Here is a 140,476-nt window from a genome sequence, read left to right on the forward strand (position 1 = left end):
GAGGCGTGGAATTACTTCTGCCTGCAGTGGCGTCCAAAATGTTTATTGACAGTTTCTATCTCTGTTTGTGTGGAGAAATGACAAAACACAATTCCACTATTTTGTTTCAGTTCCTTTATATTTTTATGGAAATTATTCATGGTCCTTTTCACTATATCCCTTGTGGATCCAGCAACAGGATAGGCAGGAAACCTTTTTGAAGACAGGAAAGTGCCTTTGCAAAATCTACCGTCACAAATTGTTGGGGTGGTGGGAGTGGGTGGGTTTGGGAAAAACTCCAAAGAAATACCCTTTCAAATGCCTTTTGCCTTCAGTTGATGCTGTGCCTCGAAACTGAGAAATGCTGCCTCTGAGCACTGCCCAAATGCTTTGGGAGCTGAGGGTGCTCTGAGTGCACCGGGAGAAACCAGAAAATCTAATACCGGGGGGCAGCAGCCAGCCTTGGCTAACATCTGGCTGAGGTTTCAGCAGCAGGTTTTAGGGAGGTATTTTTGGTTCTGTGAAGGAGTGGGAGAGCACACTGAACCCTGTAGCTAAGTGATTTTATTTTTCCAGTAGTGTAATTATGAAAAATACCTCACATGTTCCCCATTAATGTTGCCATTATCAGACAGGCAGGGCTCTCAGCATGAGCCAGTACGTGCACGTAATGCATTAGGAAATGTACTGCTCACCCGGCTTTCGAACAGCATAAAGCGATTTGCCACAGCTCTCATAATGACGGGGAGCCAAACATAGCTACATGTCGTGTCAGGAAGGGCAGCAAGGCCTGACTTTAAGCTCAAGCTCTTTGGTTAGAAGAAAGAAAAAGAGCAAGCCAAACCCCTGCTTGTGGGCACTATGTTGCCTGCCTTCCCAAGTGCGGAGTGGATGGGTTGCCGAGAAGGGCTATCATATTCTGATGGGGCTGTGAAGGCAAACGTCTCTCGCTCGCCCACTCATTCACTCACATGAGCGGTGTAAGAGCAGAACAAAAAAAGAAACTCTGCAGGGGAATTATATAATCCTCCATCTTGAGATGCACTTATTTCTAAGGTTACTTTTCCCTATTGAAGATGGGCCATCACAGCATCCTTACAGCCAAACTGGTGAGATAGGGATGGACTGGTGGATTATACAGGGGGTGCAAAAGTGGTTGAGCCATAAGTCTCAAAAGGTTCTTGCTTGGGAGACCTGGGCTCACACGTCCTGGGCTGTGACAGACTGTGTGACCATGGTGTCGCGGTCCGCGGGAGTGACGGGAATGAATCATACGCATTCACAGAATGCAGGTTCAATTCCATCTTTATTCAGCAATTTGCCTATTTTATAAGTACAAGTATTCGGCGCTCTGGCCCTTGATTTGTGGTTCATACAGATTATGTCACAGGTAGCCAATCATTGCACCGATCACGCACACAGCGGTCATGCCTTGTACCTTGCTGCTTGTTTAGCAAAGCTGTCTAGCCCTTAACCTTGGTTCCCACTGGCTTCTGCTAGTTTATCTGTACTTTCTCAGGATGTATCATTCCCAGCTGCACCAGTGTCCTTGGTAAACTACTTCAAAGCACATAGCAGCAGCTACAGTCTGAGGCCTAAGGCTTCAGCAAATTTAGCTACTTATGCTAAGCAAGTTGTGCTAAGCAACTAATCCTAAACAGTGTAGTTCCATACTCTATATTTCATATAGATTATTGTTCTGAAGTACCGCAAGGGCCCCAACACCATGGGAAAGCCACGTCATCTATACAGGTTTTCTACTGCTTAATTCTCCTTAAATGTGCGAGTGCTGTGGCTCTAGGTGTTTTGTAAACCCCAAGGTAGGACAGGGTCTTGCATCTCTGCAGTGAGCTGGCCACCTAGGAAAGAGGCTTGATTTGTAAAGGATTCAGATGTTAGCTCTCAATTCCTCATGATATAGTTAGCAGGCAACTTCTCTGAGTGGGCAGATAACAGTTGGGGGTGTTTTTATCTTAAATGCATGAATATTCTCTTAAATGTAGAGAAGATTTAGCTTCCTGCCCTTTTGCTCCTTCTCCAATTTTTATCACTTTTTTATATCAAGCCTGATTCCTCCAAGACACTCCCAGTTCTGGGTAGAGAAACAGAAAACTACACCGGCGATATCAGGCACTGAGACATCTCTTTTTTTCTGCATAGCTGGTGAACATATAGAAAGAAAATGTAATACAATAAATTTGAATCAGTGTCCAAGTACACAGAATGAACCAATTAAGAATCTGTGATTTTTGGTTTCAAGTATATGGCTGAATGTTTATAGGACAGTGTAGATTTTAATCCAAACTTTCACAGATTTAGACAGCTGCCTCTAATGCTGTCAAAAGGGCACACAATCTGAATATTTGAAAATCAATATACCTCATGCGGCTGAGTATCTCGGTTAATCAAATACTGCAACCTTTAGCTTTTTTGCTCAGCTTCCAGTTAGCTCCAGAGCATTTTCTGCATAGTTACAAGATTATAACTGATAGTAAAAAGAAGTGGATATTTTAAACATCATGATCCCTGTGTTTTTTCATTATTTGAACTTCACCTTTATGGCAGTTTGATTTTCCTTCCAGGGTTGCTCATTAGGTTTAAATCTAGAAAGATAAAACACTGGCTATCTCAGTGTGAAAGATCCTGAACAGCAGGGAATGTGAGGCTATTCTAGAGCCATCTGTTTTGCTGCAAGAAAGGTTTTAGAAAACAAACCCGGACTGTTGATTCATTATAAAATATATATGTTATGAAGATAATCTTGGAAACAAATCCTGTGAAGACCTCTTAAGCCCCTTGCTGCTATTATTGTTATTTTTTAAATCAGCACTGGCTACCAACGTCACATGAATAATACTGTGTAACTGGCAGATGGAAAATAGCAATAGCTGCATAGATCATGGTCTTCTGAGCACTTACCAGGGGTTACATTTAATTCATCTGAAATGACATAAATTGCTGCTCTTCTGGAGTCATGGTTAGCAGGACTGGCTACTGGCCCCCTGGCTGCTTGTGGGGAGATAGCCCCATGCGAGAGTTCACCAGCTCAGGACACCACACGTTTCTCTGAAGATGAAAGCAAGCTGTGTGCAACTCTCTACAGCATTTGGCTTATGGGACATGCTTTGGCCAGGTTCGTGCTAGAGGAAGGACTGAGGAGAGGTGAGAAGCAACAATTTTTCTCTGAATTAAATTTGTGAAGACTTTTGGACCTTAACTTAAACATCCTTCTGAGGAAGCCTGGACCAGGGACCTCTGTTACAAATATTCAAAAATAAATTTTCATCTATACATTCCTTAGTCTTCCTTAGTTCACAGGCTACCAGGCTGCAATTCTTCTGGCTATGACAAGAGATGTGTTATGCAGCCATGCAGCACACCTGGAAACAAATTCTAAATTGAACAAAGTTTTATGCAACATTATATTTTAAAAAGCACCTTACAGTAATCTGTAGCCAAGCAGCAATAAAGATTTTTAATCACTTTACTCTGTGCTGTACTGAGACTAAATACAATCCCATTTCATAAAAGCCTGTGGTCATGCAGGGACATCAATTTCAGTCTGCTTGAGATGCATGTCTGCCCCAACCAAATGCCTCTCACAGTTACAAACTCAATATCAGGCTTTATCAAAAAAACAAAACAAAACAAAACAAAACAAAAAAAAACAAAAAAAAACCTCACCCCCCCCAAATCCCCCAAATTTGATCTGATTTTTGAACTCATGAACACAACAGGGCTGGAGATCAGAATGGGTGGGCAGCATGCATGTTCCTCTATACAAAAGCTCCTGGTAATGTTTGCATGACAAAGGGACGACAGCTGTTTGGGTAGATGTCTCGCAGAAGCGTTACAGGAAACTCCTGGCGTCCCAGTCAGACTTCTTCAGATACTCATTGCCAGGATGATGAACTAGTATCAGAAGAAAGATCAAACTTAGAATAAATAATTTCAGCCACCTCCAACCAAATGAAAGAGAGGAGTTCAAAAGTACTGCCTTGTTCCAAGCTGACCCACACAGGGAAGGGGAACTCTGAGTGTAAGCCTTTATGTCATGTCAGGATGAGGAGCAAAAGGTAGAGACCTCTCCTAGCATGCAAGTGGGACTCGTTCAGCCTTTAGTCCTGTGTTTTGGGAGAAGGAGACAGAGGTCTGCTAGCACCAGATGACAACAGTGGCAGTGATTGCATTTGCATCCCTGCAGTCCATATGGGCTCCCACATTTTTTGTGCTGGGGAATTCATTGTGCCTTGTCCCAGGGAACTTTCAGCTAGAGTGTAAAATGAGAGACAGCCCATGTGTCACAAGGCGACAAAGAGAGCACAAGAAAATAATAAGCCAGTGCTGAACAGTGATTCCGGGAGAGCAAAAGACATCCAGTCCCAGTCTGCTGCTTTCTTGTTCCCCTGTTGTGAGCTGGGACCCAGGGAAGTAAAGAGCAGGGAGTCCAGAAAGGGGGATGGGAAGCTGTGAATATGCAATAGGGCAAGAAAGGAAGGAAATAGCATGGAGGAGATGTAATCAGTGTGTGCACTGTAAAATCACAGCTCTGCTGAAATATGTAGCAAACTCCCCCTGCACTTTTATGGACATGGATTTCACCTGAAGTGTCATGCAAAAATATTCTAGTTCCTGTGACAGGACAAAGCTCTAGACAAGCCCCTTAATTTTGTCAGTGTTTATGAAGCTGTGCTCGTACCTCACTTATATTCAGGTTAATGAACTCCTTGTTCACACTCAGTGCCTGGAATACTCCTGGAATGAAAAATAGGACGTCAGAGCTATAAATACACCTCATTCATATTCATACATGAGCTTCCTATCCCACAGTGATGAGTGGCCATGCCAAAGAAAGGAAAGGCCTGGTGCAAGGACTGATTGCTTATGACTGATTGGTGGTGGTAGCTGCTCTGAAAAATGAAGTCCTTACAAGAGGAAATATCTCATTGACTTAGGTCTTTGTGTGAGTCTCACTTCAGAACTTGACTGGTAGTGGGTGTCCTGGCTGTGCTAAACACTCAGATTTGGGTGATACCCTGAAAAGAAGCCAAGCAATTTGCATTTCTTTATATATCTTATTTAACTTCTATCTCTCAGTAATTTAATAATTCTACTCCAATGCAAATTGAACCAGGAAGTAAAGAGAACAAAACTAAAAAATATTGCTCAGGAAAGTTTCTTTGATCCTCACAGAGTGAGCTGAGTTTGATTTGAGTTTGGAGCCACACTGAAGATCACTTCAAAGTTCATCCAGCCATTTTACCTATCTCTACTACTTCTAGTCTGGAAAGAGAGAGACCCTGCATGCGAATGAACTGAGGCAGAGGATGCCTCGATGTAGAGTAAGCCATATCTTCAGCAGGACAAGTTATGTAAAAGGTGCAGGAGATCCCTGCACAAGTGCATGACTAGTATCTCTTTGCATGAGGCACAAGTGATATTTGAACCTTGGACTTCAGGGATCCCAAACTAAGCTCTCACCACTTGCATGAAAGGAAGAGCTCCCTTGGCTGCGTGCCCCGATGGGCCGTTACCCTCGTGGGTGGGGTCCCGGGAAGCGGCATGCCCTGCTCCGGAGTCGCATGCCCTGCGGGAGGGCCTGGGCATGGAGTCTAGGAGGACGTGCTCGGACAGCACTGTGGGAACGAAGGGGCAGCAGGAGCCTGGGGATGGGATGAGGAAGTAGGAGTGGGAATCTGAGTGAGTGCCAGGCCAGGAAAGGGTGCTGTGGGTGCTCAAGGGATTGGGGGCTAGGCCGGTGAGACACACAACCCATCCACTTTTTTGCAAGTGAGATTTGGCCACAAGCTGGTTGAGAGCTGCTAGTCAGATAGGTTAGCCACGAGAAAGGATATAACATGGTCTTGGCAAGCATTCTTCACGTCTGCTGTGGAGCTACAGAGTTTGTGAAGCAGGCTCTATTCACAAGGGGAAATTTTCCATTTAGCAGCAGGACATTTTTCACTTTATGAGAGAAAAACTATCCTAAAAGCAAATCCTAAACACAGCTCCTTTTTGTTAGCTGTTCAATGTACACACTTGATCTCAAATATTACGCAAAATGCTCCACAACAACCAAAAGTGGAGAATTTTTTCGAGTGGGAAGAAATTCTAGAGGAAGAAGGTACTCACGACTTGCATTCTCTAAGCGAATTAAGCAGTTCAGAAAATCATCAAAGTCAATCTGGAACTGTTCATCAGAGTATCGAAGAACAATCAGCTGCAGCAGGTAGTTGTTGAGTTGGTATCCTTCCCAAACACATGCACACAAAGGAAAAGTGAGCAGCCTCGCAGGCCAGGAAGAAATCTGCAAATCTCTACTAGCTAATCTTGAAAATCAGTTGATGGGAGGATACTCTGCAGCATGCATCCATCCAGAAAGTGATCTGACTGCAAAGTCCTTTAAGCTGGCAATGAATACCGAACTCCAAACAAGAAATTTTTCAGTCACTGCAATTTTTTTTATGCATGAGGGACCATTCTGCCTCCCTGAGATATATAAGGATTTCTGCAAAACTAGGTGCTTAAATAAAAATAGTTTGTGATGCAATGCAAACCCACCGATTGCTCTTCATAACAAACAGCCTACTCATAGCTCCTCCGACCCTTGAGTGGAGATGGGCTCTGAAGTGTTTTGTTTTAGGGTTTAACCCTGCACGTGTGCTGGCTCTGTTGAGTTTAATAGAGCTCAACAAAAATGTAAAGGCTGCTCTGACTGACTGCCCTGGGAGGCTCGTGCTCTCTGGGGCAAAATAAGGGAACATGCCGTTGTAAATATTTTCACAGCTAGATCCGAAGCAGCCAACCCCATTCTTCTTTTACTGCGGTTTGCTCTTCAGATAATTAGATGAAAGGGCCAATGTCAACCCACAGACAGACTCCCAAAAGTACTTCCAAAAAATATCCCATTTCCTGAATGAGGCAGCCCAAGGACCAGATATCAGGATTGTTCCTTCTCCTTGAAGGTGCCCCAGTCAAAGTCCACTGTCCCCCAGTGCTCTCCATCAGGGCCATGAGCTCGCTTGGGGCCATGGCCCAGCTCCAGACCTAAAGCTTTCCACTCTAGGTGCCTTTTTGGGGTTTAGTCCTCCTCACTGCCCAGAGGCACTCAGCCAGCATAATATCTTGCAGCTCTCTTCACCTACAGTGGATCTGCCTGACAGGCTTCCCAAATAAAATGCAGTGCTTGACTTACCTGCAGCTTTTAGAGCACTACGAAGCTCATATGAGGACATGGAACCAGATTTATCAAAGTCAAACTGAAGAAAGATGCTCTGTTATGAGAGGAGCACATGGAAATTTCAGTATTTCCATATGAAAGGGAGCATGGATATGGCACACAAAGGAACGGTGTTTATCTTTAAATATGTAGCACAAGCATTTAAGAAGCTGACAAGACTTTGGCCTAGATCCAGTCTGATTTTGTAACTGAGGAGCAAATCTGGGCCCCAGTTCTCTTTGTCATTTGAATAGGCTGTTGTGAAACTTAAACAAGTACTGCCAAACCCAAGAATTCAATAATAGTTGCTCTTCATAAAAAATTCCATGATTTTTTAAAAGTAATCTTATCTGGGAAGGATGTATTTTTATTCATCTTCTAAATTCTCCCTGTTGAGGCATTCTCCTCACTTTTTTCCAACGTTTATAGCTCTGAAGGCTATAAACAAATTGCTTAATGTGAAGTTGAGATTGTCTTTACTCCTTTGCATCTAGTTATAAAAAAATCTAAACATTCATGGTACAAACAAGAGAACTGGTAGAACTGGTTTGAATTTTGACCTAAATATTAAGTAATTATTAAGCTGCAGTTAAATTCCATCTTTTTAATGGGGCAACAAACGTGAACCTCCCCTGGACTATGAGTTAATTAGAGTTGTCATATTCAGCCTAAAAATTTCTGTCAGATATACCTGCAAATCTTCCTGTAGGAAACAAGGATTTCTCAAGCCTCCTTGTTAAAAAACAATACATCTTTTGATAAGGGGGATATGAAATTAGTACCTAGAAAAGTATTTGTGATTTCTGATGGGCTAGACAAGAAGCAGAGAGCTGCGTATTTCAAATGCTTGCGTGAAGCATGAATTCAGAATAGCTATTAATCACCATGAGGAAACAATTATGATGTCCTTTTTTGAATATTCAGTCTGTGGCCTGATCCTGCAAGCTTTCTTATTTTTACTGCCTTATACAATGGCAGGGAAATGTATTTAAAATTAGAACCAACACTTTCCCAGACTTCGGTGTTGTTGACTCTTGAGAGATCAATAATGGAAATGCAGAGACTTATGAAATGATTGTTTCCTACTAGTCATGAATCATCACATTCTTCTTCTGTAAAACAACAGTAATGGAAAAGCCTTAAGTTTCATTTTGATTGGCTTCCATATTAGTGCCCATTGCATTCTTTATCCCAAACAAAAATCTCTGTTATTTCCAGCAAAACATTATGGTTTAGCATCACAGAAAGCTAAGAATGCCATTGACTATCCAAAAGAAGCCCCCCTACTTTTGGAAAACTTTTTAATTAAAACTTGTGGTTTGTAAACACTTCTGTCTCTATTTTTGTCTGCACATACATATTAAACTACGCAAAAAATAATAGCTAATAAAATGGAGAAGCAAATACGATGAATAATGTCACCTACAATCCATTTCTTCATTCTTTCCCAGAAAACTTTGAACTCATTAAATTCCAGTTTCCCATTGCCACTGGACTAGTAATCTGCATTAAGGAAAAGGACATGTTACATGAAGGTCCAAATTCTGAACACATTTACCAGTGCTGTTTCTTTAAAGAGATAACGTGATCTTGCCTTGAAAGCCTGTGGTGCCACTGAAACCGATACAGGGATTTCTCATGTGGCGCAGCTCAAGCGGTTACAGCCATGGCTGCTGCTGCTGTGGTACTTGTGAGACATGATGTGATAAAATAACAACGCAGCTGAGCAATGCAGGCTCCATGGGAGTAAGAAAGACAGATTGTTCTAAGGCAAGAACAGCTTTGAATGTAAATGGGCTATAAATGATTCAGAGAATTAAATTACCTGATTAAAAAAATTGCTACTGTACTCAGAGGAATTAGTCAACCAATGCGCTATTCAGTATTGTTAGCTAGAGACGAGGCTCTACCACAGCGGCTCAGTCAAAAATTAATGAGACGTACAGAGCGAGGTTGGTAAAATCTGGTCCTTATGAGCCTTATGATGAAAAAAAATGCCTATACAGCAATTCTGAGAAGTGGAGTCTAGATCTGCTTGGACTTCCCTCTGCCTAAAGTGTGAAGATCTTAATATTTATTTTACTGAGTTACTGATGTCCCCCAAGCAGAGCTCACTTGCAGGATGGGGCACTTGCTCAGAAATGCTACATAACTAATGGGCCCAACATGACCCTTTTTCACTTTCCATCTTAATTTTCAGGACAAAGCCCTTGCTCAGAGGGGTACTAGCTCAGCAAGCATTCACACAGGCCAAAATGCTCCAAGTGGGGTCTAGCTAATGCCTGCCATTACTTAAGCACCTACACTGGTGACACTGCTTATGGCCCCCACAGATCCCAAGGACATTATCAGCCCTGCAAAACAGTCTGTCTGTTTAACCGGACAGGTTTGAAAACGTTGGCCAGAGAGCAGCATCAAAATGCCTCTGCAATGTTTTTCTTTCTGCGTCATGTAAAACCTCGGCCCTCTTTCCTGCACGGTTTGATTGCAGCCAGGGAATATTGCGGTATATAACACTGGGGAGACTCTGCCAGTTTTGCCCTGGGATTGCTTTCATGTCATTTTGCTCCTCCACTGTGGGATGGTTGTGTCTGTGTTCCCCATGTTTCCAAAGCAGATGAAGAAATGTCTCCCATATTTATTCAAAACTACACAGAGATTTGCCTGGAAGCATTGCAAACCATGGAAGCTATTTGGTTTTATCCTATAGGGTGAACCTAAGACTGCTGCCATGCTTCTGGGTCAAGTGCAGATCCTGGCTCTGTGCCAGTGCCATGTAGGGATGAGATGTGAGCATGGACCAGTTCCCTCCCGATGCTTGATTTCTAGGAGAGGAAATTTAGGACTAGTCCCCTGTTTCTCATTATGTATATATGGTAACTGACTTGCTCTACCTAAGGAGAAGCCATGCTAAGGGAATTCAATAGAAATCAGACTATAGCAAAGGAAAAATCTGGCGGGGAATTACCAGGGCTGTGATTCATCTCACCTAATGTCTGAGCAGTCATTTAGCATCCCTCATGGTCAGACACTTCCAGAACGAGCACAATTACACCATCCTTTTCACTGTCAACAAAGGGAGTCTAGAAGGCTAGCTTAGATGTAGATACCTACACCACAAATGTCTAAATTTGGACAGACATATCTCACCCGCATGTCTACTTTCTGGAGCTCCAGTATCTAGCTGAAAGACTAGATTTTCCAGCTTTTAGTCTGGTTGTCAAAATAGCCACCACTTTGATATCAGTAATTTTCAACATTCTTCTGATCCTTCATTTTCTGACCCATAATTTTTTTCCAGTGAGGTGCAGATCTCTGTCTGGTGAATTTAGCTCTCCAGACAACAGACTTTTCTGAATTATCTCCTACAGACTCTTCTCAAGTAAGCTATAGCTTGAAAATGCTGTACTAGATGTAATAGTGCAGCTTTTACTTTTACAAGTGCTCAGCATTAAAGCATCTCTCTCTGAAATCTGTGGCAGAAGATTTTCTGTGCTTAAGATTCCTAACCCTAAATTTCTAAAATAAAAACCAGGATACAACTTTGGCATAATTTTTTTCCTGTGGACAGTGTTCCTCCACGACATTACCACATCTCTATTGTCTATGACAGATAATGCTATGGACAATTGTATTCAGTATACATTTACTCTCATAAGCACTTATTCGAAAGGATACATCCGTAAGAGAAATGATGTTTCGGCATGAAATGAGACTTAAATTCTTGAATTTGATGTTCTTTGCTGAAAAAGGACAATAATAAGAAAGAAGCCATTGGGCAAACATGCTTTCTCTAAACTCATAGTACAAAATAGGATTTCCTAAGCAGAGATAGTGCCTAGCAGGTCTAGCTGGCTCTGAGACCTCATTGTTGGAGAACCTGGAAGAGGAAGACAGCTCGTGCTACAGAGAAATTCCAGACAGGGGAGATAGTTACTGAAGACAAAAAAGGAAACCACAGTTCTTGCTTTGTAAATCAGGAGAGAAGGTTCAGAGAGACTTTCCAGTCATATAAAGGGCCCACAGCAGAATCAGAAATCATGCCCAGGTGTTACAAGTCCCAGCCCAGTGTCTGTCTCTCCAGATCAGAGCAACAGAGCAATGGAGAACTGGCCTCACTGAAGTGACATGGATCATGTTGGAGGCAGTGCAAACTAGTGGGTAGATCAAGGCCCAGGTCTGTTCCTGGTTCTGGCCCTTGCTGGCTGCAGGATACTAAGCAAGGCTGGTAATGGAGCCTTTATTTTTCCATTTGTAAGTGAATTTAATTCTGGCTTTTAAAAAGTTCCTTACAGCCCTTAGCTGCACACCACTGAACAAGTGCAGATGTTATCAGCGCTTACTTTTTTTTAATATGGCATTCAGAATATATTCGAGTTCTTCTGCAGTTATCTCCATGTCCTAAAGTAAAAAAATAGCAGCATTGGTTACTTGAGTGTTTCTGGAATCAGACATACCAAAAACCTCAGAAACCACAAACATCATGCATCTGTGCTTCGTTGCAATTCAGGAAAAGAGAATCACACAAAACCCCCAGGGCAGGCTAAAAAACAAAAAGGTAGCAAAATACAGAAGTGCTGCGCTGAGTAAGGGTGTCTGAACGAGCTCTCAAACAAGAACCACTGATTCAAAGAAAAACAGACTGTGGGTGCACACTGAGCCAGGTAGGCTCCCTCAGAGCTTGACTTCAGGCTTGGGTCCTCCTTTTTGCTAACCAGGGACTGCATCCTTCTCCATCTAGACATATGGCATGGTGACATCTGGTGCCTAAACAATACACTGCAACTAAGTGTACTGCCCAAAGAAACATGGCATTTTCACTTTGCCTGGCCCTGGGAGGGAGCACAAATCTGTCCCTACTTTCACATGTTTCTACGACCCACGAGTCCTGAGGATATTCTGGGTTTTGCACTCACCTTTCCTGAAATCTGTTCAAACAATGCCCGGAACTGCTTCTCTTCTTCTGTTTCTTGTGGGCTTGGCGTTGGATTTGGAGGCTATAAGATCAACCACAGGAAGATATTACCAAAATCACAAAACATAACATTTCTCCTACACACAGTCTCTCCTTGCATTGAGGGAGCACAGTACCTCTCAAAATAAGAGTACACACTCCTGAACTTTGCCGTACTTTGAGTGCAGATCTGAAGCCTCCCAACCATCTAAGCTGCCTTAGGGGAATCTCACCCTCACTCCTTTGCCTGAACGATTATGCAGTATGCCATTGCTTTAGCTATCTCGAAACTGGAACACACACAGCCTGAAAAATGCCTCTTCTACTCTCATGCCCCCTGCACCATGCTGCTTCCCAGGTCCTTCCAGCCACTGGAGGAAAATCCCAGCTCTCCTGAGCTCTTTCCAGCTGCAACGTCAGGTACCTCTCGCCCCTCTTGGTGGCCAGCAACCAGCGGCGGCAGCATGTCTGCACATTAGCCCAGAGCCATCCTACGGCTGGAAGCCCCTTCGGTCAGCTGGGGCTGGGGGAGAGAGTGCATGGGCCATTGGCAGCTGCCAGATGAGATCCTCAGCGCTCTCAGAGATGTAAAGACAAAGCATCAGACTACACTGATGAGGAGAGAGATGCAATAGTACAGGGCTATTGCTTTAGCTAGGTGGCCATGCAACACTGCTTGGCCACTTACATTTATTTTTTGGTGTATGTATGTTCCCCAATTCCTACTGCTCGTATTTGGATGCAGTCCCTTAGCGACACTGGGGTAGATGAATAGATGTACTTTGTTATTGAACATGGCCCTGAGGTCATAGAAGTGGAGAAGTATATTTGCTAGCTGGTCCTTGGAGGAGAGTTTTAATAAAGAGGAACACATGAGGTCTTGGCTTAGCTTATTTCCATGGGAAATCACACCACAACCAATGGATTATTTGCAGGGACGCAGTTAAACAGAAGCTGACTCAGAGTCAGCTGTAGTTAGTGCTCAGCAGGCAGATTAGACCATTCAGAAGGAAAAATAATTGAATCATTTTGCTAGGTACATGCATGCACCAAGCTTTCCCTCCCAAGCAGTCTGTGGGTATGGGTAAATTTGTCTGCTAAATAAATGTAGGTCTGTGGAAATTCTCTGCTTCTTATTTTTTCATGGTAACCAGAATTTTAAAAGATACTAACGGCCATATGCCTCACTAGTGCTAACAGATGTACCTTCAGCTGACCTGTGGCTGTTACCAGCTTTTGCTGCTGTCTGGTTCTAACTGCATTGAAGCAGAGGCAGAAGCATCTTATCATTACGATTTGATTGTTACGGTTCTTTTACCATATTCCACAGAACTGAATGTTTCTGTCACATACACAAAGCTGGCAATTGTGTAACATTCCTCTGGAATGAATGCATTTTAGCCAAACACAGTAAAAGCAGTGTGCATGCTGGCTTCTGCTGAGCCATCCTCTTGCTATTTTAACTCTGTAGACTTACCTCAGGGAGATCAATGGCAACATTTTCATCTAGATCCCTGGAGAAAACAAAACCTTATTCAGTATTTGAAGATGTTCAATATCTGCTCAGGGTGGAAAAGGGCGGGCTTATACATTACATTTTCCAGAGGTAAAAGATAATATTGCATTTTTTTCTGAACAAGTTAAGTTTAGGTAAAATTCACCCTTATGCAGACAGGCAGATTTTTGCATCATTTAAATTCTGGTAGAAGCTCTTAAAACAGACTTTCAGCAGGACTCAGGGAGGGCACAACTCCTGTGTATACTGTATGCTAAAGATTACATCTCATTCTTTATTCATTATGTACTCAATTTTTTCTCAATAGCCTATTCTTTATATTAAATCATCATTTGGACAAAATTTTGAGAGGAAACAAAAGGGAACACTGCTGCATTTGCAGCTCACTGAACAATATCAGGCAGCTAGCAGTTCTTCCTTGTTAAGCTCCCAGCGGATTCATGGCAAGCCTTATTCCCCCTCCTCCTAAACTCCAATCCATCAAAAAAAAAAAAAAAAAAAAAAAAGATTGGATTCAGCAAAAATGGGCAAATTGCATCTGCAGACAGATTTTTTCCAACCACTTTGAAGGGACCAGGGCAGGCAAGCCTTGACCCAGCTCAGCCTAATGTAGGACAGCACACTGCAGGCCAAAAGCATTTTTCACACGTTTCTCCTTAAGAGTGAACAAGCAAATAAAAATCCCGGGGAGACAAAACACACACCAGGAGCTTCCCACACCAGGGCTCTGAGCGAGCACTGGAGGCCTGGGGCTCAGAGCTAACTTACTCAGTGATGGCCTTCTTCTCCGAGAAAATCCTCAGGCAGAAGTTGGCTTCCTGGTGCGGCTCGAAGGTGGTAGGAACAAGAACATAATCGCCAGGTGGCAGTTTGAAGCGGTCAGATACCTCCCTCAAATTAATGTAGGTTTTGCTCCTCGCCTTGGAGGAGTGGTACCTGAAGAAGTCTTTGTTCAGGTGTCCGTCTCCGCTGGGGCTCTGGGGGGAATCGAAGGGAGCATCGTGGTGGGCCACAGTGATGGCAGAGGCCCGTGGCTGCCTTCCCTGCCCCTTCCCTGCCACCAAGCCAAGCTCTGTGCGGCACAAGCCCGTCCCTAGGACCCTTGTCCCTCGCCCACGCACTGGCGGCCACCTAGCTCTCACTGCCGGGCAAGGACATGGTGGTCCTCTGCCCTCACAGGGCTGCTTGGGACGGAGAAAGGGCCTCCAGAGGTTTGTCATCCCCGCTGCATGTGGGGACGGACACCCTGTCTGTGAGGGGCCTAGAGGGGCTCATAAAAAGCAATTCCCTTTCGAAGAGCCAGACAGGGGAAGACAGAGTAAGGGGCTCGGGGAGTTAGTCCTGAGAAAATATGCCCCCGTAGGGACAAATCCTCCTCTGACAAGAGTCCATCCTGACCAAACCACACTTCTCCCTGGGGCTGGATACAACGGAGAAGATTATTTTAAGAGCAAGGGCCCTAAAAGTACATTATGACTGGCTGGGATATGAATCCAGAGGGAGATAGTGCGGCTACTGCACCGTGAAAGCAAGGCAATACCTCATAAATAGAGTAGCCGATGGTTAGCATTTCAGCTCCGAACTTTTTGAGTTTACGGCGATCCTTTTGCATGAGAGCTGCTATGAATGTGCAGTCATCTTGCCCATCGTCTTTCTCTGTCAAATGCAGCTTGATTTGTGGATTTGTCCAGAAAGTCTCTGCCAATGTAAAGAACATCAGATAGATAGATAATTTCTTGCCTCAGAATAATAACAACAATACCACTACTACTACTATTACTAGAAAAAAAGGAAGACAAAAAGAACAATAGAGCTGAAGCTGAGGTTTTGTTCAAATTTATTTTTTTCCATTAGCTGTCACACTTTTTTCCACTCAGCACTGCAGAAAATAAGCCAAATCCCAAAGTCCTTCATGGAGCTAGGTATAGAAAAGATTTTTGGCTTGATATTTTAGTAAGTTCCCGCGGTTTAAATAAGGTTGTCAAATGGGGTTTTTTAAAAGTGTACGGCTATAGTGATCCCATAGTGCCAGTGCCAGTTTGGAGTAACACAGTTCAGATCCATGCTGCTACTTCAGAACCACATAAGCATGCTGGCTGAGCTTGATTTTTGTCTCATTTTACACTGACTGCTGTAGTTTAAGTGACTTATTTGGAGTTATTCCTGCTCATGCAAATGTAAGTGAGAGACAAATTGGATTCAGTGAACTCAAGGGCAAAGAAAGCAGTTCTTTGGCCCTAACGTCTCATGTAGGACTGTATGAACATTTGTCCCTTTGGCTGATTCCTGCTGGGTAAGATTCAGCTGCCCGGTCCTTTGCCCGTGCTTCTAGCTAAGGGGTAATGGGAGAGGAGGCTGCAGGTGGGTAAGGACTTCTGTGCCTGCTTTTCATTTTCAAAGCAATATCTATTTACCTAGAAAATTTCTGCATCCTCCAGCAGTGGATCCCCGGACCCAGCTCCCCTGGTGGATAGTCACCTCCCACTTGTGGGGAGTGCTGTCTTCCAGGGCATCCGGAGTGAGGTTGCAGATCTCAACTTTATCAAAATGCACTTTGAAGTCTTCAAATTTCATCCTGAGTGAAAGACAAGGGAAGGGACTGGCACTACTTCACTTCAGCAAAGGATCCCCAGCAGAAGTTACTTAATCTCCAGGATCCCAGGGTCAGATCACCAGCATGCGTGGATCTGAACAGCTGGAGTAAAACCTACTGTGGGAAGAGATGCTTCACCAACATCATCCTCCAGGCTCACAGATCCCAGCCTTAATGGTTGCATCTATATTGCCTGAGAGCAGACCAGAAAATGGCAGGCATCTGTGCAGGGCTCACAACTGCCTATAAATCAACTGTGCTGGCCACTTAAAGGGACACATGGTGATGGATTAGCTGGGCCCTGATACAACTGGTCTGTCCGCACTGTAGGTAGTCAAATTTGGGCCTTTGCTAAGGGGCCTAGGCTGAAGCTGCTTACCCTACCCTCCCTTATGGGTAGTTGGGACCTTGTCCTAGCAAAAACACGCATCAAAAGAGGGACAGCAGGTATGCCCACACTCGAGTAGAGGCTCCAGCCCGCCCTTGAAAGGTAAGATAGACACTTCTGTGTGCTACTGTGTCATATAGATTGCAGTACATGTATTTCATACCCAAGGTGGATACATGTACACGACCATGGCAAGGAGGAAGCAAATGCCCAAAAGCAGCTGTTCTTGAGTTACTGTGCTCGGCCAGTTGAACCTAGCCTGCAAGTTGATCGGTGTGCTGAGAAGCAGGTAAGCCTTGCAATCTTAGCTGGCAAGTAAAAGAGCAAAGAGACACCAACAGGCCCCCTGGCTGAGGAGCCTGGCATTCAGGAAGGGACTGCTGGAGGCAGGCACCCAGCTGGGCCGTGGTGTGCAGCCCTGGGGCAAAGGGAACAGAGCAGGGGAGCTTTCTAAGGGAAAACAGCTTGCCTAGTGGGCATTGCAAGGACAGGAAGGCCATATTCACTCAGACAAAGGGAAGACAAATGTCCAGGCTCCCTCTATAAACCATGCAAGATATTAGGCCTTTTAGAGGGCAATTTAGCTTCCAGATGTGTCTTCTGCTCTGAATTGCTGTTTAGGAGAGCCTCTTGCACTGTCCCCTGACTCTAGAAATAATGTAGAGATACTGATCTCCTCCCTAACATGAGCTTCTGTAACTGCCTCTGTGCCCCAGTGGCTGATGCATACCAACAGATTGGAGTAGCGGGACACTGTGTATATGTGGGGCAGTAGCAGACAGGAGCCAGCTGTCCCTCAGTGTAGCTCACCATGCACAGCAAGTTCCATTTTCTGCTGTATATGGACTAGATGTCTGCTGTGGCTTTAATTTACATGTTCTAAGGGCCATTTTACAACTTGTTTTTAGCATTGGAAGAAACAGCAGAATTTGCTTTCCTTGCATCAGTCCTCTTTCATGTTAGCTATTCCCATATAGCAAGCTCTGCATGACACAGGCACTGCTAATTCTCACTTTGATGCTCAGTGCACTAGAGCAGGGATAGCCTAAAAAAATCTGTCTCTAACTGGCTTGATTTCCCAGCCACACGAGGCAATTTTGGGCTCTTTGTCAACATGCTGCCAAGCAGATGAAGCAATTGCACTTCATGGATCAGATTTGGCTCCTACTTACTGCTGATGGAGATGTAAAACACCTGTTCTGACTTCCCTAGGGCTGCTCTGGATTTGCACTGGTATAGGCGAGAGGAGACTCTGAGACTCTGCTTTTAGAAGGGAAGGGACTAGAATGAGTGAGAAATTTATTTCTTAGTCAACAGCAGAATGCCTCCTTCCCATGTGGAGGAAGCACGGTCTTGTCTGCCCTTGACAAGACTGACCTTAATTACTGCTAATATACAACTCAAATATCTTTCATGTAGTTAATGAGGTCAGAGGCAGGACCTGAGCATGTTACCATGAAGATTTTGTTCAGTCCTCAAAAATCCAAAGAAAGAAAGGAACAAAAGTTCTTATCAGATCGTGTTTCACACCTTGGCTGCCTTGTCCCTTGTGCTCCTCCATAGCTGTGCTGCCTTTTCTCATCAACTGAAGCCATTCTGATGATATGACACTTAAATGTCCCATAGCTTTTGATTAAGCTTCCTCTCTAAACTACCCTTCCTCCTAGCCTTCCTTTTCTACCTAGGATGAAGCCAAACACAATACATGAGAATAAACAGGAGTATTTCTTCGTCCTTTTCTTCTTTTTTATCTAAAGAAATGAACCTGTGTAGGAGAAACAATCATTACTTAGCATACACTCAGCAGAAGGAAAAAGCTGGAGTCATAAACCTATATAGCACTTGCAAGGTTGTTAACTGCACATGAGATAGTGCATGGTAGGTTTCCTGGGCTCCCTTTCAGCTTCCAGATACCTTAAAAAATGACTTGCAAAGAGAACACTTGTTGAGATCCCTGACTGTAAAACTTGCTTTCAGGTCTACTTCAGTAGGAACTAGTTATGGCCAACATGGAGAAAAGCCCTCTCATACCTGATGTTTCTGCAAAGCCAAAAGCTAATGTTTGCCATGGAGAACATGTTCTGAACTGGAGGAGCTAATTACTTGTCTGCTACTCACTATTTTTAGCAGCAGGTTTCAAAACACCTCACAAAGATGACCCCAGTTTTCCAGGGAGGCAAGCCAAGTCACCACCAAGAGTGGTGAACAGACCAGCTGAAGGTCCCCGCTGCAGAAGAAGAAATATAGCCCATTCTCCATCCTCTCAACTAAACAGCATCAACAAGCACCACAGTAGGAGCTAACTGAAAGCAGGAGAGAAGTGACTGGGTTGCTCTTTCCTCAACTGACCATTTTAATGTCTTTAGGGATACACAGCATTCATCGTTCATGCAAAACCTGATGGAGAAACCATCAAGGTGTGGCTTAGAAAGGGTAAAGGGGAAAACACTCCTTAGAGAAATACACACAGGTCAAAAGGCATTAGGAAAAATAAGTCTGATGGACTGGGTGGAGGGTTTCACTGGTATCAAACTTGCCAGACTGGTTTCGAAAGCATTTCATATCATCTTCTGCGTATCATTCTTGTCCACTTAACCCCTTCGGGGAAAATTTCAGTACCAAAGGCTTTTGTTTGTGCTCTGAATGTTTGAGAACTGACAGATGCTGTATGAAAGCCAATATTTGCCTGAGCGTGCTCAACCTCATTCATTTTTATTGATGTTTTAAAGACTTATTTAGCTATTGACCTAGTTCTGTTGGACAGATGACTCTCTGAATGAATTTCATTGTTCATGTGATGCCTACTTGCACACCTGTATCTCCAATATATGGTCATGCTTTAAGGATATCAATAGCAAAATAATCCAAAATATCCTATGTAGAAATAATTATAGTGATAGATCTGTCACTAGACCTACTTCCTTCTGGAACTGTGAAAGTTTGGGATAATTTTTTTGTGTGACCTAACGTGCTGCATCATCTATCTCAGATCACTTTTTAGGAAAGTATATCAGGACTAAAGGTGAACTTTGCTTTAACTTGCATGATAGCTCTGGAACAGCCCCACGAACACCTCTCTAAATTTACCTCTGTAAAAGAAACGAGCATCTGGCCCTAGAAAATGTGACCAGACACACTGTCGGTATTGCACAGCATGGTTAATATAAAGGGGGATTATGTGCAAGTCACCCATCTGCTGTCTGAGATAACGAATTTGGCATGAAGAACACTTTGCACTTCTAGAGCAATTTCCACCACGTTGTTTTTTTCATTTCATTTGATCTTTTCTTAAATCATTTCACATGTAGCCCGATTTTCTCTTACTTTCTGTAAGAAGCAGTGTTGCTTCTAAGCACTCCCTTCCCTACCAGCATCTGACTAATATCAACCCTTTCAGCCCACTTTAGAGCAGAGATGAAGGCATTTCATAGGCAATGTAATACAGTACAGTACTCCTTCCTGAGCTCTGGAGCCTGCCTGTGTTCATGATAAGGATTTAAAGGGTGTTACATTTATGGGAGATGCACAGTATTTGAATTATGGCAATGCCATTACCTAAGCTGACTTTTTAAACACTTTCTGTTGTTAAATAAGCATGTACACAGATGAGACGCGTGGAAAACCAAGGGATTTCTATCTGCCCTCTCTTTGGATGAAACTGAGCATTTCCTCACTCAGAGATTTCATCCTGATCTCCCCTTTTGGCCACTTATGGCTCAATTTCTGACTAGAGTCACACACTTTAAAATGCTGTGGCTTACCAGAACTCTCCGTCATCCAGTGCTGTCTGCGATAAGCGTTTCTGCTCAGATGGGCTGACTGAGCGCCACTCCAGAGAACTGCAGAAAAACAAAACCGAGCTTTACTAGGGTATATGGCATTAATTTTCCTTGACTCAGAACTGCTGGTTGGCCACATCAGCAGCCTGTCCATCTTTCGGATGTGTTTGGTTTGAGCAGCAGACATAGACACAGATGACTTTAAGAGGCTCTCTGGACCTTGCTGTTACTTCACACGGTGGCAGAAATCCTATGGATGCAGCTGGAAGCAGGATTGGGCCACCGGTCCAGAAACTGTTCCAGGACCACCCTGTCTATGATGTTCCCTGCACTCAGAGCTGTGACTGCTGTCACATGTAATAGCTGATACACTGCTATTGGTAAACCTCAAGGTTTTGGTAAGTCTTGCTCTGCCTTAAATCTGTTTTTCATCTGTAGCACCATCTCTGCTTTGAGGTTTGTCATTAATTTAGGGCCAGGGGTCTCTTCAAGAAGAGGATGAAGTCAATGGGGACCAAACAGGCTCCTCGCCCTGTACAGAGAAATCTGCTGGATAACGTGGGCTCCCAGTAAAGTCTTTCCCTCCTTTTCATTCATCCCTACAGCTCCAGCTGTAGCTGGGCTGACAACAAACAAAAACTCTGTGATGGCTTTTTGGAAAAATAGGAAAGGCCACTATTGCTTTTCCAATCTGATATGAAAAAACATGGAGTACCTGGCACCTTGTGTGAGATTTTTAATTTCAGCAACCATCACAAAATGTTAATACAGATTCCTGTATTTACCTGAAGCTGCTCTGCCTTGACAGAGCTTTGTACTGGCGCCTTGAGCCTCCCACATACAGAATCAGAGCACTGCTTTGCAGATACAGTACTTTGGATAAACAGCCCAAATTGCCGGATGCCTGTCTGATCTTAACCTCTCCATTTTTGGAGATCATCACTAATTATATGCGCCAATTATCCTCATTTTTCTTTTTTAACATAACAAAGTATCAGAGCTGATGCAGTAATATTTATTTCTGAATCATGCTAAGGAAAGGGACATTCAAAGGAGTGCTATGGATGACCAGATGTCTCAGCAGTTTTAAAGAGCCAGTAAGGTTACAGCTGCTCTCTTCTACATCTGTGTAAATCAAGAAAAACTCAGAAGAAGCAAGTGAAACAAAAAAAAGGCCATATATATATGCAAATATATGGGAAAAGCATATATTTGAGGGGAAAATGTGGTATTGCTTTTAACCAGATACAAGATATTTTTTTTTGTATTGTTTGCATTTCATTTAGCTGTGGTGGTAAAAACAGATTGGTTTTCAGACCAATCCTATTTTGTTTTTGCATCTTTCAACAACTTTGGAGGGTGCCATGTAGCGATACGGGCTCATGTAATGGTCATCTACAACCTGCAAGGACTAAGGGATATATCTAGAAACCCAGAGCAGAGTAAATGCAACTAGAGGCTCATAAGCTACTCAGAAGGGCTAATACAGCATCAGTTTCCAGCTTACCTGCAGTAGGACGATGTATGGATGTTGTGTTACAGGTACTATGGTGAAAGACTTGCAAAAGATAAGCCAAAAAACTCTCCAAATGTATATTTTCCCAGTGAGGAATGTCTTAAAAATATTTTTCCCATTTATATTAATGCTTGATTTTTGCTAATTCTACATTTGAGGGGGTTAACCACCCTGACAGTGTCTCTACTTGAGCTGCTTTGAAAATATTGAGGGTGACATGTTAGGATGGCAGTAACACTGTTAAGCATGTGCAAACTCTTCATTTAATTTTCTGGAAGATAGCTGGGGCTGCAGAAAACTAGATGCAGGCCAGCAGCTTGGTTTTAGCCTTTGCAATATGAGCTCACTGCCAGGCAAGCATGTATGGTAGAAAGCACGCACTTGTCGCTCCAAGGGCCGCTCCACTCCACCTGGCCCCAGGGATTCCTTATTCTTATGAGCTGCACTTTCAGGCCCCGATAGCTCACCTGGGGAAAGAGGAAATAAGGAAATAGTGAGTGTCACTAGCTAGGGAGAAAATCTTCTCCAGCGTGCACAGGCTGTGTAATGGCTGGGCAAAAGGTGTGCTGCTATACAGAGGAGAAGTGAGAGAGAAGGATGGAAGGCAATTTGGAGCAGGATGACACCCCCCACCCCCCACCCCCAGGACAGAGAACCGCTCTGCAGAAGCTGTGCTGGTGTCTTCTGCACAAGGGGAAGCAGAAAACATGCCCCATCACACTTGCTCCAGCTCCCAGCTCTGGCCACAGGCTGGAGAAGCTGCTGCGCATACAGTCCTTTGGGGAGCTGAGGCCCACACTTTGGCCTGCTGAGACGTGCTTCCCCAGGATGTCACCTCCCATCCCCTGAAGTCAAGGGGACACCCCCTTGTCTTTGCCCAGGCCTCTCCTTGCTGCATGCTGGTGACACGGGACAGTGGGGACGTACCTTGTCGATGCCAGTCACGGAGTAAGCATGGCCCTTTATAAGCCCAAAGGGGGTTTTGGCTTCTGACTCAACAGCACTGCTGATCTGAAATATGAAAGAAAAATGTGAATATGTCTCCTCAGGAGGAGACTGCAAGTCATACTGCTTGGTCCCTTCCAGGTGCTAGTCAGCAGGCCAGTAGCTAACCAGCACTGTGAATGGAGAAACAGTCTTTCTGCTTGTTGCAGACATTGATGGTGTAATGGTGCCCTTTGATGAAAGGAAATTCCCTAGAGCTGGGTGAACTTTTTTGGAGCATCTTTTACTTATGGAGGAAATAAGGCTTTAGTTTATGCAAAATCTATGTGAATTTGACCTATAATGTGGAGGAGCCAGGCTCAAATCCCTTCTCTGCCTCTGAGGTTTTGCATCAACATCATCCACGTTTCCAAGATATCACTCTAAACTTTCATTCAAATGCAGTTTGTGTCAGGTAGGACATGGGAAAAGGTGCTCTCAGACTGAGGTCAGGAGTTGACATGGTCTCATTTCATGCAAAGAGACACTTGAGGGAGCAGTGATTGAACTGAAGTGTCCCATCAGCCAGCTGATTATCGCGCTCTCTCTCTAGCTCAATGAATATTTAAATAGTGCTTGCAAGCCAGAAAGCTCTGTCAGGAGAGAGAGGGAAACTCAGTTCAGAAAACACTGAACCCCAGAGCTGAAGATAGAGTCTTGAGCAAAGAGAGAGCTTGTTGAAAAGCTTTGCTCACAGTAGGGCAGACAGCGGATTTGAGACAACAGGTCTTCCTCAGACGAGGCAAATGTTGGAATGATTCAGCTACTGGACAGAGCAAATGAAAGCCTCCCTCTTTCTCTCCCAGTCTACACACTTCCTTTGCCTTTCTTACAAGTGCCCAAAAGGGATATGAAACATTTTGTGCTCAATGGGATTTTTCCTTTGACCTGAAACTTTTTTCTCTGGTTGCTCATTCTGGTGAAGAAATCTGGCACATTTTTGTTTCCAAACAGCATTTTCCTCTGAGCACAGCAAACAAGGAAGCCATGTTGGGAACAGCAATGGGACTTTCTTCTTTGGTGTTCAGAGCTGCTGACAACTTTCACAGAAAGTCTAGGGCACATGAGTGGCTCCTCTTACCCCAGGGTCGGACACACTGGCAGAGCAGCGTAAAGACACCTACACGGCTGCTACCCACCAGGAATCTCTTCTGTGGGAAAACGGGAGATACCAGTCTCTGGAGGGATAAAACTGATGCATCCTGAGCCCCAGTCCCTGTTTCCAAACGAGCACTCTGGTCCTGAAGAGTGTGTTGAGTCACGCAAGTCCCTATGGGTGTTGTTACAGAATTACAGGCCAGAAGAAGATCAATTTTGTTGTCTCTGGAGCCAGTAAATCCTCACCAGGCTATGGCCAACTTTGATGTTGACCCAGAGTAAGCAAATAAGCCAGTAAATAAAGTTTACTCTCCCCAGGTGCTCACACTAACATCATTATTGTCTTAAATAATGTGGCCATCACATGCTGAAATGTGATTATTTTCTTTTTTTTTTGAACAACTGTTCAAAGGACTATGTTAGTATTATATATCTATCAGTTCACACCTATTATTTGCAGAATTTAGTGCATGTCCATCTACTTGTCATTAATTTAACCAGCCTTTAAAAAATTATTTTTTCTTTTACACAGAAACCACAAACCAGACTGAGAGTAAACCAGCCCCCATTTCTTACTTACATCGATAGAGCAGCCCACCATTGAGCATCTTTTCAGAGCTTTTTCTAGGATTTCATAGAAATCATCAGGAGCCCTTTTAACCTCATACATTTCTCCTACTCCCCCAGTGAAATCTTCCATGGCTTCTATTGTACTGCCTCCTTTCAGGGCCTCGTAGCTGCCGTTCAGCCTGGAAAACACATGCTCACCATGAGACCTGCTTTTGAACCTTTTGAAGATAACTGTGCTTGAGTGCTTTCTCATGTGGGTGTAAAATCACAGCAATGTCACTGAAGTCAACAGAAGTACTCCAGAATATACCCGGGATGTATGTCAGAAGTATTGGGATCATTCTGCTTTCCGTGTTAATTCCATTTTTAATTCATTCATTCCTCCATATCCCTAAAGCCTGGGGGTTTTCTTTCATTAATGCCAGTTGTCAGGTTGGCAAAGATGGGATATCTTTACTGTATCGCTGGCTTGCTACCTGCCAAATCAGTTAAAAATCGAGAGTTAGACAGAACCATCATTTGAGGTCTCAGTGGAGACACAAAGGCCAAGTTTCAGGCTTTGATCCAACTCCTATTGCAGTCAACTAGTTGTGCCTAGTGATGCGCTGAAGTTGGACCAGCTCACAGGAGACAGACATAGCACCTTTAAATCAGAGTGGCAGCAAATGCAAATGCCAAAAAAACCCCCAAAAAACCCCACTGGATAGAAGCTGCTAACTTGAACTGTGAATAATGTTATGTACAGTGTGGCACACCAGACTTACTTGGCATAGGCTTTCTCTAGCAAGGCACTCCAAAATTCATTGTGTTCAGCTGAGTGTAGGAAAACTAAGCGGCCTTTGAAGGTGGGTAATCGATCGTCAATCACGATGTCCAGCCACTCATTGTGTTGCCAAAACTATATAGAAAGGATGGAGCATGAGTTGGTTGACAACATATCATTTCCTGAAGCTAGCACACTGATGTCTGAGTGCTTTTAATTATCAGTTAATTACAATCATAGGCTTGCTTAGAAGGCATATGTCAGTCATCAGTTCCCCTTACACTGTGTGAGGTTGTTCTGAAGGAAGTGCAATCTGTAAAAGTCTTTTACGTTTAAGTAAAAGACTCAGATTACAAGTGTACAGCTGTATTGTAGTTCCTGATTTGGATAATGTCACTCACATGGTTGGTGACAAGTGGTCACCTTATAATTCAAGCCATCTTTATGACACACATGCACATTACAGACCCCAGTCCAACTCCTGATTTATCTTTAAGGCCTTACATTGTAAATGGGGTTGGGGGGGGCCAAAAAATGTGAAATGATTTCTAAAGCCATATTTCTCTTTACAAAGTAGATGTGGCTACATGTGTGCCTGTGGAAGGCTAAGGTAGTCCTCTAGGCTGCTCCTCAAAATGCAAACAATAAAGTAAGTTTAGTGATTCCGCCTTTTTCAGTGTCTCCTCTGTAATAACTAATAATCCCACCACAAAACGGACCATGATAGGTAATGACCGAGTGCCCAGAAGTGTGTTCGTGCTGTCTTAGACATTCGTCTTACCTGGAAGTGAAATATTCCAGCATAATCTGGCCCAAAATTTTGATCTGGTGGCACCACCCTCGCTAATGTTTTTTCATTCAGTGTGAGAGAAGCGATGGCTGCTAACAGCCAGCAGTCACCTGTGAACTGAGAAGAAGGAAGAAACTTCATTTTTTTCCCTTCAAGTGGAAAAAAGGTGGTTCAAGGGCCAGGAGAGATGTTATCCCAGTCAGCTGCCACCCTTGCTGAAATCCGAGAGCCTGTGCTCCCCAGGCGTGGTATCCCTGCCCTGCATGGCCAGGACAGACTGTTTGCAGTTTGGAGGCCCTGGTGGACATAGGGCTCCCTTGGTCTCACAGTATGTGCATGCGGGGATCCTTCATTGACCTTGGCTCCCACTGCCCTGGTATGATCCCTGGCACAGGTGGGATGTGTCACCCACAGGGAAGCTGTGGTTAGGGTAAGCTCAACAGTACTTCTTGCTTCACTGCTACTAGCAGCCCAAAAGAAACAACATCCCCTCCTCACCTGTGAGAATATTCCTGCTGCCCTGCACCGGGGTAGGCACCAAAGCCTCTGTCCGGGGAGTCACTCACCGAGATCCCCTTGACAGATGTCAGTTCTTGTGGCTCCTCCAACAATAAACTTGGGATCTTTAACAATGTCCTGGGAGAGCAGGAGAGGGACACAGAGATGATTTAAAACATGCCAGGGAATGCATCACAGCCATTCTGAGCCCAGACGCGCAGCACAGTGTGACACATGAAATACGCTATCCTACAGCAGTGTAGCCACCATGAAAATGAGGTGGAGAATCCTTGCTAATTAATTATAGAGTAGAGCAATTAAAGAATCAGTTAACCTCTTTTTTTTCCAAATTAGCTCACTGCTAATGAAAGGCTGACACCCTTTATTCACCTCCAGGCAATTGTTACAATATCCTAGTGCATCCTGGTCCAGAATCTTGAAATTAGGATACAGCCCTGGCTAATGGGTTTTTGTTTTTCTCCACAGCCTGGAAAAGCTAAAACTGGCAATTTTCCTTTAAATACAGTCTTCAGCCTTTTATTTACCTGTGTATAATACGTAGAACATACAGTGGCTGACAACCATGAGGCTATTTCCTCCTCAAGCAAGCAAACAAAAAAGGCGGACTCCAGCCTTGTTTGTTTTACAGGGTCAAGCTGGTTTTTAGTAGGAGTTGACACTACCCACCCTTGCGCGCTCAGAGATCAGAGGGACTGAGATATATGATCATGGTGGCATTAAAACTATTTTACAAGCATTCATTTGACTGTTTTAATTCAATTACAAGTACCACAGCTGGATAGGAAAATTACATTGGTAAACCACTAAATGTGTCTCTCTTCTCCCCTTTCCTATGGACTATAAATTGAATTGAAAAGATTGAACTCAATAGAAAAAAGAGGAGAAGGCCATCCAATATGTTGCTAGAGGAGTATGCCTTTATTTAATCAGTTTGCCCTGATACCCTATGGCAGATGCTACTGCACAAAGCTATTTTATGTAAGCAGCAGAAGCTTCTTAGGGGTGCATTTGCAAAAAAAAGAAATTAAACAGGGAAAAAAAGAACAGAAGAGCCTGTTCCATCTTTTAACCACTGCAATTGCCTAGAAAACATCGAGTTATTTTTGGCTTAATATCACTCTACTTTGTTAGGCCATTGGGGCAGGTTATTGATAGTCTTGCTTAGTTTCCTGTGCTGATTCATGAAGAATCTGCTACTGGCCACTGCTGAAGCTGTGACACTGTCCCAGATAAACCAGTACTGCTGTTCTTTAATTGCTGGGGACTTTGGTCCCCTTGTGATCTACCAATGCTCTTCAGGTGCTTCATCTCATGCTGGCCAGCAAAGCCTGGTCAGGCCCCAAAGCAAATGAAGCAGCCTGAAATTTTGGCACGTCAGGACATAAATTGCTTTGCCAAGGTTTTGTGGATGGCAATGGGCTAATATTGGTAGCAGGGTGGACAGCGTCTCTACTATACAAGCAGAGTGGCTATTTAGAGATGTTGTACTTGAGGATTCAGCAAAGCTACTAAATCTGTACTACACACTATTTGCAACAGGTCCCCATGACTGTTTAAAAATCTTTAAACAAAAATATTTTTTGGATGACCAGAGTTGCTTTAGAGCAGCAGCAGCATACAAAAATCATGCTGTGCCTGACTGCAGGAGGGATAAAATACAAGCATTTGCCAGTGAGCCAGAAGAAGAAATGTCAGCTCCGTTTCTTGCTTTCCTCATACCTGTTCAGTACATTTTATAGTAACCATCCACTTTCCATGAAGTGGTCATACACCAGAAGAGATGACCAGCATCATAGTAAACCGTGCCAAGTCAGTCACTCCATGTTTACACGAGCAAACTTGCCACACTTGATCCTGTTTGTGAGTGAGCTTGTTCCAGGGAAGTTACTCCTCCGTTAGGTAGCTCGGGCCAAATGGGGCAGTGTTCCTCCAAACGGCTGAAAGTCTTCGGAAGGGCTGAGTAGTTAAAGACCATCTTGTGGACTGGGCAAGCAGAAGGGGAGAGGAGTACATTTGCAAACCACTGCCGAAGGTGTCTGAAGTGCCATTCCCTGCTTGACTCACAGAGGAGCCTCATGTTAATTTAAGCTCTCTGCTTTGGATGTCCCTCACTCAGTGCCCACAACGCTGCTCAAAGGGGAGCTCAGGCTGTCCTGAATCCTCTCCAAATTGTGTAGATGACCTGGTCTTCTAGAGAAAAATCTGCAGATCCTTGTCAACACTGTTATTTAGGGGCTCTCCTACAAAACCCAGAGCATGGCAGGTCTAAATTTCTATTGCATCCTTGCTAGAGTGGTGTGATGAGAATGGAAATGACCTATGCAATGTCACTTCGCACAGGAGTTTACCCAGGTAGGACATAGCTGGCAAATGTCTATCTATTAACCCAACTACAGAGTGCGTCCCATCGAGAAAAGGGACAAGTTAGGTATCTCCTGTCATTAATCTCACCTACAGACAGCAGTCCTAAGGAGCTCACTGCCTGTTGCCCCCACTACATACACACACCCCCACACACCCCTATATACATATATATATGTAGGTGTGTGTGCATGTGTGTGTGGGGGGGGGGGTGTAAGGGGAAAGGAGCTGGAAAGGAAGTGGTGGTGAGGTTGTGCCCTAGCCGCATTGCCCCAGGTGTGCTGGGGAGGAGGTACCGCAGTGCCCCATGTCCCCACAGCGCCACGCCAACAGAAACCAAACAGCACCTCCTCACTACCAGGCCCGCCTGCTTGTTAAATACACTCAGTCATGTGTAAACTGCACATGAACGATAAGAAACACAGCTCCCTGCTCTCAGACATAAATCTAACAGCAGCTGATAAAGTAGCCGAGCTTTAATAACATGCCTTATTTTAGCTCCCGGGGAACATAATTCTCATGGCAAGCACTGTATATAGCAGTTCCCAAGAAACTCCAAGGAAAGCTGACTAAGCCTATCAACTGTAAAATTTTTTTGAGCCAGTTCAGTAATATTCCCCAGGCTTTCTACGCACCCTAAGGGCAGCCCAGTTTGAGCATCTGCTAGCCCTCCGAATCTGGCACTACGGGACCAGCACTCCCTCGTGCAAGTTATGTTCTCTTTTAAAAAATGTAGCTCCATCGGACCAAACAGCTCTGTGTGCTAGCAAGGAACGAGATGAAAAGTCTTTCCACTAACACGGGCTTGACTGTAACTCACCCAGCGCTGCAAGGGTTTGCTAGCTGGCTGCCAGGTTCACTGCTCCCCTGCAGCCGGCTCCTCGGGAGCAGGCTGTGCCCTATAATTAGCTGCTTTGGCTACGCCAGCCCTGCGTGTGGCTGCTCTCCAAACCCGACCTGCTGCCTGGGCCGCCTGTGCGTGTGTGTGCACCAGCATGCCCGTGTGTGCCCTGCCAAGGCTGAGGCCCTGGTGCCCACGGGGTTTGCGAGTTAGCTGTGCTCGCCCTGCAGGTGGGGCACACTGAGCCCGGACCAGCTGTAGCCCTGCTCACTGTTTTGGCAGAGCCCTCACCCCCGGTCCGCTGTGTGGCAGGAGCACTAACGCCCACTGCTTTCAGCATTAGATACCCAAACGCCTTTTTGGGCAGTTGAGCCCATTTCTCTTTTTGCACACGTCAGAGCAATATTCCTGACTGCCCATTAAATCAGCCGAAACCCAAAAGACAGCTTGGCCCCTGGGAAAGGACAGGCAGGAGAGAGGTGGCTCCTCCAGGGTGGAAGAAGAAGGTCATGTTGCTGCTTTAAACATTTGTTGTATCAAATGGGAGCCTTTGGTTTCTTCCCTGCACAGTGGCACGCTAAAAACACCCTTCTTGCTGCCGACAGCAGCCAGCTGCGAGCTGCAAGTGTGGACAGACGGCAACAGTTCATAGTGGAGGCTCTCGATCACAGGGATGGAGGATTCAAGCACCAAAGAACGCCAAAACTGTTCATGGTTTTGCCTTCAGATGCTGCATCTGGAGCCTGATTTTGCATACAAATTAGAGTCTCAGCTCTGTTTTCCTCACTGAGGGAATACAGAAACATGGGAAAGGTGAGACTTCTGGGGATATGGCTTCAGGTCAATGCAGCTCATTCCCCCTCCCTCTTGTTCCTCCAGAGATCTGGGAAACAGCTTATTACACAGCTCTGCAGTTGACATATGGAAAAGTACTTTCAATCTCATATGTCTACAGCAAACAATAATAAAAAAATTCAATAAAAAGGAATTTAAAGGATTTTGAATGGACCTGTTCAATGTTCTCTGATACACAAAAGAAAACCAAGCTCTATGGTTTTTGAATGTATGTTACAAAACTAATATTAAAGAGATTTTCAGACTGGATGGCATAATATTGTGCATCAGTGTTTTCAGCATGTTAAAAGACAAAATCCAGAACTAAACCTTGCATTCGCCTACACAATACAGTAATTCAAGGATTTGCCTGTGCAAGGAAATTGCCCAGAAGCAGGAAGGTGTAATTCTCATATTAGAGAGATGAAAAGAGGTGACCTATAACTCTCCTACCACTACCCTGAAGCTATGTTTCTTTTGACTCAAAGGAAAATAAATTACATCTCCTGGGTCTCTGACACACGTTTGTAGAGGAGGTACATGGAGTTCTAAGAAAGGCTGAGGGGGAGGCTGCTTAAGTGGCCGTATTTAATTGGCCTTATGGTTTAAGCGGCCTTATTTTTGTGACTAGATTTCTCTACCTGGCTCCAGCATGCAGATCCTATCATATTGATTGTCAGTGGCTGTTCGGATCAGGAGAAATTCTATTGCAATTCCTTCTTTACACCATGAATTCATTTGGCATTAATCTTATATTTGTCTTTCTTTTTGTTTGTTTTTCTTTCTTTTCCATTTTTGATTCTTTTCATTTCATTCGTTTTCATTTTTCATTCTTCAACTGACATGTCTCTGACTTTCTTAGGCAGTGTAACTTTTAGAAATAAGTGGCAGATATACTGGCTATCCCAGCAGTTTAATTTAGATATAAATTAAGCAGAAGCAGAAGCAGAAGCAGAAGCAAAGCAAAGCAAAGCACAGCAAAACAAAGAAAAGAAAAGAGAAAATGAAAGAAAATGAAGAGAAGAGAAGATTCTATTTTAAGATACAGTTTTACAGGTTTCATTTATATTAAAAAGGGACAGCAAAACAAAATTACTAAATATCTTCCTGAATCTTAGAGCACTTAAGATTTATGCAGAGGGCTAGATATTCACCAGGTGCCAATCAGTGTAGCTCACTGATTGCAGTGGGAGATCTAGAGATTAGTGTTAGCTGAGGGTCTTGTTCATGCTGTATACATACCTGTATACATGCAGATATACACATTTTAAACTAACGAGAAAGCCCTCTCTACCCTCATTACAAAAGATTAAATTCTTATTGGGTGTTAATCTGTGGAGAAACATTATTTGGCCCTGTAATTACCCATATTAATTGTGCTATTCTTCATCCAAGCTACTGTAAAATACTGGTAGGAGAGGCGGCAAAAATCAGTCACCATGAAAAGCAGTTTGAACACACGTACACATACACAAAGGGAGGGCGCTTGTGATCACACTCGCAGGCTACCATGGTTTTGCCAGCTGAACTGTGGTACCCAACCTGGCACATGCTCCAGGCCTATATCCCACTTGCAAAGTAAAACTTGTCGATTCAAAATGGTGTTACAGAGCCTCTATTTTACTGCAGATCCTGATGGATATTAGAGATGAAGCTGATTTAGCTTAAATGCTGAGGAGCCAGAGGAGAGCGTAGCTCAAACCTTGTCCTTATACATCCTCCCAGCCTCCCCTGAGCTATGTTTCTTGTTGTGCTGCTCACAAAAGTTCACCTTTTTGCATGGTGGAAATTGGAGCCTAAAGGCACATACTGTTTCAGGTAATTTATTCATCCTGGCAATATTCCCAGTTCAGCTTACAAAGATCCCAAAGGAGGAAGCAACAACAGACAAACCACTGCCCAGGTACCGCAGACAGCAACGCAGGAGCTCTCAGCTGCCACCGGTCATGTCTTGGAGCTAAGTTTAATACTTGTGATCCCCAGCTGGAAAAAATGACAAACTGGCACCTAACGTCTGGCTAAAGGAAAGCCATTCTTCCCGATCTAGCGGAGCAGGCACTTGTACTTTGGACTTGCCACTGTGCTGCAGAATGGCTGCGCCACTTCGCTTTGCCGAAAGTACCCCAGCCCGGGAGGCAAAAGCAGTGGTGGCAGCGCAGGCGGAGAGTGCTCGCCCCTGCAGAGGAGAAGGGGAGAAGGGAAAGAGATGGAAAGCCGGGGCAGAGACCCAGAGGACTGGGCTTGCTGCCGCTGGTGTGCGTGGTGTCGGGGTGTCTCCTCTTTTCTCAGCTGAAATCTGTCCAGCAGTAATAACCTCACCTCTGCTCTGTAGTGGCACTGCATTAATGATCGAACGCTAAGGCCTAGTGTTGCAGACTAGGCCAAATTTTAAAGCCATTTTTAAGCCTATTTTTATTCTTTTCCTCTCTTGCTATCACTATTGGTAAAGGAAAGTTTTCTATTAAAGGAGAAGCTTTCAGACCATGAAGAAAAAGAGAATAAATGTCTAAATCATTAACAAGGAAATGAAACGCAGCAGCAAATTTTTTGTGGCTATTAGATACAGAGTTAAATGGGCGGAAGGAATCTAGAGTGATGTTGGTTTTGTGATCTAAGAGCACATGACTAGTGAAACTTCAGGCTATTGTGGTGTTATTAATGATCATTATGCAAGATGCATTAAAAGATGCTCATCAAGCCCTTGGTTACTGCTGAATGGCTCAGTAACCTTGGTATGTATTCATAATCTCTCAGTGCATTTCATGATGTCGGGAAGCGAGGAAGTATGAGAGTTTCATACTTTAAATATTTTGAATTTTTTTTTATATTTAACTTTAGTTACGAATTTCCCACATTAATGGCACTTGGTTTTTAAATGTTTATAACATCCTCATAATGCATTTTACCCTAAATTCCTTGCATGTCTCCTTATTTCCATCTTAACTTTGCTTTTGCCTGGCAATAATGTCCGAGAAAGAGCTGATTAGAAGTTGTTGGTACGTGTATATACAGGTATGCACACGAAGTGTGTCTGTATAACAGGAAAAGAGAAGAAAATTTATATCCGATACTTTAAAAAGCAGCATACTCACCCCGGGCCTCTTCCAGACAAAGGGGACGGGTGGCTTTTCGCTGAAGAAGAGCGAGGCGTTGGTGGCGGGGAAGTCGGGGTCCTCGAAGAGCACCCCCCGGCGCCGGCACTCCCGCCGCAGTGCCTCATAGGTCTGCCCTGAGCTGTGCGTGGCCCGCGCATCCCGCGGCAGCGCCGGCTGCCGTGGCTTTGCCTCCTGGTACAGGTAGGGCATGGCTTGGCTTGCCTGCGGACAGAAAGCAGTGTGCAAGATCCCTCTTTCGTCGCACCTGCCGAGTGGCAGCGCTAGCCCTCCCCGGCCACTCTGGATCGCAGGAGGGAAAAAGCCACCCTGAAAGCAAACAGGGAAGTGAAGCGGCCCGGCCCTGTGCCCCGGCTGCTTGGCGGGTACCTCGCCGTGCTGTGTGCCCTGCGCGCCAGGGCTGGGAGCGGCTGGGTGGCACCCTGTCCTCCCCCGGGGAAAGATGCTGTGCCCGCAGCTGGCAGGCACGCAGGAGCACCGCCCGGCCAGGAGCCACTGCCGTGAAACCCGAGCCGCACCACACCGTGGGCAAAAGCGGCAGCCTCCGCATGTTTGCCCTTTTTCCCACACCCCAGAGAAGTGGGACCAGCTTGGAGGCTGGCCCTGTTGCATCACATGTATGGGGTGACACCAGGGCTGAAGATGGGCTGGAAAGCAACTGTCAGCGGGGAGATGTAAAAGGGCAGGGTTGTTGCACCGAGGGTGGTCTGGCCGCGGGGGTAAGGGTGGTGGTAGCTAGTGGTGGGGACAAGTTTCACAGCCAGTCTAGCACAGATATTCCTCCGTGCCTGGAAAGGCGAGAGATGCCACCGTCTTGGTACAAATTAAAGTTCCTGCAATACAAAACACAGCCCTGAGCACAAACGCTGCTCAGTGCTCCTTTGCTTTAAGCGGCCCTTTGATGGACCGGTCGAGTCTGCTGCCAAGAGATGATTTATGGAGAGCAATTAAGTGAAACAGCATTAATTCCTCTCTGTCTGGCTATTTTTCACAGCAGTACTGTGAGGAAAGTGTGCTTTTTCGGAGCGGAGAGTCCCGTGTTTATTCCCCATAATTGTGCCCATTGTCAAAGCCTGCAGGCTCCCAGCCCAGCCAAGGTTCCCACTGCACAGATATATGGATGCTGTCCAAATGCGTGGTGTGAAGCAGGCCTGGTGCTCCAAATGTGGGGCTCATCTGACCCAACTTTAGGTCTCCAGAAGGGAGTCATCTGGTCTGAGCTACTCACCTAGGTTTTTTCTACAGTCAGTGCAGAAGACCAGCACTTCCAGACAGTGATCCATCATGTCCTCATCCTGAAGTCCCTCTGGAGATGCCCATGTCTCTCATTTGCCTGTAGAGGAAGGCTTATGGACTAGCTTAAGCTAGATGCCCACCGATTAAATGTGTATAGTCAAGTGAGATGGATCCCAGCTAAGGGGCTAAGGCAGGCAAAGGGGAAAAGTGCAAACAGAAGCCCAGGGAGGCGACAGTGCCCAACGTCCCACATTCAGTCAGTGGCAAAATCAGGAACATACTTTATCCATTACCGCCCTGTGTGGTCCAAGGGATGTTCCCACATGCCAGACTAATGTGCTGACTGGGGAAGGAGGTGTTCGGCATGCTGGACCTGCAGCCTCCATTTCTGCAACAGCCCAGAGAGTCTGATCATATATCAGATGATGGGATTCCCACTTTTCAGAGTTTAATTACATACAAAAATCTGTGGCATGAGAACACTACAAAGGTGCAAAGCATAGCACCAAAACTGGCAGATGCCTAGATTAAAGGCTGCCCATGCAATAATTAATATATGAGGTTACTCCTTGTTCAACAAGGGTAGAGCAAGTCATGCTGTAGCTTCTGGCTGAGTAAGCACTACCTGCTTGGAGGACAAGAGATATAGCAAAGGCCTCCTGCTTAATTGCAATGAGACACTGCTAATACTCCAGTCTATGAGTATTGCAAATACTCAAATGCAATTAATTCCCAGCAGGCCACCTCTGGAAACCATTAGGCTCCTGTGGTCTGCAAACACCACTCTACAAGCTGCATGACCAAACAAGATTTCAAGGCTACAGAGCAGGATCATGAGTGATGCACAGGCTGGCAACATCCTTTAAAGCTGAACACTGTTTTCTTCTCCAGACACCATCATTAAATGCCTGTTCCTGAAACACCCTGAGTTTTATCTGTTAACTTCAGCCCTGGCTCTAAAACATACAGAGAGTATGAACAACAGCTCAGTAGCAGCTGCCCCCAGACATTTCCCTTCCACCTAGCTACAATGCTTATCTTGTGACCGCTTGGGAAGGGGCCACCATGTGGGTATTGCACTGAAGAAGTGGTGGCTCTATCTGAGATGTTTCAGGTGAGTGACCTTTGCTGAGAGCAGAGAGCCTCAGACATGCTTGCTGCTGATTCATTTTTCCCAGGTCTGCTTTCTTTGCTGAGGAACATCCATCTCTGCCCACGATCAGCAGGGGTTTGGGGGCCTTATGGCTCCTGCAGGCCTTGCTCTCCCAGGTTAGGACCATACATAACAAATGATGCAATTTACTGGCTAAAGATGAGGAGTGCTCACACCATGGGTGTAGGCAGCTTGTGGAGCCCATGGACAAGTGCTGTGTGACATGCACTGCTTGGGAACCACTGACCTGCAGTCAGGGAATGGAGTCTGGAGATTTTGCTTTCTCTTTTGCCCCTAAAGTGGTATTTGCTCCTTTTCTCCAGAGTTTTTGGAGTGTTTTCTCTCCCTAATGCATCTTGCTATGTTCTTGTGACACACAAGTGGTGCTCAAATGGAGTCATTTCTTTCAATTCTTTTTCTATCATCAACATCATCAGGTCAGACTTCTTTGGATCTTCTCCTTTTTGTAGAAGAGGCAAAAAAGGTCTGATTTGTTTCTCTGTGGGTTTAGCTGCTTTTTATCTGAGGGAGATTCTTATTCTCTCTCTCACCAGTTGTAATTCAAGGTGACATAAAGGGAGCCCAAAAGGCCTGATCTGGGAAATTATTATTCCCACTTTTCCTTGGCCTCCTGCTTAAGATTCATGCTACAGCTCTGACTTTCAGGCCACACCTGCCAACATCTGGCATGTGCTCTTCTTAGTCACACTTATGTAATTCCTCCCCCATCAACATCAGACAGACCCTGGTCATTCAGGATTTAAAGTTGGTTACTCAAATGACAGCAACCTGATTAAGTCTTTCATAGCCCTGCTGTCATTAAAACTCATGCACTGTCATGGAGGGTTTATCCTTTGACCTGACTGATCCCCAGTTCTCCAGTACTTGTTGCCTTCCAGCTAATCCCTTCAGTGTGATTGTCCTTCTCTAACTGATTGTTTCAGCTAGCTGATTTCATTTTGTGCCCTTTCTCCAGGGATTTGAGACATCAATGGTTTTCGTCCTGGTCCCTTTATAGCTCTTCCTATATTTGCAAAGATTTATGGATAGGTGCTATTACGTGGGCTCGGGTCATGTCCATCTGTGAAACTCAGCAGCTCTCTGTCCTTCAGTCCTCCTCTGAATTTGTATGAAGTGGTATAAGACATGTTTGTCCTGTCTCTAAGATTAGTCTCATTTCACACTGGTTGGCATCTTCTGAATTTTGCATTGATTTGAATCCAAATGCTGTAGTCACAGTCACATGAAGCCATGCTGTTTCTTATAGTTTCCATTACTTTGGCTCAGTGCTGACCATGGGACCTCACCCAGGGGCTTGCAGCCCTCTGCTCTGTTCCTGGCAGGGTTTGCACATGCTCTTGCACATGTCTTTGCAAACCAGGGACGTGTTATAATGCTCTAACAACAACTGGGACCAGATGAAATTGAACTCAGGTTGGGGTGCCTTTTTTTTTTTAAGGACTCTTTTGGGCTTCCAACAATAAGGTAATACTTTGAACTTTCTCTGGTGTTTCTCTACAAAGGGATTGGAGCATCCTTCTCTTTCTCAGTTCTAGAGGCAGAAGTGAGCTGGAAGGAGGGGAAGTGAGAAAGGCCATGCAGGGCTTTAAGGGTTGTGCTGGGATTGAAAGCCAGGCCTGAGGACTAGATTGACCTACTATATGTCATGGACGGCCTTGTGAAAAATGGTGGAGGACAATGAGAAAAAAGGTACTGGAAATCAAGAGGAGAAGTTTTAAAAGTGCCCTTTGAAAATCCTGCCCTGAGCTGATCAAAGAAAAACATCTTGAAGAAACTGGAAGGTATCAAAATTTCATCCAAAAGAGGAAGTCAAAATTACAGTGAATGCTCATTATCATGTAGCATTTTGCATAGTGATAATGACTGGAGGCCACAGCCTGCCTGGCTGGTTTCATTGTGTTGCATAATAGCAAAGGTTCTTGCCCTAAAGAGGTGTCAATCTCAAATGTAGTCTTAGAAGTAATCCATGTTCACACTGCCTGCGGCTTTGCCGTCACTGCCCATGGCTGAGCCTTGAGCTATGGCATGCCGGCATTGGCTAGGTGCACCTGGGGTGAGTGGGGGCAGCTGCTGAGTCATCACCCTGATTTGGGGTGCTGCGAGCGATCGCTGCCCAGCCTGATGGGGGTGTGTGTGCATGTGCGTGTGTGTGTGTGTGTCCCCTTTCCACTCAGCATGGCCTGACAGGCTATTCTGCTCTTCTGTGCACCCAAAAAGAAATATGAAACATGCCTTCCTGTATGCTTCAGTAAGCAATTACAACAGTGTGTGTGCTGGCAACTGAAATATCATTATTAGACAACCAACTAAATGCTTTACCAACACAAACAGGAACAGTTTCCAGAGCTGTTATTGCAGGCTCTTGTCAGAGTAATGTATACACTGCTGCATTAATTCATTTATCTGGAGGAAGGGTCATTTTACAAACATAAGGGTGCTCTTAAGATTATTTTCATTCTTTTTTTTTGGACTGCGAAACACCAAGGAGCAGTGTAGGGGAAGAGCCAAACTGCAGCATGCCTTCAAACCCCCAAATCAGAGGAAACCCCTGTGGGAACTCAGATTTACCTGGGAGAATGGCTGCAAGAGCACTCACTGAGCTCTTTGGGGCGCTTATGGTTTTCAGAGGCTTTCGTTAGTGTGTGTTTCAGCATCCTGACCAGGAGCAGGAGGCAATTTTTATTCTTTTCTCACTAAGAATATGCTAGGTTGAAATTACTGTTCCCTAGCTTAAGCAGTAAGCTAAAATGTTATTTCATGCCCTTATGCTTAATATTGAAAAGGGGGAAAAATAAAGTAAGATAAAATAAGATGGACCCTAAACTGCAGCAAACATTTATGCATTTTTCTTAAAAATGATCAACTAAAAACAAAAGCACACAAAATTCTGATTTGTAAGAGGACGGGCTTTTGCTATTTACCTTTGAAACCTCAAAAACTTACAAGGTCTGTCCTTATTTCCTGTAAAAAAAAAAATCCACTGGTGGGTAAAAATTTAAGCTTTGCCTTCTCTTGCTCTCAGAATTACTGGTTTAATAATGTAAAGTGAAGCAATGACATTTCCAAATGTTATTGGCCCTACAGCCACAAATAATGGTGTTAAACACGGCTCCTATGGTGTGCGTAGCTGAGATGTGGAAGCCCTCCACACGGAGGCACCTTTGCCTAAGAAGAGAGGAAGCCACAGAAATCCATGCAGTTCTGCAATGTGCTGGATCAGCTCTTTTCTTTAATTTGTTTTCCTTCTTTTGCAGACTTCAGACATGCAAACAGACCACCATAGACATTCGCATGGGAATTTGGTTCCCACTTTTACACAGAGTTACTGGAGCTAGTCCTGGAAGAGCTGTGATGCAGTTACTGGCACATTGCAGCTCCAAGGAGAGAGACTAAATAAGCTTTAGCAGCCTGGGCAGCATTAATGTAATGCTGCATGGTTCATGCTATCTGTTTTCTAACATCTTTGCATCTTTCTATCAGAATCCAAAAGTGGGAGGGAGTCCAATGAGGCCAACAGTTTTGCTGTTGGGAGTTATGCACCCTTCAAATTAAAGCAGATCTGAAAGCCACATCCTTGTCTCAGGTCTCCAAAACCTTCTGTCTTTTCTGTAACATAGATTATACTTGGAGCGGTGAAAAAGGTTTCTGCCGGCCCAAGAAAGTTGCAGCATTGCCCCTGTTGCTGGCTGTTCGCATGGGAGCTGCCTTTCGGCAGCTAAGATGCCTCATATTGGAAGAAGCTCTTCACCACTGCAACAGAGAAGGAGCCAGTCTGTTTCTCACTGATGAACTGTCCAGGCCGTATACACATAAAACTGCTCCTTGAGTGAGACAGGGTGAAAGTGAAAACCGCCACAGATGATACTCTTCTCAGAGGAACAATGAATAGCAGCCAAAATATGAGCCCTGCTACTTACCCACTGGGGACAAGCAGCTGTGGGCAGAGGGGAGGGATGGAGGTGGCTAGAGGGAGGCTGAGGAGAAGATGAAGGGGAACCCGCACTTGCCCAAGGGCATAGGGATATCCCAGCTTCCCAAACATCTTTCTAGGGCTCTGCTTTTAATTTCACTAAATTGCAGCCTTTTCCAGGCTAGAAGACCACAACTACCTTGCATGGTGCCCCATGAACAATTTGTCTCAGGATCAAAAAGTGTAAGGAGACCTTCAAAATCCCAGTAGAGCAAGCAAAGCTTAGCCTCCCAAGGTCTCACTTAGATGATCCTCAGTGAGTAAATCTTCACTGAGCATAATGCATCAACCTTGCAGTGTTCAAGGGAGGGGGATATTTGGTGGTGAAGCCTTTTGGAACCGAATATTGTGGCCTATCATGGACAGCAGTCGCCAGGCTGCTGTCCTCACTTGTCTTGGGGGAACAGCTTGAAGACTTCAGCGGCTGACCAGCTGGGAAATGCGGAGAAAGTGCAAAATGCCTTCCTGGTGCAAAGGCATCCAGCAGGAGAATATCGCAAAAAATGGATCAGCTCTCAAAACAAAGCTTGCCCCGCCACTTTGACCCAGGGACCAGACTGTACAGGCACAGCCATCCCCGCTCCCCTGCCTTGCAACTCTCAAAAAAGACTCGTCTGAGGTATTCACACTGGGCTGAGAGTCAAGAAATATGTATTCTTGTCCTTGAGATGTTACCAATCTACTGTGTGTAAATCACTTCATCTCTTTGTGTCTGTTTTCTCTTTTTGAGCAGACTCACTCTGTCCTGGCTACTTGCCCTGTAAATTCTTTGGGCAGAGATTACCTCTTACTCTGCACAGGTACCACAGTTGCCTCAATGAAGGACCCAAATCTAATATTGAGTGCCATTATAACCATTATACTCCCTAAAGTATTTTGAGATCCTTTGTCCACACAAAAAATGTGCAGTCATGCATGTATGTACATGTGCACACTGTGCATGGATCATTCTTAAAATGTGATTAAAAATTGCATCTTTCATTGGGAGAGGAAAAAAAGGTTTACAAAAATTTAAAGAAATCTGTATACTCAGGGCGTGCAAACAGAAGCCTTATCAAACCAAATGTAATTATAAGCTGGAACAAAGTAAGATGATAGTGTTAATATAAGCTCATTTGCAGGTAATAAATCATTAGATGCGCTGCATAGATATGCTATGACCAATGCAAAGGCCTCCCTCAGGGGGAAATATTCATGGAGAAGCTTTCCACATTCTGCATACTGGAAGCACTCCTGCTTGCCCCATCGAGACCAGACCAAACTATCACTCAGCAAATGATTGCCCAGAGAGATATGGCCCAAATGTGCCTTCCTGTGCTAGGGTGCGGCTCTCCCTCAGCCTGCTGAATTAACTCCATTTTATGCAAAAGTCATTAGTGCTTCTCCCCCCCCCCCAACCCCCCCCAGCAGCTTGTTCTTGTCTGTCTGACATCCTCAGGGATGAGCCCTGCAGGATAGTGCCTGTGATGGTAACAGGTCTTATGCGAGGGGGTTTATGTTGACTAAGGCCTGTACCTGCTGCTGCAAATCACAGGAAAAAGGAACAGCAGCAGTAACAAAAAACAACAAAAATGGTTTTGCTCTTGCCTTGTGCTCTCCCTGCTGCTCTCTTTCCTGCAGGGAAGGTTGGCGACCAGGCTAGGACCAGCATGGTCCATCACGGACCATTCACAGCAAAGCCGGAGCTGATGCCTACAGTAGCGTCTGGCATGGCCATGGCACCTCAGCTGTGGGCTCTGCCTCAAAGAGCCTTTCTGTGTACAAGGGCAGGATCACAGTGCCATAAGCATAGTTAGTTGGGTGCCCAGCCATGTTTCTACGAAATGAGTCCAGCCTCTGGCCTCCATCAACCCTGCTGGCTGTGGGAGAGCCAGCATGGCCCACGCTGTGCCAGAGGCGTGAGAAAGTGGGAGGCTGACCGTACCCCCTCCCGACGTCACCCTGGTCTGCCCCTGTGAGGAACAGCACATTTCTGAGTTTTCAGAGACAAGCTGAGAGCGGAGCCTCGGTGCACACCAGAGCTGGTCACCAGCTGGCGCTCGGCTCGGCAAGGGCCAGGACAGCACAAGGGCTGAGCTGAGCATGGGGCAGAGGGACCTCCAGCTTGGTGGCAGTGGACTGCTAGCCTAGCATGGCATGTGCCATGTAACTTCACCCCGAGGGAAAAGCCAAGCACGGCTTTGGCTCAGTTTCACTCTGCAAATTTGACCCTAGGGTTAGCCTGGGTGCATGTGGTCCTTGGGTTCTGCACCTGCGCCCTTAGAAATTTCTCCATCGTTCCTCACCGTGAGAACCTGCTGCAGAAGCAGAGATGCCCAATAATCTCTCTCTTTCACCATTTGTACTTTGAACACTATTATTTAAGAGCTTTTTTGCAATCCTCTTTACACAAAAATTGGGCAAGAACTGATTACATCCCTCCTGTTTACCAGCTACTTTTATGGAAAAGTCTTTCCACCCAACAAGGGCAGAAGTCAGGTGTACAGAGAAAACATGAGAAAAATAAAAACCACATACAAAGCCATTCCTTATCAAAGTTACATTAAAACAGTTCAAAAAATTACTTTGCCCAGCCTTTCCCCACCAAAGATAGCACAAGTAAACAAAAGAAAATCAGGCCCAGGGCAGCTTGCCACAGTTCTCACAGGGAGAGGGGAAACTGGTTTAGTACTGTACAGGAACCTGCTTGACACAACATGAGCTCTGTACCCCCTCTTCCCAATTTATTTGCTCTGGAAGAAGTCACTGAGTACTTTGTGTGCTGCAGAAGTGAGAACAGAGAGCAAAGGCCTAGCAGGAGATGAACAGACAAATTTCAGACCCTGGTACCACCGGTTTAGTACATGTATCTTGAGTAGGAGAGAAAAGAAATTGAAAGTGGCTGATTAAAATTAAGAGCCTACCCACAATTTTTGAAAGTTTTTCAATTTTTCCATTGTTCCTAAATGCACTGTGCAAAGGAGCACAGTACAGCAACACCACAGCTGAGGGCTGGTTTGCTAGCTGTGACGTTTCCCTGTGATAGCTCTATTGAAGTCAGGTTTCCAGTTTGTGCCATAGGATGAGCCAGCTTAACCTGGCCTTAGCTCAGACATCACGATTTCCATCACGGGGTGAAGCCAAGCCCTTGAGGAGGACCATAAGAGCTGTGATATGGATCAAGCTCAGGTTCAAGACAATCAGTTGTCTGGGGCTTTCCTGAGATAGCAGTCACATTTGGACCATCATGTTCTGTAACCATGATGGCTGTACCTTCTGTGATTTCATTTAATCTCTTTTTGTACTAATTAATACTTTTGGTCTCTGCAGCATCCTGTGGCAATGACTTCCATGGTTTATATATGAGAAAGAGCATTTATTATTATTTAAATGTACTGCCTGATAATTTACTAGGTACTCACTGATCCTGGCATTGTGAAAAAAAAAGTGAGTAAGGACATCCTGTTTGCCACCTTTGTGCTATTTATCATTTTATGGTTATACTCCCCATCTCGGTGGCCACTTTTCCAGACTGAAGACCCTGGGTCTGCTTAAGCTCTTGGCTGCTCTAGAAAGTTTTCCTTGTGTGTCTCACAAGTGGTCTGCCTTCCAGCTTCACCACTGCCTGCCGTAGCTGCAGCAACCACTGCAACTGCTGATGAAGTGACATTCCCTGTCTCCCTTTTGTCAGATACTCCCACACAGGCATCCTCCTTCTCCTTGTTTTCCAGTCCTTTTCGCAGTGCCTGTTTGTCCTCTCCTTTGGGTGCCGTGTCTGGATCTCATGTTGTCTTCCATTCGCAAAACAAAAGAGAAGGGGAACAGTTACGGATATTGCTGGGGAATAAAGGTTTGCAATTACCAAATTAAATCCACAGGCTGTATAAATGGACTGTTCATGCCTACTTCTCCCTGAAGGTACTTTTGGTCTTAGAAAAAAGAAATCCTCAAGTCTAGTAACTAATGAGGTATGACTATGTACAGACTATTATGTCGGAGTTGGACATATGCAGGTTCACAATCTACGTAGGTTAAAGATGCCAGTTCAATCCATGAAGAGCCTGTGTTAAGGTTTCCAGCACTGTGTGTGGGCTGAATCAGCGAGTGAAGTAATTTATTATTCTCCATCCGCAGAAACTTCCTGGCATAATTTCACAGGAGACAAGGGCATCGTCACAGTAATATGCCTGGCCCCTTTGAATTCAGATCTCAGAGCAAAATTCAGGAAGACTGGAAAATGAACTGAACAGAACAGAATAAAATATTTACTATTGTCTCTACACAAAGTGCTGAATTTTATACTGCCTTTCCCAGAACTATCTGGATCAATGAAAACCCTTTTCGACAGAGCAGAGACATAGTGCTCAGCAGGAAGAGGAGAGCCTGCTTGCCGATCAATTGATATTCAAGCTTGGACCAAAGCATTTTTCCATTCAAGATCTAATTATTCACCGCTAGCTTTAAGATTAGTGTTCCTCCGCCAGGGTTAAAATTTATGAAGCATACTTGACAGTGTTTACATAAAGTAACGCTAGCAGCAGTAACACTGAGAAATTTTCCTCGGGCGCCAGTGAGTGCCCATTCGTGCTTGAGGAGAGCAAGCCTGTCTGACAAACGGATTTAATTTCCATAGCGCGAAGGAGATGGGCGGCGAGGATGCGAGGGAAACAACAACCGCAGTGCCGATGAGACGGGTTTTTCAGCCTCTCTGTGCTCCCTCTCTGGAGGGGGAACCGCCGCCGTGAATAACAAACAGGGAGAACAGAGGAGCGTTTTGAACAGAAACCAGGGCAGCGCCTGGGGGCCGGGGGCCGGGGCTCCGCTTACGTAACCGCGGGTTTAAAAGGGAAACCCCGGTCACCTCCCGAAATCAGAGAGTGGGGGAGAAGCAGAGCGCGAACGTCTTCCCTGAAAAGCAGGTTTGAGGCGTGTTTCCTCGTGCCGTTGCGGTGGCTGTGGCGAGGTGAGGGTCACGCGTGTGCCGCGGGCTCTGCTGGGGCAGGCGGTGCCTTTCGGAGAGGTCTTGCTTTCACCTCCTGCAGCGGCGGCAAAGCTTTCCGCCCCCGTCTTGCCTGGCACGGTGTCTCTGACCGAGCTCGCCTTGGGGCGCCGAATCCTCGGACACGCCAGCTGAAGGCAGGGAGAGACTCGCGTTCTTCGGAAGCGGGAGCTCTATCTTTAAGCACATGCTCATTCCTAAAACCATGGCAACCCAACTCTATTGGGGGGGAGGGGGAAAAAAAGCCTGATAAAAGAGTCCACATTTAGCAATTAGAATGATGCTTGTGCACCCTGGCTTAAAAATGGCTCAGAAGTAAAACAAAAAACTGACTGTAATTAAGTCATACTAGGATGAAATATGCTCCCAGGTGTAGCAACGTGTGTGCAGCCAGAGGGCAAGTGCGAAAAGATAAAATACAAAGATCTAAGAAGCACACCAGTGCCTGATGCACCTTTGTCAGGGAATGTTAATTGAGCGAGCGTAAATGACCAGCAGATTTTGTGTCTGAGCTTTGTACAAAGACACAAACGTCAGCTGAAAGCAAAGCTTCTAATTCATTGCCGAGTCGAGCCAGATTTCCTGTGACATAAAGCAGGAGCAGTGCAGTGGCAAAAGTGGTACAGCTGCCACTGCCTTGCTTGCCCGCAGCGCCACAGCGCCAGCATTTCTTGCATGCTGCTGGCCCCTGTACGGGGACTGTGAGCAGCGCAAAAGCTGAAAATTTGCTGGTGAAACTGTTTTCCAGAGAATGTTGAGTGTTTTAATTCAACGATTTTATTGATGGAGTTTGGGAAAAAAACAAAAAAAACCCAAGAAACAATGATCCCTGCGCTCCCAAAGTTACTGACAACTTTTTGTTGAAGAAAATAGACCTGAGCCCATACACACTAGAAAGCAAAAAAGATCAACTCGGCCAAAAGCCTGAGGACTTTCAACTCAAAGCTTTCTTTGTGTGATGGAGCTGCCAGAGTACCACCCGGGAGCGATGAGGCAGCTGCCTCCCGCTCCCGGCTGAGCTGGGAGCACTGTGGGGGCTGCTGCGGGGCTGGTGGTGGGGCCGCAGGGCGGCTGCAAGCCTACGGCAGCATTTCAGAATCATGCGTAAAGGCACAATGATTTAAGGAAGAAAATGCAGTGGCTGCAGGTTACATGATTTCCCCTTCCCGCACTTATCGTTCACAGCAAACTCATGAGCCTGGCAGCTGTATGCCTTTCATAGCCATCTGCAGGTTGTACAAGTGCTCGGGGACTGCTCCTTTGCTGAATGCTTCTTGGGTTGGGATGCTCAGGCAGGAAGAGGAGAAAACACCTTAAATATCTCAAGCAGTTTACTTAGGCCTCATGCGCATGATGGCATGTCATATGGGCCCATACTCAAAGCTGCTTATAGACCTCATTACAGCTAAGGTAATCAAGTTGTTTAAATGAAGATCAGGCTGCAGAGGCAGAAGTTTTCCATCCCTTCTCTGCTTCTGGCAGCACAAGCCGGTTGCTGTTAGTCACCCCAGCCCTGTGCGACACCTTCCCCAGCCCGCGGGGCTGTGCAGAGCACTGGGCATGGCAAGGCACAGCTGCCTCCGCCTGCTGTGCTGCCGGCATGCCTGCCTCCGCCTGCCCACACACGCTGAGCAGCCTGTCCTGTGCCTTGCTCCTGGCTCTCTCCTCGAAGTCTTCATGCACCTGGGCATCACAGGACCAACCATGCCTGACTGGCCCTCTAAAATCAGGGTACGGTTGTTAGTTCAGTCTTATTCCTGTTAGAGTCTTGGGATTTTAACCACTAACTATATTGAGGGCAGTAAATGGGACTAACTTTAATCCAACTGCGGCAGCCCCAGTTTGGTTTGCTGTTTAATTGCTTAAAGAGGAAGAAGTGGCACGGCAAAATCAGAGGATCATTTCAAAAGCAGCAGAAAGACCTCTGAATCCCACCCCTTATGCATAACAATAATTGGACTTCCTAGGATCTGAGAAACTGAGATTGGGAGGGGTAAATTCCCTGTGGAGAATGGGATTGGGATCTGGCAACCTAATCCATCTAGCTTTAATCCTGTCCTTTTCAACACATTTTGTTTTTAAAAGGAAAACAAACAAACTTTTGAGCTTCTGGATAGGTCAAGAGGGAAAGAAAGGCTAGAAACTGAGAACTTGATCATTTCACTCTGCATGGGAGTACATATCCCATTTACTCATGGGTTCACAAGCTGCAAGTTAGAGATTAAAGGCAATTTATCCAAAAGAGAAAAATCTGATCTGACAGTACAATAAAATGCAGGTGCAAGGAAATGTGCATTTTTTTGACTCTGACATAAAATGGACTGAGTTATTTTCTAGTCCTAGAATAATTTTTTTCTGCATAATAGTCTGTGTCCATCTTAGTAAATGTTTAACTGCAGACTATCCAAATGTACCTGGTCTGGTTAAAGGTTGTGTATTGATCTGTAGACTCTTCTATGAATCCAGTGTTAAGCCACACTCAGGTTTCATCGGGTCCTATCTGGCATGATCTAACTCCTTTCAGCCTCCCAGCTTGTGGCGCAAAGCGGCTTCGTGCAGTGCCACTGGAGACGTTCAGAAAGGGCCCTCCCTTTGGAAAGGGCATAAATCCACCTGTGATCACAACACAGCTCTCCAAGAGCAAAAAGGTGCTGAGAGAAGCCTGCCTGTCGTCCGAGGGGGAGATTCAGACAAGGACAGAGGCTAGTAAGCACGCTTATTGGTTTTGCTTTGAATGTCAATTTTTCAACTCAAGATTTCATGCTTTTGTGAAAGGCTCTGGGCTGACTCCTTTGGGGAATACAATGTTTCCTCTCCACAGATCTGACTTAGTATAAATGCCGGCAGTGAGAACTGTCCCTCTTGCTGCTTCTGTTCATGAGAAAGGAGTTAACGTCATGGCTCTGGCTGTGGTAGAAAAGCAAACTCCAGGCATCAGTTGTGCCTAATGACACAGCCATAGTTTTGCTGCTAGAGCAGATGGCACAGTCTTTCCCATTGCTGCTACAGGAAAGATTAAGGAGGGCTTCAGAGACCCAGGATCATGATAGAGAAGAACAGGGAGGGAAGGACAGTGCCTCCAATTCCTGGCTTTTTTGTTTCTTTTCCTGAGCCTGGCCCAGTCTGGAAAACACAGAGGAGAGTAGAGTGGAAATGCACTAGCATGGTGGCTGGGTTAAGTATGAAGAGAAATTTGGAAGAACACCTTCTACGGTATTTTTTAACCGGTTGTAAGCAACGTGGAAGCCCTGCAGTACTGCACGTCCCCAGCTGCAGGACCTGGGCTGGGAGCATGCTATGTGCACTAGTTGCTGTGAGGCAAAGAGAGATAGAGGAAGGGAGCAGAAGGGACAGCAGCAGTGACTGCCACTGCTTACATGCTATTTTAGAGGATGGGATGGGAGTTAACAGGGAAGAGCAAACCTTGGGTGAAGACATGGGACTGGAACTTGAGCTCTGCAGCAAGTCTTCCCCCCGTGTCTGTGTGGAGCAAATCATTGAGGGTCCGACCTGCAGGCACTAGCTAGGAAGACATTCAGACATCCTGAGGGGCCATCACAACAACAAACAATCCTGTTTTGCAAACAATCCTGTTAGATACCAGCCTACAATCTGGGAATGTAGATGTGCACATTGATATGCATATGTACTTGGCAAGGTATATATCTAATTACCAAACATCTGTGCATCTCAATTTTTGTATTTGCAAGATAGTGGTGATACCACAAACTGGAGTATTATTAGTCATAAAACACTTGGAGATCCTTCAGTGAAATGAATATGGTTGTACATTAACAATCAGGCTGGGAAGGTGTCAGGCCTTGAATGCTGGATTTAAACCCAGACACTTCCACCCTATGTAAATGGAAGTGTTGGTGAGACAGACATGACATTGAGTGGTTTAGAGCCCTTCTCAAGATTTTAGTGTTGGTATATTTGCATAAGGAGGCCTTGCGCATGTTTTCCTAGTAGCATCCGTTTCAGCAATACAGTAAGAATGAATGCTTGCACTGGGCTATGGAAACACAAAATGCTTTGTTAGTGCCAAATGTTATGTTGCCTAGACATACAAAGCAGGATGGCTCAGTGGCTGGACCTTAAGACACCTGGTTTCCCAACCCATTTCCCACATAACAACAGGCAGACCCCTTAGCCCAACCATGTGTCACCAAGACTTGGTGTAGCAATGTGCAGAGGTAGCTCTGACTAGGTCTCGGGAGCAATATAGCTGCATTATTATAGTGTTTTGCCAGAACTAATACACTCTCATTAGCAAGCCTAACTGGTCCAAGTGCATGACTATAATGTTTCCAGGGCCTGAATCTTTAGAGTATTCCTGTGGGTAATGCAGTCTAATCTCTGGCTAGCATTTTTCCCACTTGCTGCCACTGAAACTGGTGGCCATTTCACCCTGGACTTTTCAGGGAGCAGAGTCAGACCAGCACTAAATACAGCAATTTTCACCTCTGTAACTCCAACGCAACACTAACACCACCCCATAAGAGTAAAAGAAACAATATTTATAACAAGCTAATCAATCTTCCTTCCTTTTCTTTAGCAGACACTGTGGAGGTGGTTTTTCAACATGAAGCTGGCAGCAAGTCTTGTCTGTTTGTTCACGTGCCTCACAGCAGTGGCTTATGATCGCGTTTACGTCCACCCCTTCAATTTGTTTTCTTTTAACAAGAGTACCTGCGAGGAGCTGGAGAACTTGGTCCAAGAGGGAAAGAAGACATTTGTCCCCATCTCGATCGAGTCCCAAACCACACCTGCCTATGAAGATGACCTGAACAACAAAGTCAAGCTGGAAACCAGGAACTTGAGCATCACCAGGAGGCAGAAACTGAGCTACCTGAAGGACTTTGTGTACGTCCTCAGTGTGCGGTTTTACAGTGAGCTGAGGGAAGCACAGAGGGGCCAAAACCTCCTCCTGTCCCCAAACAGTATCTATGGCTTGTTGCTGTCCTTCTACCTAGGTGCGTCAAACCAGACAGCAATTGATTTGCAGGGTTTGCTGGGATTTGTTGCTCCCTCTGGAGACCCCGACTGCACCTCCAGAGTGGATGGACACAAAGTCCTTTCAACCCTGAGGACTATCGAAAGCCTCCTGGTCAACAACGGGGACAAGGAGCTGCTCTTTTCTAAGACGCTCTACCTGTTCTCTGCACCTGGGGTGCCTTTGTTCGAATCATTTGTGCATGACCTGGTCCCCTCTGCTGACGTGTTCTACGTCCAAGCTGTCAATTTTACAAACCCAGGTGAGGCAGCAAAACAGATAAACACCTTCGTGGAGGCCAAAAGCAGGGGCCAAAGCAAGCACTTACTGACAGACCTTGATCCAGCCACCAACCTGCTGTTTGCAGTGGACGTTCACTTGGCAGGTAAGAAACAGCAAGGGCTTGTTTCAGAGGCAAACTGCGTGGAGGGCAGGTAACACCCCTGTTTCCACCATTCATCCCATTTAACAACCCCATGCTGCTGCGCTGGGCTGGGCTCTGTTCCTGGGGAGGAGGCAAGGTCGAGCCTGGCCTGCAGTGAGAGGAAAAGGTGCAGTGCCAGAGGTGTAGCACCACATACCCAGGTGCTGCCTGCTTTGCTGCCGGTCCTGCCATGCGCCTGCTCTCCTCACCTCACCAGCGCCCCACCAGGGCAACGGAGAGGAGGCAGACAGACACTGCGTCAGAGAAATTAGCCTCAGCTAGGAAGCAAAGGATGAGAGGATTATGCAGTATTTCTTATCAAAAAAGAAGAAAGAATTGTGAGGGGCTTCTAGAAAAAGTCGTCAGAAAGTAGGTTTAAAATAAACAAAAGGAAATACCTTTTCACACAACATATGGTTTCAGAGGGGACTGTGTGTCACGGGCTATTGTGCAGGCCAGATGTACAGATTCAAAAAAAGGCTAAAAAAGAAAAAGAAAAGTCAAAGACATGGCTCCTCTAGTCACTATTAAACACAGAAGTCCAGAGGCAACTTTGGGCTCGGGAAGCAACTGAGCAAGCTGCCAGCTGGGAGAATACCCAAAATGAGAAGACTTAAGGCAATTCCTTAATTGCCTAGGGCTGTTCCATGCTGCTGGCCCAGATAAGCCCCCGTACTACCATTGAGCCTCCTCTTCTGAGCTTTTCGACATCTTAGCAACTGAACACAATACCAGAGGTTGCAGCTTTATGGCAGCCTGCATACCAATGACTAAATTTCAGAAGACTTCCAGTGAGACATAAGTGTCTAAGCAGGCATCTACTGCTAAAGGTGGAGCTCATGAAATGCTTTGGGCCTTCATTTTTCCACTTGTAAAGTGGAGATCAGATTTTCTTTGCCTTTGATGGGTGCTGTCCGCTGAAGATCCATCATGCTTATAAACTGATCCGAGACCCTTGGGTGAAAGGTGTGAGTACTGGGACCAAGCACCTCAGCTTTCTCTTCATCAGTGTACAGTCAAGCATACAGATGGCACTGTAAAAGCATTTCTTGCATTTTAACCTTGTACAAAGCTGCGCATTGTTGCAAGAGCAGACTTTTCCTTTAGCAGAGCAATTTCTTCCTCTTGTTCTGTATTGGAAACTTGTTATTTTATTAGTTTAGAAGCACATGTTTGAGGGTCTGAGTCACTGGGTCAGTGCTATTTCCTCTGCTCTCTCCAGAGGATGCCTGCTGAGATGCAGTCTCCATGTGCGGGCTGGAAAAAATTGGCTCAAGGATGAATGAATCAGATAAACAACTATTTTCTAATGAACACTGGAGATGGACTTCAGCATTTGCTTTGCTGTTTGGTTATGGAGGGGCAACCATGAGAGCTGGTGCTTGCAAGCTCCACATCCTGCCCCTTTAAATTCAGGAAGGAAAAAATATATTACTTTGCTCTGGAACACATTACATATGCACATAAGATATTAGCTATAGTCATAGAATTGATAAAAAACAGCAAAAACAAAGATTAAATATTGCAATAGTCTCACTTGTTTGCTTGCGCACAATTGTCACATTTGCAAACTGGATGCTAAGCAGGGACTACATTTAGAAATCTAATGATCATGAAATATTATTACTATTAAAGAAGCAGACTTTTTTTAAAGTTGCAAAATAATTACAAATGAACAAATGAAAATGGATGATATAGCACAGTGAGACTGCAGAATCTTAATTCCCTCACCTGCTTTAGGCTGCTTTTCAAATAAATATAACCTTGAAAAACTTCAGTTTTACCTAGAAATGAGGTGGGGTGCTTTTTGCCTTTTATTATTATTATTATTACTACCCCAAAAGTCATAACTTTCCACTAAAAGTGAGATCTCATTAAGGTTGTCAGACTGGCATAAAAACTGTATTACAGAACATGGAGAACATTATCTGAAGCAGAGAGGTCCCATGTTTCTTTCCTGTCCTCCAAAGGCAGTACTCTAAAGTACTCCTGTACTCTCCCAGGCTCTCAGGCTACCTCTTCACCCTGTGACTGACAGCTTCCACGATTTTTATTTCCTTTCCGTCAACTTTCTTTTTTTTTTTAGATACAAGCTTTTTTCCCTGCTCTGATGTGGCTCACAAAATGTTCCTCAGCCCCGTAGTGACTGTGTCCTACTCCAAGAGAATTCAGTGCCATAACACGTTTCTTCCAGTGACAGCTAGCACTTTTTATAGAAGGGGTGTTCATCATCTTTGAATTTCTTTGTTTTGCATTCCAGGTGTTTGAGGGAAAAGCAGGGTTTCTCTGATAAATAGCTCTCTTCTATGTCCTAAAAACTGCTGCAAGGAACAGAGACCAGTTGTCGTATTAAGACTACTGACTGCTTTTGCAGCACTTTCAGGAGAGTGCATGCTCAGCTCCCAGTCACTCCCTTCGCATCATAGCATTATGTGGAACGCCTGGCAGAGAAAAACACGGCTGAGGCATCCAGATCCTCACCTGGCAAAAGGCTGATGGGAGCCATTTCTCTCAACACAGCAATACTGATTTATGGTGGTTCACGACTGGCCTGATATTAATGAACTCAGTCCCACAGACAATAGCAGAGCTTTGACATTTTGCATAATCAGATCTAAGTGCACTATTGCCAATAAATAATTAAAACAGTACTGCTGAAGAAACAGTTTTATCTGCTTGGCTCATTTATTTGCCAAACCAGTGATTTTTTTCCCACTGGCAGCATTTAACAAAACAACATACAACTAGACTGTGACATTCCCAAGCACCATTCTTGCTTCAGATAGCAGCCTTTCTGCACGAACATTTGCATTTAACGTTCCAGAGGCAATTAGCTTTCTGGTCCTTTGAGTCAACTCTTTCTGGAGAGCTCCTTTTACTTAATAACAATATAAGGACAGCCTGGAGCAAATCCAAGCATCCATGGCTGATAGAGGGCAGTGCTACTTCGGAGAAAAAGGGGAAGGAAATATCAATAAGCAGCCTATCAGCTAACCTGCTGCCTTCTAAATAATTAGATGTTGGTTTATTTCTCGCTAAGATTCTTCATATTCTTTCCAAGATTATTTAAAAATAGTTACTATCACAACCTTATATGTTTAGCTATCTGAATGCCCAATTCTTTTTTCCTTTTATCTTTGTTACAATCTCAGCTTCTGCTATCCTGTGCCAATAAGTTCTGCAGGTTATACAGATGCTGTGAAAATGACTCCTTTCTGCTTTCAGCTTATATCCCTTGTTCTAGTAAGATGAGAGAAAAGTGAACAACTATACTTCGCTATTTCTTGTTGCTTGGCTTACACCTTTCACATTCCTACCTGCTGCTTCTTTTTGGTGAAGTTAGTGTACTAAGCGAAAGTGCCTAAATGCTCTTTTTACGCAAGGTCACCTAAGGGGCAAGAGTTTCTTCATGCAACAATTTATTATGTATTAAATGTTTTAGGGCCCAGGATTTATTTGGATTTATTAGAGAATAGATTGGTTAACAGTACACCTAGGTCAAGTCCTATTTTACACCAATATTACTTTAATGCAGGGAGTTACTTTCTTTACTCCAACACATAAATCTGTTTTCCTAATTCCTTTCCATGAAAGAGCAGTTTCAAGATTTCTGATCTCTGCCCTTCTCACTGATGGCACTAGTTTCTTTAATATCAACAGGAGTATCTGCCTAACTGGGCAGCAGCATTGATCTATGGCAATGGGCAGATAACCTGTTGAAATGCAAAGCTGCGCAGAAGCAGCAGCAGATGAGAGCAAGGCTTCCTATATTTGTGAACTGGGTAAGAAATTTATATTAAGGTTTAGAAAGTGTTCAGACATGTCCTTTCAACCTTCTTGGCCCAACTGACACCTCAGTATGATGCTTACGGCTTACCTCTTTGCTTTGGTTCTTAAGAACACCTGAGGCGAGGCTTGGCGGAGAGCTCGCTGTAGCTGTCCTTGCACATGCCTCCCAGCTGCCTCTGCAGCGGGCTCCCCCTGCCTAAGGGCATCCCTGCAGCAAGGGCTGTCCCTGCGGCGCTGGCCATGGAAACCCAAACAGACCTTCCACACAGACCTAAAAACAAACCAGGAACCATTTGGTAGCCTCGGAGGAGGTAAGCAACCTAGCAAGCAGAAATACTGTGTTCAGGAAAGGTCACAAGGTTGGTGGAAACACAGCAGCTCTGGTAGCAGTCTGATGTTTGTTTGGACCTTGGATCAACCTCTACCTGATACCATCAGAGGGTACTTAAAAGGCAGGATATGTATGTTTAAGTAGCTAAACATGATTTACACACACAAACCTTGTCTAATGCACAGTGTGTTGAACAAACATATGTAATTGTTAAGAGCAGGGGAGGGAAAAGGAAGAAAGAGGAGAATCAATTACTACTTCTCCATCTGTTTTTCAGTCAGTGTTAAGAAGGCCTTGCGGCTGAAAGAGCCTCATGAATTCTGGGTTGATTCGAACACAAAGGTCTTGGTGTCTGGGATGTCAGTGACAGGGACATTCAAGTACAAAACTGACACCAGCAAGACCTTCGCTGTGATTGAAGCTCCCGTCAGCAAGAACGCTCTGCTAGTGCTGATGCAGCCCATTGATGGCAACGACCTGGACAAGATAGAAGCTGAGCTTCCTTTGCAATCCTCTGCCTGGCTTCAGGATTTGTCACCAAGGTATGGTTCAGACACACAAACGCCCTCCCATAGGAATGAATAAAACAGGCTGGATCTATAGCGCGAGCCTGCCTGGTTCTTGCTCTTTGGCAATAGATGGATCCTGCCCCAAGGAAGGTGTAACGTCTAGCACAAACACAAATGCATGGAGAACCCAGGAATGCCATAACACTAGCAGAAGAAATTTTTACAAGCTTTCCCTCCCTCAGCCCAGCTCATGTTCAGATGCACAATGAAAGCTCCTGAAGCTGTATTCAACCTACCCTGGGTAACTGCGCAAGTTGTCAAGTCACAATCTCGGATCCTCGTTTGGTCCTTTCCTTAGTGTATGGCAACGCCTGGTTCTGATTTTGACAGTTTCACCCCAGCGGAGCTTGACTTCAGTAGGACCAGCATTTTATCTGCTAATATTTCAGGGTAATAAGCAAGTACTTTTCTACAGCTGACAACTGAAGACCCTTACATGGGATCATTTTGGGTTTAATGGTGTACCCAGAGGCAGACTTAGGGTGATTTCCCACTTTGAAAGAGTAAAGCAAAGTCCACACACACCTGGCAGCTGTCTCAGTTCTCATACGGAGCACCTCTTCCAGATACTCTTCAAATGCTCACTCAGCAGGATTGCCCAACCACCACACTTTATACCAGTGAATACTCACTCGCTTGTCTGTCTGTCTCTCTCTTTTCTTCAGACAAATTAAATTAACTTTGCCAGAGTTAACAATAGAAGGCAGCTCTGATCTTCAGGAACTTCTTGCAGATATGAAACTGGCTACATTGCTGGGGAAGGACGCAGATCTCAGTAAAATAAGTGATGCCAATCTCACTGTTGGAAAGGTACAGTACCTATCACTAGCATTAAAAAATATATATATCCCTCCTGCCTAATTTTTGGCTATTTAGCTGTATAAATTTACCTAAATCAAAACAGTAAGAACCATGTGGAACACATGATCAGTATAAGACTTTCAAAATGACCAAATGGTAGCGACGACTTTTTAGATTAACCTGTCAGCAGAAACAGGTTTGCCTTAAACTCTCCAAATTTCATCACTACAGGAAACATAACTTGCAATGCAATAGTGAAGTTTGAGGTGTGTGTGTGCTAGGTTCTGTACAAACTTCGTTACCAAACAGCTCAAATGATTCAAAGTGCCACATTTGGAGAAGGTGGTGGAGGCTGCAGTTATTAGGCAGTTTGGTATAACCCACAATCACTTTAAGACTATTCCCAGAAATTGCAAATACAGAAATAAGTGCAGCACACTACCTCACCTGAAGATAAGTTCAAACATTCAGTCACAAGAGGAAGAAGGGGAAACTTAAAGAAGGGGGACTGTCTTTCATAAAAAGAAGGAAAATTATATTCTGAAAGAGTAATTTCAGTGCCTTTACTTTTTTAGTTTTTAGAAGGTATCCTACCTTGGAAGCTCTGTCAGGGGCTTCAAGGATACCAAGATTTTATGCAGCCCAAGTGCACAAGCAGTTACAGAGCTTTTTCATGTGTTCCGGAACAAATACCTCAAGGTCTTATATAAACATCCACCAATTGTATCTTATGTGTGGTTACAGCTGATCTAAGTTACTGGTTACTTCATGTGTTTTTTTCATTTACTTATACTTTCATTCATAACTTCACTATTGTGCCCTGATGACTCCAGACTCACTCACACATTTGCTTTACAGGTAATAAATAAAGTACTTTTCAAACTCAGCAGTGATGGAGCAGATCAACCAGAAGACCCTGCAACACAAAAGGAAGATTTGGTGCTTCTGGAAGTAACGCTGAACAAGCCATTCCTTTTAGCTGTTTTTGAAGGGAAGTCTAAAGCAATGCTTTTCCTAGGCAGAGTAACAAACCCACTGAGCAGCGTTTAAATGCAAGCACTGAAAAGGGTGGGCGAGGGGGAAATAAATGATGCATACCCTGTTTCCCATCACCTTTTTTGTATTTATCAGCTATTTTTATGATCTTGTTGAGTACTTAGCTTTAAGACAAAGCAGATAGTATTTGAAATATAGCTTCTTAAAAGCTACAAAATTGTCTGCAACATTCCTTCTTTTTTCACCTATTTAAAATGAGATGACTCAAACTTTCTCCATCTTCTCTTCTTTCCCTCTTCCCACTTTCTCTCCCTAGTTTCTTTTTTAAGGCAGTGAGTACAAAACAGTAGTCAGCAAGACACTGACTTTATTTTTTAAAGTTCTATGAAGGGCAAGCAGCATTTACTACAGAAAGGTACAAAAAAAAAGGACCTCTTTATTCCTTAAGAGGTCACTTTTAATTTTTAGTTTGGTCAACTTTGCAGGAGAGACCCCATTTTAAGGTACAGAGAAACTTTTACAGTTATCAACAAAGATTTCTAGCTTACTCAGCAACATTTTCCTTTAAAATGCTGCCAACAGCATGGGCAGGCTTTACCTGTCCCAGTGAGAAAAGATTTTGCCTTGGAAGTGAAAACACATTCGTAGAAAGTTTCTTCTTTCTGTAGCCTAAATAGATATGCCTATTTAACTCTATGGAAAAGCTAAAAATAGGGCTCAGTAGCAATATGAACTGCAATGGAGTATCTATACCCCGATAGATTTTTTTTTTCCTTTTTTAGAAAAAAAAAAGGCCTACTATTTCAACACCATTTCATTACTTTGTAAGCATTTATTACAGCCTTATAATGAAAAAGAACATTACTGGTTAGAGCCTGGACTTGAAATCCTTAACACATCCAAGTCACGTGTTCTTAAAAAATAGCATTATTGGAGTTATCTGTACTAATGACAGGTGTGCCACTACATGAGTAAAAAGGGCTTCCAAGGTCCAATCCTATTCTTAGTCATAAATGCTTAAAATTTTAAACTGGAACAACAGATTATCAGACTTGGATTTTGAACCAGGAAGAGAAGAACTGGGAGTGAAATCTTGATACTAGGAAAGCCTATGGGAGCTTTGCCTTTGATTTCAATGGAGCAAGGATTTCCGCCCACCTTTCTAGACTTGTCTTTAGTGATGATGGCATTCAGACAGTAATTGCAAACCTCTTTGGTATGGTAGCTCATGGTCATCCATAGTAGCCCAAATTTCTAACCAACTCAAAATCACTAATACCGGTAGCCTCCTATCAGTGATGTAGATCCATGACAGATCCATCCACCTCAATGGAAAAGAATGAATAGCACAACCCACTCCTGGGAATACTAGGATTTCAAAGGTTATGATGTAGCACCTATCTGTTTATCTGATTATACTGTACGTATTCTAGATGCTCTAACATCTACATATTGTGGTTGTTGTACACAGAGGCAGTTTAACTGTAAATGTGCAGAACAGGAAAAATGCAAATAAAACTACTCACAAATTGCTTTAACACAGTTGAGTTTATGTATAACTAGATTCCTTGTTCCAGCTTTTGAAATTTGCTTTAAGTCAGATTCATGTTTTATACAATATAAATTGCAAATCATGCAAGACAGCTAACAATACAGCTTTAAGTGCAAAAGAGGCAGCTTCCAAGTGTTCATACATGTCATATTAACTTAAAAATTATTCTATTTATGAATAAGAGTCAGAAGGCAACATCAGTGGCATTAGCCACAAATAAAATTTTAGATTTTTCCATTTTTACAATGAAGACAGATAATAATGAAACAGAGCTTCTGGCCATGCCGCTGGTAAGTTTTGGGGCAAAATGGCATTATTTTTAGGTGGGCACTGCATGCTGCTAGAGGACTTCATGCCCTGCTCAGTGATTACAGGAGAAAACAAAACAAAACAAAACACCCCAACAAAACAAACAAAAAAATCCCCAAGCCACTTTGCAGAAAAGAAACTTTGTGGTGGAAAGCACCTGCCCACTGGCACCCTGGAGAGAGGGATACACTGGCCAGAGCAAGAACTGGGAAGAAGGAAGTGCTGGAGCATGTACCGTAGCATCAAAAGGATAAGCAATATAAACCCAATGTTCAAATATTCAAAAATGCTGAATCTCCTCCTTTCCCCAACAATATATATTCTTTTGAGATTTGTTCCTGACACAGTTTTATGCCTAAAATTTTTACTGCATTTTACTCTTCAATCTGGAATCAAGGAAGTTGTAATAGAAACATTTTTTTCTTCCTTAGGTACCAATTTTCTTGATGCCCAAGTTCTAGTTGCAGAATCCTTAGTACAGGTGTCAATGAAGAAGCCAAGAAGAGCTCAGATTGACTTTCAAACCCATGAATGGATTTGCTGGGCTGACAGTTTGAACAAAAGCTCTCGTTCTCTTTATATAAACTGGAATGTGTTAGTATAGATGCTCCCTTGGCAACTTCCACACTAGTACTTTATAGTATGTAACTGAATATTAAAAACCACAGAAGCACAATTAACACCAACTTACAGGTCTGCCACTTCTCAGTAACTTTTATGTTATTGCCATGTATAGTCTTTCCAGCTTTCTGTTTGCCCATCAGAATTTGGATGCAAAGAAATTGCTACTCAAATGTAAGGAATGTTTATGGCCTCCCTCAGTGCCACCAAATTCCTCAGCAGGGGACAGTAACGCCCTGCCTGAGGCGTGCCGGAAGCTTAGCGAGCAGGGCAAGCTCTCAGCTGCAGTCTGTGACTCTTCAAGGTCTCCTGAATAAAGCATCTGAAATCATTCTCTAACAGATAGGAAACTTGGAGAAGGAAAACAAAAATATGAAGGACAAGCTTGTTAAGTTTCAGCAAAACAAAGCAGTTACTCACTGAACACAGGTGAAGAATAATACTGATATAAGCTTATAAAAATCTAGTCAGTTTGCTTCCTTATCCCTCCCAGTTAAAGCACAAAAATATGGTAACTGTTGATGGAAGATTCAATGAGTATTCCTCCACACTGAGTTGTCCAGCTAAATATACATTTAGTTAGTTATATTTAGATAACAAGCTTAAATCAAGTGGTCTGGTCTACTTTTAGTGAAGCCTGTAAACTTGAGCACCCAATCACCATTTTAGAGAAACCATCCCACCACTCTTCCACAACTCAATGCTATAATATAAAACTTCTTAAAAAAAAAAAATTCCTTCCAAATTTAGAAAGGTAAATTTTCTAAAAGTCTCAGAAGGAAAGAAGAGAAGGCACAAGATCTGTATCACTCGTTAAGTGATTTCTGCTTCTGCAAAAAAATTCCAAAGGATAGAAGAATAAGGATGAGAAGCAGAAGACGCCTCTATTAGAGCCCACTTAAATGCTAGATCCTCTCTTCCCAGTTGATGCATACTATTTGAAAATGCTAAAATCCATTTTACTACAGACAAAGTAAATTCACATCTGTGCTCTTCTTCAACAGAAGTATTGCACATTTTTCTTTATTAACATCTTATTCCACTGAAAGAAAATGAAATGCTATTCTTTAAGCAAACAATGACAACAAAAACTAGGAGAGCTGACATAAAAACAGCGATGTAAACGTTTACAGCCCTCATATGGCTACTCACATAATTTTTCATTTGTTATACAATGTAATTTCCTATCCTGAAATTAAAGCTAGTCTTCAGTGGAAGAAGAATGGAACTGAGCCTGTAAACTTAGCAAGCTGATGATGACAAGTTGGAAGTTTTATTATTGCAAGACGACCTGGGAAACCATGTGCAAAAAATCAAAAGGCAAGTAGCCTTTTCATGCTTTTTTTTTGGTTTGGTACACAGATTGCATGCTCTTCCCTGATTTTGAAGGATACAAAGCTATTTTCCCTACAATCACTAGTATGGACAGACCTCTTGATATGCAACTCTCATGACAGCTGTCACAGAAGTTTAAATTCATAGATACACACCTTCCAAAGTAAGTAGTTAAACAATGCATTTGCAACCTTGATCTAAGACTACAGTGTACACATTCACTTTCATAAGTAAGAAAACATTGCTGAAAACAACAGTAGCTAGTACTGGGACAAGGGCTCTGTTCTTGAGTCTTAAAAGCAAATGATATCACATGTGCAGACACCAAGCTTTCTAGGTTCATCTATTAGAAGCTTGGAGAAATATAATACAGACAGGAGAACAAACTTCTTGTGCATAAGTAGTAAGAGTTATGTTCATTCAGTACTGTGCAGTTGAGCCCTTGCCTGGCTGCGGATCTCCACACCCCTGAATGAGACAAAACAGAATACATCTGACATCCAACAGTGGGTTCACTTAGCTGTTTGTTTCTTCAGCAATAAATCTGGATGCTCTCTCAACTGTGTATCGTGCCATGTATGGAGAGATGCTAAGCAAATTATAAGAGCCAAATTCTGCTCTCCATTACTCAGACTGAATCTGAGAAGAGTTAACATAATTGTAGTGATAATACTTCCCCCTCATCCCTCCGCTTTTATAAAATTGAATTTAGAAAAGTCTGTAATAATCACCTATCCTACTTGCTTCAAGCACACTGATCACATAATTGCATCTTTTCAACTAAAATATGGTAAATCTCCAACAGTGAGGAATAAAAGCTTTAATGCTGTGAAAGGTTTGCTGACTACAACTGCAGTGCTACATAACAGCCATGTGCTACCCACTCATTATCTAACTGCTGAGAAGATATGGATCATCTCCAACTTTCACCTTTAAGGCCTGAGCTCTCTAAACATTTTTAGAAAGAAGTGTGTCTTGCTAACTAACAAACATGAACTAGAACTTGAATTCCAGTGCCAGAAATTTTTATAGGGGAAAAAAAATATATATATATATAAATATATATATTCCTTTACTCATGCAGGACACGTTCTCTCAGTTAAAATCCTCAAATTCATTTATTATTCTCCCTAGACTTATCTGTCCCTAACATAAGTGAGTGTCTAACCTTGCAAGTTGCTCTAAGATAAAGACAGCCCTTTGTTAATCCATCTACCACCTAAAACCCTAATAACACTTTTCAATTTCCTGGCTATATAAAGATGCACCTTGTATTGAAGCAGCTAGCACTGATGCATTAGAATTTTAAAAGTCATGAAAATCCTACATGTATTTAGGAAAAATACTCTCCTGAATTGTAATAGATAATATAATACAAATCAGAATCATGCCAACTCTGTTTAAATTCTAGTTTAGTAAATTAAGCTCTAGTTTGATGGAAAACAGATAGCCTGAAAGTAACAGCTGGTATATTATATAATGATACTATAAATGATTCTTGAAACAAAGTACTTTAGGAACCTTCTTTAGCATTTCTCACCAACAGGGTCCAGGAAAAAATCAGTAAGATAAAAGCACTGAAAACCTTAATGAGAGCAAGCTAGGTCTCATGAAGAGGGAAAGCTGGTCACTGTAAAGCAGTAACAAAAAATAGGAGATTCCTATTACAGTGAACAGTTTCTTTATTCCAGAAGAGCTGTCCCTTTGAAAGCTTTAGAGAGCCAACAATTAATGTCCTATTTAGATATTTGATTCAAAAACATATGGGACATCACATTAGGAAGACAATTTATTACATATTATTTTAATCATATAAGTTCATTCTTTTACATAAGATTTACAGCAAAAATAAAAAACTTTCTCTTCCACTTTTATTCTATAGTAAAAAGCTTAGAACTTTTGACTGCTTTCCATATAATGGAAAATGGATAAATTTTCAGTCTTTTGGTGAAACAAGTCTATCTTGACCTAAGATGCACTGATTTGTTGATTGAGATACATTAGGAAGCACTTCATTGCTACTAATTTGGTAAAATAAAGACAAGTTAAATACTCCCTCTTTCTTTTAGGGACACTGTTTATCTTCAGTCACATGCTTTCAAAAATATTTAGGATTGTTCCACTGTAGTCTGATCCTTGGCAGTTAGAACAAGCTCTGTAAGGGCTGAAAAGCTTTTTATGTTGCTTGTTCGCAATCCCATCTTTTGTATCTGAAAGACATAGAAGAAGCGTTACTTTCCTTAAACACCACAAGCTCATGAATTGTTCTACTTAAACCATTTAGCAAAGCACATGTTTTGTCTTGCAATGTGCAGCAAAAGATGGCCACCGCATACAGGGCACACTACAAAAAAAAATTTCTATCCAACTTCGCTCAGTAAAGTCTTTCCAGTTAACACAGTGTCTCACAGAAAAATATTTAACCACCCTCCAGGCAACTTGTAACTAAAGCCAGTTGGAAGTTTTTCAACAAAGCAGTCAAAAAAAGAGAAACTTGGCTGTAACTTTATTTTTTTAATGCATTGATTTCAACTGAAATTTTCTCAAATCCCAAATGAGGTTTCTGGGCAAAGCTTTTAAGATAAACAAGTATCCATCCAAGAACAGCCAACAGTGTGATGATGAAAGCATTTCAATAGGCTGCAAGAGCCTATAGTTCTAGTCTAGAACTTCCTGAGGGATGAAAACAACTCCACAAATAGAGACGTTGCTAAGAGTCATTTCCTACCTACAAAATTTACTGCTTTGACAATTAGAAAAATATGACCTTGAGAAAACTAAGCATGCACTGAAGAAGAAAAACCTGTATCTAAATAAAACAAACATCAAATGGCTCTAAAGAGGTGTTCTTCTACTGGAACTCTGGATAATGTTCACATGCATCAAAACAACTCCCAAGTAATTATTCATAATCTATCCCAGTACAGTTTAAACTCACACTGCAGTAGTGTTAGTGCACTGAACACGAGTAACAGAACAAAAACTCACCCACCCCCAGCCAAATCTGCCAAATGTTTTTTGTTAATAAGATTCCTCTACCTTCACACAAATCTGCTTTCTTTGTGATAAGTCTCAGATATGAGAGAAGCATCTGCTTATACACAGGATATATCTACCTGCTATAATGCATTAGCAACATCTGCTCAAAAGTAAGACTGATGACAACTGCTTAGCAACTAATGATACGGATTTGCACTTCAAAGTTTATTTTATTTCTGAAAGTTATGTATAGAAATAATGACTACAAAAACTTGTATGTTCACACAATTTGATGTGAGCTACTGCACATTTCCTGGAATACTTTGTTCTTCTATTTGTTTTGATTGTGTTATTTGAAGTTTCATATTTGGCATTGAAAGGAACTTAGAGTTATTTAGCACAACAAATTAGGCTGACACCTTCAAAGCCCCTCAGAATAGACCCTTGACTGTGCAGTAAGTCAAGGCTGGTAATATCCAGAGAGAAGGCAAACAAAAACAGGGCCAGAAAGGTGTTTGCATCAGAACTCAGGAAACTCCCTGCCCCCTGGTCTGTCCTCACGATGCCTTTTCTTAGTGCTTCTAAGCACTAAGCAGCACTTGAATTTTGTGTAGTGAGAAGCACAAACTTTTCATTTATATAAGACAGCACATGAAAGCATGCATTGCTCAAGCTGTATTGTAGCTGTACAATCACCAAGATTTCAAGTCACCTGTATTATACAGGTGAAATAAATAAATAAATAAATAAAACATCAAAGCTTTCAAGACCAGACAACTAAGTCCAGCTCCTCTTGCTTCCTACACCTCACTCCCTTTCAAAAACCACTGACTATAGTAAGTAAACTTGTTTCTCCTTCAACTTACTTGGTCTCCGAAGTATTCAACATCTAGGGCCAGCTGCAGTCGGATTTTGTTGTCATCGCTCATGCCTCCATTTGTACCAACAGGGCTTGGGGTTGCAGTTCTTCTGGCCTGCTTCAACCTTTTCAGGCTTTCTTCCATTTTCTTAACAGAACTTAGCACATCAGATACAGTTTCACAATACCTAAAAAATTAAGGGAGATTAATGCTGAAAAAAAATTACGCTTTTACAGAAGAGCATACTTCACACATCAGTACCTCACTGGCCCTGAGAAAATGTTGAAGAATGCTGAGAGGAATGCTCTTCCTTGAGAGGAAGCTACTGATATTTCCATCATTATCAATTAATCAATATTTCCATCCTTAGTGGTAGGGATGAAACTGAAGGTTACAGTTCAGTCTTGAAGCCTCCTTCTCATTGCATTTTTTTGACATGTTCATACAAAAAGATTTTGAATTCAAATAGAGACTGAGTAATGCAATTTCTCAATTCCAAACAGTCCCAGATAGCTCCTATTTGCAGCAATACACTCTCAAATAAAATTTCATTTAGAAACAGGGTAGCAAAAACAGCCTGACAGACTAAAAATATGTGCTTTTAGATGAGTTCTAGAAATGTATGTATATATGACAGCATGCAAGTGCATACCAAACAGAAGTGCCTATTGTTAAATGAAGATACTGATCTAAACAGGACCCTCAGGAAGTTGGCAGGAAGTCAGAAGAACACTAATGTCAAATTAAAAGCGGTACAGATAACAAAACACCGCTATCCACATACTGCAACCCCCATTAAAGAAAGTTTAGCATCAAACAAAAATCAAAATCCAACAAAACAAAAATCAAGTAAAAAAAATTTTTCAAAAAGCTCTATGGACTGAAAACCCAGGCCTAAATAGGAAGGACATAATACCACATAAATTAAATCACTGTTAGTTACTAAGAGGAGCTAAGAGCAGAAAATGGCAACAATGGAAATTTCATTTATCCTCAACAGTATGGCTCTGGACAGCATACACTATATAATGAACTTATTGAGAGAAACAGTCAGAGGATCCATAAGAGAAGTCACTAGATTTAGCAGATTGACAGTTTCAGACTGAGCTACATTCTGCAAAGAGCGTCTCTGTGACAGTGATCAAAATATTACTGTAAGAATGAAGAAAGTTGGAAAAAAAAAAATCTTCTTAGTGATGTTTACTTTTAAACAGAGAAGGCACAGAAAGCAAGGGATCTTTTTACAAGATTAGAAAGGAACTGCTAAGAAATAAAGTGCTTGCCAGTGCCATGGAAACTGTTTTGAGACACCATTTTAGAAAAAGTAAAAATATACAAATAAAAGTCAATCATGCGCTCTTTTCATATCCTGCGCATCTTCCAGTCCCATTCTCTTGTGAAGACTTCCTAATTCTGCTATATCTGGAAGTTCACCTGCCATTAAGCAAGTTTATTCTTCATGTTCTTGGGCCAGAGTTTATGCTATTTCCATTTTTCTCATTTGGATACAAGAAGATATGGCCATAGCAGTAAATCCAAATGAATTACTTGCATCTGCATTCTCAGTGAAGGAACTCTACAAGATTTCCCAACTGAAGTAATTCAGTTTCTTTGACTCTTCTCTCATTCAGAAAGAACAAGATATTTTAGAAAAAAAGTGATGAAAATAAGAAGTGAAAACAGAATTCAAACAAGAGTTCTAAGGAATTAAACAAATGAACCTGCCAAAATACCTCTGTGTTTAACCTAGTACTTAGGTAAGTTTTGGTAACACTGACAGTAAGGTGACAAATAACTTTTCAAAAAGAGCAGCTCAGCCTGGATCCAAGAAACTACAGAACAACTACTTTGTGTGTTGTCACCAGATTTACTGAAGCTTTAAAACAAGGCTTAGATGCATATGTATACAATATATATTTTAATATACATATAAAAAACAAATGCATGTATATACATATACATGTTTATATGCATGTGTGTGTATATATGTATATACACACAGACACACACAACAAGCATGCAGTATGAATTTCCAGAAATTTTTGGAGTCTTTCAGCAATGTTTCTTAAATAAACAAAGCTGCTGCAGTTTAAGAGTAAAGATCCTTTTTATGAAGTAGTAACTACTTAAAAGAAGAGACACCAAGTTTGAACAAGCAGTCAGTTTTTGTGAAAAAGGGAAGTTACCAGTGGAATCCATATCAATCTATGCTGAGCCACGTTCTGTTCAAAATACTCAAGAATAATTTTTAAAACAGTAAGGGAATAATGGACTGAAAAAAAAAACCCAACTGTCTTACGATTTTAATTTTATTCAGAATAACCAAAAGTGTGACTGCAAAGCGCTGTAGATGTATTGTGCCTTAGTAAGCACCTGAGAGATGGCGTAAGTGGAGAGCAGCAAGGAGGGATAAGCAGGCGAAGGGGAAGAAAGACTGACTGCATTGACTACATTCTGACTACAATGTAAAGCCACAGTATTATGCAGCTAATTCTCTGAAAATATCAATCCAATGCACAGCAGCAGTCAAAAGACAAGACAAAACGCTAAGAATTATTAGGAAAAGAATGTAAGGACAGAGAGAAGTCATCTGCATCTCACTAAGCTCCATGGCATCTTCTGGTCACAGCACCTATGACCAGAAAGGACAGAAATGGTCCCATCGTTCTAATTGTTGTTTGCTGTTTTTCTATAAGAAGAAACATCAAAATAGACTAAGAGGACTCTTTATTCTGAAACAAGACTACAGAAATACATAAAATTATAACTAGTACAAAGAACAAGTTTTCACAGTGCAAGAAGTAGGATGAATCCAAAAAAATTAGCAGGCAGAACTTCCAAACAGAAAAGTAGTACTTTCTCATGGTACACAGTTAAATGGTTAAACTTACAGAACACAATATCCTAGAGCAGTATGAATTTAAAACATGGCTAGACAAATGGACAGAAACGAAGTCCATTAAGGAACTTGAGGACTTCCTGAACATGAATATCCATCTGCATCAAGATGCTGCTGATATATTAAAGGAAGTATTGTTTTATGACTGCCTTATTAAACTGTTTCGGTATTTTCTACAAAACACTGTTGGATACAGAACTTCAGTTATGCCTTATTACAACTATTACATTAAACATTTCTCTATTTTCAACTATAAACAGTTAGGTCTTCAACATTTAAAAAAATCCAAAGCTTTTTTAAAAAGCGGAAAAAACAACACACTAAAAGGTAGACTAATCATTACACATGCTAAAAAGAGTCAGAGAAAAGCCAAGCTCAAATCTCTTGAAAATTCGACCATTATTCACTGAAAGTAACATGAGGTTAAGGACTTTAGTCACTTCTGAAACAAAATGCAAGTTTTTAGTTCACTGTTGCAACACAATGCTAAACAATTGTCAAATGCCCTATCTGCAATCTCTTGCTTTGCACAGAGCTGAGTAGGAGTCAGATCTCTGGATTCCCAGACCTGATTTTCATCTACCACATACACTACACCAGAGTAACTCTGAAGGACTGTACCATGCTAAAAGAGGGGTATGTTCTTGTTTTTCTTCACAACTGCATTACTTCATAGGGTTTTTTTTTTCTTTTTCTTTCTATGACTATTCAATGGATAGTGGGGTTTTTAATTCATGCAAAGAGTGTTCTGTATGGGTCTCTTACTTCTGTGTGCTTTCAGAGAGAGCACCTTCCAACCACTGATGAATCATAGGCTGCTTCAATATATCTTTGTATTCATTCTCCAGTCGGTAGAAGGGTTTAAGAGCACTGTCAACATATGGCGAAGCTTTTGTTGGCACGTCCTGGAAAATGAAAGGGAAACAAAGTGGGAAAAGAACAGGTAAATAACTTACCAAAAACATCAACACTAACTGTAGCACATATCTAAAATGCTAAGCCTGTACCTAAGCCAAGAAATACAAACCCTATTCACAACAAATCAATGAAGAGTTCTTCATACATAGGAAAGACACTATGACAAAGTCATTCAATAGTGATATACTATGGGATATACTATAAAACAACATTCAAAGTGACCAAAGCTTTTGAAGAAATGCATGTGCCAGCCAGCCACTCCTATTATTAGGGCATGACCCTGAGTGCACTTTGCACTTTCTGCTCATATTGACTTCAGGGAGAGCTGAAGCTCTCAACAGTTTAAGAACAGGCTCTGTGTCCTCAACAGCCTATTATATCTTTGTTAAAATACCTACCATTTCATATTATACTTCATTAAACTGCGGATATTGTCCTCTTTACTCTTAATACCATCCTGCTCCCTCAGCATACTTTCCAGAATGCCTTGGGATAACTCCAATATCCTTTCACTATCACTGTCTGCTTCTGAGCTAGCCCTGGGATGCAGAATGCTTGCTCTCTCCAGGGATGACCCATATATAGCTTGGACAAACCTCATCCATTGCAAAGGAACAGAACATACCCAGGGTACATGGAATCTTTAACAGCTGAAATAACTCATTAACTTCTCAGAGTTTCAAACCTCAGAACTCAGCCAAGTGCGAGTGTCTTTGCACAGGTGATTCATGATACAGAGACTATTATGGCAAATATTGGGCAACCCAAACAGCTGGTGCTTCCAAACTCAGGTCAAATAATAGAACTGTGTGTTTTTGACATAACCTATTTCAAAAGATTACAAACATATCTGAGATCATCTATTTACAACAAGGCAACACAGAATATTCAGACTTCTGGCCTCTGCTTTGCATTAGTCTTCAAAAATTTTAACAAAGTTTCTCCCATTAATTTAGGTGATCACACAGCAGATCTTAAAAACAAACCAAAAAACAAAAAAAAAACCCAAAACAAACAAAAAAAACACTCAAAACCCTACACACCCCACACTCATCTAAAACACATAATTAAGGCCAACATGGAGCCTAATAAATACAAACCGGCAGAGGACAGAGCTGTACTTTTCAGAATGCAGAACTTGCTTTTCAAATGTTGGCCATACTAACATGAATGGCAGATGTTCAGCTTCATTTAAAAACCACTGGGCAACAAAATACAGCCTACTGTCCCTTAGCTATAGATAATGTGAAATATAACCATATAAGGTTATAGGGCTGGGAGATCCCAGCCAATACAGATCCTAGATGAAGCAGTAGCATGCCACCAGCTCACACACCCTCTTTATTCCCTGCAGATCCACTGGAGAGCCTGCACCATGAATGGGGTCAGGGGACAATGCACTTGCTTAGGTACGTCAGATCTAAGGGATTAATTTGTGCTACACTGGACTAAAGGGAAAGCCTTCCCTGAGCCCAGAGGGAAGAGCCTATAGAGGAGTAGGATGCAGAGGTATGCAGCTAGTTTCTGCAAGGGTTCAGGCCAGCAATACTAATTACTAATTCCATTTAAAATACCAGCTCTGCTGGAACCAGACTCCTCCATGCAGATTTATTTGGTTGCCTTTACACCGTGATCCCCAGCACTCTGCGTACTGGAAAGACCTACTCTCAGACCCTGCACAGTGGAGGTTCATGGGAATTAGCCCTCCAAGTACAGGAGCATGTTGTTGAGAAATCTGAGTTGGCTCTGTACTGTTTATTAGTTCAGGCTTCATGCTGCAAAGTCATTAGACTGATGGCCAAGATGCAGTCACATTCATAGAGCTCAGAGCCCAAGTTAATAATTCTACTGAACTGAAGGCAGCTAGCTCCTATATCTCTGTTTTGGCACATTAGCCCACTGCCTGGTTAAACAACCCATGGATAATAGAGAGCTATGTAAAATTTGCTTTTAGATAGTTGAGCTAAGCCAGGTATGGTATCTTTTTCCCCTAGACTTACATATTTTATTCTTCTTCCTTAACAGAAGTTTATGCAAAAATACTCCCTGTTAAAGACAGAACAATCTAATCATTGCAAAGATTAATTATCATTAGCCATAGGGCTGTTTCTTCTTTTTAAATATAATTTTTGATTAAGTATATCCTTGAAAATAAGACAGGGAGAACTAGTAATAAACTGAAGCAACAAACCACTCTTAGGAGCAGTTTCTCTTCTGGCTGACGCTAGATGCTAACCACCCAAAGAAAGTTTAATACTCTTGAAAGAAACAGACTTCCAAAATTTTCTATTTAGTCAATGAACAGGTACAGCATTGCTGGCAGCAGCTTCTTCATGATATCCAGTAAAGTGTTTTTGATTTTGGTGAGCACAGGCTGAAGAAACAAAAAACCCTGACCACCCACCAGCACCAAACCAGGAAGAGAGTGCAAGGGAGAGACATAGATGGGAGAAAAGCATGCCCGTGCCCATTTCACAGTCAGCCTTCTGTGTTCACACCAGGCAACAGTATAATAGTCTACGGTCCCCATTACACAAGTTTTCCTATGTCACCTGAATGATACCAAGCTAACCACCATCACAGCTGGGCAGACTGGACAAAGGCAAGCCACAGTAGTTACCAGAACAAGCTAAGCTATCATACAACAGTTGTTGGTATCTTATTCCATCATTGCATTTTATTGGTTTCTCCACAAAGTATTTCTCATCTTGTTTCTTCTGTGCAACACATTTCACGAATTGAATCAAATGAGCTAGCTGGGAGGAAGTGTCTTGACAGAGCAGGCAGAAGTGTGCCACTGCCGCTCCCCTCCCTCCCCAAATTAAGAAGTGGTTAGAAAGTAAGATCTGGGAAAAAATGCCTACCACTCAGCAGCAGTGCATCTTTCTTATGGTATATGAATATGACATGAAAGAAAAGTTATCTTGAGCACATTTTTTCTCAATAACCTGTGTTCTCCTCCACAACAACAGTTGTGCTCTTTGCCCTGCCTTCTACCCCAAGCCTGTGCCCTCATCACTGTTACCCCAGCTAAGATTCTGAAAATATAATTCTTTTTCTTTTCAAAGAGGCAAGCAGTAAATTATCTCAAGTTATTTAATAGGCCTCTTGACTGGTAAGCAGATACAGACAGGCCTGGAAGAAATCATAAATGTATTGCCTGGTTAACGTTCTTAGCATAGGCCTTTGAGATTTACCTTTTCACCTGCAACCAGCACTGACCTTATTGGTTCTCCTATACAGTCTTGGAACTTCCAGTGCACTCTTCAGGTAAGCGAAAGAGGACTCACTGAGATCCTGGATAATCCTGTTATTCAAGGTAGGCATGCAGGCTGATAAAGAAGCCTTTGAGTCTTCCAAGGCTCCTATTGAAGTAAAAATGCTGAAGTTTAACTGAAGTTAAACTGCCCAATCACAATATAAACAAATTTTGTGAGCCCCCACCACCATCCTGACCTCACTCACTATCCTAGATGGTTGCTAGTGTCAAATACAGGATGCTTAATAAGTTATAAAATAAGTCCTCTTATCAACCATTCCTCAGCCAAAAAAAGGGATGGAGGGAAGTGGGCAGGGAGAGTAAGGCATCATTCAAGCAAGGGGTTTGAATCATAAAGGCTCAGACCCATCAAGGAAACCAGAGTTGTAAAATCCTTTTTCAAAGTATCTAAATCCCCTATGGTGCGACCAGAGCAAACCATATGCTGAGCAGGGGATGTGTGCAAGCTCCTACCTCTTTTATGGACTCAGGCATCTACCCATAATCCTGATTTAGCAGTTTAAGTAAACTCATAGCACAGAGCTTCTGCCTATACGTAGAGACAAGGACTAGTTCACTCACCTAGCTACAAGCTCGACTCTATTAAGCCAGACTCTGTTTCACATTAAGCATGATCAGATTAAAAAAAAGTAAATATATACACACACACACGCATATATACATACCTCCCCACATACATATATACACACACACGTGTGTGTGTGTGTGTGTGTGTGTGTATATATATATATATATATATGTGAGGTGTATACATACATATATAGGAGACAGGAACTCCTGTCCTCTGAAGTTAAGGCATTCAACTATCAAACTTCAATAACTCTCCTCCTTGCATGATTCAAAGGGCCAGAGAGAGATCCTTCCTTCCTGTACAATATTTTAATCTTAACTGTATAGTGGAAAGCATCTCTTTACTTTCAGAGAAAGAGGAGACAGCCACAGCTGTGGAGCTCTGTACCAAAGTACCCCGGGAGACCGGACTGGGCATGCTCTGAATTGGTCAACTAGTCCAAACCTCTTGGTTTGGAGATATAACTTACAACTATTCTGGATTACCAAACATCAAGAGAGAAAAACTGAGACAACTAATTCAGCCAAGGTGGTGGTAATTCTGGGCCTGTGAAGAATTGTAGTTTAAATATCTAGGTGCCTACTTGGCTTGGTGGAGATTTAGAGGACCGCACCATCAGACTTAAGGTATCTAATGGCACTCCAAATAAGCTTTTGGCTTGGATCCAAAAACAGCACTTCAGACTCACTCAATTCTAGCCAAAAGTTTTTCAGATTTGACATTTCTGTCCAAGGTAGTTTCTAGGTAACAGTTTAATGCTAACATAGGCTTCATTAAGTAATAAAATGATTTTTTTTTTTTTTATTGTAAATAAAACCGTGTAAAATCTCTCTGATTTCATTTGGTTGGCAGTGGGGACTTCGGACAGAGGGGGAAGAGACTGAAATCAACCTCTCAGCTTTACCTGCAATACAAGATACATTCTTGAAGCCAATCATTTCGAGTTTTGGTTTAATCATTTCTAAGATGTCAGGAATCTGGGGAAAAAAGATACAAAACAGATACAAACATGTTATGAACACATTTGAATTATTTCTACATTCTGCAGATTTCCAGTGCATCCAAAAAGACAAGACTATTATGTTTTTCTAATTCTTTTTATTTTCTAAATTTTTACTGCCTTTATATGAGAACCTAGTACTAGTAGAATGCAATACCCATGGGAATAAAGGTCTATACGTTCTATTTCCTACTCTACCATGGCCCTCAGAGGAAATAATTTAGAATTAAGAGGATAATATCATCTCAGATGCAACTTGTAACTTCAGAAGTTACAGAAATTTTAGCTTTATTCATAAAAAAAGAAAATATACACAACAGAGCTTTGTGAGATTCTAGATCATTAGTAAAATAAAATCATGATGATAAAACCCTTCTGAAGCTCAAATCTTAAAAATAGTAAACATATAAAGGATAAAACTCTAATATTAAACCCGAATATTGCACCATGCTCTGAGATTCATGAGAGATTTCACTAGCAAATGGGGTTAAGTCCAGCAGCTACTGATAAACAGTTTAAATATCTGAACTGATTTTTCTGTAATCTGCCACTCTTAATCTAAGCACAGAACAGACCCTTTATTTCACGTGATATTTTCTGTATCAGATTATCTCCATTTCAGCATTTGAAACAAAAAATAAATTTAAGATACGTTATCTTAAATAATCTAATGCACTGAACAAGATGCCAAATAGTATAGGCTTATAGATCAATGAAGACACTCTGTGAGTAAAGTGACAAACACAAACCTGGTCCTGGAGTTTGTCCAGATCTGCAGCAACATATACCAGCTGAGTACTGGTTATAGAAGGCAATGGCTGAGTTTCTAGAGAGGACCCATTCCCTTGGTCCTCACTAGGATTGAGGTTTACAGAAGATTCCTTTCTACCAGCTGTCATAGATTTTTTGCTTTCCTTCATATTCTCACTGGAAATGGGCCTTACATAAACCTGAAACATCAAATTGAGGTGTGAATACTAACAATAGTGAAGACTGATAAAGCTGGACACAGAGACAGCATAAAAAGGATTCCTAAGTTTTCTTCATTAGAATGGAACACTTGCAAAGGATATTGACGCTCCTAGTTTACATAAAAAGGAAAAATATTTATAAAACGGTTTGGGGTGCACTAAGGAGTTGGAGGATTTAGAGCTTTTATCGCTATACTATAAGACAGTCTTGTCCTAGAGACTTTTTCACCTGTGTCATGTTCAAATAAACTATTATACTGGAGGAATATGCAAGACCAAGAATTTGATTATTACCCACTTCGCAGAAATGCAGTTTACTTTCATACTCCAGAACACAAAAAGACCTGTGGGTTGTGTCAGTTAATTTCCCAAAGAGACAATCAACACCGCTGCCAAAGCGTTTCAGTTAGAACAAAGTATCAAAGCACAATCATCACTCCCACTATAACTCCTCTAAGAGAAATTCGGACATTTGTCTCATGCAACAGTTTCAAGCACTTTCTAGGCCAACAGTCACCAAATGGAGCAGTTCCAGTCTCCCCCAGCCATTCATTTTCCCCTCCTCTCATGCTGGTACAAGGCTGTATGGCCACTGAAGGTGCTGTTTGGTCTCAAATAACTGTAACCGCTCACCCCAGTCAAATGATGAAGTCCCACCCCTTTCTCCCATCTCCTCAAGCCCTCTTTGCTGTCAGGCAAATGCTCCACTCAACTACTTTGTTTTGGCTCTGGTACTTATCAATACTTTTCACAAGCTGATTTAGCTGAGAGCTCGTTTTTTCAGTCTTGAAAGAGGGCTAAGGGGAAATCTTACTGCTGTCTTCAACTACCTAAGGGGAACATACAGGGAAGATGGAGTCAGACTTTTCTTCAAGGTGCAGCGACAGGATGAGAGGCAATGGACATGAGCTGCAACAAGGAAAATTCTGATAAGGTTTAAGTAAAAGGATATTTCATCGTGAGAGTGGTCAAACACTATAACAGGTTTCCCAGTGAGGCCAGGAAATCTCCATCTTTGGATACACTTGGAAGCCAAATGGAAAAGGCTCTGTACAATCTTATCTAAGCTGACCCTGTTTTGAGCAAGAATTTGGACCAGATGACCTCCAGAAGTCCCTTTCAACGCAAATTATTCTATCATTTTCTGACTCTGTGACAAAGGAAAGGGTGCAAGACTGTATGACTTGGAGCAGGGAATAGAAGAGCAAAGCAGAACCTCTCCTGCTTAGAAACAGAGAGTTATGATTTTGAGTCAGTTGCCTATGAAATTTCCACTTTTACAGCCTGAACACAGAGCAACTGATCTGAATTAACCCTCCCCACCCTCCCCCCCTTTTTTTCTTCAAGGTTAGCTTTAGCTTGGCTTCGTTTCACAACCTTGTTCACTGTAGAAACATGGAAAACACAAGACTGTGGCTACTTTGCTGTGGTAGAGCCAACCTTGAATACACATGGAAGTTCTGCCTTGGCAAAACATCATATATTAATACCATAACAGCATTGATACTCTTTGTTAATAACGTGTTTTGCAGTGGTGATGTTTTTATAAAAACATCATGGACTCGTTAGAAGTGCTCTTGTCAAGCACTTTTAAGTTTGGAAAATAGTACTTAAAAAGAGGTTACTTTTTTTTTCTTCAAAAAGTCTCCTACTGATGGACATAACCAATCATCAAAAGCATAAGTACGTTGTTCTCTTACCTCACTAATAAATACAGAGTAGCGTGCCAAAATTTGCAGACTAAGTTTCCACAGACGGTGTGCTAATAATGGCAAAAACATTTGATCTGACCAGCACTTTTGAAGGCTCATCCAGACCATGTGAGTGGCCAAAAGACAATATGAGCTTCCAGCTAAAAATAAATAGGAAACAAAGGTCAAGTTCCAAATCATATTTTTAAAAGATGTAACACAATGTATTTGCATTATCTTAAAATATGTCTTTCAAAAAGACACTATCACAAAAATAGCAAAGAGGATTTATTAAGCATTATCTGAAACAAAACTCTTAAAATACTAGATCCACAGTGCTTTGAATTTCAAACCCTGCTAAGTCACACCATAGCTGTGCAAGGAAAAACAAATGAGAACCTGCCTACAGAAAACACACAAATAACTTAGCCAAACAATCCACTTCATGAGTAACATGATAATTTCTGGCTGTCTTATAACCAGGTTTTTATAAAGACATGCTAGCTAAATACCATTTCAGTATGCTGGCTAACTGTATGCATTTCTCAACCAGAACAGTAATTCTCCCTAGCACTAAACTGCCGTTTCTGTCACAGTTACATCTGAGGAACCTGCTAGGAATATTTATTGAAAACACAGTAGAAACATTCTTATTTAAAACAAATACTTTTAAGCAGTCTGGGCACTAACATTTTATAGCATACAATTTGAGAGCTAAGCAATGTGTCTGTAAATTGTGGATAAATATCTTGAAGTTTTAGGATTTATGCATTTCTTCTCCGTTAGGATTTTCTCTCCTCTTCTCAGTTGTCCTTAAAAAGTCCAATGCACTTTTCATATACATACATATATATACACACACACACACATATATTTTATATAAATATCGCTCATACATATTTTGCTCTTAGCTGCCTTCATCTTCAAAGGCATTCACTCCATTAAATGAAGTAACAGCTTTTCCTATTGCTATATATTTTTAAGAAATACACTAGGTTTCCCGTTCCACTCTTTTTCCTCCACTACTTGCTGTGCTTGCTTCCTCATTTGCTCATAAACCAATTTACATTTTTGGAGCAGACACCAACACTACAAAGGATAGCAAGCCTAAATGCTGCCAACAGAGTGTCATTTCCCGCTCTGCATAGCTCTGTGTAAGAGAAATTTGTCCCGATAACACAGCATGGTCTTTTGGCTGCCACTCACAGGAGGCCAAATGCCAATCTCGTTCCTTCTTGTGCCGAGGGAACAATTCCACAAACATGTCAATGGCTGCTGCAGAACGGGTTGATTTTAGTAACAATCAAGCGAGCATGGAACAGCATTTAATCAATTTACCAGAAAACTCGCATGATCCCTCAGGATTCATGCTACTAAATACTCAGTAGGCAGAAAATAACCACTGATACTTAAGCCATTTATTTCTCTCACAATAGAGAAATTACTAATTTTGTAATAAAAATTTACCTGGTGCTTCTTCTAGTGTATCTGAAAGTGCTGCTTCTAAGGCCCCTGCTATCTCTCTAAACCTGAGACAGAGAAAAGCATTGCATATTACAAATCAAGAATTGCTTAAATTGATGCCTAAACATTTTTCAGTATTCAGCCCTTATGCTATGTTAATGCACATGCACAAATAGCTTTAAGTGTTTTTTCACTCCACATGAACTAGGATTGAAAAATACGTGAAAGAGAACCTTTGACATATACAGACAGAAAACTTACACATTGGGAAACTATTAAAGTTATAATCCTAAGCATTATCAGAATAAAAGCTCACACTGTCAAGTCCTCAGCTTTCTCTGGAGGTGGAAGGAAGCTTTTTTTTTTTTTTTGGCAAGTGTTACTGTTTTTACACTGCAAATCAACACATTATCTCATATTTGCTTTAGCTGTCCTTCAGGTATGTCATGTGACACTGGAGCCTTTAGCTTTCTACATGTTTGTTAGTGAACAGTGGCATGAGGTTCTGCAAACAATTCTGTACCGAGCTAAAAAAAACAACAGTTCCTCATAGGATGCCTTACCTTTTCTTCTTTTTTTAAATCCCTCTCAAAACCAAAACAAACATACCTTTTTTGAGGTATAAAAGCAGAAGTTAATACTAAGCCCTCTAACTATTTTCCATACTTCAAGATGTATTAGATAAATAACACAGTATTTTACTTATCTAAAAGTTAAGAGCTGTATGAAATTCTTTTTATTTCAGTGTTGGGGGGGGGGAACTTAAGCTACCATTTTCAGCTTCTCTATGAGAAGTTTGTCATTTTGTTTTCCCCCTTTTTTGTTTTCATCTGCATTACAGCAACTCTGTAAGCCGCTCTAGCAAACTTACTGATTATGAACCTGCACAGCTCTTCTTAGAGCCTCTCAACTCTCATTTCCAGACCAAAGCTGGGGCCCATCTGGTTCTTCTTGTTCAAACTACTAGAGATTCTGACTAGATGCATGTTAAAGGTATTGCAAGTAGTGATCTGAGAGTGACACAGAAGAAGCCTCCCCCTCTCCAATCACTCACCAAACATGACTTATTACCAGCAGGTAGCAACTAAAGGTGTTTTAGAAGAATTAGCAACTAAAGGTGTTTTAGAAGAATTCCTGAAGCAGCTCCAAACTCTCATTTCTGCCTGTGCACCACCTCCACAGACATAGGAGTGGTCTTAGGTCTTACAGTGAAAGGGATCAGAGAACCAGACCAGACATTTACAAACTACCTAATTTTCTGAAGGATTCTTTGGGGGGGGGGGGGTGGTGCAAAAACCATAAAAGCCCTAACCTGGGGTTCTCTGTAGCTCCATAGTCAGTTGTGCTGACATAACTGAAGGAATGGCAAGCAAATGAGTTCCTGGTGCTGTTTGTGCCAGCACTGCTACAGAAGAAATGCCTGTACATCCATCTGTTCCTCAAAGGATTGTTTGTTTGTACAGGCTTTAATGAGAGGGTTGTTTGTTCTGGGCCCTTTCTGTAATTGAAAAAAACCAGAAACCCTAACTGTAAATGCCACAGTGAGCTAATACTTCAATAAAAATCCTGTATAACTTGAGGATATTAACATACCTCAAGGAAGAATCTTCCCTGATATACAAAATGGACATATTTTATTATTTCCACAGTTCTGCACTAAAGAATTCAGATGCAATTCTGGAAGTTATCAGATGATTCTGATATATAGGAATGATATGGTGAAAACTGAACCAGCTGCTGTTATCTAAATAGTGCACTATTTCCATGAATGGTTAGATTTACAGTAATCTTAATGGAAAATGATTTTAAGTAGTTTTTTTTTTAAATCAGCCAGAGCTCAAAATATCTAATGAGAAAAAACATTTTTGAACCGAAAGAATAAGCTGAAGCTCTATTTCAATTTTACAAGTGTATCTATGTTTGATCAAATGGCCACTTATAAGAGAAGTTGCACTTTCAAATAAGAGAGAGAGATTCATTGACCTACTAAAGATATACATTTGTTGTTAAAGGGTTTACAGTTGCTACAGTTCCATGGACTCTTGTAGTCTGCGCAGAGTCAGCACTGCTACTGTAGTGAGTACTACTGCCTTTTCCCTTGGGCCAGCACCAATATTTGTACAGTAAAGTGGTTTGGAGAAATTGATTAAAGTTGAAAGTCAGACTTTTTTTGCCCAGGGTTATCAGTTCCTGGAATCGGTTCACTACACAGCCGCAGGAACAGCTGTGCCAGCAAAAAACCAGAGATGTCGGTGGAGGTTGGGGCTACCACTCTACAAGATGCAGTGAGCCACTGAACCAGTGAGAGCTCCCAGCCTCATGCTCCTGCCACTAGTCTTGCACTAGCTCCAGCACTCATGAGATTCCTGGATGGGACTTTTCAGCAGCAGCAGCAGACTGGATAAATGTGGCTGTGGTTGCACCATTGTAACCATTTATTGAATCATGCAATAAACCAGGTCACTAAAGTGCTCCAGGTTAAAAAACAAACAAACAAACACCCTTAATTTCTTCACTTCCCCTTTTTTGGAGTACTCCCCCCCTCTTTTTCTTTTTTAATCCCATACAATTTGAGTAATCCAATATCTAGTTCAACCCCATAAACAGCTGCAGTGGAAGAAATAAATGGGTCAGACACTGTAAAGCAAGGGCAAGAAAATCATATAACTGGTTTTGCTAGCAGAGAAAAGGTATCAATTGACCACAGTGCAAGTCTGAAGGGTATATATTCAAGGTAAAACACAGGATGGACACTCAGTACAGTACTTGGATTGGGTTGGGTTGGCTTGCTCAAAACTAAAAGCAGCATATTAAAAATTACATTAATATACAGGACAGTAAACCACAGTAATTCATAAACCAAGGAATTTTTGCTGTAATGTGGATAGAAACTAAAAGAGGTGTGGAACAGAAAGCTGGGGAAGGAAACTTGTAGCTGCCTGTGCTTATGATCACATTCCCAACCAACACTGCTGGGTTACTCTCAGAGCAGAGCAATCTGCTCATGTGCATGCTGCTGTCTGGGCACTCTCACAAGCCTTTGGACCAAACTTCTACTATGCTTTGTTGACAAGTGGAACTTGAAACACTGAGGAGATCTGACCCTAAGCCAGATCTTCTAGCTGTGACTGAACTCTACTTCTAAAAGAGAAAACAAGAAAACAAATACTAACCTTATTTGAAAATAAACAGGCAAATTCCATTTGTTGTTAAAACTGTGGTAGGAAGGATGAGATCTTAATCTTTTCACACTGGCCTGTGAGCCACACTGTCGTTCAAATTTCCATACAAAATCCATACTAGTAGTGTACTTCTGTATAAAGAGAATGAGCACTCTGATCACTAGTAGCACTCCATTAAACAAGGAAGACCACAAGAACTGCTATATCTGACTGCAGTTAAGCTCAAGATTTAGAGTGAGCTGACAGTGCCCCATCAACTAATAGTAAGAGGCTAAAATCCTGGACCACAGTGAAACCAAAATCAATTATCCAGTAGGTACTTATTCTATGATAAGGAAAATTGGTTTATGGACTAAGTTATGTTAATTCACTGTTATGAGTTTTAGAAATGTTCTGCACAAAATTGTCTGCATTAACAGCTCTGCCAGCTCAGAGGTGCATCAATATTTCTGAACTGAAACAATGGCCTAGGGAAAGGGAGAAGGCGGAAAGAAGGCAGCAAAACAGTGCTGCACACTACTAGGAACAAGTCAGGAAATTTGAGGTAAAGGAATACAACAAATGGAAATAAATCAGGGACAAAATACAACAAAAATACACATAACCAAACACACAAGAGAACGAAAGCAGGACTTTTTCTCTATTATATAGGATCTATATCATGGGAAGTTGCACAACTGGTTCTCTAGGGATACCTGTTTTTGTAAATCCTAAATATCTGCAACAGAATTTAGAACAACTCTAGATAAGCTAACCCCTTCAACTGCACGCTTTTAACTAGATGTTTAGAAATAGTATTAGTATACCTGCAAGCAAAGAGAAATTACATTAATCCCCAAATGCACTTTGGGCTTATTCTCAACACTAAGTTATTGACACCTAAACAGCAACAAAATAAAAAATAAATCAAATCATTGGCAGTGTTTTGTGAAGCAGAAAGCCACAAAACACTTGAGTTAAAAATTTGATTTCACACAAGAGACTTATACAACCTTCATGTTGTGTTAAATCAAGGAATCAAAAATATAGCTTATTATATGCAAGTTTCAAGAAAGAAAATACAGACTTAAAACCAAATTGTATATGTCTCACTGAAACTGGAATGTGCTTATTAAGCCAATGCTGACTTTATGAAACAAGCCTGAGCGAATCGCAGTGTTTCTGACTGCTGCAGTAAAAGCAGCAGCAGGACTGTAGGCTTTTACCACAATCCACAGCACTATGTGAAGGATGTATCGAGACTCTCTTATGCAGCAGTAAAACATTGATAGGAGCAGGCCCAGAGTGGCTGCTTACAGCTTCTGCTCTCAGTTTTGGCACCACAGGACCTGCACTGACACAGGCAAGAAGCTTTGGTGCTGCATACCTCAGTACCCCTGTAAGCTTCTGGCAAGGGTATAATTACGGCACCTATCTCTTTTGACATGGCAGCTTCAGTGTGTGAAAAAGATACTTTGGAAATTGCACAAAAGCTTTTAAGTAACTACTTCTGTTCCAATGTGGCTTTATGTGCAACACAATGGAGCTGTAAAAGGTACAGTAGTTAAATGCAGAATGAATGACAGCTTAGTGCTTTTTCAGGCCTCCTTTCTTAGATAATAACCCAGCACTCCAGAAAGGCAAACAAGACATTACTGCTCTGCTGCGTTAAGTATTAGTCAGAGATATAAACCAAATACTCTGAAAAGACCTACCACTTACAAAAATAGAAGACAACTCAGAGATATTTATCTAGTTATCAATAACATTATGTTCAACAGTAGGGAACTGCAAGACTGGTTCCCATTTCAGCTTCTAGGATCTTCTTGTTGATTCCACAAAGTTATTTAAGAGAAGCTAAAGAGGGAAACAAAATGCAGCAATTTTCAAACACAGGAATCTAAACTTAGAGTCTCAAATCGACATTTAGGCATAAAAGCAGTATTAGTTTCAAAGGCCTGTAGAGATATGAATCTGACTCAGAAATAAGGGCACAATAATCTGAAGTAGTTTAAACAACAACAACAAAAAAAACAAACTCCACCCAAGTAAAGAGCTATTTTGACTTACATACCTATGATTGCCAGTCTGTGCTTTAATGGATGATTTAAAAATATACATACATGTATTTTTTTCTTCCATCCCCTCCCTCATGTAAAAACCCCCTAACAGATAACGCTGCATACTCTAAATTGTCAGCATTAAACCTATACAATACGCATATACAATGTAACCAAACAAACCTGAAGATGACGACTTTTCTGCATTTTAACAACTTAGAAAACAGAACTATAAGATCACTTTCTAAAATCAGCACTGCATTACTTGGATTACCAGCAATGCAGGAAACAGTTTTAAACTTTTGTTGTTGTTATTTTTCTTAATTCCCAACTACTCCTATTAGCCTTTACACAGACATAATAGCATTTTGACACTTGACATTTCAACTTAAAGAATTTTTGACATAAAATATTTTAATGATTTGGACTCTGGATCACTTAAGTAGTTGAAAGTAGTCTGGAAGGTACTTTAGACTGACTACATGATGTAATTGAAGGTCAAAGCATGTGTGTGGGGGGGGGTTGGTTTTTAAAAACACAATGGCACCACTGGTGAATATCAGGTTAATATAAGATGGCAGCCTTTTTAAAAACAGTTCATATAAAACCAGTACACTCAGCTCTTGTGAAGATAAGAGACATTTTTCTCATGTAAACCAAGCAGCACTGAGGACAAAAGCACAGTGCAGCTCACAATTTGTGGTATGCAGCGCATTAGGTGAAAGCTTCAAGAATGACTGATGCTTTATGGGAAACGGAGAAGTATTCTCATTGAGAAAACCTACAGTGTCATTGGCATAACATTACCGGAAATTTCTTTAACTTTTTTTCTGCTTGCTTCTTATTTAGACCCAACCCTGCAAACATTCACTCTCATGCTTGCCTGCCTTCAATTATTCACCGTATCTGCATAGAAGAGATCTTAGAAGTCAAAGGCAAAAGTTATCTATTTAGTAGTGACAGTTTTGCATGAACACAGGAAAAAGCATTTACCCCATGAACCTCCACTAGCAATTTATTTAACATTTCCCTAAACTATTTGTCTTGATCTGCCTACTATGTCTTCCTTCAGACAATTTATCACTGCCTGACATCTCCATCTTGAAAAGAAAATGTTTCACACTAATCACAAATCAAGTTGCAAGGAAAAAAAGAAAAAAAAATCCAAGTATTTCAGTAATCATGGTTAAATACGGACAAAGAGCACACAAAGAAAAGCAGAAAGCTCATATTTTCTACTTTGTGACATTTTAACAAAGTACTGCCAGAGCCAATCTTCATACTAGACCAAGCAATCTGCTTCAACATTAGTAAGAGACCATCTTTTAGAGGCAGAGCAGCTCTGTTCCCAAAGATGAAAATACATGAGTGACAAGTACTTAAAATTCATTTTATAATACAAGCTTGTGATACAGTTTGTGATACTAAAGAAAATAGTTCTTTTATGTTCTAAACCTTATCACATATTGCCTCCGAGCATTTTGGTTCTTTTAGTTGCCTTCTGTTGCATATCTAGTCACAACATCACCCACAGTACTGAAAGAGTGCAAACACTAAAACAAGCGGATGAGACAAAGAATATTTCTTAATTTTTCCACAGTACAGCACAAGCTGTAACCCAGATATTTAATTAACACAACAGCCCTTCCCATACAGAAGTCCCAGTCTCGAACAAAACACTGGAGTCATCCACCCCTGCCTTCATTTATGTAGCAATCCTACAACTAAGAAAGAACATCTACTGCCAAAGCAAATATTAAGGCCAAATTCACATGACTAAATGACTTCCAATAACTTCTGTATGAGGTTTGCGGACACATCTGATGGAAGAATCAGCTCCCATGGAAATTAAATCAAGTGATGTGAGATAATTTCCTCCGAGACATGCAACAACATGAGTTTACACATAAGCAGCAGGGGGAAAAAAAAAAAAAAGCTAGAGAACATGACTCATTCAGTTCTTCTGTGTGTTGAAGGAATGACAAATGAAACAAATTAATTTTAATTACCTCATGAAACACATCTGGGTTTCCAGGGTTAAACAGTGATGGTAATTTCTCTTCTAAACCGCGTACTATTTCTGGCCACACTGAATTGACTAAGAAATCATATCCAGGAACAATAGTTGCTTTTTCACTGAAATAAAATTGCAATTATTCCAAGGTTATATTTCACCACTAGGCTTCTATTCGGAGGTAGTGATAACTCAAAGACAAGGACTGAATTGGAAGAAATGTAATTAAGCTTTTTTTTACATAGATATATTGATTTGCTTAAACTGTTGTTCCTTTGAGGTTTCATATCTGATCCCAGTCTCATCAAATGCAAGGTATTTTTACAGTTCTGAAAGTGTTTTCAAATTTTATCAGGTATTATGTATTTTGCAAGTGTGCTTTGGAAAATAAGTCCTTTTCAGCTGTTAAAACTTGAAAATATGCAAGTAAAAGTAGGAGTTAACAGCTCTAAACTTCAGAAATACCAAGTAGGAGTAACGCGATGGAAGGAAATGAAACTCTTGCATAATTCTAAGTTGTATTTATATATGATTTTGTGCTTCCAAGCAAAAGATTAAAAGTTACCTTGACTGTGGAAATTTATAAATTGACAGCAGAAAAGACACAAGTACCTAACTCCAGTTCAGTGCACTACAGCACAAACTAGAATCATTCTATTATTAAGAAGAAAGATTAAAATTTGCTGAGGGATTAAAAGAATTGAAACGTCAGTAAAATTTAGAGCCACTAAAAGCTCAGCAATGGATGACTAATCAGAGAAGCAGTTCTGCAGTCCCTAGGGGCTACATCCATAGTTCTGCTAATTACAGCAGTCTACTAAGTTAACTAGCCTGTGGACAGATGAATAAGTGCATTCAACAGTAGACCTGAACTATGTAAACTTCAAAACAGGCAATTTAATTTCAAAAGGAGTAAGCACTTTGAGCAGATAGTGGAAGTACTATACAAATCAATTAAACCTGAAGTTGCAGTACATGCAATAAACCAGTCAGACCTCTGGGGACCATCTCCACCATTTTTTTTTTTTTTAATTTAATGTATGCTGACAACCCAGTAACTTTTGAACTTATTTTCCAATAGCTTTGTTATACCCTTCTCCTTGGATGAAGTGCACAGTCACGTTTCCTTGATTCAGTTTTATTACTGAAATACAGGATTCTTTCTTTCACTTCTCTCAAGTTGTGGGCCTCAGCACCAAGGGAAACAAACAAACAAACAAACAAACTGTTCACTGTTTTGTTTTTAAAATTATGGACATGAGAAATCAACCTTGACTATGAATCTCCAGAAAAGGCCAGGTAAGTTATCTATGCATGGGAGGTAATTTTGCAAGTCATTTCCTAAGTAAATGATATTTACCATAACTTTTAACTGCAACTGAAAGAAGCCCCAAGATATTTACCTTGAAATAGCTCCCCCTGTTACTTCACGCAAGAGACGGCAATGATGCGGGACAAACTCCAATAGTTTATTGTACATAGCCTGAAGGCCGTTAGGATGCGATTGAACATACTGTTCCACAATCACCTGCCAGGAAGAGTTGAATGTTAATTGCAGAAAAGTGAATATGAAATACAGTAATGTAAGATTCACAGTCTACTCACTCAAAACTCCTAATACTATAACCCCAAATACTGCAATACTCAGTATATTACTTTTCTTTCTCATAGTTTCCAAGCTATAATAAATAGCCAAGAATCTTCTGTGGTGATGCTAAGACTTTCACACAGCTAGCAATGCATTTTGACAGGACAGTACTTCAAGCCCCATGAAAAAGAGAGAGCCTCTGCCACAAAAAGAAGTCAGACAGTAGGTGGACAACACTGGAAAAGGACAATTTCTTGGTATTTTTTCATCTGTCTGAACATTTTTGCCATTAGCTACATAAACAAGCAGAATGGTGCAGAGGTGGGGAACAAACAGGTACTGGAGAAGTCAAGATGAAAGGAAGACCCATCCCCCACGGTACCACCTGCTACAGTATTAGCAAGCACCCAAAGGAAGTCTGCTCTTAAGGGGCCAGCTGACAGTTCTTCTCCCTCTCCCATCTGAAAGGCAGAAGCTGCCTTTGCTTTGTAAACGTGTGCCCACACAAAGCAAAACCAGAACACTTTTAGACGTTTCCTTCTCTACAGCAGAAAAGCAGCAGCCTATTGACGATGGTGTACAGCTCAGGCTTTATCAGAAAACAGGCTATTTATTCACTGAGAAGGGAAAGAAAGGGAAGAGAAAGGTAATGATTCGAACTCTCAGCTACTGAAGTGAAAAAAAAAAAAAAAGTGAAATCCTGACTGGGGGGGGAGGGGGCGAGGGAAGTGATAGTAATTTCTTTTCCCTATCTTGATTTAGAAAGCAAATCCTTCAGCAGGATTTATACAGATTAACTCTATACTTGCCTTGGTTGGGAACACTACATGGCAAACAGCCACTAAATGGAAAAAAAAAAACAACACACAAAGCAAATGCAGTTCCTCTTTCTTAGGCTGATGGGCCTTTCGGAACATAAAGGCAGAAGTGATATTAAGGTATTACTGCCTAAAGGAACACATTCAGTACTTTTCTGAAACAATGTTCACATTACTCTTTTGGGTCTTAATAAAAATGTTAGCTCTATATTTTGAGCTGTCCCATCTTTTGTAAGATACCAGTAGAGAACAAACTGTTTTAAATATCCTGAAAGCAGAGAAAGAAAAGAATACCTCACATCGTACTGTTTCTCATTACAGGTTTACTGAGCAAGAGAATGTTAATACCTCCATTTAAAGAGTGATAGTAGTAAAAAAAGGTAAAGATAAATGAATAGAGTAACTCAGCACTCAAAGACACTAAGAAGTGCTCTGTATTACAGAGGCAATGATGAGAGGGAGCAGATCTATCCTGCTTTCTATTAACATGCACAGACTCAAATAAGTGTGTATGTTCAGTCACCAAGACAACACTTGTATGTTAATGTTTTCCTCCCCGCAGACACAATAGTGAAAGCTTTGGACCATTTGTCATAATTAGTATTGCTGAAAGGTTTGTAATGCTAGTTTTAGCGCAAAAACTTCACTGTCCAAGTGCTGGCCTAATATAACTTATTCTATAAGAACAGTGAATTTAATGCACTTATGAAACACTCTTACAATCCAGTGGAAGCCAAGGAAACTGCTTGCATTAGGACAATCAGCACTAGAAATTATGTTGTAAAAGGGCAGTGATTCAGACCCCGTTAGGGAATGGATATCTCTGGAACGGTACACAGTCATTACCTGAACTAGACAGAATTTCCAACACACTGTGATGATGAATATGTCAAAGTTTAGTGCCAATCCCTTCTTAAAGGGTTAAAAAAAGTCTTGGTATTATGGCAACATTGCTTTGGGATGTTCATTAAAACCATAACAAATTTGTTTTATGTGGCTATTTCAAACAGAGCAGAGTATCAAATTTCTTAAAAATGCATCTTTATTTTTTTCACTAGAAGCTTGAAACTTGGTTTACCATGATATAATTGTAGGTTCATAAAAATATTTTATGGCAACTGCAGACAATGCAGACCAGGAAAACTGAGCCACACTGACTTGCTGACTGCTATGCTAATGTGGCGGGTTAATCATGAATCTTTTTTCTTTTTGGGAGGGAAGGGGGTATAGGGCAGAAAAACAGGGCTGAGAAAAGGTACTCTTAGGGTAGAGAAAAACCTCTGACAAAATATTACACACTTAACTACAGAACCTTCATTGATAGTTAAAAGCTTTTCCTCTACTTTGGCAATTCTAGGGCATCTCCCAGGATTACATTATCATCAGCTACAACAAAAAGAAAAGTAGCTTACCAATGGTTCAGGCCAGAAGAAGTGGCAAGAACAAGAAGGCTACAAGAAGGCTAGGAACCGTTTTATAGGTAACAGCATCGCAAAATTTGCACAGTCAAGAGAATTAACAGAAAGTCCCCTAGTTTCAGAAAACTCAGTCAATACTTTGTGATTGGCCTAACTCAAAACTAGTGGCCTACTAGAATGATTTTTTCATGAATTGACTATGGCCATCTGACACATTTTTCCCTCCCAGAGAACAGCAAATGCTTCCCAAACACACTTGCTCCTTCTCCTGCAAATGTCCTGGTACAGCTTGGAACAGCAGAAACTCCTTTCTTCATACAGTGGGAAGAACAGGCCATTGCACTAAGAACTATTTTCTCCGCATTTGGCTAGTACAGAGTCAGACAGAGAGAAAGGCACATCCCAGATCTGATCCAATTCCCACAGACATGCACTGGTCCAGAGTAAATTGTATTATATTTTAGTCACATCTTGCATCACTTAAGTTTTTTCCCCTCCCTCCAAAGAAATATATGATGTAGGTAACAAGAATCCTAATTGGATATAACCAAAATTGGTGGCAGACAGATAGAGAATTTCTCCACCCTCTTTCCTTAAATAGGAACAACAAATACATTGAAATTATGTTAGGGTTCAAAATAGTACAAAGCTATTTTGAAGCTGCTAACCATAAGTGGAGAATATTAGGAGAAATAAACATGTTTTCAAGTCAATTTTCCCAGGATTTTTGATTTTATCTTACCTCATCTACATAAGGTTTTACAAGCACTTGACCAACTAATGCCTCTGCATCTCGTGTTTTGTCAATAGTTGCGTAAGTGCGAAGACAGTGATGTATTATGTCAACATTTGAAGTCTGCAGGCCTTCCAGGAGCAGCCCTTCCAGAGACTGCTGCAACATAGCTGTTATTCCAGCAATACGCTATGAAGAAAAACAAAATTTAGTTAAAAAAAAAAAAAAAAAAAAAAACAACCCCCTCCACGCACACACAAACAAAGCATTGCCATCACCACTGAAGTAAACTCTTTTGGAAATACCTTTCAGTTGAAAATTGAAACCTGAAATTAGTTACACAAGTTGTGATAACTGTCACTACTAAGTGAACATTAAAACAAGCTAAAGGGGTTGCAGGTGCCATTTAACATAGTATTTATTACAATAAGTTAAATAAAAAAATGCAGTTATTTTCCTCTATATGTTGAAAGTTATCTGGTAACTTAAGGTCACATTTATACTGAAGAAATAGGTCAATAATTGTTCCCTGTTCACCACTCTCTACGTTAATACACAAAAGCTTTTCAGTAAGTTACCAGAAATAACTACTGTAGCATTTATCCCTCAGGGTCAAAGACTAAAGTAACAGCATGTTCCCAGCACTACTTGTCACATTACTGCAAAACAAAGACATTGAATTACACTGACAAAAAATGACATGCCATTAGATTGTCTCTGGTTTCTGCAAAACAGCTGCTTTTGTTAATAAATATTCTGGTTAGCTAACCATTTTTCCTGATCTCCTGCAACATCTCCTCCACTAATTCCAACTCACTGCTACACTATCTACAGATATACTCCTGGCCGGTGTCACTCCATTAGAATTCTGTATTTGAAGCAAGTTCAGCATCACATATTAGTTTAGTTACAGTTGAGCTACCAGTTTAATCAGTCAAATCTTCCAGTGTCTTTTTGTATACTGCATTGTGCTCATCCACCCTAAAGTGTTTATTTTTTTTCTTTCTTTTTTTGTTTTTGTTTTTTAAATGATCACAGACTCCATTCTGAACATCTGAAGCCAGTAACTCAACTACTTACTACTCATGAAAATTATGATCTGATGATCCTTAGCAACAACAGGTACAGGACAGAAGTCCTGGTGAGTGTCATTAAGGAAGTAACACAGCAGGGAAACATCAAGGATCCTCCCAACATAAGTACTACTCTATTGCTCACACTTAGTCCTGTTACCATTTGTGCTTGATAAATCAGTGGCCAGAACAGTCTTGTGAACTGTCCATAAATCAAAATGGTACTGTCAAAGTCTTCAACTGAAACAAGTTTAGACTGTCAACAGGCATACGCACATAAGGAAAAACTGGAATGATGAAGTACCTCACTAGCTCAGAAAGCCATCAAGAATGACAGCTTCCATGCTAATCAGCTTAAAGTATTACCCCATCTCTATTTCGCAATATTGATACTGCCAACCTTTAAGCACTAGTCTTCCCTAGTTCCCACTCTCCAATGAATGAACAGGGAAGGGGGAGGGGGGGAGAAAGCACCAATTCATCTTTCACAGTAGACAGTTATTAAAAAGAGATGAGTCTCCTGGCTTGGGTACCCAGAGTTAGGCAGCAAATATCACCAAAAGACAAACTTGAATAAATTCTCATCACTCAGTAGGCTCATTCCATCATTTATTTTCTGGTCTGTACAGGACAGCTACAAGAACAACATAAACCTCTAGAACCAGGCCTCACCAGCAATAATGCAAGACATATTAGGCTGACAAAAATACATGTTTTATCTCCTACTCTTATCCTATGTTATTTATCCTAACAAAGTTAGGAAACAAAGCATAAACACTCAGAGGAAATAACACTTCTAGTCAAATGACAAAAAACCTTCTTGAAACTCATTTTCCCCATAAACTAATTAAATAAAACTCTATGGAAATAGACATTTGTCTGCTAATTATATTGTTTTTGCTTGATCTCGTGAGTGATAAGGTGACTATTATGCAATACTTACTGGTCTCACTTTGTCCAAAAGGGGCATTCCTTTGCTTTGTACTGCATGAAATTGTAGTTGGTTAAATTCTGTGGCAATTCGCTCTAAAACCTGTCCAGTTAAAAGTGGGCTGGAACAGAGATGATACATGCAAAATGAGAACACAGTAAGATCCTTTCAAATCAACTCCCTTTTATTTGAAGCAGATAGATAATGCTCTCCCCAAATTTTTGTGGTTTAGTCTAAATATTTGGTATTCTAATTATAAAGGTACTATTGCAGTCATAAAATAACAATCTGTTTCTTCCAGATTACATGACTAGACCTGCTCTGTATCTAGATAGATATGAAATGCATGAAGCAGAAGCTGTGAGGTCTGGCCTCAGCAGCACAGAGCACCGTTTTCTAAGAGATGGTGTTGCTTATTGTCATATGAAAAGCCAGTTTTAGAAAGCTGAGCAACTGTGGTAAGAGCTTTTCACCATCCAGATTTGCTTCTTATTTCCCTTCCCTGTCACACGGGAAAAATTAATGACAGCCATCTCTAGAGAAACAGTCCTACCCTTCTCACTTCTATATAGTGTCAGTAATTACCCTAAATTTTAAGCCGCTCAAGTACAATCTTGCTTCCAAACTTGATTCTACGAAGTGCCTCACCTTGCCTGAAAAGGTTTGCATATGCTTTGTCCCTCTAGATATTAATCTATTCTTTTGCCCATCTCCCTCATTCATTACTGCGTGGTCCAGTACAGAGAACTAAAGAGCACCAGAGACAGTTTCACGTTCAAATGAGTACATGAAATTGTCTTTTTCCTCCATCATAAGTTGCACTTTATTTGTAGCCAGGTGAACATTTTCAAGCACATAGCTAAAGCATCAGTTCCAAAACTGGCAGAAAAAAACCTTCCATTCCTCCCCAAAGGTGGAGGGAGAGGATACTTTCCATGAAGTTGTTAAACAAAACTTGGAGCCTGACCGGCATTTGTCACAAAAGTTTTCTTCTGCCAGAAGTACTGCCTGTGTGGCTTGCCAGCCTCAGACTATTCTTGCATCAGTCATTTCATTTATATATAAGCAGAGAAAACAAGAAGGGCTATCTCACATTTTACTTTGAAACAACATTGGAATAAACTGTGGATATGCAGGACTGTAGAAAGTACATTAGACTTGACAAAATCAGTGACTTTTATGTGTGTGTGTGGGGGGAAATCACTGCAAGCTAACTTCAAAAAGTGCACATTATCACTGAGTGCACCTCAAATAATTCAGAACTTTGGAGGTGATGTGTTCTGTGAATAACCAGCTTGCAGAAGATTAAACCTGAGAAAAGTATTAAACTGATAGTCACTTATTCCATCATAGAGTTATCATCTAAAGATGAAACCTAATGTTTGTATGTTCCACTACAACAATACTACAGAATTAAGTTAATCTCAACAGTTACCAACAAAACTGATTTTTTTTTTTGTACCTGTTTCCCTCTAATGAGGAGAATTCTTTAGTGCTTTGGGAATGTAGAATTTTCTCAATTTTCTCAACTGACTGAATAACACGAATAAGTCTCAGAACACACATCTGTAATTAAAGAAAGATTTTTTAATGTCTGACCTCAATCCCAGGTATATTACCCAATAACTCCAAAGGTTTTTTGGTTGACTTCTATTTTGCTGGGGTAAGCTCTGTCCCTCCAATTTGAATCATGTCTCAGTTAGTGTTGCTCATATAGGTCCATAAAAGCCCACAAACAATGTTGCCATGGTTGGAGAACAGCTGTTTTTATCCCTGAGTTATTCCAAGTTAGGCAGAATGACCAACATTAGGTGCCCTCTGCCCCCAAATTAAACTTTTATTTCAGTTACATTCACAATGTACAAATCTATACACCACCGCAAGTAGGAAGAAAAGAGCAATTAAAATTAAAAAAGCCAACCAAACCTATACGTTTTTGGTCAATAAAAGAAAATACGGATTTACAATCAGTTAGACACTAAATAAGTCTGCCAACCAAAACTTCAATAACTATTTTTACAAACGCAAAATCCCTGCACAGTATGCATCTAGACAACCTAGAACTTTTGTTTTTGCCATTAAACCAATGAAAAAGAAATTTTAAGAAGTCACCCTAATAGGACCTTTTCAAGGCAATCATTTGCCTGCTGTACCTTTTTTCTTCTAATATCTTCTTGTTTAGACATCCAATCATCTATTGCTTGAATTCCTTCACTGACACATGACTTAAGACTCTGTAAGAGAGAAATTCAGTATGAAAAGCTGTCTTCCCATTATGGAGAAGAGTTTTAAAAACCTTAACTCAAAATCTAAGCTCTAACTTTAAAGACTTAAAATATTTGCCTGTCCTCACATACTGCCATTTTTCTACTTAATTATTCCCCCCTCCAAAACACACTCAAAGGTAGACTAATAAGAAGAAATAAAAGAGGCAGTACATCAACTTCCCTCAAAGTGAACAGATCAGAAATAAGATAAAATAACTGAAAGTATAATCTGTTCCCAAAGTGCTGCCACCACGAGTATCAATATTTCAGCCAAAATTGTTATTTTAGTTACTTACAGAGAATAAACCGTACATTTACCTTTCATACAAGACCAGCCAATAAAACAAACATGATTTTAGGCCTTGAAATTAAAGTTATAAATAGGATCTAGAGTAGATTTCTCACATAATAAAATAGGTGCATAGAGCATAGAAATGTTTCTGTTTTAAACATCAAGGCTGAGATATTTTGAAGGAACATTTATGCAACAAACAGCCCTTTGAACCAGCTGCAAAGAGAAAGATCATCAAGAAACACCCTTCACTAATTTCAAGCCACTGTGGAAGAATAAGAAAGAAATAGAATGAGAAAGGTCTTCAAGAGGATGATCTTTAATGGTTAAACCACACAACTGAGCAAAAAGTGTGTGTTTTATCTTGCTTATTTAGTACCATCTTTAAGTTACTCAAGTATTAAAATAGTTTTAATATTTCTATATTAAAGAGTCTATAGACTTATCTTGCAAGGGTCCATTCATGTACATACTTAAGGAATCCTTTAACTCTTGACTGGAAGGCACTATAGAGAATGCGAATTTACCACTACTACACCTGCTTGAAAGCACAATACCTCTCATTACCTTCACTAAGAGGTTAATTTTCAATGAAAAGTTCCTTAAAATAATTATTAACATGAATAAAGAATGCATCTGTATCATATGGAAGTGATGTGAAGTTTACCAAACCGTGTATAATGATTGTTTTGAACATACCATAACTTCTTCTCTTAACTGTCCCAAGGGTACTGAAAGCTGATTAAGAGCCTTGTCCATGCCAACCTAAAGAAATTACCACAAAAAAAATTTAAGTTTCTATGCGAATTACTGACAGAGCCTATCATTTTATAGATACTGAAAAAGAACTGAGATAAGATACCCCACTTTATACAATCTTCAGTTTTAAGTACAATGCAAAAATATGTTCTTTTAATGCCTCAAATGGAGGCATAAAGAAATCAGACTGTTTGTCGCACAAAGGCAAAAATGAAAGAAAACCTAGACCTATGAAATTTATCTTCCAATAAAAATGATAAACCTCAGTCTTTGACCCTGTATAACCTGATAAATTGGAGTGAAAGAGTAGCAGATACAGTGGACAAGTCACTTTCATCTGAAAAGGAATTACAATTCTCAGTCGAGTGAGTCAGATTTTTTTTTTCCTTAACTTACTACAGCCCACATAGTTTTAAGATTCCTAAAAGAATCCCTTGGAATGGGCATATTTGTATCTTTGACATTCAATTTTAATGATTTATTCAAGTTTTATAACTCTCACCAGTTGAAAAAAGAGTGTTTGCCTTAGATCTACCTTCATAATGAATTTAATCTTTTTAAGATGAAAAGCACTCATCTAAAATTTATTATGGGACAACAGCAGTTTTGCACAAAAGCTAAGCTCTTCAGGTATGGTCTTACAGTTTCTCTCAATGCAAGGGGCTACAGTTTAAAAAAATTTTTAAATCTAACAATGCCAAAATAAATGCCATGTGCTTTTACATGGAAAATAAAAATCACACCAAAACACATGAAGTTCGAACTACACAGTACAACTTAAGAACACTTACTAGATTTGTTGAGAGATTAACAAAGTCAGCATAATCCTTATTTATGAGTTCTACCATGGCAGTCTTAAGGAGTTTGTAATAGAGCTCCAGATCCTCTCTGAGCTCCTCCAATTGCACACGTTTCCTGCAGTCAGATACAAAGTGGTCAACATCGAAATCCAGCTGAAAATGAAACAAGAAACAGAGAAGGATGCAAATAAAAAAAGTTCAAACCAAGAACACGCATGACCCCTTCCCTTCAGAAAAAAGTGTTTGATATGCAAGTAAACTGATTAGTTGACTTGAAGTCCAAGAACAATAAAATATGTAAGTCCTAACAGCTTCCTAGTCCAGCAAGGATACTGTTTTCCAGTTTATACTGTACTGCATTATTAGAAACAAGAGCCAGTTTTCCTGCAAGGTGCAAAATGCCTACTATTAGACCTCAGTGAGATTTTAAGAGTATTACACATTTTCCCAGATCTAACCTATCTTGCAGCACTACAGATTTACTTCTGATAACATCGAGATTACTTTTCAGTGAATATTGAGGCTGAATGTAGGTTTTTAAATGCTCTGTACAGTATAAGTTAGAGGAATACCCTAGTCTACCCTTTCCCAAAGGCAAGCATTTTACCACCTCTCACAGAAAATACAGATCCCTCACAGATTTAAGGCAGAAATGAAAGCTTTCTTTTTTCTTAAGCAATACTATCAAATCTTCCTAATTAAAGTCTAGCCTGTGATACAAGAAAGGCATCATTGCAACTGTAAAGAATTCATGTTTAACAGGACTACAAATACAGTCATTCAAGACTTGTACAGAAAATGTTTGGCAGAGAGGTCCCTCAAGCTGAATAAGCATTTTATTTATTAATATAGCCAACATTTGATATCAGAGTGCAAAGTTGGTATTACTGAGGATTTTAGTTTGGTGTTGCATTGAAAAGACCTCAAAAAACAAATCAACAAGTACCATAGAAGGTGCTGAATGACTGTTAAAATCTGTGCTCCATATAAAGATCTCCAAATCTTTAAATCCACTTTGATCCATGGTCCCAATTTAAACTGGAAGTTATACCTGTCCAAGAAGAACAACTTTATTATCAGTTGCACACTTTTTGCCAGAAAGACAGGCAACGCTACTTAACTGGAAAAAAGCAGACCTCTTCTAGTAAAACAGAGGCTGCACAAAACAAAACAAATAAACAAAACCAATCTACTGCTTTTGAGTCCTTGGCAGGTGAAGTCAGAGTGAGGGCACACTTAAAGCTTTGTTTTCCTTTCAAATTAAATGGAAACTATGCCTTCCCTTTGTTCAAATACTATCAGTGTTGACACTGGAAACCACAGTGAGAGCATAAAAAACGTTGCCACTATCTTTTAGGTCTACTGTTCACATAAACTGTTGACAGGAACTACTAAAAATTTCTGGTTCCTTTGCACACAAACTTCCAAGTAACTATAATTTACTCCAAAATTCTCCCTCTTCTCCACTTGCAAAAAAATTTGGTGAGTCCACATTTTTGCATTATAGTCTTTGCAAGTATTAAGAGCTAAGTAAATTTTTCTTCATGTGAACCAGTTTTCACGAAAAATAGTGATTTGTCAGAGGAGTTGTATTTTAGAGAAGCCTATCACTTTCAGTGCATCTTCTGCTAGAAGGAAAACAATAACAACAAAAACCACCTTACGGCAAACAGCCTGCCAGCTCACCTACCAGCTAAGACTGCAGCTCTGCAGCAGCTTCACCACACAAACTACCTTCAAATATCCCTTGCAATACCCTGGGCCCAAGAGCTTCCAGGCTGTCAGACTTCTACAGGCCAGGAAGCAGTTGATTCAGGAGTCTACAAGTCCGCAGTGCTTAAAAACTTCCTGCTAGAGGCATGGACAACGCTTGAGACCTGAAATTCAGCTGAAGCTTCCAGATTTTGCTTTCACAGAGCATGGGACAGGTTTTCAGGAGTCTATCACGAATGCTGCCAGAGCTTTCGGACTAAAACACGAGTGGGACCACAGGCCTCCAGCCACTGTTGAATAACGGGGTAGTCTGTATAGCTTCTGACTGCAGCAGCAAGCACACAGCCCTGAATCAGCATGCCCCAGGAACCTGAAATTCTACATTTCTGTCATCTCTGTGGACAATTACAGTAAAACTACACAATTTTTCACCTGAAACACTGAAAAAGGTGCATAAATGCCTCACTTATCTTGCTCAAATAGAGAAATCAGTCCTAATGATTTGGAGTTCCTATAAGTTGTAAAGATGCAGTCTTTTGTGCTTATTTAACCAGAGTTTCAAACACCAAAATCCCCTTTTGCTCCAATAAAAGGCACAGAGCAGAACACAGGGCTACAGCTTCTCAGATTTATTCGTAGGAATTCATTGGTGGTCAAGGATTTGTAGTTTCCCGAGAAAACTGCAAGAAAGACTCTTTAAAGGTGTCGTATTAAAAATCATTAGCTCTTATTTTACAATTCCAACGCGGGCTTCTGCCATCAATTTCAGTAAAGAATGTTTTACACAACCCGTTACTCGAAGTCTACAATAAAAACTAAGCATTACGAGGACCCCAGCAAAGGCACCGCGGAGCAGCAACCCACAGGACAGATGAACCCCTCGGGATCTTCTCTGTATTTCAGGCACAGATTTATATTAAAAAAAAAAAGAAAAAGAGACTCGGAGTACTGGCTGCAGTACTCCAGGCCGCGGCGGGAGGCCAAGAGCCCGAGCCCGAGCCCGGCCCCGGCCCCGGGCGCCGCCGTAACCGCCTGCCCCCGCAAGGCCCGGGGCCCGCGGCGCCCCCGGCCGCCCCCGGCCCACCTTCATGAACTCGTCCTTGTCAAAGCAGAGGTTGTCGGGGCCCCGCGGCAGGTTCATCTTCCTCCCCTCCATGCCGGGCCCACCCCGCGGCCCGACGCGGCGCGGCAGCCCCGGCGCGGCGGCAGGAACCGCCGCTGCCACAGCAACGCCCCCTCCGCCAACATGGCACCGGCCGGGGCCGACGAGACGCGGGCGGGGCGGGAGGGGCGCCAAGCGCGGCGCGGCGGCCGCGCGCCCCCGCCGCAGCGCCCCCTGGGGGCTCCGCGCGGCCCTGCGGGCGGCACAGCCGCGGCCGGGGGGGGAGCGGCGCCGCGCCGCGCCGCGCCCTCAAAATGGCGGCGCGGAGGGGAGGCCTGGGCGAGCCGCCGCTGGCAGGGCCGCTGCCGCCCGCTGCCCCATAAAAGCAGGGGAGCCGGGCCGCCCTGCGCTGCGCTGCGCCGCGCCGCGGGAGTAGGTGCCGGGCGCCTGCACGTAGAGATGCCCCGGTCAGATAAAGCCCGTTTCCTGCACACCTGCACCCTTCCCCAGCGCTGCGCCTTTGCTGGGCCAGCTCCTGTAAGCCCATCTCCCTTGTATGGGGGAGCCCAAAACTGGACCCGGCGCTCCGGGTGCGACATAACCCCCCGTACGCTTTGGAGTTCCTCCCCGTGCTTATCACTGGCGCTTCTTTAGTGGGGCTCCCAGCTCGCCATTTCCCTCCTCCTGTGCCAGGCAGGGCTCTCCAAGCCCGCAGCACTTCACTCCAGTGGTGCAGCTGCTTTGTGGGCCTGGATAGATTTACGGCAAACTTGTCTGCAGCCACAAAACTGGGAATCAAGTCAGGGCGTAATCCACCTCCTCCAGCCTTCTGCTTTTCGATAGGCTCTTCTGTTAAGGTCTTCTTTCCGTCAAAATCTTCTGTTTGAGGTCGCTTATGTACTAGAGAAGATGAATTTTGCTCTAAAAAGACATCCTGCTGCCATTTATGTTCCTGTTTGCCACCTCAGAACGGAAGGCAGCAAACGATCTCTTGCCCTTCACACACACATCTTACGGATTTAATTTTGTCTCAGTAAGTTCAAATGAGGACCAAGTTCAGACTCCTATGGGAAATGTCATATCTGTTGCAGCCCTCCCTATAACTCTATGGAGAAGGACGGAGAAGACTCACTGGGCATTAAGGGCATATATTTCCGTGATACTGCTGCAGCACGCACCCCACTGGTGGGCTGAAGCCCTGCTGATCTACTGGAGAGCTTAGGTTGTGGCGGGATCAGAAACATTCATCCCACCCTAACTCAGCGAGTGCTTCTGCTGGAGTCCAGCTATAAGCTCTGAGCACCAGCAACTCACCCCAATGATTCCCAGTCGGTGTGTGAGTTAATTAGATCTTCCACGAGTTATTAAAAGCCTGATAAAAGAGCTGGGCAGCTCAGCAATGACCGTGATCACGTACACGCACTGGCTAGTCCATTACACCATGATGTACATGCTAATTGTCCCCACTTGCAAGACAGACTGTTTTCAGTGAAATAATTGCTTTCACACTGTCCTTTTGGAAAATTCTTTGTGGCTGACATATTTCAAGGTCCAGCCTTCTTAGAGATCTCAAATGTTGGCAAGCATGGTTTATAGCTGTCACATGTTGTCAGCTGAAGAGAGAAAAAGATACACCCACGGCATAAATCCACACTGGTATTTTTATGGCAGTAACTATGACTATATATATCAGATCAAAAAGTTTTTCTTACATTGTGATATTTAAATGACTACATTTTGTAACAGGAACAGAGCCACATTACTCTTCATCTACCTTTTTAATTTAATGAGCTGGATGTTGAAAATTAAAATTCTAAACAGTTTTTTTATTTTTATGTTTTACAGAGGAGTTGCACCTACTTTTTTTAAGGTCTTTTGTGTTAGTGAAGACAAATGCTCTGAAATGACCCTCTGTTGCTGTTTATGTTTCTATTTGCAAAGCTCCTATTACAAAGGTCTCATTAAAAAGTTCTTTGGGGAAAAAAGAATATGCTTCCATTTGAATTTGTTTATTGATGAGGTCATGATACTTTGCATATTTATGGCTGTCATTGTAAAACAAATATCAAGTTTGCAGAATTTAATAATCTACTGATGGAAACTGCAATTGAACAATTTCAGTAAGTTAACCATAAAACCAGGGTTAGGACTTATGGGTTATTTCTACATGCTGTCCCTGCATAACCGTCTTCATCTCGGGTAGTGGCAGCATGAAGAGGTAGACTGTCTCCAAGACAGAAGAAACTGAGCAAAGAGAGTGAATTAGCCATTGCAGAGAGTCACCTGAAGCTTTCTTTCCATTATTTTTGTGCTAGGATTATTTAGTTCATTTCTATTGTAAACCCCTTCATCCCTTTCCCTTCCTGACTGTCATCACTATCTTTCCACAGTTTGCAGGCTTAGTCACACAGTTGTTAACTCTTTTTTCATCATCATCCTCCCCAAGCACATAGACATGAAACTTTTAATAACTTCTTATGAAAACTTAAATCACTGTTTAATCTTTAGTTCTTGGATAACATACAATTAATGGATACCTCTCTTTCTTAGAACCTACTGGATGAATGAAGAGAGCATCTGAAAGTATGTCTCAGCATTACTGCTATTACCCAAATAGGAATGATGTAGGGGCCAGAGAGCAGAAGAGTTACTTTTAGCTTGTGTGTGGGCTCTGAATTTTAAAGATTCCAACATCACTTCTCATTCTCAAATAAATGACGTTTCAAGGCATGCATAATAATATGACAGATCATGTTTAGTATAATTGTATCATCATTTTCCTGAAGGCTGCCAATGACTAATCCACTATCTTGGAAATACTTTCATTCCAATATACATTACTTAAATTGGGAAGGAAAGAATCTGCTTTTACCTCCTGACCCATTTTTTAAGATTTCTCTCTGTTATTTTTATTTTAAAAGGCTGAAGGCATTGCATACAATTTATGATAAAGGAGAAAAGTATGACAGTGTGCAACATGCAGGGACAGTGATACTACAATTAATTTGTGCTAGATGCCCTAGGTACCAAGAACCTTCAGGAAATGTAGATAACATTAGACAAAATAACATGCCAGTGCTGATGCATTATTTTGAACACTTTGCCTTCCTAAAATGACATTTCCATCACTGTTCACAGTTTCAAAACTGTGAAAGAAATTTCTGTGCTGGTTACTTCCAATAGACATTAAAAACGATGAACTCCGTTTACAAAATATAAGTTCAAGACAGAAAACCGTTTTCCTATTACTGATGTCTCACTATCTGCCTTTATTTTGTTTTCTTTTGGGAGCTGTAAGACACATGGGACTGGAATTGCTTACATGAGTAAAGGGAGACAAGCGCATGTCCCTGGTCCCAGTCCTGAGCACTGAAGCCGATAAGCATACGCTGCTGATTTCTGTGATAACTGTCAGTCAGCCAGTGAGGCTGCAATCATACTTAATATCAGAATGTAACTTAAAAAAGCCTTGGTCCTAAATGGTCAAGGTAAAGAATAAGTTTGCTAATTCCTCAAGTGATGTGTCCTGAAAGCCAATAAAATTACGGTATTGCTATTGTTTTGTCATTATCTTAAAAATATATATTTTTTAGTATGATATGAGCTGTAAGACCTATAGTAAATGTATGTAAAATGTAGAACTGGAGTATGAAAATGGAGCCAGCTTAAAACATGTTTTAAACATATATCATGTTAAAACATTTCAAAATTATCCCCATTCCCTGATGGGTAAAGTATGGACTAATACTTCACGTCTGAGATATGTCCAGTACAGAGATATGCACAGGGAGGGAGGGAGGAAGGGAGGAGGCTTCAGCGCTCTCATTCCTGAGCTATGTTGCCCAAACAGATATCACAGCATAAAGGAACTGCTTACTTTATGACATCCTGCTATAGGCCTCAGTGCCCCAAATAATGACTAAAAAAGGCTGTGAATTCCCACCTTCTCCTCCTTATGACAAACTCACTATGACAGTGAGGGAAGCTCTCAAAATGGGACTTAATAACTTGAGTTAATCTGAAAATTCCTCTGGCTTGTTGACTTGTCAGCTGGCCACTTGGAGTTTAATGATGTCCCAGGCAGCATGAAAGTGTCAAAACTGGAACTGAGATACTTGCTATGTCTGATTCAAACTCTTAAAAAATCAGGGATTATCAGATTATTTCCATCAGGAGGCGAACCAGATGGTAGAGCTGTTTATTCCTTTGATAATGTGCTTATTTACAACAAAGTACAAAAGCCCATTTTCTTCAAAACAAGAGAATTCAAACAACAGCACAACATATTTGTTTGCAGATCAAAACTCTGCCCCAGAATGCCTGTTGAGCTTTCCATCAGGATCACGTTATTCATGATGCTGCCCAGAAGGGTACCGCTGCGGCCTTTGTTCCATTCTGTGTTTTTCCTTCAGCTTCTCTCACTTGGTCATGCACACAATGTCCATGGAAGACTACCTAGTGAAACCCTTGTGTATATACAGTTTACATTTCTCAGTGGTCTTGTGGGTTTTTTTTTTTATTGTAATTTGTATCTATCTGTGTTTTGGTTTGAGATTATGGATTCATCCATTTCTTAAAGGAATTCCATAGTTTCTTACAGACATCACAAATGAAAGACAACAACTATATGTTGCAGGTTCAGTGAGATTTAATCAAAACTGCAGAGACAATGTTTTATGGAAGAGCCAGGAAACCCTTTTTTTTCTGCCTTTCTCCTTTTTCTAGTAGCTATTGTTAGAAAAAGAGAAGAAGGAAGTTTAGGTATGTCTTGGCAATAGGGGTTATGCATTTTTAGCATTTGCATCAGTAGCCACTGGATGTCACTAACACTTCACAGAAACCTAGAAATCGGTGCACATTTTCCAGGTTGTAAAAAAGTGACTTCAAGAGCAGCAGATCTGAAGGAGAAGCATTTCTATGTGGAATGGGAGCAGATTGTATCAGTGTGCAGTAAGCATACATCCAGTTGGAACCATCAAGTTGCTCTGAACTTCATGACTTTAGAAGTAGCAAATGGATCCTCCATTATTTGGCTCTGGGAAACTAAGCCTGCAAAGGTTTCTTGCACAACTCAGTTAAGAGGCATGAGCATAACCAAGCTGGAAGAGAAACTCCACAGGGGAATGTTTAAGATTGAGTTGTGGTGTATGTATAATGCATATTGCACATAAGTATACACACACACAGAGTCCATCTAATATCACCCCAAGAGAGGAAATAAGGGAAACAGTTCAGATGTGCCATTACTGTACAGACCAGTTAAGAGGAGTGCATGTGTGAGGAATTTAATAAATATACTTTAAAAAGGCAAAGCATCTTCTGCCCAGCATCAATATATAGGTGCCACGACGGCTGTGTTTTTAGGGTGGTTTGCATTGTGAGTTTCAAGAAGACAACGTAGCAAATGGCTTACGCTATTATGGTTTTTGCATTGAATTAGCATCCAGTAGAATACCTGTTGCAGATGTATGTAGGACATACATCTTTCTTCAGTTCAAGAAATCCTAGAGAGCAATTTCTGTGCAGCACATATGCCAGATATCAGACGTACCCCAGCTGCTTCAGATTTGCTGTGAATGTAGGCAATGACTGTGCAGCCACCATGGAAGGGAAGCCTGTCTACAGGCAGGCGATTTGGTCAGGCCCCCTGGCCTCAGCTGGCCCTGCTTGTTGCCTGCAACACCATGGATTCCCTGATGTACCCGGTCAAGCTGCTCATGCACCACCAGCCATCTGCCAGGGGCTGCCTGATTTCTAGAAATCCCAGAAAAATAGCCAGATTCTGCTTTTTCTTCCACGACATGAACTGCAGGAAGGAAAAGAGGACATGCTAGGCTGAAACTGAACATAGATAGTGCTAAGCATATAGAAACATTAATGCTTTCAAGCAGACACTATCTATAAGCAAACATATGTAAAGGTACACTGTACAGTATAACCACTGCAGTCTGGTGACTGGCCTATGTGTTAAGGCAAGTTGTCCTTGTACATGCACACATATTTGATCAAACTATCAATTCATCTTCGTTCTTTTCCTATCACTGTTTTGAATATTGTTTTCTTGTTTTGCTTTCTAATAATTGTCCACTGTCAGTTCCTTCCATTTTCATTTTAAACTTTTATCACTGTTTCTAAGTTGTAGTCATTTTAATGTTTGCCTATTCATTAAAGCCCAGCTGAAAGTGATAGTGGCAGTGATACACGCAAGCTCTGAGTTTTATGGTGTTTGTGGGATGCAGAACTCCCCCAGACAAACTGGGGACTCAGTATACTAGTTATCTTTGTATAACTCTTATGATTTCACATGGATTATACCAATAGAACAAAATTTTACTTTCTTCATATGACCAAAAAGACATGCTGAGCAATGGGACAACATCAGTAAATGGGAGCCAAATGTAAGAGAGACATCAGAAATTTTAATGAATGGTTCATTCATAGACAGCATACCATAGCTCTCCTTTATCAGTGTTTGGGCCAAAGACAGGTGCTCAAAAGATGTCCTATCCATTCCTTAGTGGGACTGCATCCTAGTCCCACTTGAACCTTGGCGATCTGAAACTTTAATCTCAGCTCTGACATTAAGTTCCTTTTGGTCAGAGACAGTGTGCTTGACATTTACTTGATTTAATTTCTCCACTTTTTAAAAAGACACTGCACAGCCAGAAATTTAGCATGATCTTATTAAAAAAAAAACAAAAAACAAACCTAAACTCTATTTAAGTTAAGCTTACCCAAAGGTTTGGAAAAACCTGTCTTTTATGAGAAAAGCTATATGTGACTGGAATTAATTTTGCCCCTTCCAACTAGTATGCTGTAGGGCTGCGTCGCTTTCTTCTGCAAAGAATTCTTAATCCTCATGCAGATGGGAAGTCACAATAAATACCATCTGCTGTAAATTAGGTTACTCTCTTAGCAACCAGTTAGTTCAGGCTCCATCTCAGCCTCCCAATTTCCATGCTGAAGTACACCCTGGCACTTCAGCCTGTAATAGAGCGAGCGATCAGAAACAAAGTGGAAATGAGAAATGAAAAATCTTTCTTCCTCGCCACCTGGTGATATCCCTGCCATCCCCGCCAGCCCTGCAATTTAGTTAGTGGGTGCAAGTGAGGCCAAGCTCGGCTCCTCACCCTCCCCTTCCTCAGGGTCCCCACTTCTCCCTGAGGGGTGGGAGCAGCATCCCCAAACGCTGGCAGCCTCACAGGGCTATTAGGTGCTGGGAGCCAGCCCAAAAAGTAAATAGGATCAGCAGGGGAGGGCTACTTATCAGTGGAGAGGTGAATTAAAGCTGTCTGCTGCTGGCAGAAATCACAGGGAAGGGGGCCAGCGAAGCACTCGACTCACTACCTGACCTCTCCCGGCAAGGCCTGTCACCCCACACGCAGATTCCCTTCCCAGCCAGCCGATTCCCTTCCCAGCCAGCCGCCAGCCTTTTCTTCCCTGGCTCCACTGGGGGATTGCTCAATGATTACAGCATGTCAAGTTGTTTAGGACAGCAGGTGTCTGAGCAGACGCTTGTTATTAACCTGGCGTGACATCTATCCATGCAAAGCTCTCTCTGCTGCGCTGAGACAAGATGATTTTAAAAGAGAGTGGTCTATTTTTTCCATCATTTTGTAGGGCGCCTGATCAGCACTCTGTTGATAATGTCCACAAGGTCTCGACCAGATTCAGGCAGCTGTTAATTCAAGTGTGATACAGATCACAGACTCATGCACTCAAGGAAAACAGAAGTTCGCACTCCTGAGAAGTCATTTATGCATCTTTCCAATGCAGATATATAAGGAGACGTTATCCTTGCCCTGAAATCACCAAAAATGTATTTTTAGATAAAGGACTTGAATTTGACTCTCTGCTGGGGGAAAGGTATCTCTATGCTTTATTTAAATATTTGTGAAAAAAATCACACATCTTAATTTCAAGAACTCCTTATAGAAATACTGTATGTGTCATTCCTTTTTCTCATTTGTCATGCTACAGTTTCCAGTTAATGGACTGGTGGGTGAGCCTTGGGCATGATTAGTCACTGAGAACCAACCTTTTTAATCTGCTTAGAAAATTTGAGTGGCTCCATACTGCATTTGTTAAAACTAACTCACGTTACACTCCACAAGTTGTGGGACTCATCTAATTGCAATGAGCAGTGCTGACTGTCCAATGCTTCTGGGACATGTTGCACTCTAGTTAGTATGTACACATCAGTCAGATGTGCTAATCAGCTGATGCTCCCAAGAAGTGCAGATTTTGTGGGCACATGTGCTAAACCATGCGTGTGTTCATGTATTGGTCCTGCAGGTCAAGCACAGTACATTTGACCTATTGATGCTCTGAAGAAATACTCCAACTTTGCAGACATACAATAGCTTGGTTGGAACTACTGAGAAGAAACACCAGCTGCCCAGAAATCCTAGGCAAATGTGAAAAATCCTCTCATTCTGCCCAGGCAAAATTTTTAAGTGGAAAGAGACCGTATCTGAGACATATGGTAACCCTAGCTACACATAAGACTCAGGCTGTGAGTCACTGTTGTCATCTAATACTGTACAGTTGGAGCTGGAAAAAAAGCGGGTTATGATTTGCAATCCTCCTTCTGTCCTGAAGCCAGCTTTGTCAGGTTCTCACTTCGGCTACCAATTAATTTACACATGGCAGTAAACGATCGGACGTGAGCTCATATTTTCTGTTGATTCCACTATTTTCTGCTTGTCCTCTGCAGTCTGAACTTAATGAATGGCTCTTGTCAGGACACTTGTGCAGCCAAGTGCCTTTGTTAAAAAAAGTTCCCCCGACCTCAGCTGCAGTATTTTAATCTGTAATTGCAGATTAAATTTTCAAGTGACTAGTATTGTGGTGCTTTTGTTTTAGATAGTTTATAGCACTTTGAAGGGACCCCTTTTTTGAAAGCCATACTTGAGGCTTCTTAAAAATCCCATCTCCTCGAGATCACATTCGGCATCCGAAAAGCAAGGCAGGCAAAATCATGAGTCATTTATAAAATGTAGAACATTTCTGTGCTTTACCAGTTTTAATTAATGTGCACTAGGATAAGAAAGCTCTTTTTATTAAAAACAATTTTTAGCACGCAGCCTCCTGAGATGTAAGCAAAGAAATCAGCAATAGAAATTACCTATTTGGTCGTTAAGTCCATCCCTTCACAGCAGGATTATTGCTGTGCAATACAGAGCACAAATAACTCAAGCTTAAATTTCTCATGGAGAAACTGAAGGCAAGACATGATTATTTATATGGGTTAAAAGGACTTGCCTTAATGAAGTGGTCAACATTTGTTATGAAAATAACATTTTGCCAAGAAGACAATGCCCAGGCTGACACAGTTTCTGAAAAGCAAAAACTGTAGTTTCTTCTTTTCTGCTATCTTTGAGTATATGGTTCCTGTGAGATATGGGAAAGATACCCCGTGGAGACAGATTAGAAATGGGAGTGCTAAAAATTCATTTGCTGTGAAGAATTTTTCCCATTCCTCCCTTAACTGATCTGAGTAATTGGCACTCTCCACTTCTTGAGCAAATATCTGTTGTCTTATTCTGTGAATCTGGGGCTCCCCACAGACACTGTAAGCATAAAGGTGGAGGGCAGAGTGCTGGGGTGCAGAAACGTTACCTGTGATCCTATCTCTTAAGCTAATGGAGCCTGCTGCACCTGAGTCACCTCACTGTGGGGAAACCGCCAGTGTGAGGGAGGCATTTTTGTCAGCTTCTCTCAGTGCTCCCACTCATGCTGCTTGCTGGAAATTTTTATTATAAATCTCACAATATACTCATCGTTTCCTTGACACTTCAGTTCTAGAAACTGCAGATTATAACAAATCCCACTTCACTTTTTTTCAGCATAGCCAAATGGCAGAATGAACAATAGCTGTTTTTCAGTAGTGGATGAATCCTTGGGGGGTATGTTTAGGGGACCAGGCATAGCCATTTGATGGACAATTAGAGAAGTTAGGACCACTTCTCATGCTGAGACCAGAGTGTAACACCTCCCAGATACTGGGGGCAGCACGGAATCAGGCTGATATGTTTTTTAGGGTGCTCTCTGGGTTACTCTCTTTTAAATACTGTAATGCTGAAGGAGTCCCAGAGCATACCAAGAGCTGCTTGGCATCTCAGCGTATTTAGCATCCTGGCTGAGGAAATCCTAAGGGGAGAGAGGGAGCAAGGACACAGGGAGAAAGGGAATGAGGTAGGCAAAGTGTTCTGAACCTACTCAATCAGCCTATCGAAAGGTGCTGTTAAGATGCCTAAGAGTGCTGTGTGAGGGATTTGACGGAAAGAAACCACAGGAGAGAAACCTGGAAGAGTAACAGGACATCTGCAAATACTGAAGAAAGTGAATTGAACTCAAGAGAAGGAATAGCCCCTGCCTGAGTCATGGGAGATGCTTGTGGTAAAAACAAGGCTCTAATACCCTAAGCATTTTGAAGCCCACCTATGACCCGATGCCTCTGAAATTCTTGGCAGTGCAGAAATATCTAGTGCTCTTCAATTACTTTTTACCTCACTGCTCACAGTTTGATTCCACTTGGCCAGGTACAGCATTTCTTTGTCTATCGCCATTGCCTGCTTGCTTGTTGTACCTCTCTGAAGTTTCATAAGTGTATTTCACATGGCTAAAGTACCATGATTCCCAACTGGGGATGTTACCATCCATGTATAAACTACAACAATATTATTTGAAAAGGACAGAAAAGATATAAATATACTGAAACTATCATCACAACTGCTTCCCACCTCTAATATTCCCTCAGATCATGGGCTCTAGGTGTCACACTCAGCAAGGACAGGAAAATTCAAAAGAAGGAGAGGAATAATGCTTGCAGTGTAGGAAATATGAGTTTAAAATTTATTTCTGGCTCACAGGCCCTAACTATGACTGTTTCGTGCAAGTTGTGAGTTCAGCTGTGAAAGCACTTTGGGTCACCTTGCTACCAGTATAACTCACTGCTATTTTCTTTCATTGCCTCAGAAAGTGTGGCAGGTGAGGTTTCAGAGCCACTTTGCTGTTCCAGCTCTCTGCCATTCTAAAACATCCCTCTCCTAAAATGTTTTCTCTATTCCCATCTGTAAGTTATAAATGTTTCCAATGCAGATTTTTTTTTTTTTTAAGATGATAGCAGTTGCTACAGAAACTCTGATTGACAGATCGGCTGGCCCCACATGCTGTCTTTGATGGTGTCTAAGAACAACAAGGATATTTACTGAATCCTTGAAAGATATTCTACTGAAATCTCTCCCTAGCTAATTCTCAAAAGGACTTAGATACCTCAGAGCAAATTAACAACCTCAGATGTCAAAAAAATCTGTTTGTATCCCAAACAGTGATTACAATGTTCCCATTAGTGAAACAAAAGACCAGCCCCTAGGCTTATAGTTAGATCCAGCTCCAGGCATAAATTCTCCAAGCAACTGCTGTGAAGTGTGCTTGCGAGGACCCTGCCACGAGCCACGCTGCCCAGTCCTGTGTTCCACCAAGCCATCCCTCTGCACACCTGCTCATGTGCAAGCTTTTGCTTCAGGATTATTCAAGGTCTTTCTCCCCTTGAAGGGAAAACGGCTTCATGGGCACTGTGGCCCAAGCTGGCTGTGGTCACAGAGCAGCAGATGTGTCTTGTCGGGGATGACAGGGTGGCAGCCCCCAGACCTCTTCTGCAGCACCCTGTGCAGAGGCCAAGCCGAGCTAGGACCTGTGGTGACACATGAAGGCCCTGGTGAGGCTGGGAAAGGAGAATCTGTGGGGACGATGTGCCAGAGGTGAGCAGAGAGGATGTGGGAGAGGTGGCAAGGATGAAGACAGCCATGGGATGGGCTCTCACAATGTGGGGGAATGTAAATGTGTTTATTTTAGAACAACTTAGAGCTTTGAATCTAAGTTTGGCTGGTGGCCCAGTTTTATTTCAAGCCAGTCTTTACAGCACACATTCACTCCTCATCAGAGAAGCAGGAGAATTTTCTTCACAACATCTGAGCTGACAGGACCAGCTGGAAGTGGAGAGAGTGGGACAGAGAAGGGGGACTTTGAACTGGTCTTCACTGGCCTGGCTGGTGGCAATAATGTAATTTGTTCCTTCAGCTCAGAAGTCTTGGCAGAGAGCAAGTGTCTCATCAGCATCTCAATCTGTGTTTGTGACCCTAGGGCAGAAATCTGTGCTGTTATTTTTTGCATTGACCTCTCAGATTTTTATTTCTATTTTTTTTACAGCAGAGCACAGGAAACTCCACGTGCTCTAACAACATTTGCTGTTTATTATCCTCCATCTCATTCAGATTATGGCTTGCAGCTTCTGCACACTGGGGAAGCCTGCATAATAGTTTCAGTTCACTTGTTAAAAATAATTGTTTTTTCCAGCCCCTCTTTTGATGTAAGCTGAATAGCTTGGCCTCTAAGAGATGTAATTAGTGATTCCTGCAGCTTGGTATGGAATGGGGCAATTGCATCATTAAATTCAAGATAAGTCTTAACTTGGTGTTTCAGGCACTCGCATAATGTGTTATGCAACAAGGGAATAAAAGCCAAGAGATGCTGGCCTTAAGAACTTTGCCCTAGTTATTTCTGCCTCTCCACAGCTCTAATGCAATGAGGGAAAACACAGATTTATCAGTGCAGATGAAGGGATATCAGCTGCCCAGACAGCACCAGCTGGGCTATCATTGGTTCCTGCGTCACGGGATGAAGCAGTGCAGCTCCCCCACTCGGGATGAAGCAGTGCAGCTCCCCCCACTCCCCTCACTCTTTTAGCTATTCAGCTAAAAGAGTCTGGATAAAAAATTACAACAGTGCAGATGAGAAGCTACACTAACTCAAGGGAAATCAAAAAAATCACTCAACCTATTTGGAAGGAATTGTACCTGGGAAAGTCATACTGGTCATTCAGGAGTATTATCATTTACCATTTTATCTCCATTTACTGTTTTCTATGGAAACACAGTTATTGTCTTAACAACACTAATTTTTGTTATCAGTGGATTTGAAAACTTTTAATGTTATTTAAGCCTCATCTCATTCCCATGGAGTAATCATAAAGTTAGCAACAGGAATACCCATGTTACTCATGGGGAAACTGAGGCACAGAAAAAATAATATTTGTCTATGGCTGTGCTTAGGATATGTGGTAGAGTGAGGAGCTGATCCCCACTATCATACTGTTTTACCAATTCCTTTACTATCTCTATTTCATCCCAGTGATGAAAGAATTCAGAAAATACCCAATCAAAGGGAAAACCTTAACAGCGTTACTTAGTAATATTGAAATCTACTTTTAGAATATTATTTACTATTTTCATTTTATTCAACTTCCTTCTTCTCTGCAGATCCTCCTCCTTTTACAGCTCTCTGGGGTTGATTTGAAGGTAATGACTCCTAAAGTTCATGCATACTCTTCTTAAAAATATGGAAATGTGAATTGTCTGTACCTCAGACTCACAAAACACTTGTTTGGAAACCCATGCTATGGGACTCTCCTTTCTTCAAAGCCATATGGCAACTTTGTGACTGTTGTACCTGCACTTTGAAATTCTCACCCTGCAGCAATGATTGATAGGACACTGCCGCACAGGAGAGAGCAGCACAATTTTAACAAATTGTGGTCCTGTACCAGGATCAGAATGGCATGACACTCCAAAGAAGTGGCAACTGCACCAAAACTTATCACTTTTATTTCTGTCTCCCCTCCTCTGAAAGCTAATACATAGCTGGATGGGTATCTCCTGTACTTCTTATCAAATCATTATTTGTTCAAACCATGCGAAACACAAATAGCCATCCTTTGACTATTCCCCCAAATGCACCACCGTACTTCCATCCCACATCAAAGGGCAGTTTTAGCAGTGCTAATGCCTTGTCCCTCTGATGTTATCAGAAAGCAGAGAGAAGTATCAACAGAAATATTTTCTTCTCTTCTTTCATTATGTTTCCTTATCCCACTTTTTTTTGTATAGTAAATCTCTTGCCTACATATACTTTCTGATACAGATTCCCTCATTTCCTCTCTTTTTTTCCTTCTCTTTTCTGTTTTCTACCAGTTTTTGCTCTCCTTTCTCTCCACTGTTCCATTCCTATTCTTCACTTTAACCTTCCTGCAACAGCAGCCTAGATAGCCAAATGGATCCTGTGCCTACCAGACCAGATATAAAATCCATTTTAGCGAAGGGCAATCTCTCCATTTCAGCTGTGGACAAAAATAGCAAAGCAAGACCTGGAGCTTGGCATATTTGGTATCTTCTTCTGAAGCACAGATAACACATTGGAATTTGGCAGATCTGTCCCAGTTTCTTTATTTTGCAGAGGTATAACCCATTGGTTGGCTTTGTGCATGTTTCCCCATTTCTAAATTACCCAAAGCTCTTTTATTTTTAACACCCAGGCTCATTTATGAATGTGGGTCTTTTTACAGCAATATCAGTGTATCCTTGAAGATAATATCCACAGTATTTTTGGCTTTCTTGGACAAGCTATGTCTTGCCTAAAACCTGGAATCAGTTTTTGAAGATGTCCTTTTCCACTCAATTAATTAATATTATCTCATGTATGAGACATTTAATTCCTCATTCTTGCTGTGTTCAAGAGAAACATATCATTCTTCTAATCTGTGCTACCCCAGGGACTGAGCCCAGCCTCTTAGGATCATTTACAGCCTATATATGGCTCTATTCAGGTGGCTGATCCCCTATTTCTCTTCCCCACTACTGCCTGTCCCATTGATGGATGCATGTTCTTGGGATCGGTGATGTGAGAATGATTGTGCAGTATATCTCTTCCCAACCTTGATTCACATTATCCTTTTATTCCATCAAGCTTTGCCAAATGAAGAGAATAAAACAACAGGTGGAAATCTCTGATTAAGCTGGGAACAGAGGCTGTCCTAGTGACATATGTGAAGATCGGCTCCCATTGTATTCCCAGGAAGCTCAACTACCAATAAATGTTAATTAGTGCATTAGCATCCCCATTAGCATCTGGCCGAGTGTGATTAAGCTGCACAGAGCACGATGGGGAAGCTGGTCAACAAGCTAGGAGGAACTCAAGTCACTCTGAAGGACTCTGCCAGCAATGGAGCATTAGAGAATACTGCTGTACGGTGTCAATGCAAGGCACAAGGATTTTTGCAAGGGTGAAAGGAGATGGATCTTAGGGGAAGGAGCTAGGAGAACTTTGCTTGCTTAGAAAAGGTTTTTTGGGTTGCTGTTACGTGTACTGGGTTGCTGTTACGTGTGCAATCTCTTCCTTCACCCCACTCCCTGCCAAAACCATAGACCCCTCACTGATTCCAAATACAAGGCAACTCCATTGAGAGCACTGTCAGTCTGTGGATGATGAAGGCCATAGCCCACCTCGGGCCTTTGCTTCTCTCCTCTCCTTAAGCTAAACCTTAAAGGACATGCAGCTCTGAGCAAGGTAGTGAGGCAGGATGCAGACAGATGTTCAGCAGAGCTGGACCACAGCAAAGTTGGCACACAGTGAGGCACAAGAGGCATATCACAGACACACTGGAAGTGTTGCTGCCCAGTTTTCTGGTGTTTTTTGGTCATGTGAATGTTGCAAGCTGTGATACGATCCTAGTGTCAATATATCATCCAGTACCACTTCCTGTGTTCTTATAAAGGCTTCTGTAAAATAATGGTATGGGAGTGCTTGAAAGCACAGCCGTGGGGATTATTTGTGCCTTCATTGCTAAGACAGCACTTTCTAACACCTGTACCTTCTATTGCATTAGAATAATTTTATTATTACAGAAGACAATTACCCAGTACCACTTCTTCTATTTCTTGTTCTCTTTTATGTGATGAACTGGGTTGCTGATGGAAAAAATGTCTCTTTACCCATGACACAGATTTTGTGGATTAACTATCAGTCTTTACAGGGGATATTCTTGGCCTAGATAAAAGCCTGGCTTTCATTCAGTTTCACAGAAAGGGAAGAGTATGTGTACATTGCTTGCCTTACAGTTCCTCTTTTTCCTACCATCTGCAAGGAAGGACAAGTCCCTAAGGTGTGAGCAAGGCAATGGGTGTGTGGGAACATTACTATGGGTGCACAGGCAGTTCTACTGTACAAGGATGCCCCATACGGAGGGCCTGGCAGCAATGATGTGGAAAGGTTGGGGACATCAAGGGCAACTGGCTGGACACAGAGCTCCACTTGCACCAAAATGTACACCAGCCATGCTCTGCCCCTGCACAGTTGATTAATCCCTCACAAAGCCACCAGAGAAAAGTGACTGTGAATGTGTGAATGAAAAAATGAAGTGAATGAAGTGACTGAACCCCCATTCTTATTGTCACCATTTCCCCCTCCTTCCCAAAGCCAGAGGGCATCACCTTAAAGATAAATGCACACAAATAGAAGAGCTGGCATGCCAAAATTCAGAGCTGTGGCTCTCTGATCTCACTATGGGACACCACAGCTGCTAGAAACACCTCCTCCACAATAGCCAGAGATTTTTTTATAGAAGCTATTATACAGTCATCTGAGGAAATAACTTCTCCATTCATTGAAAATTGCAATGACTTTGCAAGTCTAGGGTGAGAACCCTAGGTTTGACTGATTTGAGTGATCTGTTATAGTATAGTATCCTCACTCCTTAATTTTTAATAAAATGGCTTAAGAAAGTTCTAGTAGCTAAATTATAGTCATTTTTTTTCTAGGGTGGCTTAGTACTATTTTTCTTACAATTTCCTTACTCTGATGAGGAGCATAAATTGTCAGTTGTACAGTACTGTGTAGGGGATACATCCTTCAAATATATGAGAAAGAAGCCAATTACTATAGAAATTATTTTGGATAGCCAAAGAAAGCTGTCTTCATATGCCAAGCTTAGCTATCTTGGCAAGTCATTAATATTATGTTGGCAAAACCCCTCTTTTTCCTTTTAATCTGTATTTTTTAATTTAGTGTCCCCATTGATTTTACAGAAGACTAATACCAGACTAATACAAGCAGTGTAAAATCAGGGCACAAAGTTACACAGAGAAAACAGTAAAAACAAGGAGAAGAAACATAGAAGAACATACTTTGGGAGGGACCGAGTTCCTATCACTGCCTATAAGTAAGGCTGCCTGACATTTCCTAGATAAGACTGTGCTTTCTACTGACTCTAATTATATAACTCTTTAGCTGAAACTTGCCTTGCTGTGTCTGCCACAAATAGATTTATTTTTCTTTTTTTCCAATGCCAGCCAAATACTCAATGACAGAAAAGAGACCCTGGGGAAGCCGTCCATGATATTCACCATCCAGAACAGTAGATTCTAGAATGACATCCTATGAGCCAGGACTATCCAGAAAAACTTTCTTAATAAATTATGATTTATGTGGCTATTAACATGAGCAAATAGAAAAGCTTCCTGCTTCTTTAACCTAAGCAGCAGTGCCCTGGCCTTGGAAACCTCAGTCTCTTTCAGTGACATACCCGTTTTAAGACACCTCTCTTTCTGTAATGGGCTGTGACAGCTTCTAAGTTCTGCAAATGCAGTATGTCAGCTCTGTTCTTCTGAAACTGAAAAAATAAAAGGTGGGCAGCACTGCAAGTAATGAAGAGGAGAGGATAAACCTCTATATGTATTTTCACCCTTGCAAGAGTCAGTTTTACTCAATGTTGGGAGCTGCAAAGGCAGTGGTACATCCTTGGTTGAGGAAGCAGTCGTCTTTGCGCTTTAGCCTAACAAGATGACTGCTTCCTTCATCCTTCCTTGAGACCAGTACTCCAGTAGTGCTTTTTGACTTCACTTGTCGATGGCTCAAATGCCATCTCTCCTATGTAGAAAGATGAATTACGTCAAGACTCTACAACAAGCCTCCCTACTCCTTTCTTCAGCCCCCACCCCTGCATTTGCTCACCTTCATCAAGGCTCACGTTCGTCCTTTGGTTCATCCACATTCACTCTCGGTTCATTGTGAAGGATGGATCCTTTCCATTGCTGTAAATGTTGCCCACATCCCTTTGCTTTGGCTCCGTCTGCAGAAAGCAAACAACAAAAATTATTGCCCTGGGGTCTGTGGTCAGTGACCTGTCTTGGCAGGGCAACTTCAGATCTGCTGCATATGACAGAGATGGACCTAATTTCCAGTGAACAGCGAGTGCCCAGTGGACTAGTCTGAGGCACACAACACAGAAATGATCCGCAGAAGCCTTTGGACTGGTCCTCAGTCTTCCGAATTGTTCATGGATTATAAGTGGATAAAGGAAACACTGCATTTGGAAGAGAAGCTCACTTAAGTCAGTTTTACTAAAAACTGAGGAAATTAGTCATGATACAAATGTACTCACCAAAGCATTACTTTTCCTGAGCACAAGTAAAATCAATGACTTATAAATCTAAGGAGATGCTGAACCATTTTTCTTTTTTCTTTTGCGTTCTCAAGGAACTCTTCTGAAACAAGTAGAAGTCAAAATTCATTTTGTTTCTCCTTGTATCATGTAGAAAACATTTCTCTATTGAGTTCTGATATCCTCGTCAAAGCCACATTTTAAATATGACATGAAGCAGTGAAACTTTGCTTATATACGTAATTGATTGCCAATTCTACCATATCATCTAAGCGAAGTTGAAAAATCAGTCATAGCTGGATTCAGAATGCTGTTCTATAAATACACCCTGAACTGAAGCTTCTGTTACTGGTAGAAGTGGTAAGAGTTACCAGATTTTGAATAATTTTGTAGCTTTTGGCTTCAAGTCTTGATTTGATTCTGAACTTTGGGATATCAATAATTTTGAAACAGATGACAAAAACGTTCATCTTTTACCTTGATTATCTGAATTTACGTCACCTATTTTTGCATTTTCTTACAAACATTTTTATTAATGGGAGCTCAGAAACCTCAGCAATTTCTAACTTAAAAGCTTCTGGTGGCATTGCTTCCAGCAAAGGTTGTGGCTCCTCATTGTTTGGATGGATGGAAGTGAATTGAACATTATTTTGGTAAGGTAATAGTTGATGAAATTTCCAGTCTTTGCAGTACTTCAAGAGAGATTGTTCATCAAGAATCAGTAGCAAAGGAGAAGATTTATCTTCTTCATTTGACATGACATGTCCCACCATTCAAAGGCTCATTTCAGGATCTTTCATTGCATCCTTTAGTAATACACAGTACCAGATAGCTTTGGAAAGTAGAGCCAGTGCTTTTACACAGATAGTTCCTCTCATTGGATGAAAGACTTCCATGCCTAACGCTGTGACTAACACTTTCCACTTAATGTCCTGAAATACAGCATCCCATTGGATCATTTGTAGCTTCCTTTTTCTTCACCTCCATAGTTCTGTAAGCAGCTTTTCAACTATCTCTTAGGCCAGTTTTGGCTTGTCACGTTCAGAGCTTGCCCATGACAGTGAATATATGTAGCTTGTATTTCTTTCTGTTGCAGTCTGTTTTCTATGCCTGATACAAAGCCTGGCCTATTAGCAGAACCACCACTGTGTGTGCTCTTTCTTTTACTGAGGAGAAGTTGTTATTGTTCCTCATAATAGCTAATCTCAGTTACAAAAATCATGTGACTTGTTTATTTAATGTAATTCAGTTTATTTATAGTCCATTTGAAATCATCATCAGCTTTTCCCTCATGCAGAAGAATATTTGATCACGGAAGTTGGTTCACAAAATTCCCCTGAGCATGATGGCTCAAAAAGGTGCTTACGTTAACATTGCGTCCAAAGATCTGGGCAACGCAAGATCTTAACAAGAATGTCCCTTGGCTAGAATTTTATTTGGATGGTTCTACATTGGAAATGCACTGTCTGCACTTTCAAATATCATTGCCATCTGTATAATCTCTTTGGAGCCCATATTAATTGCATATTGGAGGTGTCTGAGTTGGACGTTGTGTTTACTTCTCTTCACTGAATTCATAAAGGTGCTTTTGGTAGATGGTTTCAGTACAGCCCTTCTATTAATTGCAGTAGAATGCCTGTGATGAGTCAGACCAAAGACTCTTCTATCTCAGCATCCTGTCTCTGATGCTGGCCAATAGTAGATATTGAGAAGAAGAACATAAGAAAAAGAGCAAATATAAAACAATCTTTGTTCCATTTCTTGATGCCTTGGCTTTGGGCAATTGGTGATCTGAGGTTTTCTTGGGCTAGAAGTCGTAACTGGGCTGTATGTTTAACAACCTTTGAGGGACTTCTGCATTAATGAATGTGTCCAGTTAACCCATAAAGTATGCTTTATGCTCCAACAGCCTGTGGTGAGGAGTTCCATGGTTTAACCACCTGCTGTGTGAAAAACCACTTCCTTTTGTTTTGTTTAAATTTGCTGCCTGTTATTTTGTTGGTGCTCTTTCATTCTTTTATTGTGAGAAATACTGAGGAATTGTTGTCTTTTTCCAAACCATTATAATTTCATAAACCTTAATCGTATTTTCCCTCAATCATCTCTTTTCCAAGCTGAAATGATCTAGACTATTTCCACTGCTTTGAAAAGTCTTGTTTCCTTTCTCTGTATCTTGCCTAATTCTCTAAAAAAAATGTGGGCACGCAATGGATTTATCTAATGGTAGTTTCTATTTGTGATTCCCAATTCTCCTTCTTTTTTTTTTCCAATGTCAATAGCTAATTTAATGCCCACTCTTTCGTATGTGTACTTAGAAGTGTTTTTCCTATATGTGATACTATGTTCTTATCAACCTTGTGTTTCATCTGCCATTTTATCTTAAAGCTGTTCAGTACTGTGAAATCCTTCAGCCACTTTTTGCTGTCGGCTGTAGAACTGATTACCCTAAAACCTTTTTTATCATCGACAAACTTTGTTACCTAGGCATTCACCTCCTTTTCCTGTCATCTATAACTGTTTCACAAGACCCAGCACATAACCTTGGGATCCTTGCTGGTAATTTCCCTTCATTATGAAAACTGACCTTTTGTTCCTATCCTCTTTTACCTATCTCATAAGCAGTTTTTAATGACAATAGCTCCTTCTTCCCTGTGTCATGACAACTATATTCCTTTAAAAGCTTTCTATGAGAGAGCTTACTGAAAGCTTAGAAAGGTGCTTTGGAGCAGGGGTGACTTCTGAGAGCTGGGGATTCAGATTACCAGCGGCAAAGCATCTGGGTCAGCCAGAGGGAATCTAGAGCTGCTGAAGGTCACGACAAAACAGCTGGAGAAAATATTAAGGAGACCTAAAATTAGATCTGGCTGAGAGAAAACAGGTTGGAGAGACTAAACAATCAGCCCATGTCAGATCTTGCTCAGAAAGCTAATTCAAATTAAGCCTTGCTATGTGAATGCGAAGAATTATATTAAAATCATGTCACAGAAAAAGGATTAGGTGGCTCGAGGGAGAGGCTCTATGTCTCATTCCTCTTTGACTGTCAGTTTAAATCCAGATCAGGGCTGTATTGCTGAAGACTTATTAGCATCTTATGGCCCATCTGAGTACAGTATGATTCTCTGTTTGCAAGCTCTAGTCATTCAAATGGGGGCAACATAATAATTTTCTCTGGGCATCTGCTCCATCCCTGGCCCATTTCTCACAACCAAGCCAATTAGTATGTATGGATGGCGCTTTGTGTTAAAATGCCCGATTAGAAACTGTTCTCTTTTGGGTGACAGTAAATTCAGAGGAGGTATAGCTCTTCAGAGAGACAGTGGAGGTAGGTGTCTTGTTAGTTTGTCCCACAATAAATATTGAGGAGTCAGAGCCCGGAGCTGGCTTTCTCATCAGCCTGTTAGTGATGAAGGGTGTTAGCAGGATACCAGCAGAGAAGCCAAAAATTGACTGGGAAGGAGGAAATACCACATTTCCACCCCACCAGCAAATCCGTTTTCAATGAGCTAGTACTGATGGCTGAAGACATACTATTCTAGGTAGGTGACCTCTTTCATTCAACCTACCCTGATATCTGTTTATGCCATTGCTTATTTCTGACCCAGTTATTTATAAAGTTTACATTAGTTTGAGAGAGCAGAAGTTGAAAAATGTTTTTGGAAAATATTTGGAGTTGACTTTTCATTCCCCAGCCTTGGCTTTTTGGATATGCCGTGTGCCCCATCCATCTTTGTAGGGGTACATGAACCTGCTGCCACCTAATTGTCCGACTCAGTAATAGAACTGTGGTATTTAATCAAATGTGTTATTATTCCTTAGACTTCCATTCACTCCAACTGCTCCTTCTGCACTGTTGAGATATATATTGTAAAATGGCATGGAAACAAAAATACCTCATGGTCTAATTGAAGCAAAGTAATGGCCGACAGGGAATTTTATTTTATATAAAATTATATAGGTTTCAGTTGACTGAAAATTCCTTCCACGTATGTTTTTATGTGACCAACAGAATTACTGGGAAATTAGCTAGCATTTCTTTGCAGAGTCTTCTCATGTTTCATCACAGAAATGTACCTTGTTCATCACTGAAGAACTGGTTTTGCTGCATAAAGAGGCACAGTTCAGTATGATACATTGCTGTGCTGTGCTAGTGGTGACTTTGTTATTTCCATGCACACAGCCAAAAACTCTTTCAGTCTGGATGACTTTAATTTAAATTTCAGATAACAAAGAAAAAATAAAATTTCCATGTCAGAGATAGTACAATGTGTGTCTCTCTTCTTTTCAGTCTACTGTGAATTCTCCCAGAGGGTTATTAGTTTGAAAAGTTAGACATACACATACAGCCATGACTCTCAGCAGTTGTCTTCATTGCCTGTGTCTAAATTAACATTTCGATTCGGGGAAGTAGTGAGGTTTTTAAGAGAATTCTCTGATTGTCTCCACTTATCACCTGTTGCTTTGGTTCACCAAGTAGTGTCTGTGTGCATAAACTAGATTTCTTTCAGAGAAGACTAGACTGGAAGCTCTGCTCCACCTGTGCCCCAAATGCCCTCCCACTCTTACTGGGAAACATAAAGGTCCACATCAATTATTGGTCCTTGGGACAGCTTTGAACCACAGATGTGGTAGAGTCCAAGAGTCCATCGAGTAAAGGTAGTTCAAAGTAAACCTTCTTATCCAGGTATACTGCAGACAGAGGAGCCTCAGCTGGTCTGCTCCAATTGCCCCCAAATACTTGCTTATGCAGACATAGCCCCTGGGTACCCCAGCCCACGGCTGTGGTCAGCAGTCCTGCAGGACATACACAACCAGAGATATTCCAAAGAGAAGTTGCCTCTGTCTAACAAAGACTTGGCGGGATGGACTAGAGGAGCAGCCCGTGGATGTCTCACAATGTGGCATGACACTGCCTCGCTCACTGACCGGAAATGGAGCAAAACATCCTCAACGTTCAGGGAATGGGTTGGCCTCTGGTCCCAAATTCCCCACAGGGAGTCAGGTTCGTTGAAAACTGGGTTTCCAGTGAAACAAGATTTTCAGTAATAACATACTGAACATACATTTCAGCTGAAGATGCTGCATTTTCAGGCAATATTTTTGTCTGGAAAATCTTTGTCCAAAATTCTCTTGGTGACAAGACCTTCACAAGCCTCCTTAACACATTCTCTGCCTTTCCCCCAACACATTTGCTGGTCAGTTTTCACTGGGAACTCAACTCCAAGATGGTTCAAGTTGAAGATGCCCATTCTGGAAATACCTGTGTACCCATGGCCCATTCACTCACTCTTTCCAGGCAAATAGAAAAATATTAATAGCTGTTTGTGTGTGTGTGTGTGTGTGTGTGTGTGTGTGTGTAGTAGGTGGGGGATGAGAGAGGCAGACTGACAAAGAAAAAAAAGAATGCTTGAAACACTGATTAACCAAGGGACTACTGAAAGGAAAAATTAAACATGAGTTTAAAAGTGCTTCAAAAAATGAGCAAAGCAAAAGTGCTAGAACTAAGAGAGACAAAGGGGAAAGGAAAAACAATGTTCAGATAAAAGGAATGAAGAAAACTGTAGAGGCAAAATAGTAAAAGGGATGAAAACCTACAAGAAAAGGTATTAAAAATCCTCAGTATTATCATGACGAGAAAGAAATTTGGTTTTATGCCCGTGTGTTAGCGAATGAAGGTGGCCATGCTGCCAATTAGCTTGTGAAGGCTTACAGCTTGCCTCCATTTCTCATGGCGCATCTCCTGCTGTCTGGGCTGCGGTTTGATTTCACGAGCCCAGCGGCAGGCCTCTCATCTCTCTGCAGAGCCCCAGGAACTGTGCCTTGCCGAGCCGCAGGCACCTTGCCGGACCCGCGCGCAGCAGCAGGGGCCATCACCGCGCATTAAAGCAGTGCGTGCAGCAGCTATTTTTAGGCAGAGTTTCTTCGGCAGCCACGCGTGTTCCTCACTGTAAAAACCAAACCGGTCGGGGTGCAGCTTCATCTTTACAGCCGCTGACAGGTTCTCAAAAGGCGTTATTGTAATTTGGGCCTTCAGATGTTATTTGTTTGAGGGATTTTTCATTCTTGCTGTCTAACCCTTTCAAGTGGATATGTAGTATTTTTCACAGGAAGTGATGTGCCTTCTGCGGCGCTTTAAAATCCTGGGGAAGGCATCATTCTTCAGTGAATGTTACAGGCATTTTAAAGATGGATTTCAGCTGAACTCCATTTAGACAGTTGAGCTACTCTGCTGTTGCCAGAGGTCACACAGAGGCAAGGCCTTCCTGAGGCCCCACCACGTTGGGCAGAAGGGCGGCAGGAGCAACACCTCAGAAATTGTTTTCTGGCATAAGGAACAAAAATAAGGTGTTAGCCAAAGAAAGGAGAAACCTCTCACATTTTCAGCTGCACGGAGTGTAACAGCACATTCCCCAAGCTCCCTCGGAGGAATTGTGAGCTTTACTTTCACTTTGCATGTGTGATGGTGCTGTCTCTCAGCCCTTCCTTTTTGAATTTGAAAGCCAGGTACCTTCTGACTGATTTCTTTAGCATGAAAAAGCCCCTTAATTCCTTCACACATTGTGACAGATCCAAATTTGTGGTGCGACAACACTGCAAATTTTCATCTTTAAAAAATAATTGGATACAATTGTAGCAGTTGCCTTATGTTTGCTTTCCATGAATACTCCAGCAAGTGACTTTCTGGAAAGAATTTTCATTAATAATAATAATAATTAAAAAAAGATAAGCTTTAGCAAAAAATGAGAATAAATTTTGCATTCATACAAAGGAATACTTGCTCTAGAAATTTGCTTCCGAAATACGTATTCTTCCAGTCTGGGGGCACACACTTACCATGTTACTTATGTATCTAATTATGTCTAGGCAACAATGCTCCAATTTCAGATACATTTTTAATAAAGTATACAGGAAGAAAATCCATCTGACAATAGCATGAAGATATTCCTGGGCTAGGCTTTATTAATCTTTATTCATGCTGATGAACACTAAGTTGCATAAGGAATCCCACTTGAATGAATGAGAGAATAGCTTAGAACTTCTGCATCTCTGTAGATAATTACATGTAACTTTGAGAAGAAATATGATCAATGCTGTCTTTGTTCCTTCTCAAACAGAAGGGGACAGATGAACAAGGCATTTATAAATTACGTATCCAGATTTGGAAACAATGTCTGAAATGAAGATTTTAAAATCACCTTCTATTGTTTCCACCAGATTTTGGGCAGTGCATGGTAAACTTGCTTTTTCATTTAGTGCTTGTGTTGACTACAGCTATTTATCTAGAATGCATTCTGCTTATCAGCAATGAAATACTTTCTCTTGCATTTGTGGGAAACTGCCATGTAATATCCAGATTTGCATGGTATAATCCTGAGACTATTTTTTTCCTCCAACTTTGAGCCCCTCAAAGTTCTCTTAATGACTCGAATGGGCAATACACATGTTAGGTTGTGTGTGCCTTCATTTACATTTTAAAAAAGAGATATTTCACATTGTGCTTCATTCCTCATCATCTTCCCCCACTGATACAAAGAATGGATGTTGCCAATTTGAGAAGAAATTTCTAAAGCCCATGCTTATCTGATTATTTATGTCTCAGTTTGCTGCCTGTTAGCCTTGCTTGTCTTTAATACAGGGAAGGTAAATGATTAATCATTGCATTGATTGCTAAAAACAACAATAATAACAAAATCCTTTGCTTATTTTTCCTGTCTAGTAAATTCTTATATTTTGGTAGTTTTCCACAGTAAATAAAATTCTGCTCAGAAATGGCTGCCAATTTCTTTTAGATTGTAACTTTGCAGGCACTTTTTTTTTTTTAGCTTCCAGAGAAGATTAGATACCTGCTTTTTATTTCCGTGATTCACCTCTGGCATTTCAGGTACTTATCCTCAGAAGAGTTATTGACTTAAGCAAAGTCAACCACAACAAACATAGCATAGCTACACACCCACACAGCAATTTTTGCCTAGCATCCTACACGAATGACAAATGCTCTTTTGCCTATTTATGCCAATCACCTAAATTCCTCCCACAAATTTGAAGGCTATCATCATTTTTCCTTTCATCAGGTAGGTCCAACAACCTCTCCATTGCTGCAACAATAATTTAAGCAAGCACACACCTTCCTCAGCACTCAGACTCACTTCGAGTGGGTGTTTGTCCTCAGGTGGAGATGTGAATGTGCAAAAGTTTCAGAGAGGATTTTTCTGGTAGCAGCGCTCCTACATGAGTCAGATTCTGCATAGGCCTTGAGACTCTATATGGAAAGACTCTCCTCTAAATTCCTTCTGTGAATGTCCTGTGCTTTTCCCTGCCTATGCTTGTAGGCAGAAATCAGTAGTGTCTGCAAAGGATGTCATGGCTCCAAATGATGCCAAAGAAAGTCATAAGGATGGACATTTGAAAGTCAGTTTAAGCTATCTCAACAGGGACGACACAAATTTCATGACATCCAGACACATTAGCACCTACAGAGGACCTCCAAATGAATATTAGATCTTCATTTCAAAAACTCAATCACAACTTGGCCAAAATCTGTGTTCCTTAACCATATTTGCATGCTTTCTTTTGGGTCATAAACATCCCTGGCAAGCAAAAGGAAATCTGATGATGAAAACAATCATTTTGGCTTCTTGCCTGACTAGCGCATTACTTGGGTCCAAGCCTGTGGGCTATTCACCGTCTGAATCTTGTTGCCTGAAGCCATCTTGATTTTGCAATTCTAAAAACATTTGCAGATCGAGTGAAGAAGCTCTTTTCCTGCAGAGAACACTCTTATTCTGTGTTAATTTCTTGCTATCCTTGCAATGATTTTTCCTTTTTTCAGGAACAAACAGTGTTTAATGTTGTGCATTACCATAATGTTTTCTAAAAGCACTTTCTGTGATTGAAGGGACCGCTGCTGGATTCCTCACAGGCCTGCTTGGTAGCCCTGCAACGAGCAAAAAAAAAAAAAAAAATGTAGGGCAATGAGAGAAATCTGCTAACTGACATAATTCCCCACGTTAATAAATATTTCAAGTCATTCCACTAATGCTGCGATTTTCTAAGAATACCCAGAAACTTTCATTAATGACCTCTGCTAATGCCTTTTCCTGGTCTGAGTTGTTCCTTTCAGTCACACTAATAGCAACATGACAGATGGGCCAGTAATGGCATCCTGGGAGCTGGATTTGCTTTCTGGGCTGTGCCGGCTGCGACCACCACAACCCAGAACCGGGCCTTTCACTGAAGGAAGCGGGCTGGAGGCAGCCGTGCCGGTCCCCCAGTGCTCTCCAGAGGTTTGGTGATGGCCGGGGATGCCTCTGCTGGGGCTGGCCTGTGAAGGAGTGATGCCCACAGGAGAACTGGGATGATCCGAAGAAGGGGAGTGATTTAGGGCAGAATGTGAGTTGTTGTGAATTGTGCTGGGGGCTAAGCTCACTGATGGCCATATCAGCAACACAGGAAGGGTGAAAGAAAGGTTGTAAAAGCCACTTTGTTCTCATCTTAGTTGCTGCACTCAGCAATATCTCCTGGCATTTTTGCCATGATATTTACCATGATAACAGGATTTCTGCAGTGACATCTCCTAAGAATAAAAGGAACTAGGAGCAGAAGCTACCTATATAACAAAGGTAAAAAAGCATCCAGATTTCAGTGATGATCTCATTCATAATTTGTCTTTTATACATAAATAAGAGAATTCTGAATTACTCTCAGGGGGACATTTCTCATATATTTTCCTGGTATCTGTTGAAAGCATAGGTATGTCTCTACCCTCACGGAAGCCACTGAGGGATGGAAAATACCTTGATCTGACTCCAGGGAGGAAAATGTTGCTGCTGCTCTGTCGGACACTCTGGGACATGTTAATGTGGAATAGAGGAGGAGGAGAAGGCTGAGAGCTACAATAGCACCTTAAATAGGTCCATGTCTGTCATTGAGACTGGCAGAGGGACCTTTGGGAGTGTTTTTATGTGACAGCCTAAACAGCTTACTCTTTAAGAGTTCACTCTCCCACTGCCAGCAAACTCCCCCTTTTTCCCTGTCAGACCCAGGTTTCTCTTTGTACCCATGAACACAACTAACTGACAATTTTCTCTGAAGTGCTTTGACCCAGTTTTCAATGGCAAATTAACCTGGGGAGACTTTGGGATCACCACTGACATCAGGACCAACAGCTCTGCCAAGAAGCACATGCATTTCCAGCCAATCCCCAAACTACCAGGGGTTAGAGCGAGTGCTGTATTGCCCATGCATTGCCATTAAGAGTCCTCAGTAAGGCTTTGCTAATGTTTTTTTTCTGTGCTTGAGGTGATCCTAAGGGTAATTCATATTGGGTCAACACACTGATCACTGCAATAGTGATCTCCAAATACTTCCTTGGAGCAGAAATGCCTAAGCTGCCTATGTGTGCAGGAGAGAAATGTGACACTGCTCCTAACAGTTTCCAGTATTACCTCTGTCATGCAGAAAAGTATTGACAAACAGCTTTAAGTTATGCAATACAAATGCGCCTAGTGCTGTAAGGCCTTTCATCCATTCACCATATCAACATCTTTACAGACAGATGCTAAACATTGTTGCAGGGGTGTTCTTTCAAAGAGGCTTACTGTGTGAACATCTTTTCTTGGTTCTCCAAATGAGAAAACATAGATCTATAACTCAGCATGATTGTTTTCTTTCCCCAAATTACAGTCTTCAGAATAGCTTAGGAGCAAAGAATTAGAAATCCTGGTAAATTGGCGTTTTCCTCCATGCTCTCCTTAAACATGCAAAGTTAAGGGAGAGGTGGAAGGAGCAAAGTGTAGTCAAAAATAATGCAATATGACAGGTCCTTTCGACAGAGGCATCAGACATGCCTAACATCAAACTGAAGTGAAACCAGCTTTGCCTCTCTGTGTTACACCTCAAAGGGAGGCAGAGATTTCTAAACTTTGGTGCTTTAACAGATATTTTGGGTGTAGGCAGGACAGCGGCCAACTGTAGCAAATTATAAGGGTAAGAAATCAGACATTCAAACTGAAATGCAGAGCTCACTCTGTTTTCAAGCATGTGTTTCAAAACAGTGGGCACATCTTCAGCTAATACAATTAATTTCATCATAACCCAAGGACAACACTGCTCTGTTCACTTATAGGATGTGGCCAACATTCTTTCCCACGAATTCTTGAGCAATGCATTAGAGAATATCACACAGGCTACTACTTCCACTATAGCTTTGACTTAATACCTTACAGTATGCAGAGTTTGTACCTCCCAGAGAGATCAACAAAAAAAGCTGAGACAGCAAAAGTTCTGGTTAGTGAATTTTAGATGTTCTATTTTTTACATATAAAAGCCCATAATTTGACAAAAACACCACATCTAAGTATTTCTAAAGTACTGAATGAAAGTATTTGTCTTCTTAAGCTAAAGATATAAAAAATATTATTGAACTGTTTTCTTTAAATACTGTCCTTGACGAAGATAATCTTGCCTTGCAGCAGCCTTAATTTGGAGAAGTTTTTTATAAAACACCAAACTATAGCAAACCCTCCACTGAATGAACTCCAAATGTTTAATAAATGTTCCTAAAGTAACCACAGCACACCTGCATGAAATATTACCTGAGGAAGAGAAAAAATAAGTATTTTTTCCAGTTTTGCAAAACAAGGATGAAATCCTGGATCCACCAGAGTCAATGGAAGAATCAACTCTGATTGTGATTCCTGGCCTCCTCTCTCCTTTTCAGAAACTAGATTCCCTAAGATTAGTCTTCCTTCATATTACTGTGGACATAGAGACATTTTACAACAAAAAAGAGAATCACCTTAACATCTAGCATTTCACACAGTAGCATTTATGGTCAGTCCAAACTGGATTAACTTAAAAATAAAAATGAACAAACCTTCACAAATAGCAATAATTCCACTGAAAACTGTTGGTGTTTTCAAAAAGCTGATCTAATTCCCTAATCCAAATGGATTCAGTGCTTCAGCTCTTTTTTTTTCTATCCTTTGCCGAATAATTCATACACTTAATTATTAAATTGATTTTTTTTTAATTACATATAGCTGAAGAACTCAGGTGGCCAAATGAATTTTTTTAAGCTTAAAAACAAAAAGGCAAATTGGACTGACACTGAGAGATCAAATTTCAAAGCCAAAAAAATGGTTGATCAAAATTGTAATGTCTGAGTTAAACTAGAAAAGTATTTAGCATACAAAGGGACTCCTTCCAGAGTCCTTCAGAAAGTCAGAATTTATGCACTTAGGAATGAGACTGTGTGGAAATAAACTGTCCTAAAGAATTCTCAGGCCAAATTTACCCTTGAATGAAGATGACACAACTTTTTTACACCAACGAGTTACAATGGATGATTCTTCTGATGCATTTGGCCCTTTGAATGAATATTAGGACCATCAAGGTTATTTTCAGCAAGAAGGTTTTCTATGGAGTAATATTGATTCATTCAAGTTGAAACTGCAGGAAAGTGAGTCCTGGCAAACTTTTTAGCATGAAAAATTTCCAAAAGTGATTTAAAAAGTTTCAGTATAACTAACTTTCTAATTTCAGCATATTGTCATTGGAGGGCTTCCCTATGTTAAAACAAAATTTGTAGTTAATTTGAGTAAGATATTTGTCAAAACTGGATAGAAATATTTCAAAGTTTTTGAAAAACAACAATTGACCCAAATTAAATTTATTTCTTGTTTTGTTAGTTTACTCGGGAAAAACCCAACAAATCCCAGGATTTCAGCTCTTTGTCTAGAGAAAAATGAAACTGTTTGTTTATTTTGTTTCTCCTAGAAATGTATGTTATAATCTACCTAGAACTAGTACATAAGTTGGGAGAAATAACAGTTTCAAAACACTGAGCAATGTATCTACTTATTCCTTTTTTGAAAGAGCCTGATTAAATTGTGAAAGAAACTGATGTCTTAAAGTTCAACACCATAAGGAAATTACAGATGGTGAACCAAGCCCCTGAGAGATTCTTCAATAGAAGAGAATGGGCTTATAGCTCATAAAAATACAATAAAGGTCTAGAAATTCCAGTGTGAATTCTATAGGCTGTTCTCAGCCCTGCAACTAAAATTAACGCCATGGAAATTTCTGCAGTTGAAAGCTTCAAGAACAGTCTTAAATTCTGCTATTAAATTTTAGTACCTGTGGTCATATTGCATAGTACCTCCAAAAGACCTTCTACTAAACATAACCCATTTTAACACACAAATAACAAGTTGTTTTTTATGATGAAGAGCATCCTCATCTTTCTGATCTAGTAGGTCAGTTTCTGTCATTCAACTGCCTTCTGCTCCAAGGTAGCATCAGGATGGTTCCACTCACTCGTGCTGTGATAAATATCACATCTTACCCCCGCAAGAACTAGTTAACATCATTTGGCTGGATCTGCTTAAATGTATATGTCCTATAGAAGCAAAAGGGTTCCTGGCATATGGCCCTCCATCTTTGATTACTGATTTAGCATCTCTTGGTCCTAAGAACTTTTGCCTTAAAACACAGACACACATAGAATAGGTTTACTTTTCTGCTACCACAAGATAGCATTCACTTCTGCTTGGCTTAACAACTAATTTTAGTCACAGCTGAGCAACTCTGTGAGCATCGCAGAGGTAGGAAAGGCATAACCAAGACTGAATTAATCTCCCTTTGTAATTGCCCATCTCACACTTGCACCTCATGCTACTATATTTTGTATTATATTAGTGTTTGTATATTTGTATTATCAGCATCTTTAACAAACAGTGCCCGCATTGAACTGTTTGCCCTGTTAGAAATAGAAAGATGATAAACAGAGACAACATGAGGCCATCCCTGCACATGAACAGGACCTGCCTTTTCTTGAAGGACCTCAATCCATCCCCAGTGTTCTATTAAATGTATTGATCCACAGGCTGCTACCTGTGTTTAAATACTATCAAATACAATCCTTTCACAGAGGCCTTGTGCCAAGCTTTGATTTTGTCTCCTGACAATACAGGTATTTCCCCACCTCCCTGGACTGTCCTCTGCAAGATGGATGATCAATGTTTGCATGCTTAGAATGCAGTGATAAAATGTCCTCTCTACTCTCTCGCTTTCCTTTCTATAATTTGTTACTGTCCATGTCTATTTAGCAACGCATTTTATAGCTGAAGCTGATTCATTCAAGCTTAATAATGCAGCCAAGCTGCTTTCTGGCATTATCCCAGCATAATCACTATAATTCCTTCAGTTTCCAATACAGGTCAAAATATGCCTGATTCAATAAAATATCATTTTAAAGTAAGCATCATTCATCTTATGGTACATTAGTCTGTTTCATTTTGATAATTGGTCTCAATCATTGTTGTTTTTTCAGATTTTCCTTGCTCTTTAATTCTGTAATCACACGATGGATTATTAAAAAGCTGAGCCCCTGTTAAGTAAGGTGACCATATACAAGGCATTTCATCGCAGTTCAATTTCCATTCTTTCAGGCTTCAGCCTTCATGCTCTATTGGAGTTGAGCAGAGAAGCAAGGAGTTCTGCTTTTTAAATATAGGCATAAAAAAGAAGAGGAAAGAAGGGGTCGTCTTGTAGTCAAATCTGAAATGGGATTCACAGAATCACAGAATCACAGAATCGCTGAGGTTGGAAGGGACCTCTGGAGATCATCTAGTCCAACCCCCCTGCTCAAGCAGGGTCATCTAGAGCACATTGCACAGGATTGCATCCAGGCGCATTTTGAATATCTCCAGAGAAGGAGACTCCACCACCTCTCGGGGCAACCTGTTCCAGTGCTCTGTCACCCTCACAGTGAAAAAGTTTTTCCTCATGTTAAGATGGAAGTGTCTGTGTTTCAGTTTGTGCCCGTTGCCTCGCGTCCTGTCGGTCAGCACCACTGAAAAGAGTCTGGTCCCATCCTCTCGACACCCTCCCTTCAGAAACTTGTACACGTTGATAAGATCTCCTCTCAACCTTCTCTTCTCCAGGCTAAACAGGCCCAGCTCTCTCAGCCTTTCCTCATAAGAGAGATGCTCCAGTCCCCTAATCATCTTTGTAGCCCTTCGCTGGACTTGCTCCAGTAGTGCCACATCCCTCTTGTACTGGGGAGCCCAGAACTGGACGCAGTACTCCAGATGTGGCCTCACCAGGGCTGAGTAGAGGGGGAGAATCACCTCCCTCGACCTGCTGGCAACACTCTTCCTGATGCACCCCAGGATACCATTGGCCTTCTTGGCCACAAGGGCACAGTGCTGCCTCATGGTTAACTTGGTGTCCACCAGCACTCCCAGGTCCTTCTCCGCAGAGCTGCTTTCCAGCAGGTCAACCCCCAACCTGTCCTGGTGCATGGGGTTATTCTTCCCCAGGTGCAGGACCCTGCACTTCCCTTTGTTGAACTTCATGAGGTTCCTCTCTGCCCACCTCTCCAGCCTGTCCAAGTCTCTTTGAATGGCAGCACAGCCCTCTGGCATATCAGCCACTCCTCCCAGTTTTGTATCGTCAGCAAACTTGCTGAGGGTGCACTCTGTCCCTTCATCCAGGTCATTGATGAAGAAGTTGAACAAGACTGGACCCAGTACTGACCCCTGGGGGACACCGCTAGCTACAGGCCTCCAACTAGACTCTGTGCCACTGATCACAACCCTCTGAGCTCTGCCATTCAGCCGGTTCTCAATCCACCTCACTGTCCACTCATCTAGCCCACACTTCCTGAGCTTGTCTATGAGGATGCTATGGGAGACAGTGTGGAAAGCCTTGCTGAAGTCTAGGTAGACAACATCCACTGCTCTCCCCTCATCTACCCAGCCAGTCATTCCATCAGAGAAGGCTATCAGATTGGTTAGGCATGATTTCCCCTTGGTGAAGCCATGCTGACTACTCCTGATCACCTTCTTTTCCTCCACATGCTTGGAGATGGCTTCCAGGATGAGCTGCTCCATCACCTTTCCAGGGATGGAGGTGAGGCTGACTGGCCTGTAGTTCCCTGGGTCCTCCTTCTTGCCCTTTTTGAAGACTGGGGTGACATTGGCTTTCTTCCAGTCCTCGGGCACCTCTCCTGTTCTCCATGACCTTTCAAAGATGATGGAGAGTGGCTTAGCAATAATGTCCGCCAGCTCCCTCAGCACTCGTGGGTGCATCCCATCAGGGCCCATGGATTTGTGGGTGTCAAGTTTGCTTAAATGATCTCTAACCCACTCCTCCTCCACCAAGGGAAAGTCTTCCTCTCTCCAGACTTTCTCTCTTGCCTCCAGGATCTGGGGTTCCTGAGGGCTGGCCTGAGCAGTAAAGACTGAAGCAAAGGCGGCATTCAGTAACTCTGCCTTCTCTGCATCCTTCGTCACCAGGGCACCCACCCCATTCAGCAAAGGGCCCACATTTTCCCTAGTCTTCCTCTTGCTGCTGATGTATTTGAAGAAGCCCTTCTTGCTGTCCTTGACATCTCTTGCCAGATTTAATTCCAAACGGGCCTTAGCCTTCCTCGTCGCATCCCTGCATACTCTGACAACGTTCCTATATTCCTCCCAAGTGGCCTGTCCCCCTTTCCACTTTCTGTAGACTTCCTTCTTCTGGTTGAGTTTTGCCAGGAGCTCCTTGCTCATCCATGCAGGTCTCCTGCCTCCTTTGCTTGACTTCCTACTCATAGGGATGCACCGCTCTTGAGCCTGGAGGAAGTGATGTTTGAATATTAACCAGCTCTCTTGAACACTCCTTCCTTCTAGGGCCCTCACCCATGGGATTACTCCAAGTAGGTCCCTGAAGAGGCCAAAGTTTGCTCTCCTGAAGTCCAGGGTTGCGATCCTACTTAGTGCCCTGCTTCCTCCTCGCAGGATCCTGAACTCCACCATCTCATGGTCACTGCAGCCAAGGCTGCCCCCAACCTTCACATCTTCAACCAGTCCTTCTTTGTTTGTTAGTACGAGGTCCAGCAGCACACCTCTCCTTGTTGGCTCCTCCACCACCTGTGTCAAGAAGTTGTCACCAATGCTCTGCAGGAACCTCCAGGACTGTTTGTGCCTAGCTGTGTTGTCTTTCCAGCAGATATCGGGGTGGTTGAAGTCCCCCATGAGAACCAGGGCCTGGGATCGTGAGGCTACTTCCAGCTGTCTGTAGAAGGCCTCATCGACTTCCTCATCCTGATCAGGTGGCCTGTAGTAAACACCCACAACAGTGTCACCCATGCTAGCCTTATTCTGTTGTTCAATCAGGTTGCAGAGGAAGACCACTTTGGTTTAATCTTTGACTGCTTTGGTGGTTCTGCAGCAATCATCCATGGACTAGGGGCTCTCTGAAAAACTCTTGCTGAGACACTGAACCACTGAAATCTGGCAAATCACAGGTTTGTAACTCTCCTACTCTAGCCACCTCCCTAAGAGTGTTTAAAGATGGCTAGAAAGATAACGGGTAGTCCTTGTACCGCTATTCCATGTGTGTCTCCTTCAACTAACATTAGAACATGGTACATACAGGAGGTGGTAATCTCTTTCTGAAAATACACATGCTACAAGAAAAGGATTATGAGCCCCTGGGTAACTGAGCTAGTCTGTATAACTTACATGTAATGTGCTGGGTTTTAACACTTAGTATGATAAGAAAATTGAGGCCTTGTGCCTGCAGAAGGAAGTCCTGTATTTCTCACTCCTCAGTAACTTACTCTTTTTATTTAGATATCAAGGTCTTTGAGGAAGGGTCTTTACACTGACAAACCTTGGCCCAGATCCAACAAAATATGGATATTTCTATCTTCTATTTAAGCTTCCTAACTTCCTATTGATTTCAGAGACTTTGTAGACCTAAGCCCTGGTCCATGCCTGGCACTTTCACAACACAAATTCATTGAGATGGAATAATATTTTATCAGTTTACAATAGTATTCTTTTTTAATCCCCTGTTCTGCAGCTCCAGCCTAGAATTTGAATATTAAACTGTCTTCCGTCTCAGTACCTTCCTTAAAGAAGGAATCTGTACAATCAGAGTTGATTTGTTGATCAAAGATGAGGTGAAACACACTCCAGTTCCCTTTTCTGTTATTGTACTACCTCAGTTGGGTGAGTAGGAAAACTAGGGAAAAAGGTTTCATCAGGACTGAAAGCAGTGATAATTTGGAGGAACAGAAAGCATAAACTTCGAGTTAGAAAGTGGTGGTTTTACCTGTCCACTTTTCTGACAACAAACTCACTGAAGAGAGAAATGGAGCTTACATTCGGTTTCCTCCTAAACCCCAGAGAAGAGGCACTGCCTTGTCTTTGGTGAAGATCATGGATCACGCTGCTTCTCAGCACATCACCATGTGATGTGTGATTTACCCTCACTTGACAGGGAAGAAATCTATAGAGCCACAACTAGTAATCTTACATTCCTCTCCATGCTCTGATACAAAGGCTTCTGTTACTTGCCTGGCTGCCTACCCTGTGGAAAAGCAGCTCGGCAGGGGTTGATCTGCCACTGTACTGCCCTGCATAATATAGTTACTCCATGTAGGGAGTTGTGGACCTCTTTCTCCTCCTCCCTACAACTCTCCTGTTTGAAGTAATATTGATAACAGTTCTTTTTTTTTTCTTTTAAGCTCCTCCAGTAGTTACAGCATATGGGATGTTGGCAGCTGTAACAATGGTTGTCGGGATATTTCCTTTTTACTCTTCTGTTTCCAGCTTCTTAGGAGTGTCTGAACACTATTTCTTGGATTGATATTTTACACTGCCCAAATATGACGTTAACTCAAAGCTCAAAGAAAAAAACAAGTCACTGTTTTCATGAGAGAATAGGGATAAAAACACCTTTTCCCCCATAATATAAAAGGGAGAGGTGATTTTTTGGTAGTTCTAACACTGAAACAGCTATGGGCTGAAATTTAAAATTTAGCAAAGAAACTTGGGTATTATTTCAGTGATAAATGTTTTTGATTTGCTTGGCTTAAGAGCCTTTGAAAACCATGTTTTGTGCATGCATGGTATATTTTTAGCAAAGCTCTATTATGAACAGCTCTCACCTAAGCTCCAAAGGGGAAGATAAGATGTGTTGCTCATGCATGCATGGAAGATTAGCTATTTCATCAATAATTTATGGAGGGTCCATAGAGTATGCTGCAGTGGTCTGCAGGAGCTCTGCCTCATTCTCCTTGCTCTCAGGTGTGTGCGTGGAGCAGAAACTATATCGAGCAGACCAGGGACACAGAACTGCTGTCTTTTAAAAGTCAAACACTGAGTGTTCTAATGCTGCACTTATTTTTCCATTGAAAACCACACAGTTTTGAAATGCACTTTTCGAAGGGCTGACCCAAAGCACACACTTCATGGTAATGCCTGGTCCAATAAAGCAGAGCCTCAAAGGAGTGCTGTTAAAGGCAGCAGTCATTAAGCTGATGCTCTACAACAGTCTGTGTCCCTCACAGTGTAATCATGTTCTGCTTGTGATCAACGCAGGAATGGAACCTAGAAAGTACCTGGGATTGGCAGCATAGTAGCATCTGAGCTCTCTTTATTTAGCTATTTAATTCTATTAAAAAGCACTAAAAGATAGTTACGTTTGCATGGCATCGAGCCCAAAGCTAGTGACAGAAACTTAGCCCCACAGAAGCCACAATAGTCAGGTCTTTGATAAAATGATCACTCATTACTATCCAAATAGCACATTAAAACATACATGTATTTCTAACGTCTATCACCCTGTATGCGGCAAATAAATGAAAATTTCAGGTCTTGTCCTATTTGTTCTTTTGCTCGGTAGAAAGGAAAGAGCTTTTCTAAAGAAAAACATGCTATGGCAAGACATGAAGGACCTGTTATAGGAAAGGGTCCTTTCCAGGTTGGCTCACTGTTACAGTCTTGCATGGCATTTACTTTACCATGGTCATCCTTGCTTTATCACCACTGCTCTGCAGAACTGTCCTTGAAGACTCCAACTGCCAAGCTAGGTGCTTGCCTGCATGAGTGGGTACAGGCATATTCAGGCCATTTGCTCCACGGGCTACATGACCATGTTCTACACAAGTTCAGACTGGAGGGTTCTCCAGCTGCAGGATTTGCTCATTCTTTCTGTCTATCAGCTTCTAAATTCACCATTCCCACACAGAATTAGGGTGATAATATCATTAAGTATCACCAACATTAAGCACTGATAATTAATATTTGATAAGTACTGATTAATTAATAATTACCTTATCAATATTATAAATAAACTGTTAAACATTAGAATAATACCATAAAATAAGATGCTGTTGAAAAGTGACCCCAAACTTACTGTAGCACTATGAATATCTCTTCCTGGAGGTTATAAACATAGCCTGTCAGAGGGTAGAAGAGCCAAAATACCCCACATCAGTTCCCGCTTGCCCCCTAGCACCATTTGTCTGCTAAAATGCTTTCTGATTTTGAGCACCTTTTTTCTAAAATAGATTTTGAGGCCACCAGGAGATAGAGTATCCCATTTAGTAATTGTAAGGATGTATTGGTTATCTTATCTAAATGTGTTTCAAACCATTAACAATCTGTGCTAAATCTTCTCATAAGGGTTATCTCTTTTTGTGCTAATAACTTACCAGACAATTAAAATCTCATTGAAATGGGTAGACCAGCTAGGTCCTTTTAAAGCAGTACAGGTTAGCAAAGTAAGTTTAGATGGACAGTCTGTTGCATTTTATCAGTATCAAATAGATTAGTTTATGTTGTGATCAAAAGCAGCATTTTTAGGGGATTCAACTGTTTTCCGGAGAAAAGAAGAAGAGTCTGAAAAAGCAAAAGATCTTCTGTATAGGGTGATATGAAAAAAAAGGAATCACTTCCAAGATCTGAAATGGAACCACATCTGCCCACAGAAAAGGAAGAATGTTAGTCATAACATAAGGCAGATGGCTATTAGTCACCGTTGAGTGTGGAGAGTTAACCTACTATTCAATTGATACATCCATGGGAGAAGCCAGTTTCCAGCTCCTGCAAAAAAAGGTTTTCAGAAGTCAAAATCTGATCATAAAAGGGAGCAATACTGAAAATGCAGGAGGGAAGAGGGAAGAAGAAAAAGTGAGAGAATATTTTTGTTAACAAAAATTATTGTTAATTTCAAAAATACCTTCTGTTTGACTTCTGTTACCCTGTAGGAGCTTTTTTTTTTTTCCTCCCCCAAGCAAAGGCTGAAAGTTCAGCCATCACAGAGTAAGTGGACTTTGCTCTTGAGAATAATTGAACATCTGCAGCAGTGAATGAAATGCAGAAATACTTCCCCAGCTCTCAGGATTTGGCCCATCAAACGCTCCTTTCAGGGCATGTCAGAGCGCAGCTAACAGAGGCAGCGAACAGACGCAGCAGTTTGCGCAGCAGTGGTTGGGCTCTGACTAGAACTTGAGGATCTTGTGGAAGTTGTGGGCTTTCTGAGGACCCCCGAGGACCTAGAAGGTGATCGCTGTGAACAGGAAAGGGGAAGCTAGGCAAGGACAACTGCAGGAGGCCTTGACTTCTCCTGGGAAAAGCTCGTGGGAAAAGCTCCAGCTAGGAGTGGCTGCTGCTAACGAGCTCTCTGGGTTGCCCCTGACCAGAGGGGGTTGGGGCCTTTGATCCCAGTGGCCCTTGATTGGGCGGTCAAGCACCCTGTGAGTCAGTGCTAGGGAGAGGCCTATATAAGAGCCAGGCCTAGAGCACAGCTCACAGAGCGCAGCTAACAGAGGCAGCGAACAGACGCAGCAGTTTGCGCAGCAGTTCGCGCAGAAGGGCGCGCGAAGGGACGTGGGAAGGGACCTTCATTTCTGTTCCCTGTGGTGTACACTTCCTCAAGTATGGTCGTGACACGCCGCACAGCGCGTTCCCCAGTGACTGTTGGAGTTGCTGCGTCAGAGGCTTGGACCCAGACTGACCCTCTGACAGTAGATGCGGCTCTACAGGTCTCAGGCTGCAGGGAGTGCTTGGGGCCTCTCCGGGAGGCCTGGGCTGGCAGCCAGCTCTCCTGCAGGAGGTGTGCTGCTGTTGACGAGTTGTGTCGTCAGGTAAGGGAGTTACAGGAGGAGGTCAGTAGGCTGCGCAGCATCCGAGAAGCAGAGCAAGAGATAGACAGGGTATTCTCGGAGACTGTACAGCTCCGGGAGTCCCAACCCCCTGCAGCAGTGGAGTTGCCAGAGGGCTCTGTGCCGTGTGAAACGGTACATCATGACACCGTAGAAGAAGGCTGGAAACTGGTCACTGCTCGTGGGAGGAGAAAGGCTCCTACTCCTCCTGAAGACCTGAAGCTGAAGAACAGGTTTAGTGCCCTCCAGGATGAGGAGGAGATGGGCATGGCTGCCAGGGAAGTAACCGGGACAACAGACCCTGTGCCCTGCCGGAACACCCGGAAAAAGCGGCGGGTGATTGTTGTGGGGGACTCCCTGCTGCAGGGGACGGAGGCATCTATCTGCCGACCTGATCTCTTGTCTAGAGAGGTTTGTGGCCTGCCGGGGGCTCGTGTGAGAGATGTCATGCAAAGACTGCCAAGGCTTGTCCACGCTTCGGACTATTACCCACTGCTGCTCTTCCATGTGGGCGCCAATGACACCAAGGGCAAACTGGAGACCATCAAGCAGGATTTCAGAGCTCTGGGGATGGTGGTCAAGGGTCTGGGAGCCCAGGTCATCTTCTCCTCAATCCTGCCAGTGAGGGGGATGGATGAGAGGAGGAGGAGACGGACTTTCCAAGTTAACGACTGGCTGCGCCGCTGGTGTTGGCAACAGGGTTTTGGTTTCTACGACCATGGGACCCTGTCTGAAGATCGACAACTGATGGCGAGAGATGGGATCCACCTCACGAGGCGGGGCACGCGGGTCTTTGCCAACAGGTTGGCCAACCTGGTAAGGAGGGCTTTAAACTAGGAAAGATGGGGGAAGGGGAGAGTTATAGTGACAGGGTAGTTGGCAAAAGACTGCTCAAGTCAGGATGCCTCCAGCAGGTGAATGCAGCCAGGGAAGTGCGCATGGGATGTGGCTATGGAGGACCCTCTTGTACCCCTCCCGGGAAACCTGCATGCTCGATCTCCTCTCTGAAATGCCTGTACACCAATGCATGCAGCATGGGGAACAAACAGGAAGAACTAGAGATATGTGTGTGGTCGCAGGGCCATGATCTCATTGCCATTACAGAGACATGGTGGGATAGCTCGCATGACTGGAGTGCTGTCATGGATGGCTACGTGCTTTTTAGGAAAGACAGGCCAGGAAAGCGAGGCGGTGGAGTTGCTCTTTATGTGAGAGAGCAACTGGAATGTATTGAGCTGTGCCTAGGGGTGGATGAAGAGCGAGTCGAGAGCTTATGGGTAAGGATCAAAGGGCAGGCTAGCATGGGTGACACTGTTGTGGGTGTTTACTACAGGCCACCTGATCAGGATGAGGAAGTCGATGAGGCCTTCTACAGACAGCTGGAAGTAGCCTCACGATCCCAGGCCCTGGTTCTCATGGGGGACTTCAACCACCCCGATATCTGCTGGAAAGACAACACAGCTAGGCACAAACAGTCCTGGAGATTCCTGCAGAGCATTGGTGGCAACTTCTTGACACAGGTGGTGGAGGAGCCAAGGAGGAGAGGTGTGCTGCTGGACCTCGTACTAACAAACAAAGAAGGACTGGTGGAAGATGTGAAGGTTGGGGGCTGCCTTGGCTGCAGTGACCATGAGATGGTGGAGTTCAGGATCCTGCGAGGAGGCAGCAGGGCACCAAGTAGGATCGCAACCCTGGACTTCAGGAGAGCAAACTTTGGCCTCTTCAGGGACCTACTTGGAGGAATCCCATGGGTGAGGGCCCTGGAAGGAAGGAGTGTTCAAGAGAGCTGGTTAATATTCAAACATCACTTCCTCCAGGCTCAAGAGCGGTGCATCCCTATGAGTAGGAAGTCAAGCAAAGGAGGCAGGAGACCTGCATGGATGAGCAAGGAGCTCCTGGCAAAACTCAACCAGAAGAAGGAAGTCTACAGAAAGTGGAAAGGGGGACAGGCCACTTGGGATGAATATAGGAATGTTGTCAGAGTATGCAGGGATGCAAC

General features: G+C 42.0%; 3 protein-coding genes across 5 annotated transcripts; 1 reads left to right on the top strand and 2 right to left on the bottom strand.

Annotated features, from left to right (window-relative positions):
• Positions 1–3,500: 3,500 nt before the first annotated feature.
• On the bottom strand, positions 3,501–34,009 carry CAPN9 (calpain 9). The gene is made up of 20 exons (XM_067294734.1): positions 33,797–34,009; positions 26,716–26,785; positions 26,141–26,259; positions 25,361–25,494; positions 24,607–24,775; positions 22,872–22,955; positions 22,326–22,411; positions 20,411–20,488; positions 16,083–16,243; positions 15,209–15,366; positions 14,437–14,645; positions 13,630–13,666; positions 12,115–12,195; positions 11,542–11,599; positions 10,877–10,941; positions 8,625–8,693; positions 7,175–7,253; positions 6,112–6,228; positions 4,679–4,734; positions 3,501–3,891 (listed from the first exon to the last, which is right to left on the bottom strand). Exons 1-20 carry the CDS (start codon positions 34,007–34,009, stop codon positions 3,865–3,867), a joined length of 2,070 nt encoding a protein of 689 aa, XP_067150835.1. The 3' UTR covers positions 3,501–3,864.
• An 11,026-nt stretch (positions 34,010–45,035) lies between these two features.
• AGT (angiotensinogen) lies at positions 45,036–61,906 on the top strand. Of its 2 annotated transcripts, none has more exons than XM_013946107.2 (5): positions 45,036–45,095; positions 49,734–50,556; positions 54,993–55,257; positions 55,950–56,094; positions 56,944–61,906. In XM_013946107.2, exons 2-5 carry the CDS (start codon positions 49,761–49,763, stop codon positions 57,133–57,135), a joined length of 1,398 nt encoding a protein of 465 aa, XP_013801561.1. In that variant the 5' UTR covers positions 45,036–45,095; positions 49,734–49,760; the 3' UTR covers positions 57,136–61,906. The 2 variants fall into 2 exon arrangements, with proteins under 2 accessions (XP_013801561.1, XP_013801560.1); XM_013946106.2 differs by lacking the exon at positions 45,036–45,095 and adding an exon at positions 45,099–45,139.
• Positions 61,907–62,601: 695 nt separating this feature from the next.
• Positions 62,602–98,389, bottom strand: COG2 (component of oligomeric golgi complex 2). 2 transcript variants are annotated; one of them, XM_067293425.1, is made up of 18 exons: positions 98,243–98,389; positions 95,437–95,598; positions 94,586–94,651; positions 93,481–93,561; positions 92,790–92,893; positions 91,340–91,448; positions 89,333–89,512; positions 86,170–86,294; positions 84,762–84,888; positions 80,705–80,844; positions 77,535–77,596; positions 76,077–76,228; positions 74,155–74,355; positions 73,310–73,382; positions 71,777–71,919; positions 68,402–68,541; positions 64,744–64,924; positions 62,602–63,108 (listed from the first exon to the last, which is right to left on the bottom strand). In XM_067293425.1, exons 1-18 carry the CDS (start codon positions 98,312–98,314, stop codon positions 63,007–63,009), a joined length of 2,220 nt encoding a protein of 739 aa, XP_067149526.1. In that variant the 5' UTR covers positions 98,315–98,389; the 3' UTR covers positions 62,602–63,006. The 2 variants fall into 2 exon arrangements, with proteins under 2 accessions (XP_067149526.1, XP_067149528.1); XM_067293427.1 differs by having other exon boundaries at positions 95,437–95,560; positions 98,243–98,345.
• Positions 98,390–140,476: the final 42,087 nt, after the last annotated feature.

The sequence above is a fragment of the Apteryx mantelli genome, chromosome 3, assembly GCF_036417845.1.
Source record: "Apteryx mantelli isolate bAptMan1 chromosome 3, bAptMan1.hap1, whole genome shotgun sequence".
NCBI classification, from domain to species: domain Eukaryota; kingdom Metazoa; phylum Chordata; class Aves; order Apterygiformes; family Apterygidae; genus Apteryx; species Apteryx mantelli.

Coding starts and splice junctions, on each gene's coding strand:
- CAPN9 (XM_067294734.1), bottom strand. CDS start 34,009: ATGCCCTACCTGTACCAGGAGGCAAAGCCACGGCAGCCGGCGCTGCCG. Junction 26,786..33,796: donor TTGTCTGGAAGAGGCCCGGG/GTGAGTATGCTG, acceptor CTGCTCTCCCAG/GACATTGTTAAAGATCCCAA. Junction 10,942..11,541: donor GAATGCCATATTAAAAAAAA/GTAAGCGCTGAT, acceptor GTCCTTTTTCAG/CAAAGAACATCAAATTCAAG.
- AGT (XM_013946107.2), top strand. CDS start 49,761: ATGAAGCTGGCAGCAAGTCTTGTCTGTTTGTTCACGTGCCTCACAGCA. Junction 55,258..55,949: donor CTTCAGGATTTGTCACCAAG/GTATGGTTCAGA, acceptor TCTTTTCTTCAG/ACAAATTAAATTAACTTTGC. Junction 56,095..56,943: donor CCAATCTCACTGTTGGAAAG/GTACAGTACCTA, acceptor TTTGCTTTACAG/GTAATAAATAAAGTACTTTT.
- COG2 (XM_067293425.1), bottom strand. CDS start 98,314: ATGGAGGGGAGGAAGATGAACCTGCCGCGGGGCCCCGACAACCTCTGC. Junction 91,449..92,789: donor TCCTCATTAGAGGGAAACAG/GTACAAAAAAAA, acceptor TCTCTGTTCCAG/CCCACTTTTAACTGGACAGG. Junction 74,356..76,076: donor ACTCTGTATTTATTAGTGAG/GTAAGAGAACAA, acceptor TTGATGTTTCAG/GTTTATGTAAGGCCCATTTC.